The following is a 142,360-nucleotide window of genomic DNA, read 5'->3' on the forward strand; positions in this document are numbered from 1 at the left end:
AAGAAAAATTATGATTATTTAATGATTAAGACTAAAAATTTGAAAATAATTGATGTATAGAATAAATTGGTGAAAGCTTTTACGTGGTAAAGACTTCATTAAAACTATATTTCATTCATCAAATTAATATTGAAAAACATTAAAACATAGATTTTCAATTCCTATTCTAGTATTCATATCAATATTTTACAAGTCATACATATTATAGACAAGTCTAAACTTATTAATAAAAAGTCTAATATCTTAAAATTTTTGTTATTAAAAATTCGCATTAAACATTAATATCCCTGTTTTGTGTTCTTTATTTTTAGAAATGTTTTCCAAATTCTATTCTTCCTTATTTATTTTAAATCAAATTTAAAATTAATTAAGATTGGTGACAAACCGCATTATGAGTGGTAGTTTTACTCCGCATTTACATTTAAATGGATACATTGTTTTTGAAAAATATTTAATAGTTAAAGTTTTATGTTTAAATTTGAAGGTATTGATTAAATTAAAATAATTATATGTATGAGTAATTATACGTAGATACTAAAAAAAATTAAATATATCCCACTATTAATGTGAAAATATTTTCGTAAATGTTTTAAAAAAATATTTTTATTTGCTATTTTTATATTTTCTTATGTTAGTAAAAGTTAAAGAGGGGAATAATATTAGAAAAAATAGGTCTCTTTTACAAGTAAATTTAAGAAAGCATAAAAATTTATGAATAAAAAATGTTAAAAAGATAAAATAATGTGAGTAAATTTTAGGTTATGAATAAGTTAAACCACTCCAACGTTGAACTATATTTTTTTAAAAGCTCAAATTCAAGCTTTCAATTAAGCTTATACTTAAATAAAAATTTAACTATGCCTTTAATTCTCTAATATTACAAATTCAGTGATTTTAATCTAACCTAGCTATTTCGATTCTGTTAATCGAGCTCATTAGGTATTATAGATATATATTGAGTGAATTAAATTCATTGAATTGCAATTAGATCACATAAGTATCATTATTTTCTTTTAGTCTTCACCACATATAAACAAAATTTAATTCATAATTAGCTGTGCTATTTGAGAGTCCAGATTAAAAGGTTAAAACTACACAACTTTTATATATGGAGCATTAATAGTAAACACTTTTAAAAACATTCATTAGATAAAAATTGATTTAGAGAAAAAAAAAAATTCAATCATGGTACATATTATAAAATATTTAGAATTACACACTCTCAACTTACATAAATTATAAATATTTAGAATTCAATCAAGTGTACTGGTTTTTGTATGGAGAAAGGAAAAGAAACATAAATTATATGAATATACATAGTTAATTAAAAATGAACACATTTAGAATTACACACTCTAAACTCACATATTTTCTTAATATGTAAAAGTAAAATATAAAAAAACCAATACATATATTTTTATTTATAAGAATAAGGAAAATCAATGTATACATTTTAATCAATTAAAAATGTTCTTGATCTTAAATTTAATTGACTAAAATGACTAAAATATTAATTTTTCTTTTTAGTTATATTTTAATCAATTTAAACAAAATTTTTGATTAATTAAAATTGTTTAAAATTATATCTTCCTAAAATATCATTTCAACGTATTCAAATCTTAGGAACTTAATTCTTACTTTTTTTAATTGATAAAATTATTTTGGTGTAGAGGATGTCATATATCTCTCATTTATAATAAAAAATATAAATTTTGATTCAGTCATTAAAAAAATTTTATTAGAACAAAGAGACCTTGACCTGAGATATTCAGTACTTTTTGGAGTTTTCTTATTTGCGATTCAAATATTTGGTTTTAAAAGTTGATTCTGTGATTAGGGGCGGTCCTTTATTGTGATCAAGGCAGTCATGACCTCCGATATTTTTATATTTATATAATTTAATATATAATTTTAAATATTTTTTAAAAATTTAGTATATTTAATATATTTTATGTATGTAAAATAAAATTTATACACCTATATTTATATGTAAGGATTTTTTTTCATATTTATTTTTTAATTTTTCTTTTTAAATATTTTTTGAAATAAAATTTATTATTTTATTAATATTATTGAAGTGATCATTTTGTTTAATTTAACATCTTTTTATTTTATTATTTTTTAAAATTTAATCATTATAAATGAAAATTAATTATAGTAAAATTATAAAATTATTTATATTTAATTTTATAATTATAATAATAACAATAATTATAATTTTATTAATTTTTATTAAATAATAAAAAGTAAATACAATGTTTTTACTAGTTTATATATAAATTTTGGAATTATGCTTTTGGTTCTTATTTTTGTTCAAAAATATTAAGTTGATCCTCCAATTTTTTAAAGTCTCTCGATTTTTAAAAAATTATGCAATTTGATAATTTTTTTTTTAAATTTCTTGAATTGGATCAAGATTTTTTCATCAAAATTGAAGTTGTGAATAAGAATGATTTTCTTTGTTGGTCTAATTGACATAATTCTAATGTCAAATTTGATAAAAAATTCTTACTCTTCAAGAAATTTAATGAAAATGATCAAATTGCATCAATTTTAAAAAAATCAAAACCAAATTAAGAATAAACAAAAGTTAGAAGACAAACTTGATATTTTTTGACGAGAAAATAGACTAAGAGGATAACTCAACCAAAATTTTGACACCTTCAAATTATTGGCTGAAGATCCACCACTGTCTATGATCACTTTGTCACATTTTTTTTTTGTATTGCACTGAGTTCTTACGAATTCATATTTTTTTTGTTTTTGTTGATTTTATTTTCTCTTTTGGTTGTATGAACAAGGTTTCTATTGATTTTGTAATATGATTTCACAGTCTAAGGTATTAATTATATGGTTTAATATCTTAATTCTTAGATATTTTTCTCTTATTTTTCTTACATTTCAAACTTTCTAACCAATTGAATGTAACTTTTTTATTTAAGAAAGAATTAATATGAATTTATGTGTCTTTACATGTCTTTTTCTCTCCCTTATTATTACTTATCATTATTTTCATTCTCTTGAAAAAGCATTCAAATTAATGATTGGATACACAAATAAGTATAAATCATCGTAAACCAATCTACTTAGGTATGTCAAATGCAACGGGTACGGATATTAATATATTGATTTTGAATGGTTTATTTTTTATCAATTGATTTTAAAAAGTCTTAAATTTATTTATAAATTTTTATTCAACACTATTTAAATGAGTTATTTTCATTTTTTTTGAAAGTTATAAAGATTATGCATTCTATTTTTATTTGTATTTATTGTTAAATATTTTATTAAATATAATTTTTTTTTATAAATATTCACGAGTATTCAAAAACATCTATAGTGTAGATATTAAAAAAATATATCAGTATCCGCATAATAAATATCCGTATAACTATAAATATGAATATAGAACGAATATTTATTTAACAGATAAAATAAAAAAAATTATTAGACGGATACCCGATGACATCCTATCCATCAAATCAAATATCGAGGATAAGGAATAGGAGCAAGGCCCGTGAGTGAGCAATTCATTATTACTACTTCTTAAAAGCTGATTAACATGCTAATAACAGTGATGATGGAAGATAAATCTAGAAAAGTCAAACAAGTTCAACAAAGAAAGTATTTTGAAAGGAATAATTAAGAGTTAGAAGGGAGAAATTAGAAGAATGAAATGATATAAGGAGGTGGCTAATAATTACACGACTTCATTGAAAATGTTCCATGTAACTTTCCATCTTCATCATTCAAAAAGGCAGAAGCACACGCCATATGCAACACTGCTACTATTCTCTTCAACGTTCCTTCTTTTCTTTTCTTTTCTTTCTTTCTTTCCACTCCCAGTTTGACGACGCCCAAAGAAAAAGATGCTTCCAGATTTTGTGACGTAACAAGAGCTGCCAAATCTTTCTCCATGCTCACGCGTATCCAAATTTTCTCATTACTTTATTCATTATTCATCTCTCACATTCCACTCCATAACAATTATATCCTAAACGTGACGTGACTCACTCCATTTTGCTCCTACTTTTAAGTTTTAAACCTCTCTCTCGGTTTGCCGTCATTTGAACCTGAAAGTGACACTCTTATTTATCACATCATATCCCACGAGTCTTTTTCATGATAACATCCATTAAAAAAAAAAATACTCAAAAAATTTAACATTAATAAAATATGAGCTGAACTCATATATAAAATATTAACATTATTCTTTATCTAAAATTTTAAGATGATGAATTTATGGGTCTTCAATTTTATATAATACTCAACTTTCTTACTTTTAATCGGTACGATACTTAAACTCATTATTAAATTTTCAGAAAATATCAATAGAGTATTATGAATTGACAGAAAAATGTCAACAAATGGTAGTTTTGGATTATAGTGATGAAGCAATTCTGAAATGATTTGCATTGGCATGGAAGTAATGATTGGAGACTAAGACGGGTATGTATGAGAACAGTTTGAAATGAGAAGACGCAATATTTTGAATCCACGAAAGAAAACTACCCAATTGCATTTGCAGAGTGGAGAGTGAGACCCACCATGAGATTTGTGAGGTCACACCATTAACAGGGTTTCGATGCTGATGCATGAACCTGCAAAGTAAAATGACAATCTCATGTGTGCACGGTTCAGACCACAAGCACGCACGCAGAGACTATATAATATTGGTAAGAATCTACGTGTGAGATTGTGTTACACTAACAAAGCTTCAAAAAGCCATCCACGTGTTAGGTGTGTCATTCTGTGATCTGGTGCAGAATTACCAACAGTGATTCATCATGGTTTCTAAATAAAACATTTTCATACGTGGATACCACCTTTGTGTTTTAAAAACAAAAACGCATGTGACAGTTTTTTCATGTACAAAATCTAATGTCACTTCAAATTGGCATCGTCCTATGTAATCTAAAAGCCATCACATATTGCGATGTCATGCTACCAAGGAGTTAGTGGATAGAGATAACAATAGAAAAAGTTTGGAAGTACATATTATAGTTTACTCAGCTCTAGGATGACATCTCATTCATTTATAAAATATTTGGCATAAAGTTTTGTGATTACTCTTCTAGAAAATATGAGTGTATTTGGGCATGTGATACATATTATCAAAGTTTATATTTATGAAAAATAGACAATGATCGAGTAAAGAGTGTTAGAAAATAAACCTATTAGTGATTTATGATTGCTCTCGTCCTTATCTACTTCGAAATAACAAAGTTTGGTCAGTTTATAATCAGACTCTACTAAACTTAATAAAGATAAAAAGAGATTTATTATAATATTGAATAATGGTTTGTGTATAAGGTGGTCCTTTGATTTAGGTGATCTTTCCTTAATAGACTTTACATATATTTTAAAAATATTATATCATTAATCAACTATCAATAGAGGACCACCGATGATCCCATTGTCATTCTTAAATAAGTGAAGAAGATGTATTCAATTTTCTCATTGATTGAATTTTTTAGTATTCGAGAAACTGTTAACCAATAGTATTGATTACAAAAATAAGTTTAATTATTATTTTGATCCTAATTTTGATTAAAAATTTGTAAATTAATTTTTATTAAATTATGTGTTAATTTGTAATTTGTATTTTTTTAGTTTAAATACAATTTTAGTTTTAATTTTGATTGAAAAGTTACGAATAGATTTTCATTTTTACAATTCGACAATGATACTTTAACCCACTTTTTTTTGACTCACTTTGAACCCACTATTTCAATCACCAATAGATCATCATATCACATCACATCACTAAAAAAAATCAAAATAGATTATTTAATGATGATTGATGTACTAGGTTAAGAATATGTCAAAAAAAGTAGATTAAAATATCATTTTCCTTTACAATTAAGTACTGGATCGATGACATTCAAATCAAATCACAGTGTCTTTTGTAGATTTTTATTTATTTTTAAAATCTTTTAAGGACGTATTTTTGCAACTTTTTTGTCTACATGTCAAGTGTCATGATGTGACGCCTAACAACCACTTATCATTATCTTGTACTCAATTCACTTCTTTTTAGATAGAACAATATTGTCAATCTCTAAGTTATTATTTATATAAATGTTATACTAATATTTATATTAAAATTAATTAATTTATTAAATAATTATGAAATTATTTTTAAACCATTTTAATCTTATAAGAAAAATATGAATTAATACTATAATAATTATAAATACTTACTCTTATAAATAAAACTTAAATTTATTTAATAAATACAATAATATTTATATGATAAATAACGAAGTACTGTCTCACTTAAAATAAAATAAAATATATTATAAGTATTTATCTCACTTAAAAATATTAAAATTTAAAATGAAAATAACTTAAAAAATTATTTTTAGTTTATAGTTAAAAAATATAAAAAATAAATAATTAATATCTACATATTAAATTATAATAATAGTTACTTTTATATCAATAAAGTAATTTAATATGTAATCACTTTAATTATTTTAATTTAATATATTAAAATTTTAATTTTAATAAAAATATTAATCTAACATTTATATAAATAATAAATTAAGTTTTAATTTGAAAAAAGATAACATATTTATAAAAGAATTAGATTAAATACAAGACCATTACACTCATCATTTATACATGACATTACCATTAATATATGACTATGTCATGTGACATTGATAACATTATAGTGTCACTCCAAATAGTTCAAATAGTCCGACACATGAACAACAAAAATTAAAAAGAAAAATTAAATTAAAAAATAATAAAAATTACGAACTAGTATGTGAAATGTGTTTAGAACCATTACTACTTTACTAATTAAAATGATGTAATTGACTCAACTTTTTCAAAAAAGTTAAGACTTAGATTAAAAAAAAATTAACTTTTCAACAAAAAATAGTAATTAAGCCAAAAAGTTAAAATAAGTTTTATTATACACTCCTATAAGTTTTAATGCAATCCAACAGCTGTTTTTTCTTTCCTATCAATTATTAACTCGTTAATTTATAAATTACTTTACGAATTATACATAATTGTAACATCCCATATTATTAGAATCTCTATTAATTAAAGTATTTTATAATTAATATTAAATGTAATAATTACATAAGTATAATCCATGTATTACGATATTTGTCAATAATTTACTTGACAGTTTTTTTTTCTTCTAAAACATTATATTTAATCAAAAGAATAGGAACTTTGTGCAATACAAAAGAATCTATACATAGAGCTTTCACTTTCTATACCACTCCAAGAATATCTCACTATTGCAAACCCTCACCTACATTATTTCTTGCTCGTGAAAAAATACATGATTATAACAAACAGAGACATAACCATAAAATACATGATTATAACAGACAGAAACATAACCATAAACCAGGATAAGCTACTATATTTAAAAAAGAATAAATAATGATTTTCAAACAATTCATTCACTACACACAATTATTTAAACCAACTATAATTTCTACTCCAGAGAATTTTGTGCACTAAATTAACAATTTTGTGCACTAAATTAACCTCAGATTCTTTACATATCATATGAATCCCGATAGATTTTGACATTTAATATTTCGATTATACCTACCTAATCCCTTTTCATATGATAGGGATAACACATTTGTAACACATCATAATGGTTCTCTTTTAAATAAAATCCGTCATAAAAATCTAGGTAATCTCCTAATTGAATTCCTATCAATGCACATTAACAATAAAATGAAATGTTTACTTCCTTGAATGTCATTCCACTTACATCAAAATCAATAACATATACAATATTCTTCATCAAATTTATATCTAAATATGTTCATCTCATTAATTTCATACATTACATCTCTCTTTCTTATATCTAAATATGTTCATCTCATTAATTACATTACATCTTATTTGCAAATCCCTTTCTTTCTTAGCAACAAAATTTGGCCAACAAGTGTTTCGCTTACTTAGCCAACAGGACCCTGCACAATTTTCATAAATTCATCCCGCGAGTCTTATGTCATCCAGCTAAGTGAAACATTCCTGCTTCTCTTACTTTTCACAAAAACATTCTCCCTTGACGGTTGTATCACTCACTGGCAAATCATGCTTCAAATACAACCACTCGTCACCCTTTTTTTATGGTGGTGTGTAAAATGATTGAATTAATATTAATTAAAAGAAACATAATCTAATTTTATAATAGTAGCACAGTTAACACTTTACAACGGTAAAAACTAAAGTTTCAGATCATACATTAGTATATTTCTCAAAATTTCAATAATATACATTAATGTTTATCAATATTACAGATAAAAAGGCAAATGTTTTAAGTTTATAATATAACTTTTTAAGAAAACCGTTAAAATGGTATTGTATTAAACTTCTATTGACATGTTATAGACGACCATTTCTCGGGGTTTTTTTCTTCCAAATTTCTGATTCTTTGATAAATGTCTCTTTAAATAAATTTTATAGTTTAATTAAACACGTTTCCAACGGGTTCAACAGATGTTTTATCCAACAGACAGATTGAATCCAGATTTCTGAGTATTCATGTAAGTTTCCTGCCATACCTTTGATTTGTTTAGGAAAAACATTGACTAAGAAACTTAGTAGAATAGAAGTTCTATATAGATAGATAGAATTATGGGCTGAAATAATCTATAAAAATATTTTATCTTTAGTGTTGATAAGATCTGATTCCATAATGATCAGATCAAGTTAGATGAAAGAAATCTTCCATTCAAACGTGATGGGTTGAAGCTGGAGGCACTCACCTTCGTTCATTTGTAAAGACTCAAAAACGAACAATTCCTTTGTTGCTAAAGAACCCCTAGGGGTATTCCAAAATATTTGCATCTGTACCTATATTGAACAAAGAAAACAACGAGTGAGGTGTTCGGATATTTAACTTTCTAAAGTTAAAAATTATATTGAGCCACCAACACTAACCATAGTAATAATTGTCACGCGAGTATCTTGCTAAAGCAAGTGCGGAGCTTGTAGTTGTAGGAATCCCGCGCTCCAAAAGCACAAAGAATGCTTTCTTGATAAATAAGCCAATGATTAGACTCCCTACAATTAATATTTACCTTAATTTCATAAATTAAGAGAATTGAAGCCATGTAACTACTCAATGTAATGTTCTGATTCATATTAGAACATATATTCCAAATTTTATAATTCACTTACTGCATCAATTAAAGAAACATTCTTCAAATGAAACACATTTTAATCCTCTAAAAATTAACTAAAAAATGTTTTAACAGCGTTCCAAAAACATTAGTTTAAAAACTTCCTTATAATGTCTTCTATTTTCCACCACTTGACTGTCCACTTAAACTAAAACGCAACCCAAACAAAGACCATAATCATTAGCAAATGTCGATCTAATAATGAATGAAAAGGCTAATGTAAAAGTCAATATGTGTGTCACAACAATGCAGATAGTAAAGGATGATTGTTCATAATAATACAGTCCAAGCCTCAATTCAATATATGAAAACAGTAAAAAGTCACTTAAAAAAATATACAACTAATAAGTTTTTCAATTTTGATGGGTTTTATAAGCCGAATATGGTCATTAGGCTGAAAATTTAACTGCTTTAGGGCAATTGAATTATGTTGTAAGATTAAATGCAAAACAAGAGGGCTTCAAGCTTTATGGCATATACCATGATACGCACAATGTAATACACATATCTCCTCTATCAACCTTCACAAAATTAAATATAAAAAAATTAGTCAATCAACAACAGACTTTTAAGTTTCATGAATCAATTGTAGGTATAGCATACATAATGATTGTTGCATAGTACACGACTTTCAGTACCAAGATTCATCCAAACTGCAGTGAAGTTCTACAAAGTGTCAATATAATATATTTACCAGATTTGATCACTTCAGTTACAAAAGGAATGTCGAATTTGCAACTCAAGTCTTCGAAATTGATGCAGGTGATTTGCCAGAACCTTCCAATACTGCCGTGGGATCAGAGAACCTGGTTGAAGTTTCGTCTGGTCCTTCCAAATTTATTTCACTGAAGCTTCTTTTCTTTGATGGAGTATTTGTATTTGTGCTTTCATTTTCCTTCTGCTTTCCCTTGCCTTTTTCTTTTCTGTTGCCAGCCTCCTTTTCAGATTGCGGTTCTCCATTAGGAAGCGGAAACAATGGAGGCTCCTGGCCACTCAATCGACAAAACACTCGCTCAACAGTTTCACTTATCTCTTTTCCCAGGCCATTATTGTCTACAATTAAATCCCAAACTGATTTTGAGGCTTTTTCAAGTACAGAAGCTCTGCATGAAATAAACATTCATGTAAGAAAAATACAGAAGACCAGAGATCGAAGTATTCTTCTAAGGTATACAATGATAAACATGAAAATACAATCCTAATGGGAATAATGACTTCTAACAACATAAGAATTCTTCAAAGGCCTACATGAACATCTACAACAAAACACAATAGTTATTCAGGAATAAGAGGGTAAATGGAAGAACTTAATGGAGTGTGCCAGAAAGAGCAACTAAGAATTATTTTGAAATTGTACTACCAAGTAGCTGTACATTGAGGAACCCTGCTTATGAACTGTTTTAACCAATCCAATTCCAAACACACAGCTTCTACTTTCCAAACATGCAAAATCGTTGTGGGGCAGGGTATAAAAGGTTAATATCAGAAATGAGTAAATTGCTGCGGCAATCCTCTGAAAATTAAAAACTATCACTTTGTTTTTGGCCTCTACAGAATTTTGGCATTAGTGTTGACCTCACAACAATATAAAGCAAAATCAATTATAAGAAAATTGACATTAATTTTAGTTACTCAAACTCACAGTCTATACACAGATGACAGAACGATGATTTTGATGCAAATACATGGTTCCTTAATAACAGGCACCTAAGCATTGTTATCGTACATTGATTTGGAGATGAGCACAAAGAACCAAATTTGAGCATGCAAATCTAGGCATTGACAGCAACACTGGTGCAACTTATGCAAGAGCTAAGAAGCCCACATAGAGATAAGGTTGGATCTTAGGCAGATATTCCAACACACTTTGGACTTTCTGGATGGTGGCCGGAGGATGAAAAGACTATAGATTTGAATTTCAAAGTTTGGTAATCTAGCATAATATGTGACTTCAAAGCTGGATAAACAACATAAAACCACTGAGGTAGAAGAAACTTAAATTTTCAAGTGGATCCAGCACACTTAAAACACAAAAATATGGTGCAGTCAATAAGTTACCCGACCAGTAGAATGCGTTATGCCATATAGTGTGTAGAAAATTACTGATCTTTGAGAAGATTTACGCCAATGCTATGGATAATTGAAAACTACAAAATATTCCAGAATGACCACACCATATTTGTAGGATTTTCTCCCTTGCATTCAAAATTATTCCACTATTTAATTGTTGAGTAAAATAACATCATGCAAGCAGAATAGATCGTGTGTGTTCAAAACTTGGAAACCAAGTCCGGAGTTGGGTCAGAATTTGAACCTCTTCAAATATTTGTACTATTCTATTACAACCAAACATAATTTATTCATCCCTTCTGCGTACTGGTTGTCACTTATTTGCAGATTGGTTAGGTTCAGGCAGCTAAAGAGTACTAGAACGTTCAACATTGAACATAGAATACAGCAAAGTAGTACATGCAAGGAAATAGTGTGAAGAATCAAGAGGAATCGAGTATTAATTAAGGGTCGCCTTTTCAGGTTTTGGTAGCCAAATAAGTAACGAGTTGGCCCCGGTAGATAGGTTAGGAAAAATAATAACATTCCATTATATAATTCTATAAAAATATTTTTTTGAAATGTACCTTAAAATGCATATAACAAAAAATAGATCTAATATGATACTTAATATAAGTTTATGTGTTATATAGTATCTTGCGTTAATTTTTCTTCATGATAAGCTATTTATAATTTTTAATTTGCCGACTAACATATGGAAATGCACTGCAGACCATAGCATATTTGCTATTTTCATGTGTAGCGAGAGTATTGTTCACACTGGCTAATGCAGCAATGCTACGGAGGCAGCTGCACTTTATCAATATACATGTCTTTTAGCTTAATTTGGAACATGACAGGACTTGTCTGAAGTGCACAGATTTGATTTATGTTCTTTATAAGAATAATTCAATGACCATAACCCTCTAACAAAATTCAGAATTCAGAATATAGAACATTTAGGTTCATGTATCACTTACTCAAGTTCTTGCCGAAGAGCATCAAAGAGCTCTCTTTTAGTTTGTTTTTCAGCACCGGGGGTGTTAAGAACCTTACTCTGCTCAGCCATCTTTATAGTAGTACTCTTCAATTCCTCCTGTATGAAACACAAAAACGATCAGACTACAGATCAGAGCAACTTGAAGAGAAATAGACAGGTAAAGACGCTATAGAACTTCCAAAATATTTCTACGAGGATTCGAAATCGAAAAAAATAGGAGTGTAGAAATTACATTGGCTTTGAGCTGGTTGATGATCTTCAATCTGAGTGCATCAATTGAGCCGTCGTTCATCAGCGACTCCAACACATCTTCAGGAGTGATTATTGAGGAAGAAGCCATACGTAATTGTCCGCGTTTAACCGTAGCCGAAGCGAAAACGCGGAAGAATTTCGATCTTCGTAAGAATCTTGGGTACGGACAAATGTCGGTTTAAAAACGCAGTTATACGAAGGACGATAACAATTCTGAACTCTGAAAAAGCTAATACAGTGAATTTGACGGAAGGAGAACGATCCTGATATCTGAAAACCCTAACACGATAAATGAAAGAGGAAGAAGACACGGAGACCAGTCACGCTGATCGCACCTCCTGATATATATATATATATATATATATATATATATATATATATATATATATATATATATATATATATATATATATACCAGTTTTTATTGACATTAAATAAAATTTACTAAATGGGAAATGAAACTGATTACATTATTTCTTTAAAACATTTTATTTATTAATTTAATAAATATTATTTTGTATGAGGTGATATTTCATCTAAATGACAAAATGAAGTTGCGAACCATATTGGACTGAACCGTAGTAAGTGGGCCCGTATAAGTAACTAGTCCAATTTCACGAGAAGAAAAAAAAAAAGCGTGCGAGTCCCTACCCTTCCCTCGTGCGCATGCTCTCCTTCAACCCCAAACCTTTCGTCTTCTCCGCCGTAGCCATGTCAGGGCCCCCGGAACGGAAAATCCCCACAGCCGCAGAGAATTACCCAGTGCCACTGTCCCCTCCGCTTCCCACAATCTCCAAGCAAATCGAGCTCAGCAGAGCCATGACCGCTTCTTCAAACTCAAGCATCTTTTCTCTCTCACCCTCCGACATTCTCTACCACGACGACCACCTCATCGCAGTCAACAAGCACCAAGGAATTTACTGCGAGACCCTTCTCTCCTCCCTCGCTTCCCAATCGCACGAGCTTCACCTCGCTAATCGACTCGACCGTGACACCAGTGGCATATTGCTCTTAACCAAGTCGCACAAGGTGGCCGCGAAACTCGTCAAGGCCTTCACCGAACACAAAGTGAAGAAAACATACATTGCCCTGTGCACCGGTCCTCCTCCCGATTGGGAACAGGTCACCGTCAGATCCGGTCACGGGAGGTCCAAGTTCGGCGCCTGGCGAGTCTACGCTGCTTCCGATGTGGGACGCATACTACCGGGTGGCTCGTTCGTTCGGTCCATGGAAACTTCCTTTGAGGTGTTGTCGGTAAACGGAAATGGAAGCTTTAGGGAGGTCTCTGATTCGGGCGACGAGGGAAATGTTTTGGTGGTTGAAGATAAAGCGGTGAAAGAGGATGGTAATGCGAGTGAGATAGTAGTGAGAGCGTATCCTCGGAGTGGAAGAACGCATCAGATTCGCTTGCACTGTCAGTACCTAGGGATTTCCATCGTAGGTGATGTGAAATATGAAGGTGAGTACGAGTGGAAAGGTACAACTCATGATGCACATCACCTTCATGCAGAAACCTTGTCCTTTGCACATCCTGTTACTGGTCTTGACGTTATGCTACGTGCACCTCTCCCTCTATGGGCTACCGAGGCGTTTCAGCATTAATACCTGGTGGTGTTTCTATTTTTCCATCGTATATTGTTTCATGAAGATCAGGGTTGTCGAAGCCTTATTCAATCATTCATGTCAAATACTAATGTAACCAATTATATTTACAATTTTGTTGCAGCTTGCGGTTCAGAAATTTCGAGCTTCTTGCCGAGTGATTTTATGTAACAGTTGTTGTATTTTGTTTTGGTTTTGACTGTATATTAACAACCCTGCCCCTGTTTCTCCATGGAATGACATTTATGTTTGATGGTATTCTGCAGAGTACTGGGTTTATTGGCCATTACTTTTGTAATATTCATATGAAATCATTTGAGATGAAGATGTTTGCAAATGGGGATTTCTAGTTTTTTCAGAAATAGGCTATGTTTCATGGTGGAACTGAGTTAATGAATGGAATGATATTCATTTTATTATTTGAAATATAGAAGTGTAAGCATGTAAAAATTCAAAATTTTGTCTGTAGAAGGTAATATCGTTATTCTCCCTTTTTTTTTTCTTACCTAAATATGCCTTTAGAGTTGCAATTTAACAGAACATAGAGAAGTGAATGTTTGGCTGATATAAAGACCCCTTTGGCAACTTGCAGAACGAAGATAAAGACATAACAGACCTCTATGTTGTTAAGCAAAAAGTCTGTTGACATGGCTCACACTGGTTTTACTTCCCTTCTAGAATTAAGATAGTGCAAAGATAATTCAATTTTGATTTGTATCTTGAAATTGAGCCACTGTTTCTTAGCACATAAGGTTCAAGATATGTTTGGGATTGTGTGCTTTTGAATTTGGTGATTTCATCTTTCGTATAAAAGCATTAGATTTATGCTGGTTTAATTCAAGCGACTTTGGTTGAGATCTTTAATCATTGAACAGATGATGCTTCTTTGTCTAAACTTCTGTACAACTTTTAAGTATCCAATAACTGGAAGTAATATAAAATGTTTACTACGGATTAACAGCACTGTAAAGTAAAGGTGATGCTTTTATTATAAAACATGCTGTATCACTTGGTCCATGAGTAGGAGTACAATAAAAGTTTTATTATAAAACCAAGCCAAAATTAACCTAATTCCCTTGTGCACTCCACAATGGAATTCTCTAGAATGTTACAAATAATTGTGGCCAACGAATAAGATAGCAGAAACTATTATTTGAAATAGGTTTTTAGGTCTAGAGTAGCTGCAAATCTAAGCATCATAATTTGCCAACCACAATAATAAAATGAACGCCGGCGTCACTAAAATCCATCCATGAATAGGTGAAGCTTCTTCTTATATTAGGCCTCTTTGCGGTTGTCATTATTGTAATTAACTTACTCCAACTGCACTACACGCATGCTCTTTCCCATTCTACTTCTTCCACCCAAAAAAGTCAGAAAGAAAAGAGTGTCAACGCATTATTTATTATTTATGAAATATTGTGACTTTAATTCATTAACGAAAATATGTGATCCCTTAAATTCTATGCTTTTGATAAATTTTAAATAAAAGATATATATTATATTGTTAACCTTTCTCATCTATAAAAAAAACTTTATTTCCAATGCCAAACTTTTGTTATGGGTGTAAGGCCATGTTATCTTTTTCATAGTTTCTTCTCCACTCCTTTTAACGCTTCAAAACTAAATAGACTCCCACACTGTCAAAACACGAAAGATCCAATAAAATGGGTGAGTGTTGTTTTTGAAAGATAACTTTTGCACAGAGAAATGGGAAACATGTCAGATGTATAATATAAAATTATGAAATGTCGAAATCAAAATTAATAAAAATAAATTACGTGAATGGAGTTTTAATTCCGTAATAGAATATAACATAATAAACTTAATGAATTTATCTTTGATTGAAAATAATAAATATTTTTTACAAAATTTTAGATAATCTATGCATGAATTATTTATTATTTTATTTGTATGCATTATTGCTTTACTCCAGGTTTTAAGTATACAAAAATATTTTAAGTGTGTCAATATATGATGTACAGATACGATATGTGTATCAGATATGATACTTATCCGATACGGATACGTCGATACGTTTATTTTTAAAATATTAGAATACGATACGTGATATATGATTAATGAAAAGTGTACAATAATTATTGCAAACATAATAAATATTTCATTGTTACCAAAATTTCTAATTAGAGACCATTATTTTGATAGTCAAAACCTTGTAGCCAATGTTAGTGATCAATTTAAAAATCAATTTGTCATTGAAACTATTTTAATTATCAATTTAGAGACCGATTATAATTTTTTGGAACTATTTTAGTTGTCAATTTGGTCACTATATAGTAACTAATTATTTTTTGTCACTAAAATTGGTTACCATTCAAAAGTTTTATTGTAATGTACTACTACTTTATAAATTAGATACTTCATTGATAAATATTGTTAAATATCCTAAAATATAAGACACGTGTCGAATAGAGATACGTGACCCAAGTTGAAGTATCGGTGCATCTATATCAATGCATATTCTCATATAACTGGTTTAAAAGATGTCAAGTGTGATCAAACTCCTTTGAAAATCATTTTTTTTTTCTTTTTACGGCTTCTCAATACGTATAAACGGTAGTTAAACTTCAAATGAACTTTAAGAGCATATATTAAAAATAATTTTAAAAAAAGGCAAAAAAATAATGAATATCTCTGATAAGGAAAAATAATATATGAAGGAAATTAAAAAAAAGAAGAAAATTAAATTAAATGTAATATAATTGACCTATATTAAGTAATGGCAAAATCTAAAAATAAGTGAATTAGTTAGAGATTGACTTACAACGAGGATGGATGGCGGATATGGCGGTCGGATTAGGAAAAGAAATTAGATTTTTTTTACATATTAATTACAATAAATATATAATAACGGAAAATAAATGTAACAATTCAAATAAATATATGTTAAAACCATTAATTTTTATTAATGATTTGTTAAATGTGTGTTGAAAACTTATTATCTGTTAAGTGTCACAATGGTAGGAAAAGAAAAGGTAGCACTAATTAATACAATTTATAAAGAAAAAGATAACTAAATAACTAGAAAGAAAATATCTGAAGTGCCCTTAGTTTGAAGAGATTTTTTTTTCGGTTTACATTTAATGTTCACAAAGTAATTTCCTTTATGTTTTATTATTTTCACAATTTAAAAATAAAATAATTTTTTTAATATAATGTTTTAAAAAATTAAAACACAAGGACTATACAAATTCAAATACCTACAAATATAAAAATACCATTAAAATTTAATTTTAATTGATTTAAAAATAAAATTTGAAATTTAAAATTAAAACCCAACATTATTTATATACTTTTGGAATTTGATAATTTATTTCAAAAAATTGTTAATTCATACATAAATATAATAAAGAAAGTCACAAATGTACAAGTTTAAATAGTTAATAATCATTGATTAAAACTCAGTCTTTTCTCCTATTTGTAGTAATTTAAGGAAATTAAATATATTTTTTTTAAATACAAGTTAAGTTTCAGGATACGTTAAAAAAGCTTAAGTTACCATTAGTGTGTCCAAACAATCAGTGTAATTTATTAAGAAGATACTATGGAAAAAATGTCTTTTATTTGAATAGAAAAAATACATCAATTTTGTTTATATAATAAAAGATAATGGGTGGTTTGATTATTTTAATCTTAGTACTGAACTATTAGACCCTATAATTTATGTATAAATACGATAAATTTTAAATTATTAATACACCGATAGTTATTTAACAATAATTCACAATATTTCATAATTTATCAAAATATTTACTAATTTTACGATGACAAAAGTCAATCAAAACCAAACCACATAAATTTAACATGGTTTTGATTTGTTCCAAACCACATATATTAAAATTTAAATCAAACTATGTTTAACTCTCATGTTATTAAGACAAATATTTAATAAAAAAACAAATGAAATGAAAACACCACCCCACAATATATGTAAAATAGTTCAAAGAGAATATTTCTTGAACTTTTTTAATCAATAATAATTAGTTGTGTCTGAAAAATACAAAATATAAAAGAAAATGAAATGGTATCACACGTGTGGTTGATTGTTTGGCTTCAGGTGCCAAATCCACATTAACACAAAACCTGATGGTAGTAACGTAAACTGCATACACGGATCACTTAACGACTCGGTAGAGTCTGCATTTACCAATGGTAGCGTGCCACACTTCATCTATGACAATAATAGCTGACGTGCCATGACCCAATTGGATGCAGTCTGCCAACTGTCATCCACGTAGGATTTAGCCACGTCAATTTCCAAATTTGCCCACTGCACTGAAAACCCGAAGCATAGTGTCCGCTATATAGAACAGGTAGCTCACTCACTCTCTCACTATTCGAAGAAGCTTTCACATTCTTTCTACATCCCTAGCTCTGTTCCGTCGATGACGATGGCGTTTAGGGTGCGAAACCCTGACCTCCGCTCTCTCATTCTTCTATCTCTCTTGACCTTCACCTCCGCCAAGGTATTCTTCGAGGAGCGCTTCGAAGGTATACAATTTAATTCCATCTATTCCTTTTCTCTCTCTATAGATCGCGTCTCCTGAATTTTCGTGTTTTCATTCTGCATTGTTGTTTGTTGAATTTAGAGTTTCTTGTTTGGGATCATGGTTTTCTTTCGCGTTTGAGCCTCGATCTGAAAGGCTTTTACGGTTCGATTTGTGTTACGAGTTGTACACGTTTTCTGCCTTTGAATGTCATAGTTTGGAGTAGATCTGTCAGCGTGTATGCCGTTTTGCAAATTGCTCTAAATAACCGTATTATGGTGATGTCGGTTTGAAAAGAGGATTATGCATTAGCCTCGACGCCGGTTCTCAAAGTAGAATCGATAGACGAAGAGAGAATGTGATCTAACATTTTAGGTTAATTTGAGATTTGATCCTGGATTGTTGTGCAGACAACAGTTACAGACTCCCAGCATGTTTGAATAAGTGATGTTAGTTATGTCCTTTGTAGATGTGTTAATTGATATTAGTTATGTCCTTTATAAATTGCTAGCATTTGCGTCATCTATCTGATGCCACATTGTCTGTAAGATTACTGTAAGAGTCTCTTTTTCTTTATTTTTAAAATGTTGTCAGTTCACCTCTAGGGGTAGTACTTTTCCACTGTTCATTTGTATCATTTTATAATCTTAAATCGGTATTATCTGGTTTTCTAATGTGCATGTGTTTTGTGTGATGCCAGCCGGATGGGAAAATCGGTGGGTTAAATCAGATTGGAAAAGAGATGAGAACCTGGCTGGGGAGTGGAACCACACCTCTGGTCAATGGAATGGAGACGCCAATGACAAAGGTGAACTAAATTACTATGTTGAACAGTCATGTATTATTGCTGCTCATGTTTACTTTTGGCCAAAATTGATAATGAGGTTGTTTCGTTGAATGGTGATATGTATTCAGGTATTCAAACAAGTGAAGATTACAGATTCTACGCCATTTCTGCTGAGTACCCTGAATTCAGCAATAAGGATAAGACACTAGTTTTCCAATTCTCTGTCAAGCATGAACAGAAGCTTGACTGTGGTGGTGGCTACATGAAGTTGCTTAGTGGGAATGTTGATCAGAAGAAATTTGGTGGCGATACTCCTTACAGGTGATTCATATATCCCCGTTTGTTATTGCTACTCGTTCTTGATTGATGCTTTTGATATGGTAGCTGACCTTTTGACGTTTATATTTTGTTGCAGTATTATGTTTGGACCAGATATCTGTGGTTACAGTACCAAGAAAGTACATGCTATTTTGACCTACAATAACACAAATCACTTGATCAAGAAGGATGTCCCTTGTGAGACTGACCAACTAACTCACGTTTATACATTTATCCTCCGTCCAGATGCAACCTATAGCATCCTGATTGATAATGTGGAGAAGCAATCTGGTAGTCTCTACTCTGATTGGGATCTTCTCCCTCCAAAGAAAATCAAGGATCCTGAAGCTAAAAAGGTACTTTTCTTACCGGTGTTAATTTAATTTGTGAGACTTATTTTTGTTGAACTATTGATAAATTCTAATCATGATATGCTCACAGCCAGAAGATTGGGATGACAAAGAATATATTACCGATCCCGAGGATAAGAAACCAGAGGTAATGCCTCTTCCAAAAGGCCTCTCATCTCACCTCGTATGAACTTTGTGTGGTATATACTGACTTCTATATCTTGCATTTATAGGGATATGATGACATCCCTAAAGAGATCCCAGATACCGAAGCCAAGAAGGTACTTTTTACTTTGTAGTTTCCTTTTGCTCTATATATCTCATTGTGTGCTTTAATTACTGATTATAATATTTGATGTTATAGCCCGAAGATTGGGACGATGAGGAAGATGGTGAGTGGACAGCCCCAACCGTTCCCAACCCCGAGTACAAGGGCCCATGGAAGCCAAAGGTTTGTGGAAGCATTCTTGTAATACATGAAATATGACGTATTGCATCATGTTTGATAATCGATTTGCTTCCTAACTTCACATCCTTACCTTTCTGCAGAAAATGAAGAACCCCAACTACAAAGGAAAGTGGAAGGCACCAATTATTGACAACCCAGGTTAGAAAACAATGGTTCATCATCGGACACAGTAGTAGTATTTTTATATTAATTTGCAATATAGGATCAATATATTCACCACTTGAAAAACATGTACCAGATTTCAAGGACGACCCCGACCTCTATGTTTTCCCCAACTTGAAGTACGTGGGCATTGAATTGTGGCAGGTACATCTTCATTTTAATTTAATGTCACCCTTTTAGTCGATTATTTTCCATTTGAACTCTTACTAGCAGGTAATTTTATCTTGCAGGTGAAATCTGGCACTTTGTTTGACAACGTCTTGATTACCGATGATGTTGAATATGCTAAGCAACTGGCTGAAGAAACATGGGGCAAGCACAAGGATGTAAGCTCTTTCTATTGTCTAATCTTTGGCCTAAATTACACTGTTAGATGATATGATCTCCTTAATGGAATTGTTTTCTTGCAGGCTGAGAAGGCAGCATTTGAAGAGGCCGAGAAGAAGAAGGAAGAGGAGGTAAAAATTGATACTGAAAAGCAAATTTGGTATTTATGAAATTATCTGGAAGAAAGAAACTTTTCTTACTCCTATATTTTGATCTGTTCTACAGGAAGCAAAGGAGGATCCAGTTGACTCTGATGTAAGTAGAACTATTGTCTTTTAAAAATTTTGTCCATGAGTTGCAGTGATTCTGACGAAGTTAATGTTTTCTGTGTAGGCTGAGGATGACGATGAAGAAACTGATGAAGCTGGCAATGACTCCGATAGTGAATCAAAGACGGAAGCTGGGGAAGACAAGGAAGATGGTCATGTAGGTTTTTCATCTACTCAATATTTCTGACTTTAATCAAGCTTGGGAGCATTGTGTTCAACATTTTGTGTTTGATGTGCAGGATGAGCTCTAGGCAGTTTGCAAAACGGATGGGGATTTTAGCGGAAAGTCATATCGTTTTTCAGACGTAGTGTTTTTTTTTTTTTTTTTTTTCTAGATAAGCAAACTGTGGAAAACTGCTAGTAAGAGCTGGAAGCTTTTGTTTCAATCACATTTGACTATTTTACTGATTAGAACAGACAAAAAGTCTCTTTTGTTTCGATTTTCCAATTACGTTTGAAGTCTAATAGCATTTTTCTTTTTGTAAATCGATTTCATAGAGTATTATATAATGCATCGCACGCTGTTTCTAAAATCTTATAATTTTTATAAAACGGATTAACTAATCCACTAATTGCCGCTGTCTTCTACTTGGTAAGATTTGCTTTAATCTATACCTCTTTGAGAGTAGGTTAAAAAATGTTAACGGGATTTGTGGAATGAGAAGCTAAATGGTAAAAATTGCAATTAAGAGGAGAAAAACCGCCCCGGCCCGCCCAATTAATCTATACGTTAGTGCTTCAACCATTGGCTTCCATCGGAGATATTGTAAATTTGAAACCACTCCGTGTATGATCACAGTAACATATTCTTTTATGCTCCAACATCATTGAGTTTCGATTGGTCTTCTGTAGCCTGCCTCTTGGATTGCTCCTCCTGGAAGGAATAGTCTTCGTTCTTATTGCATTCAATTGAAAAATGGACATGCTAACAGGTTGCGTGTTATATATCAATGAATGAGGCACTATTTTTCGAATGATTCTGTGTTAATTATATGTTCAGATTCTAAAAATAATTAATTTAGGGTTATTAAGATTTGCTTTAATTACATGAATGTTTTATATAGACACAAATCACTTACTCAAACCCTGTTAATACACAACTTGAACAACCACACATTCTTTCTAACAACTTCACCTCTTATCACTTTCCAATTTTCTATTAGCACCACAGTAACATTGAAGAACTCTGCAATTTTTAGTGTGCACTGCATATGGTTGTACATAGTTTATGAAACCGGACTATACATAATCCATATTATTATATACTAAACAAAACTAAAATCTTTTAACAAAAAGTGAATTGGATTATTTTTTAGTTTAGTTAAGAAAAACTGAAATTATGTAATTACAAATATTGCAATCAATCATATTTTTCAGTGGTTTTTTTCTTTTTATCAAAATCATAGAGAATCTTTACTTATATGATAAACTTAAAAGTTCCCATTACATTAAAATAACTTAAAAGTTTAACAAAATGTCATTTATTTATAATATATACAACATAGTTCTATCTTAACCATTATTTTAGTAATTATAATCCAATTTTAAAGAATAATCAAAATTTAGTGCATCCAAAAATTACAAGATAAAAAATGGAACATATCCTATAATAAAAATCTAGAATACATCACACAGTTAAATTTTATGACATTAAATTTTGAATTAAATCTAATCATAATTAATTTTAACCACAATGATATATTAAGACAGAGCAAGAATTCAAATTGAAAGCAGAGTGATATAAAAATAAAATCATCATAAAAAATAAATAATAAACAAGACATTGTTTAACAAAATCCAATAACACGGACATAAAAGATAAAAAGTTGAAAAGTCCAAGATAAGATAATATAAGTGAAAACAGTGCAGTTTTAAAGTAAGAATATGATTGCAGCGTTTTACAAATCGAGAATTAACTGTTAACTCAACTATGCCCAGCCCTAGCCGTGCATGTCGCTTCTGATATTTGCCTTGATCACAAAAATGAGGAACAAGAAATATTTTTAAATTAGGGAAATGACGTTAATTGTTTAAATCAGATAAAACAAGTTGGGATGAAGCAGCAATATATGTTTTAAATGTCTTAATGACTTGAAGAACAGCTTTGGCCTAATCAAGTAGTGGATGAGATAATTTCATGACTCACGCTAATGAAGGAGAACATCTGTTTTTAATTACTGATTTTGCCCAACTAAAGGTCGTAATCATTCAAGAATTTTCTGGTGTACGCTTCAAGAATCTTTTGGCCCATATCTCACACCCAGTTGACACCCATAAAACCCACACCTGCATCCCCGTCAAATATCACCTCTCATTCCATCAAAAGATTCTCAAAAATGTTTTCCAGGAGAGAAGGGAGTGATTGAGTTCGGAAAAAAATTTTCAAAATTATTTATTGTGTTTGGGAAAATCAATTTTGGAAATAATAAGTTAAGTGATAGGAAATAGAAAGAAAATAATAGGGTGCAAGAAGTAATTGTTCTCCTCCTGTTGTCGTTTTCAGTTTAAACTTCAAAAACTTAAACCAAATTTAAATTTTATAATTTATAGGCTCATTCATCTTTTCCAAACTTCAAATTTGTAAATTCAGGTCATATTATCACTTTTCCTTTTATTAATTCAACTTAAGTGCGGATAAGAGGGGAAATATTATTGACCATGATCATAAGTACCATAAGTACGACGGAAGTAACATTTTACTAACAAGCATAACGATAATCATTCATGACAACAGTTACTTTCCTCCATTTCATCTTATGAGTAATTTAAGTTTTTCTAAAAAAAAAATTAAAGTTAATTATCATTTTAAAGTTAATTTAAATTATCTACTAGGTGAGGAGAATATTGTTTAAGAGTAATAAGTGTCGTAAGCTGCACAAACACAAACTAATTAAAGTTATAGGGATAAAAACCATAAGATAAAGGAAAATATAAAGTAGTGTCACAAGACAGACTTTTGGTAGAACAAAAGCCAAAAAAGTTTAATATATATTTGGCAATATATCCCTCTGGAGGAACAAACAAAAACACACACAACTCAAAGTAACTTATTTACAGAAGAAAAGAAGGTGGCAAAGATTAAACTATGATTTATTGGTTTCCGTTAGCTGGTTTTGGCTTCTTCACAATCAAAACCGGGCACTTCGCGTTCTGTGCACAGTGATTACTAACACTTCCAAGGAAAGCCCTGCAACCATTCAACATCCAAAGATTTATCAACTAAATCTACAAGAACTAATCAAACACTTCATCTTCTTAAAAGCGTAGTTTGTGAACTCACCTCTTGATGAGACCATAGCCATGGCTTCCCATCACCAACACATCAGCACCCAACTTTTGAACCATTTCACAAATCACGTCCCTCGGATCGCCATTCTCTACCCTCGTCTCCACCTTAATTAACAACCACATCATCGTTCATAACAATCACAAAATTCAACAACCAAAATATAATCATAGTAAACAGTTTATTAAAACATGTTAATTACTTTTTCAATATTGTTGCACAATTTCTTGGCTTTCTCCAAGACGACATCCGCCACTTCCTGGCCGTACCTCTCCATGGCTGCCGTTATGTCGGAGGAAAACAGATATCCTAGGAATTAACAAACACCACACATGATTAATCAATCAATGTAAACACAAACCGAAGCTTGGTCTTTTTGTTAGTCCTATGTTTGATTGATCATACCCGTGCCATCGAAGGTAGAGTAAACGACGCGAGGGGGTTTCACGTAGAGAAGAATAAGGGTGTCCTTGGAATTTTGAAGAACAAGGTTTTCGAGGCACCATGAGAGGGCGTGCAAGCTCTCCTCGCCTTCATCGACGGCCACCAGGATCCGGCGTTCTTCTTGTGCCATGTCAGCCGTTGATTCTCAAAGCTTTGAGATCACAGCAAGGTTAAGGAAAGGATAAGTACAAAGTAGTAATATGAAAAGAGTGAGTCGTATCGTATGTATGTGTGTGACATATGTGTCTATTTATATCATTTTGCCACGTGTTCTTATCCAAAGATGAGTTCATCATAAAAAAGATGTAACGGACTTTTACTGAATCTGTTGGCGGTTCTAGGTTTGGGTTTCTGGTATTCTAACACAGTGGGCCTTAAATCCATTCTTCAGTCTTTCTAAACAAGCCCACTGAATTCTAAACCTCAGTGTAATAGTAATTACTATGTTTTATCGGATTCAAAACTTCCATAATAGAATGGATATATCGGTAATTCAGTGAAGTAAGATTTCACTTATCATGGATTTATCACTTAGTGACTTAGTGACAGGTTAATCCCTTAGTGAGTTGATCCATTACAGATTGACTACTTAATGAGTCAATTTAACCCGATTCACTTAATAACAAATTAAAAAAATTCGAATTTGAACCAGTTTACTACGAATTGGTGGATTAAACGGGTTGATTCACTCACTGACTCACTTAATTAAAAAAACTAATTTTTTTTTTAGTATCAAAAAAATTAAATTATAATTATGAGTAAAATCTAAATAAACTTCAATAGAATTTAAATACAATCCAAGACGATGTTAAATTCCAAATACAAACTAAAATCATAAAAATACAAATTATTAATGTGTTGGCTAAAATAACCTAACCCGACACAAATACAAAATCCGATATAATAAAAAACACTTTTGTGATCATTTATTTGCGGGTTGGTAAGTCAACCTGACTTACTCACCACGGATTCAACTTGAATGAATTGGACTTTAGGTGGATTGGGTAAAAAATTAATCTGTACTGAAATTTGTAAAAAAAATTTCAAGCTAACTCAGTCTAAATCCATGATGGCTTAAATTGATTCTTGTGTTCCAACCCATTTTGAGAACAATACAAGTCATTCGCTATTCTAGAATTCATTTTAAATGTGTTTCATATATTTTTTTTTGGTAACTCATAATTTTAACTTTTAAGTTTCTTTACTTCTATTAGGGGGATGTAGCTCAGATGGTAGAGCGCTCGCTTAGCATGCGAGAGGTACGGGGATCGATACCCCGCATCTCCATTTCTTCAATTTTTTGGTTTCACTTTTCGGTCTCTGGAGTCTTTCTAGGGGAACTTCCAACGTTATGACAAATGTGTTCAAAAGTTTAACTTTTGAAGTTGTAAAAGTTAAGCGTCAAAAGTAGATGGTTTGGAAACTATATAATGTAATAATAGTCAAATGCATTACCTTCTCTGTGTATCAGTCAATTTGTCTCAACCTACTACCATATAAACTGGTGCTATTTGTTAACCAAACCACTGATTCACACTTTCTGCTTTTCCATTATTAGATATCTGTGAGGTGGCCTACTATAAGTTCCCACTTTTGTTGAACTTGCCTTAATCATAAAAGGACAAACGTTTGAGTATTCAGTATTCATATTAATTTTCACACCAGTATAGTCATGGCACTTGCACTCAACCCAAATCAAAATTTCACCATCCTTATCATTCTTGTAATTTCAATGTTTTTCTTACGCTCAGGTTATGATTATACCATCTCTATGGCTTCAACTACTTTCTTTCCTTGCTAACTATTCATTCTATGCACCACAAATCCTGATGTATACAATTTCAATGGCATGTGTTTGTGTGTGAAAAAAATGAACAGAGGCCGCAGAGGGTGAGCTGCAAGGACAAAGCGTGGTAAAGGCCTTGTCATGTTTCAACAATAAGCATGTGAGTAACAAATATTCAATGGCATCTGTTGGAACTTGAATGAAACATTGTTTATTATTTTGCACTTTCAATCTTGCATGCTCTCTAACATGTTCTGAATCTTTCCCAGATTTATGTTGGGTGTGATGAAGCATTCAGATTGAACCCATCTGGGAATATTAATATACCAGTGGAGGCCACTGATTTTTTCTGCAGTGGACCATGCTTAACAGAAGCACAGCTAGTGCTTAATTGCATAGATGATATACTGTCTAATTTCTTATTCTACAACAAAGCCACTGTGCAACAAATGAGATATGCACTGAATGCTGGCTGCAGCTTCTCAAGACAAAGAGGTTTTCCAGTTTCCACTTTCTTTATACTATTTTCATTTTTCTCAACAACATTGTTACCTTAACAAAATGTAAGCTTGGTGCAGGTAACTTCAATTTGGCAGAGTACATAGGAGGAGAGACAAGTAATGCTCCAAAATCAACAATCCTTAGTAAATACTATGTTTTCATTCTAGCAGCAGTAACAGCATCAGCAGCAGCAGGAGCAGTTTATTTAATTTGAAAATAGGTAGAAGCAGCAAGAAGCAGATACTGAAAGCTTCTTCCTACTTTCTTGTAACAACATCAATGGCTGTTGCCTTATTCTATACCGTATTATAGTTTACAATCTGAAGTAAGGTTTCATTTTAAATGAAATATATACAGATAGTACAGTTCTTTATGGCTAATCAAAGTGAGTATTTTGGATGAGCATCTGCAGAAGTAATTTGAATAACTTTGATTTAATAAATTTGATTTTGGTTAAAATTAATTTTACATGATTAAGTTTATACCCGAATGTTTTATTGTAAATGCTAGTTAAGTAAATATTCAAAAGAAAATAAAATACTTAAAATTGTCTCCAGTAATTGATTTTAGGCTACGGGTTAATTTTTCATCTTACAGCCGTAAAGATTTATTTAAAATTTTATTTATTATTTTTTTATAATTCTATCCTAAAATTAGGATGGCAAAAAGAGACAATCTAATCCAAATAAATTGGTTGAGTTTTATTTACAATTAAGTTAAAGTCAAACCAACCATTAGTATAACCTTTATTTAATTTATTTCAATTATTTTATTAACTGTATTTTTAAAGTATTGAATTATTCAAATACTAAATAATATATTTTATCATTTAAAATATGTTTAAAAAGAATTTAAAAAAATTACAAATTTTAATAAAAATATTCAAAAAGATGTGACTAAATTGAATCTAACTTTATTAATAATGAATTAATATCATAAAAAAAAACTACATATCTTAACCAGCTCAAAACTTTTTTTTATCGAATTGAACAATGGTTTTATCTATATCCATCCAACCAATCGTATACATGCCAGCATGAAACCTCACTACTAAAAAAACCTCAATGGACTCCAACAAAATATTTTACATGTTACTCTTTTTGAATAAAAATAATCTACATCAATATATAAGAAAAATATCATTATTTTATTTAAATATTCTATATTTGTATTTTCTTCTTAATTATATTTTAAAATCACAACATTTTCTACCTTAAAATTGTTATGAATGCAACAACATAAAAAAAACATATCCACTAAAAAATAAGTTAACACAACTAGCTCACAGCAAATTAGATTGGACTTCTTTTTCTTTTCTAGTTCATGCAAATTTACAATGTATATTGTTCTCCTGTGTGAAAAATAATAATACCTGTATTTTTATATAAAAAAACATATAAAACTAAAATTAATATAAATTTGAAATTCTAGTCATTAAAAACACTTTGTTTTCATTTGAAACTACGTGTATTTTCCCTTGTTCAAAAACTATCAAACTCTGGGGATCAAAATAGCGAGTACTGAGTTTATTCCTTAATCTCACAGACATGATAAATAGTCCAAAAGCCTCCTCAACCCATCAACCAATCAACACATCTGACTCATCCATGTCCAGATGATTGATTCCTTTTGAATTAAAATCCACGAAGAAATGTCAAAAAATGGTATGGTATAGAACTGGGACTAGACCGATACTAGTCTTGTGATCCTCTCTCAAGATCAAGATCAAGATCAAGGGCATTCTCCAATCTTCACAATATCACATTTTTCTGCAACTCAACCTCATCAATGCATTAACTTTTGTAAATGGTGAGGAATTCCTTTAGTCTGTGTCCACCAAAAGCCAGTTTTTTAGTGCAACTATCCAGTTGCACTCTGCCCCGGAACTTTATTGACACCGCCTCCTCGCATCAACAGCCTCACTTTCTCAACTTCATCCCATCTCCCTTCTTCTGCATAAACATTGGACAACAACACATAATTTCCCGAGTTCCACGGTTCAAGACCAACCAGCTCTTTAGCAGCAGTTTCTGCAATTTCCCTGTCACCGTGAGTGCGACAAGCACTAAGCAATGCACCCCACAAAGCAGCGGTTGGCTTCAATGGCATGCTTCTAATCAAGTCAAGACCCTCCCTCACGTGCCCACAACGACCAAGCAGATCGACAACGCAGCCATAATGTTCCAGTTTAGGGGGAACCCCAAACTTCACACTCATAGAAGCAAATATCTCACGCCCTCTATCAACCAAACCCGCATGAGCACAACAAGTCAAAACCCCCACAAAAGTGGAATCATTAGGTTCCACGCCTCCACGCACCATCTCCTCAAACAAGCCAACCCCAACTTCACCTTCCCCGTTATACGCCAAACCCGATATCATCGCGTTCCAAGAAACAACGTTTTTATTAGCCATCTCATTGAAAACGCCCCACGAGGCTTGCAAGTTCCCACATTTACAATAGAAATCAACGAGCGAATTCCCCACGTTAACAGCGTCTCGGAGGAACCCTTTGGAATTCGCATAAGAATGGATCCATTCACCAACATCCACAGCCCCCAAGCGCGCACACACAGGTAGCACCGTGACCAAGGAAGCATCGTCGGGTTCAAAACCTTGCTCTAACATCCCATTGAAAAGCCCAAGAACCTCCCTCTCCTTGTTGCCCTGCGCTAAACAAGACATCATGAGGTTCCACGAAACCACGGTCCGTTCTTTCATTTGAGTAAAAAGCTTCAGCCCGGTTTCTAAATCCCCCGTTTTGCAAAACCCGCGAATCATCAAGTTCCAAACGACGACGTCTGGGTCGCGCATTTCGTCGAACACCTTGCTTGCATCGCCCATTCTCCCGCAAGCGGCGTAGAGGTCGACCGTGGCGACGCAGACGGAGGAGTGGCGCGTGAAGCCGAGGCGGAGGACGTGGGCATGGAGGGACTGGCCGAGGGCGTGGTGGCGGAGGTTGGAGGCGGACTTGATGAGGGGCGCGAATGTGTGTTGGTCGGGGGAGATGGCGCGTGACTTCATGATGGAGAAAAAGGAGAATGAAGGGTGGAATGGAGGTTGTAGGGAATGAGCTTTGATGATGGCGTTGAAGAGGAGAATGTTGGGGTTGGGGGTGTGGGCGAAGAGGCGCGTGGCGTAAGGGGTTCCGCAGAGGGTGACGAAATGAGCCAGTATTTGGTTTGATTGGTGAAGGCCATGGCGTAGAAAGTGAGCGTGGATTTGGGTGAGTTGTGTGGGGTTTTTGGCACCGTGAAGAAGACGTAGAATCTTGCGCTCGATTTCTCTGCTTCTGCTCATCGACTCCACCAACTAATCACTTCACTTTTCTCTTCACCACACCATCTCTACTTCAAAAAACTCATTCTTGAAACTCGCCCTAACTTCACAAGCTTATTCTTCTTTCAACACTTCATCTTCATGAAATGTGAGCAAACTTTTTTCTCAAAACAACATCATATGAAGGGTGTTTGGTCTAGTGGTATGATTCTCGCTTCGGGTGCGAGAGGTCGCGAGTTCGATTCTCGCAACACCCCACTTTTAGTAGTATTTACTTTAAACAATTTTGATCATATTTTTCAAGTACTTTTCTTATAAAGATATAAAAGAAAAAATATCAAATAATCCTATGTTAACCTGTATTTCTTTTATCCCATTTAAGAAAGAATTTATTGTTGCAAAATTTCATATTCTAAATTAATATTTAATATATATATATATATAAATATAATTTGTACTAAATTTTATAAAGATAAATAACAAAATTACAAACATTATAAATATATAATGTAATAATATATTAAAGATATTTAAAATATGTAGATATACATGGGTAGCGCTAGTATACATAAACATCTTTATACGTTATCACTTTTCTTTTTTTTCATGTTACTCTTAACATGGAAATGCAAATATGCAACTGGACGTGGATAATTAGGACAAAAAAAGTGCCACGAAGGAAATAAAAACGGAAAAATGATAAAAAAAGAAAAAAAATAATAAGACGAAAATACTAATAGATAAAAAAAAAATAAAGTTAATTACAAGTTAACACTTGTATATGCATGATACATGATTCTTTGATAGAGCTTGACTTTCCTTTTATCCATTTTTTATATTTTTACTACTTAAAATACATATTTAGTTTCAATTTTATTCAATTTTTTTTTTTAACTTTATTCAATAAAGTCCTTTTGAGATAACCGTGTTTAAATTCTTAACGACACATTGTACAATGGCATTTTTTGTTACACGAAAAGATTTTATCTTATGTAGCCTCTTTTAAGTATTATTGTGTGTTTTAGATTCGAAAATACTTTAAATAATATACATATTTGATTAAATCCAATAGCTACATTGAAAATAACATATTATGACTAGGGATGTCAAAAAAATCTGTATTCGTGGGTATCTGCGGATAAAACTCGCAACGGGTATAAAACGGATATTAAAAATGGGGTAGCGGGTACGGATATTTTTGATACCCGCATGTTAACGGGGCAGGTACGGGTATCATAGTATCTGTGGATACCCGTACTCGCTAAACTTACACCTCTCGACATTTTTCTCTTTCTTTTCTTTGAAATTGGGCATATACATTAAACCTTATATAGACAATGACGTTTATGGTATTCTTGTTGTCAAATGATGAAATAAAAATAAGAATACTTGGCATGTGACAATTGAGGTTTATTATTTGCTTATTTTGTTTATTTTTTAGGAACCAATCGGAGAGAGTGAGTTTGTTAATCAAAACACTAATTAAATAATTTCCATTGTGTTGAACGTCATTTTATATTTACTTTTACACCTATTTGGTCTTGTATCAACTTGAGTTTACTTGAACGTTATTGAAAATTTATGACAGTGATGTATTTTATTTGAATTTATGATTAAATATTTGTTTTTTAAATAATTTTGCAAATACCTGCGGATATCCGTGAATATGAAAAAAATAGACAGATACCTGCACAATGGATACCCGATGGATATAGGTATGGATACGAGACAAATATTTATCCAACGAATAGGATACAGGAGAGCTATTACCCGTACCCTACCCGCTCTGTTGACATCCCTAATTATTATGACTTTCAAACTTTTGTCATATATTATTCATATCTTATTCCCTTATACGAAGTCCAGACAATTTATCACGGGAAGTTTAACCTAAATCTCATTACTTTAACATATAACAAATAACAAAATTGAATATTTTTTTCACATTCAAATACTTTTTCATAGATTAAAAAAAAACATATTACACATTTTTAAAGAAAAATTTAGTCATTTATAAAAATATTATTAACCTTTGACGTGTATACAGAGAAAAAAAAAACATAGATATGGTAAAGAAAATATTATATTAAAAAGTTAAATATAACATAGAAGAACATCTGCACTTTAACACACATATATATACATATATGTGTGTACATATAGGTATACAACATGACTCAAATAAATATTTTTATTCATATATATATATATATATATATATATATATATATATATATATATATATATATATATATATATATATATATATATATATTACGAAATACTACAGTGAAGATGGTGTTAAATTAGGCCATGTATGAGCAATTAAATATCCCATATTGTTGTTGTATTCACCTAAAAGGAGGAGGGTGGGTAGTGACATGTTTAACGGTCCAAGTAAAATAATTGAAATGATTTTACTATAAATTTTGGACATCAGAAACAAGCTCTTACTATTTGACATTAGTATGGAGGACTGTTCTGAACATGTTTGAATTTTGCGTCTGTAGATGCAGTCAATCAGTCTTGTAGAAGAGTCAGATGAATTGACCCTCAGTTCAGCTCCATATTTTCCCTTCCTTGCCTTCATCCAAATCATCATGGAAGATTCTTCGTTGCATTAAAAAGTTCTGCTCCGGGAGATATGGGGTTCTAATTCCTCAGTTCCAAGGTCTTACTACTCTCATACTCGTCTTTTTCACCAAACATTATTCTCATCTGATAAAAAATATTATCTTATTTTAAACCTACACGAACTTGTACAGAAATTGAATTCGTCCTATTTGAAAATTATTGTGGCGTAGTTACATAAACATTTCATTGACCGACCAAGTCGTGAGATGCTATATCTTGTGTGGTAATCATGTTGTCGCAGTTATGAAAGAACTGAACCACAGTGCAAGTGTGATCCACAAATCCAAATTCATATAAACTATATTGAAAACAGTTCCTTCAGCACCATGTAATATTTTTAGGAGTAGTATCTTCTACAGTGGGATCGTGATCCACTAAAGGTGAGGGACAAATATTATGGCAAAAAGTTGGAGAAAAATATTCCGGGGCCAAATATGGCAAGTACAAGTTAGCTGCTTAGTCTAGCAGAATCCCCGCACAGGTAGCTAGCATGTGATTGAAGGGAAGAGTGGACAGTATGAACAGTTTCTTGAGGAACCACCAACCAAATATAATTATAATCTTACTTTACCACTATTGATTACTAGATTCATGTTAAAAGGGGATTTTGGAAGGCCATGGCAAAGTTTGGAGGGTGAGGCATGATTAATTCATTATGGCACACACATCTTCTGAGTAGGCTAAACAAATTTAAATGCCGCTGAGCATATTGAAGGACCCGGGCCCCCAGGTGGATTCATGTCTCGTGGATTATTTATTGGCTCCTTTTTGAAAGTTTTCTACCTAATCCATTAGCAACGTATAAAAGCTATTGAGATCTCAATGGTGAGAGTGGGGCATTGAGTAAGAAAACTCGGGTGCACCGAACAAGCGGATGGTAGAAAGGACTAATCGAAAAAGAGACTTATATAGAAGCAACCAAAAAGAAAATGGAACATCTCTTGGAGGGGTTTCCATGGGTTACATTCCTACTTTTTAATATTTTACTAACTTATAAACAGGTCAATGTCAAATAATCTCGATCTACTTTATGTCCACATCTTGTCGCATATAGATATCCAAACATCTCTTTCCACAACTCAAAGCTCAAATAATCTCACCACACCATAATAATTATAAGGGTACATCTAAAAAGACCATTTAGACCCCAAAGGAAACCGCAACACTCACTCCCGTCACATGCAATTTGCACACCAAACCAAAAACTGAAGACGCAGAAGATGCAAACAAAAACACGGGCATCTTTCAATTGTGGTGTGGTGTGGCGTGGTGTGGAAGGCGCCGAGGTGTGTTCGCACAGTTACTATGGGGCCTGAACCAACTAACAGGCTCCCACACCACGTGGTTTCTGTAACCGATGCAAATCCATAGTGTACGAGAGATGAATAACCAGCACTAAGGATCGCCACAATAATGTCATAATTTTAATGACAGTTAAGTAAAAAGATTAAGAAAAGGTCAGTGTTGAAAAATATATTAATAAACTCCAGTCACTGCACAGCAACTGTGTAAATAGTGAAATGCTGCGAGTACCAGTACATGGCTTCTTCTTAGTATATTGTACATGATAGATTTCTCAGAGCATGTCGTCACAAGAACCCTCTTAGTATTTTACTTCACTTCTCACCATCCTCATTCACACTAAGATGGGATGAGGCTATCTTAATTCTTCCAAGCTAAGACTAAGCTAAACCATTCCAAAATGAAGAAACAAATAATAATGATGATAGTGGTGATAGTAATTAATAGTGAGCTGTACAATTTCAGGTAAACCAACCTCAATCGAAAGAGGAAATTGAATTTACCTGGAGGAAACAGGGTTTAGGGCTCTGGCGAAGCCATTCATGGCGCCGTAACCCTTAGAACTAAACCCCAAGCACCCAAGCAGACCTTGCCTGTAGGGCAGAAAGGTCTTTTTCCTCAACTCTTCAGCTTGGGCCCTGTTAGCTTTATAGTGCAACTCATGCGGTGAAGGTGGCACGCGCCTCTTCCCAACACCGTTGGTGGGCTTTCCGCTCATTCTCCGGGCCCAAGCCTGAGTGCTACTTCCTTTGGACTTGTGTGTGGCTTCTGAAGAAGAGGACCCGCTCTTGGTGTTTGTTGGGACATTGAGAGTTTGAGCAGTGGAAGTGGTGGGTTTCTTGTCTTTGGTGGTTGGGGAGAAGGAAATGCTGGACCAGAACTTGTTGTTACTCCTTCCTTCACTTTTGCTTCTGAGAAAGTCCTTTAAGAAAACCCACCTCTTTGAGCTTCTCCCGGCCGAGGAAGACCGAGAGGACGAAGCCGAACCTGATACCGAAGGAGTTGTCTCCAAACCTAAACTCAAACCATCCTCTGCGTTCTCCCTACGCTTCTCAGCTTCCGATGAACTAACTTCGATTTGCTTGCCGGAGCTGGCGTTATTGTCGTGATCCCCGCCAACAATATGATCATCCTCGTTCTCTGCCCACTCCAAAGGCGTGTTGCTTCGGAGAGGGGACATGGATCTGGTTCTCCTCCTAACAGACTTGTCCCGCAGCCTCAGATCTCTGCCTCGGACGACGCTAACGCTAACCGCTTCAGCTTCTTCTTCCTCCTCTTCTCCTTCCAGATCCAACAAAGGAGCGAGGACCTGGGGACGTTCAAGGTGGCTTGAGAGCTTCATGGGACGGATCTGACCATTCAAGAACAACTCGTCGGCAGAGCTCATGGAACCTGAACCGGCCGAACCGGTTGAACCGAACCGGGCGGAGAATTCGAACTCGTAACCCATTGGCGCAGAAGAAGGACTCTTGTCGTAGGAGGATGCGGCAGTTATGGCGAAGTGCATTGGACTGGCGGGTGCGCTGTAGAAGAAGCCTGGGTGCGGTCCTCGGCCGGGACTTGAAGGGGCACTGACGTAAGGCGTGGAACAGGTGCTGTCGAAGTCTTCATAGAGCGGTTCGCCATTACCGGAGTTGGAAGGTTGAGGGTTAAGCTTTTGGACATTACAGGTGGTGGCTGATTCCATTATTATTGTTCTTTGAGGAAGAGAAAGAAGAAGAAACAGAAGAGAGTGGGTGTGGATATGTTTGTGTGTGACTCCCTAATACCTCACCTGGCTCAGTGCACACACAAAACCAACAATGAATAAATAAATGTTTTACTTCTTATATATTCTATGCATTCTATTATTGCACCTATTTGCCCTTTCTCTTTCATTTTATATCCTTAACTGCCATTCATTATTATTTTTTTTCCTGTTTTTATTGGAAATTAAAATCTTACTTGTTGCAAAAGAAATAGGGAGGTACATGAATTATATACTAAATTCCTACATTCTACTGTGTTTAATATTTGGTTGATTCAGATATACAAGTTGTTAATTATGTAATTTTAACTGTAAAAGTAAAATTAAAAGTTCTGTATTTAAGTGACAAGTTTGATTAAAATGTACAATTTATGATCAAATTTATTCATCTTTATACTATTCTTTTTAACAAAAATTTATAATGCACAAATATGTACACAAAAGAATATATATGAAAATTTATCTCTTAATAAATAATACAGTATATTCAATTTTCTGCCTCATAAGATGGTTGTCTTTTAATATAATTTAAATGATTTCAAGTATTCTGCGTAAATAACATTAGGCTAGTCGTTTATCACTTAAAAATTAGTTATAGAGTATATATATTTCAAATTGAAAAGTTTCTCCTAATCTGATCAAATATTCTTTTCAGAAACTGAAAAGTTTGTACATAACTATAGTTAAAAATAATTGAAAATATATTTTTTATTTAGTTTATTTATTTGGAAAATTATCTTAATAATAGATATAAAAAAGTTTATAGTTATTATTCTGCTAATAGGAAAAATATATCAAAATAAAATAAAACAATCAATATTTTCAATTTTACAATTTAAATCAATAATTTAAGAAACTAAGAATTTAACTGTTCTTTGTGAACATGAATTAGACTTTGATTAGATTGTATTTCTCACATTCATTAAATAAGATTATAGTTTCTCTTTTGGTTTTGTTTGATGGGTGACCGTGTTGTGGGTTTTTTTTTTTTCTTGTATTTATACTATTCAGAATTTTAAAAGACTTGAAAAACTATCTCATTCAACTGGTAAATAAATATTTAATATTTTTTTTAGTTATATAGGACTCTAATTTATTAAAATATTATATACTCATATCTTCCAACCAAGTAGATTAGAATGTCATTTTAAATTTGAATATATATTTTACAAATGAACTATTAGAAGGTATTTTGTTACATAATTTATCACAATTTGATAAAAAAAATTAAAAAATGCTTTCTCAAAATTTATATTTTAACTTTTTTTATTAAAAATAAAAATTAGTTAATGTACTTTTAATTTTTAACTTGTTATATAGTATATGAAAGCTGATGCACAAATTACAAAATTTTCAGGCAAACTTGTTCTCTCTCTCTCTCAATCATATTTTTTTTAATATTTTCAATTCAAAAACATTCTTGTTATATACTTTTTAAGAAGTAAATTATATTATTTAGCATTTAAAATTAAATAATTTAATATTTCAAAAATATATACTTTAATAATAGAACAATAGAGAAAATTAAATAATATTAATATCACCTAACAATTTTGGTAAAACTGAGTTCAATTTCAAAACTTATCACACAATCAAGTGAAATTGAATTAGGTCAAATTTGAGCCAATAAAAACAATAAACATTATGAAATTATTTAACTAAATAAACACCACTCAATAATACACACTTAAAAACCAAAACAAAAGGATATTACTTCAATCATATTATTAGCTAAAGGAAGTTTATGTCATTCAATGAGTATTTTCATTCACAACACATTAAGAGTGATTTATTATCTATTTAAAACATATTTATGAGACTTTTGGTGGTTAGGATGTAATAAAATATGATGAAGATGAATTTTAGTCATATCAAACGTTTGATATGCACCAAACAACATTGTGTTATCTTGTCTTACATTTAATATGATTAATATATATTAAAATTATAATATTTTTTTAACTCTCTCTATAAACAAATTAAACTTATTTTAAATAATCATATTCAATAACTATATCAACTAATTCATAAGTTCAACATGTAACAAATAAAAAACTCCTACTATCTGCCCTCCCAGACCCAAACACTCAAACAGATAAAAAAAATTATTCTATTCATTCATAACGTTTATTAAATTATCAAACATATTCTTCTAAACTCCAAGATGGTTTGCAACTTCAATTAGTCTAATTGAGCTAATATCAAACCACATACCAAAATTTGATCATAGTTCATATATAATAAAATGTGTACCTCTATATTTATTTATTTTTAACTAAAATTCTATGTAGTCATCTTTTTTTGTTATATATATATATATGCTCATTGAGTCAAATTGATTTCAATAGCATTGTCCTTTTTGTTTTTTTACTCTTTGTCTAACTTTTCAACACCAAAGGAGTTGACAACACATCAACCAATAACATGCCATTTTCCAAAAACAAGAATAAACTTCTAAAAAAGTGATACTAGTGTATACCTATAATCCTTTATACTGGAGTGACTTTGCATAGCAATAAAAAAATGAAAAACATATTTGATTAATCACAAATAAAAGTGAATATATAATTCGTCTAAGACAACAAATAGTATCATTATCCATTTTATATTTTTTCTTATGGTTCTAATAAAAATCATTTTGATTTAGTACATCTTAAAATGTTAAATGAATTATCTTTACTCTCTTCCTTTTAAATTCAATGTGTGGTTTAACCTATTAACACATCGATAAATTTTGTTCTCCAATATTCCATTTAAAACATTCATGATTCATTGATTTTTGCCTAGCATTATAATTTTCTTAATACCATAATGCAACATAACTTACTGTCATGAGAATAGAAAACACAAAGTTTAACCATCTTTATAAATATTTTTCTAATATTAAATATATCATTATTTGACATATATGCCAGAAATAAACATTTATCTCAGTATCCGTGCGTACATACATTTTCATATATAAATAATAAGGTTAAAAATAACTTATAAATAATATAAATAAAAAAGTTAAATAAAATATATTTATAATTCACTTTAAATACTTAATATTAATGTACACATTTATGACATTCATTATAAAAAAACTCTTAAATAATAACTATTTTTAGTAATTTTGAGAATAATTTAGAAATTAATTTTTTAATTAGAAATCAATTCTTTTAGTGATAAATAATTTGATAATTAATGTTAGTGACCAATTCATAATAGAAACTATTTTAGTTATCAATTTAGAGATCAATTATAATTTTTTGAAGCTATTTTAGTTTATAAATTGAAATCTAAATTAATTACTACAATAATTAATTAATTTTTGTCATTAAAATTGATCATTACTTATTATATTATTTTTGTTTATTGGATTTTAAATATTGACAAATTAAATGGAGACGAAATTTTACTATAAACCACTTTTTCAAATAAAAGTTACCTTGATAAATAAGATAAGAAAAATTTATTGAATAAATTTATCATATCTAATTGTTGAACAAATATTAAATTAAACTAAATTATCAGACCTAAAAATAACAAAAAAATGTACACGTGCTCGAAATTTATCTAATTTTGTCTCTAATATAGATATATAGTATTTAAAAAGTTACTTTCAATCCTAGGAAATTTGAATAAAAGTATATACATCCACTCAAATAAAACAAAAATTTGTTAACACCCATTTTTATTTCACACTATTTAAGTCTCATATGTTGTTGCTCAAGATTTTTTCATGATTTGAGTTCCTTTCAAAACCTTTCAGATGGTTTTGCGTGTTTCCCATATTAAAAAAAATGTAGAAACACACGCTTTTGACTTTTGAGCCTACTAATAAATAAACATGATAAAAATGGTGATGTTAAACTTGCATTTAAAACAAGTAAGTAAAGTCCCAGAAAATTATATTTTAAAACTGGTAATGGTTTAAAAATAATGAAATACGATTATTTTGATATTAAAATATTTTAATATAAATAATTTTGTTATAAATAAGTTTCATTATTTTAAAAGATATCATATTTTTAGAAATAATATTTTTATAGTTTTCTGATTTCTTTGTACGAGTTCTCACTCTCTATTTATCTTATTGATGATCTGAAACTGTAAGAGTGATCTTATGACAAATTCTTCAATTTGGACCGATCAGTTTCTCATTTCGCATAAGTTGAGTTTCAGCCATTTTTCTTGGTCTCTTATGTTTTTTGTTGCATGTAAGCTTTTTTACACTTGCATGTGTCTTTTTAAACATCTATACGAGTCTATTGATCAGTGATCATGATGATATGTCATGATCGGTTGTGTGATGTTTCTATGTGTAGATAGAACATTTTATGAAGTTAGAGGCATTTTGGTGTTTTTAGAGTTGTTTGGATTGTCTTTTCAAATAAGGGAAGCTATGTTTTCTATTTAATTTTAGTGTGCATTGATCATCTTGGTAGTGAGTATGATGTTGTATGTTTGATGAAAGTTATGTTGAGTTGTCTATTATTTGATTGTGGTTGGTCTTGATTTTCGGAAAAACTTAAATTTGTGTTTTTGAGCAATTGGGTATCATCTTGAATTCCCTAAACCATTTGTAATCAAAAACACAAAAGAAAAGGTACCCAATTAGTTAATTGCTTAGGTTCAATTTTTTCCCCAAATTGTTGTTCTGATACACTACCAGGCATCGTTGTAGCACCGTTGGGCGCCATTGTGACAATAACCATTGACTCGGTGTCGCCAAGCGCCACTTTTGAACCGTCGAGCGCTAGCAAGTCAATAGGTTCCAAGGCATGAGTGTCGGACATCACTTCTGGATCGCCAAGTGCTAGCAAGTTAGTGGGGTCCACGGGATGATGGTCGAACACCACTTTTCCAGCGTTGAGCGTAACCCTATTTTTCTGATATGTGTTCCTCTTGTTGAAATGAAGATTCTCGCTTTGTTAACTGTCGGATCGAGCTGAAATTTTGACAACTGATCTTAGACATGTGATTCTTCACTTTGATTGGTTGAATCTTTGTTTCAAAGTAAGTGGTTAGAGAAAATATTTTCACTGTTTTTATGTACTTCATGTATGTATATGTTTGAGATTGTAATTGATTGAGATGGAATTATTGATATGTGAAAATGAAATTGTGATTAAGGATGTATATGATGGTGAAAGTAATTAATTGTTGTTAAAGTATTGTTGTGAAACTGCAATGATGATGGGCTTGTTAATGTAATTCCATGGGTCTCCTGGGGAGATTTTATGGTGGTGTTATTTTAGTGTATGCATTGGACTATGGATTAAAGTAAGATGACATAATGAAACTCTAATGATCATTCATACTCAAATAAAGTAGAATGGTTCATGTGGTGAGAGTAGTAGAAGGTCATAGTCTAAGGTAGGATAATGACCTTAGATGATCATGCATTAACCTTATGTGTGGTAGGGTGAAACCCATTGACAATGACTCTATAGAACAATAGAGGTCACCAAAAGTGCAGGTCTCTAATGATTTCAATTCCAAATGCATGTACCCGAATAATTGAGTTCAGTGTCACTTGTTTGTGTGTAATTATGTGAATTATTATAGTTTGTCCACATATGGCTTATAATTGATATTTTTAATGGTCTTAGGATAACTTGTTTGTATACTAGCTTACTCTTGCACTTTGTGGTATTGTGTTGTTTTCTTCTTTTGCTATGACCATCGTTATGGTGGGAGCAGATGAAGATGCAGGTTTAGAGACACCTTTGAAAGATGAAAAGTTCGTAATTAGAATTGTGAGATTACAGCCAATGTACAAGGGGAAAGTATGTTGGTATAGGATACTTTCTTGTAGGTTGGTTGTTGTTTTAATAAATAATATATTTTTATAGTCAAAACTCTTAAATGACTGTATTAACATACTTTTTATTCGGTTAATATGTCTTTAAATATTATTATAAAATATCTTATTTTATTAGTTTTATACTATTAGAATGAGATATTACGGAAAGAATGCTTAAAATAATTGTTTATTTAAAATATTTATTTATTGAAAAGCAAAAATTATTTTAAAATAATTAAATGTAGGAGAAAGATATTTATTTAAAAAGTCGAGTACAAACAAGCTCATCTAATGTTCACAAAAAAATTAAAAAAGAAAGCAAGATAAACTTCAACAAATACTGTTTTTTTGAATTTATTTTACACAATTTATTTACATTCTTATTTAAGTTAAATTAGTTAGTTTATGTTATTGAGACAAAAAAATCACTAAATAACAAGAAGTTTAAAGACTAAAAGTAATTAGTAATTAATTAATATACAAATTTATAGTATTTAAAATCATTTTTATTATAAAAAATTTTTTAATTAGTTTCTGAATTAATCTCTATAATTAACTACCAAAATTTTAGTCAAGATTAGTCTATAAATTCATATACTAATTTAAAATTTATCATTTCAAATAGATGAAATTTAAAATTTGGATAACTTTTTTTTTTTTTGTTTAGAAACAATTTTGAATCATAGGAATAAAATTGTTAAACTAAAAGAATTTATTTTTGTATATAATACCATTATATGATTTCCTTCTATATCTTTTTTCTAAATTTGTAATTGCTCCGGTTTATTTTTTTAGAAAAAGAACAAAAAGTTAAAGTAAAAAAAATACCGTAAAAGCATCTTCTTTCTTACGGGTGATACCCAATCTTATACTACTCCATCACATTCTTTTTAGAAATTTACTTGTCATTTCCTTAAAAGAAATATAAACGTGTTGTACTTTAGTTTACTTTAGCATAAGCAAACACGACAATAAGATGTTTACCGGTTTTATTATTCCTTTGTATTATTACACGTAACTACTTTTTAACATTTATATTATGTATTCTCAATTTTAAAATATCAGAACTTAATTTTGAATTTTTTTTTTCCATTTAGAGCATCGCCTAATTTTCTCTGTTCTACTTTTTAAGATTCAGAACCCACGCGTTCAAAACATGCAAATTAATGCAGTGTTCAGTTTGGGTCACATCGAGAAATTATATTAGGTATTTAGCAGAGAGAAAAACATAGTAGTTGAGTAAAAAATATAAGGAAAATATATTTTAACTCACTTTTTTTGACCCACTTTTAACCCATTGCTTTAATCATCATTAGATCATTTTTTTTTATTCTTTTTAGTGATGTGATGTATGATCTAATGATGATTGAAGTGGTGGGTTAAAAGTGGGTCAAAAAAAGTGGGTTAAAGTATCATTGTCCAAAATATAAATATGACTGATTATATTAAAGTTGTTAAAACGGATAATTTGGTCGATTCAATTTGATTTATTATGAATTAATAATTTAGTGATTTAATTTAAATTTGTAATTTTAATTAAATTAAAATAAACTTTAATACAATCTAAATACAAATTAAAATAAAAGAAATACAAATTATTTATGTGTTGAATAAAAAAATAACTAATATGATCCAAATGTAAAGTCAAACTTAATAAAAAAATAAAAAATAATTGTGTGGCCCTTTTATCTGTGGGTTGGTGAGCCAATCCGACTCACCACGGGTTTAATCTGGTTCACTATGAATTCAACTCGGATGAGCCTAATTTTAAATGAGTCAGATAAAAAATCAATCCGTATTGAAATTTGTAAAAAGATTTCAACTCAACCCGACTTAAACCCGTGAAAAACCGAATTGACTCACAAATTCCAATCCATTTTGACAGCTCTACATTATGTATAAAGCATATAAAAAATTTGGAGTTAAATAAATTGTGATAATTGTGAAATTAATGTAATAATTGAGAAGATTAGAGAAAGCATAGGATGCTCCCGGAGTTCCGGTGGGTGTGTTCAGCATTTTCTAATAATAGGCATCATTCCGCAATTAAAAGATGGATTAAATTAATGATCTAGAAAGAAGATACATAGCATATTAATCTGTGAAAAACTGAACATCATAGAAAGCAGAGACACTTTTCAGTTTTCTCCAAACCCAAGAAATCAACGAAAGAATATCAGTGGCTTACTTGGGATGGAACATCTAGGTCTTCTTCATCACGCACATGGAATCACTGTTACCAAATAACATTACCTGCATCTGTTTTTTCTTGCTACAGAACTTTTAAACAAACTAAAATAAAAACCAGTAAAGCAAGTTAATTACTGTTAATTTCTTGAAGGGAATATATTCTTTTAATTTTTATCGTCTTTCTTAGTTTCTTAATTTATAATTTTAAAACCTGTTCAGACTTAAAAAATAATTATACAATTTGTTCTTTTAATTCGTTCACTTATTATTTCCCATCTCAACGTCAGAAGCAAATAATTTGGAGTACGGAAATCTAATCTAGATTAAGAAATGTAGTTGTTCTTATCCGATTCAATTCCGGTTAATAATTGAACTTCATTAGAAAAAGTGAATGAAACTCTGAGGAAGATGCTCATTCCTTTATATTTCTACAAGTTTTCTATTTAAAAAAATGTGACTAGTTTTAAATATATTCTTCTCTAAAATAGTTTAAAATAGTTGTTACAAAAATAAGTAGTATTACCATGGGTCAAGTGGTAGAGATTTTATATTAACTATATAAATAAGATGGATTTAATGTACATATGGTGTAAATCATATTTTACCGGATCACTTTTTAAAATAATATCAAAATTATTTAAAATATATTTTATGGTATAAATTTTACTTTTTATATAAATATAATATATATCATCAAACACTTGTAACTTGTAAATATTGAATCAAATATTAAGTTTACAAAATTCATATTTTTTTTAATATTTCATTAAAATTATTTTTTTAATATACATTATTCAAATTAAAAAAAAATTAAAAAATATTCATTAACTTTATCTCTTTCCTAAAGTAAATTAATAAAAATATAATTTATATACATTATTCAAATTTTGATGGAAAAAAGAAAAAAATTAATATATTAATTTTTAATTAAGTGATAGTTTTGTATTAATTTTTATTTGAGAAATAAATTTTAATAATAATTGTATTAATTTTTAACTGGATAAAATGTGACGATAACACACATAACAATGATTTTTTTTTTTTAATTTCATTAACTTTGTTAAGTTTATGTTTAAATTTATATATTCAAGAAGGTGAAGAGATGGTGCAACAAAAAATTAAAAAAAAACAAAAACAAAAACAAACGTAGATTTAAATGATTTTACAATTTTGAACGATGATCTTATCGATTATGTTACAATTATGTGAGAAATCTAACTCTGCTTATCTCATGTTACAATCCTCTTACTGTCAAGCTCCCTTTCTTCTTGGTCCACAGAGACAAAATGTAAGACTGATGCCAACAATTCATCACGAAAGAACAAACTAGTTGAGACAAGATCACAAATTCAAACGAATTTAATACTAATAGAAAATACTAATAGAATAGAAACAGAACTGTCTTTTCATATCGATATCCTTCAACATAACATAGGTCATCGAAAGCATCTCGAGACCCACCAACGCACGAAAGTTGTTTATGTTTAAATTTATATATTCAAGAAGGTGAAGAGATGGTGCAACAGAAAATTAAAAAAAAAAACAAAAACAAACGTAGATTTAAATGATTTTACAATTTTGAACGATGATCTTATCGATTATGTTACAATTATGTGAGAAATCTAACTCTGCTTATCTCATGTTACAATCCTCTTACTGTCAAGCTCCCTTTCTTCTTGGTCAACAAAGACAAAATGTAAGACTGATGCCAACAATTCATCACGAAAGAACAAACTAGTTGAGACAAGATCACAAATTCAAACGAATTTAATACTAATAGAAAATACTAATAGAATAGAAACAGAACTGTCTTTTCATATCGATATCCCTTCAACATAACATAGGTCATCGAAAGCATCTCGAGACCCACCAACGCACGAGAGTTGGGATATTTCAAAAAATAGATTCCTATTTGAAGGGTGCATAACTGCATGGATAAGCTCACACTAACCCATCAATTTGGGATTCAATTCGGTACCGAGGTATCGAGAAGGAATTGGAATGTAATGATATCGATTTATCCAGATACACGAGAAATAGTATGGTATGATTCAAACGATCTACTTACGAGATAGGGATAGAGAAAGAGGAAAAAATCGAGGATTTAACATAGTACTTTTGATTGAAAAATTGATCTGATTTTTTTCGTACTTTTCGCTCAATGATGAAATGGGTCAAATTCTACAAGACCTCAAATCTTGTGGGAGTTAAGGAATGATGAAAGAAAAGAAAAAAAGAAAGTAAAAGAAAAATTAAAAAAACCAGGAGTTGACACGTGTCATACATCGTTCAAAAACATTAACAATTTAAATGCCAACATTAGTAAACATGACCAAATTGACCAAAATTTAACGAAAATAAAAATCTAATTGAACGCAACACGAAAATGAGGACCAAATTGAATAAACACAACGAAAATAAAGATCAAATGTGTATTTAAGCCTTTAAAAAATGCAGTAGAAGAGTCTTGATTCCAAACGAAAAAAATTAAAACTTGATTGAAAATGATCTTTCTGATTATAAAAGAATGGGGCAAAAGGATTGATTGCGATAGATTTCTTGTTCTTATTAGAAGATCGTGATTGAATCTATGTATGTTTGGTAAAAAGAAAGAAAAAAATCTTCATCTTTAAGAATAATAAAAATGAAAGTGTTCAATTAAAACATGAAAATGTGACTGAATTTATCATAGTTACTTTTCGGAACAAAATAGAAGAAAGGGAGAGATTCTCAATATTATGTAAAATAGTAAAATCTTAGAATTTTACAATTTAAATATCAATTTTATCTATCTTGTTGTGTCTATTATATCACAGCTATTGAACCACTGTTAAATTACTATTAATAACATACTCAATATGTATATATTTTAATATAAATAGTGTATTCAAAATCTTACACTCATTAAAGATAAAATAAGACTATAATATGTAATATTACATGAGATATATATAATGTAAACGGTGTATTAAATATGTCTCATCGACCAAAGATAAAAATATATTATAATTTATAAATAGGTTCAAACTTTATCATATATATCGATTTTAATTGAGTTTAAAGTCTAATTATTAAAATCAAGATTATTTGAATTCCAAATAGATTCACTTCAATTTCTTTTGACAACCTAATATAATATATCAGTAGATTTGTTGTAAGTGGTAGAGTATGTGATGGAATTGGACATGCAAGTAGTTTTCAGTTTCAATAGTTTTGGACTGTGGTCATGAACGAACTATGCATTGTGATTAATGGCAATAGGGACAGATTAATATCAGAGTTGATGAATGTAAGTGGGTTTGATGTGAGAAGGATATGTTGATGGCAGATCTGAGAAGATGGAAGGAAGGAGAAAGGTAACAGAAAGACAAGGAAATAAGAAAGAAACCACATGCCATGTTTTGTTGTAATAAATGGTTTGAGGTTACAAATAGATTGATTGTTGTGTTATGACATGTGTAGTGCGTTGACAATGCAGGCAAAAATCACACAATAAAATTCACGAAACAGTGTGGAATCCCATTCTCTTCTCAACAACTGCATCGACTTCAAAAAGTCAAGACCACTTTTTCTCTCTCACCACCTCACTCAGAGAGGACCCATGTGCGCACCAATAACAACCTCCTCCATTTTCATTACAATCCAAAAACTATTATTTTCTCTCTTTAATGCCTTCAATTTTCTTTGAATTCACCCGTCTTTCTTTTCCTCCATGGCCCACTGTTCAACGCATTCATGCTTCAGGTCTATGATGGGTTAACTCGTTTCTGTTATCGTTTATGACCTCATTACTGTACATTGTTTGTGTACATCACAAAGAAAAACAAAACAACTCAACTTGGTCCTTTTGGATTTTTAACATGCACGTACTCTCCTCACCTCAGGATATAAACTAGACATTAGCGAATAATTCAATAATAATCTAACAACAGATGTAAGAATAAGTCCAACAAATAAGAAATTCTCAATAAACATAACAAACAACAAATCTTGTTAAAATAAATTTTAATTCATAACTCTTATGTAACGTTAAGAAGTAAATTTTAAGTCTAACTCAATTTTACAACATTGACTTATCAGATGAAGTTTACACCTACTTATAAACTCACCTGATCTCTGATAAATGTGAGACTTCCAACGACATATTATCATTTTAGTTTAATTTTCTCTTGTGTTGTAGATATTTGCTGAATAACCAGGAGCATATCAGAGGTAAGAGAACACCCAAAAAAAAAATGCAGAAACACTACTACAGACAGTACTAAAATAAATTGAACCATGGTTGGCGACCTTCTTATCAGGAGTATCAAAGCATATATATATAGAGATAGATCATTCTAAGTATGTGAAAACAGTGGTAATGGGCAAGCATAACGGTAAACACAAGGGGACAATCATTTGAGCTTGATGTGTCATGGCTGCAACCCTACTGTCTCAAGTCTATGCAAACATTTCCACGGAAGCTGTTCAATTCAATGCATTTATAATTGAGATTATTGGGTCTGTTTTGAATTTCAAGCTCATCATATATTTTGTTTACGTTCATGACAATATAATTTGACGAAGTTTTTTTTTTCAAGTCCTATAAAATATTTATCTTTACTTTTCAAGTTATATCAAACTTTTAATTTCATCTGACGAGGTGTTTTAATGTTGACATTGTCAAAAGTTTATCAAAATTACTTTGTCAAAAAATAATGTATACTTCAAGACACTTTCCTGTTAGTTTTTGTGTATTTGAGATAATCGACATTTATACATATACATATATAATATGTGTAAACTTGCTCAAATTATTTATTCAGGGTTTATGCGTTAATCATAAATAAGTTAAAAACAATGCAATTTGAAACCAATGTGTATCCTTTTCTAAAAGACCAATATAGTCTACATTACTTTTTGTTATTCATATATAGCAGAATGTTTTTTCTCTTTCACTTTCTGGCACAGAACATTATTTACTTCCTCTCTCTTTTAACATTGGTGTAAAATTTGTTGTAAAAGTGACATTAGTCAATCTAAATTCTTAATTCAAGAAATAACTCTTATAATTTGTTGTGCTTACAAAGAAATTTGTCTCAAAGTGATGAGAGTTTTTTAGATTTTCCTTTCTAACGATATTTTGTTTGCAGTAGAGAACAAACAAGTGCTAAAGAAAATGAAAAAGTGTCAAGTTTTCATGTAATATTGCTAACTTGAAGATTTATTTTAACGTCAAGCATTGTGTTTTTTTTAAAGGACAAAAATTTGAGACAAGGTAGAATAATACACTATTAGACCTTTTAACTATTAAGATAAATTCTACCAGTCAATAAGTAGAAAAATAATGAGTATCCAATGAAAGATCCTACATGGAAATTTTGATGGTATGATTGTTTACAATGATAGAAAACTATTACAAAGCCTACCATGTGATTATGTATACATACATTGTGAAAAAGGTTAATGTAAGCCGTTGAGGAATTAAAACTGCAAGAAATCAGAAACCAATTCGTTAATCAAACATGTCACAATATCAAACTCAAGTTCTGAACCCTCTTCAGATGCTTCAGTGTCAAAGTCAAGCCATCTACCCCATGGTGTACTCATGTCCTTGCAAACTAGTTCCTCCACCACTAATTCTTCCATGTTCCTAAGGTTCAACATTTCCTTGTACAAATCTTCAGCCAAAGAGCTCTTCTTCTGAACTGAAGCCACCCATTTAGGCATTGCTTTGCAGCTTCCAACAAAAACTTGTCTACATCTTAACTCTAAGTACTCACTCACAGTGTCAAATATAACCTTTCTCTCGATCTTAGAGTACTTTTCATAGTTTTCTGCCATAGTGCTCTTAGTCTCCAACAGATCAAAGAGATTTGGCATTATGATCTTATCTGTCTCACCCATTACAAATTTTTCTGTCATCAGTTCTGCACTGTTGAGTATATACTTTACGTATTCAAATTCCACGTTCCTAGATGATCTTGTAAACTGGACTGAATTTGACATTACACTTGATTGTTCAATGGCAACCATGTCATCTCCCATCACTATGGAAGAGCTTTGCTCAGACCATTCGGCCTCGTTTTCAAGTGGCAGAGATTCATTCATTGGAGAAAAATCAGATACCTCTTCATCTTGCATGGAAGAATAAACTGTGCTGCCTAAAAAGAGAGTAAATACAGATGGATATGTTAATATTTTATGAGCCTGTGGAATTGTGCTGAGGAACCCAAAAAGTTTCTAACAGTTATTTTTTCATGACCTAAACTTGATGAATTATCTTCATAATACATGCATGGCAAGCTGGATGTTAGACATTCAATTGAAACTGTAATAAAGATTCCATTGTAAAGAAAATTTGGCCTGTAATTTAGAATTTTCTGCAATATCTGCATAGTTTCATTGCCACATCTAGCTTAGTGACAGTTCTAATAACTCCTCTCCCTGCTTGAAGATTCATAAACTTAATGCAGTATTCAATTATAAATCTATAAGAAAGTGAAGGCTACTGGTTTTTCTTTTAGATTTGGATAAAAATATGTTCAAGGAAGTGCAAAAAATAAAAAATACTAAGGCCTTACCATATGCACTATCTAAGTAACTTTCATTTCTGCTTTCGCTGTTGCTGCTGCAGCTAGGCCCTTCTATTGATTCTGATGTCTGCACAAGGGAAGAGTAATTGATTGGTATATTAGTATACGGTTCTTTTCAGTTCATACTTCAAAAAATATCAAATATTTAATTAAACTTGAATATAGGAATAACTTAATAGTGTGCAGATCGTATCAGACAAACCCCCATATCATCCTCCTTCCCTACCAAAACCCTAAAATACATTCCCTTTGACAATTGATGGCAGGTAGTTACCGAGGATAACATACTAATATTTCACAATTCAAAAATGGAAAACAAAAAATCCATAATGGATGAAACTGACAGTATAAAAGAAATGAAAGAGACCTGTGGTTGCTGATTCATACTAAGCACCATGTTATCACTTGACAAACAAATGTCATGCCTGTCCAATTTATTACTATCCAGGTTGGGATGAAAACTTCTGTCTCCCAAACCAGCAGAAGACCATTCTGTGATCAGAGAGCATTGAGTTGGGTTAATTCTAGATGTCAATTCTTGCAGCTTTCTCTCCAAAAGGACACTTAAAGCCTCACCATCTATTACATGTAACCTGGGAGGAGATAATGATGATTTTCCGGGATTGAGCATATCATTATTGCTGCAAGAATTGACATCAGTTTTGTTCCTTGTTCCCACCATTTTCTCAATGGAGGACTGTAACTCAGGCCTTTTTCTTCTCAAAGGAGATGTAAATGTAAATGAAATCACACCATTGCTTCCTTTCATACTAAATGCATCCTGGTTAATACTTCCGTCAGTTGTAATATTGCATTTTATGGACTTGTTTTCATAATTATTAGCCGCAGTATCAGTGCCTCTTGCATCATTGTCAACATCTCTATTCCTATAGTTTTTCTTTTGGGAAATGCTCTTTCTTTTGGAAACTGATTTGGGAGCACCTGTTACCCTTGTGTCTGACCCTTTGGGCTCGGTGTTGGCTTTTACAACACCCCTTTTTGTGGTCTTCTTTGCTCTAGTAGAACTTTCTGAAGAAAAAATTTGTGTTGGCTTATGAGAATATGCCTTGGAAGCCGGGTTACGTTTGGTGGTTTCACTACACAGTTTTTGGTTATTCTTCCCAAGCACATTACTATTCTGGTCTATACAAGCTTTCTGCTGAATGACTCTGGCTCGGTCTATACTTCGTTTCTTCTGGCTCCGAGACAACTGGTTTGATTTTATATCAATATGTTCCTTCTGCTTCACACATCCCCTATTACCATTCAAAGTCAATTCATCACAGTTCTGAACATTGGTTCTAGATGGAACTGCAAGTGAAGCAGATTTTCTTTTGCTTGGCAACCGGCAAGAACTGTTTTTTTCTGAATCTCTTGAACCTGTTAAACTTGGAGTAGATTTACATAAACTATTTCTCCTCTCACTAGGCTTGCCATTCAGAGGGTTAGCAGTGTGTTTACCTGTGAACTTGGACTCATGTTGGGAAGCTTCCAATTTCTCTTTCAGCTCAAGAATTCTTAAGGGTAAAGATGAAGCTCCAGCTGAAGACATTCTGTTCCTCTTACATGGCTGGGGACTAACCTCAATTATTTTGGCAGCTGCCTCCATAATTTGAGCTGCATGCTTAGGTTGCATATAACCAGGGCTCTTGATAGGAGACAAATGTTTGTTGTGAGTAACTGGAATGGTTTTGGCAGACCTTGGAGGCAACATTTCAGTCTGAAATCTTTTCATGGCTGGATTTCTCTCTTTTGATTCCATGACACTCCAAGAAGACTTCACCGACTTAAGTCCCATGTTTATGGAATCCACATTACAACAATCCTCAACCGTTGAGTGAAGAGCGTCATCCTCATCAGGAGTATGAGAAGATCCAAGAGAGTTGGAGCCATATAAGGAAGTGGATAATGAAGAGTTTTCAGAAACATTTGAAACTGGCAGTGAATCCAAACCCATGAGTCTGGCTAGTAACCCTGGCGCTTTAGTGTGACACCCTTCATCACTACTAATTGATATGGCACAATCAAAATCAGAACTTGCATTATCACTAGGATTTGCTCCATTCTCATTCACTTTCATCTGATACAATTGCAACAACCAAAAAAGATAAACCGTATCATGAAATAAGGGCAGAAAAAACAAAAACAGAAAAGTTACGAAAAACTCTTGGACTGTGAAAGGCTGAACAAATTCACACCTTATTGACCTCTGACTTTGGCAAGTTGTCCACGTTTTCCTTTCGTTGCTTTGAAATTTCTACAGTACATGTAGCATAAATGTTAAGAACAGGCCCATCAGACTCACTTCACTCCATAGAATACTAATGATTGAAAAAGGTACACAACATTTTGCACAAAGCAAGCAAGACAGAAGTGCAACAAATAAGAACAATAAATACATATATACAAGAGACCGTCGTCGATAATTACCAGGCAACATAGGATCGTCAGAAAGCTGCTTCTTTTGATATTTACCATTCCAGTCAAAGAAGCTAAGAAAGCTTCCCTTGAAACGTCTTCTATGAATCTCCATTACAATGTTTGCTGTATGAAACAATGAGATCCTCCTATTGACAGTTACTTTCTCTCAAGAACCCAAATCTGAAGAAGAAACAAAGTCCATCATCTGAAGAAGAACCCCATTTCAAAGTGTCGTTCTTGCAACCAGAAAACACATCGTGTGTCCTAAAGCTGGAGTCTTTTTGAAAAGGGGCCCTTGAAAACAGAAGTTATTGGTCATTATCACCAATCTCTCCCAACAAAGAAACCACTCACAGAACAATGCTTAGGCTCTATTTTCCATCGGTCTCAACACTATGAGCAATCACTATTGTCTCTGTCTCTGAAAGGAAACAGTTACTAGTTTGCGTGTGGTATTAATTTGCAAAGACCAGACAGAAAGAAAGGCCCAGAGTCATAAAACGGGTGTCTCGTGGGGCTAAAATAAATAAAAGCTAAGTCAAAGACATGGACTGAACTATAAATATTTTATTATTATCTTTTCTTTTCCTCTACCCATAAATCACTCCTTTTTAAATATTTTTTATTCACTCATTTCTTAATTAACGCCTTACAGATCACTCTAACAAACTAATTCAACATTTACGTGTAAATAAATACCACATGAACTCTTAAATAAGAAATAGAATATGCAACTTGGTTCAATTAGAAAATGTTAACAAGCTTTAATATCGAAACAAAAATTTCTTTATACATGTTATAATCAAGAGTTAAGTATGGTTTTAATATTTGAACTTTGATCTAAAATTAAAATTTGTTTTATCCAAAACTTCGATATATTATTGTTTTAATCTTTAAAAAGAATGAATATAGTCTTTTTAATTTAATTAGATTTTTTTTTTTGAAGTTTCGAGCATATTTTTTTAGCTGATATCAAACGAAAAATGTGTCAAACAATATCATAAACTTTAATATTAACATGGGTTAAAAAAATTAGGCTAAATTACCCTTTTGGTCCCTCTATTTATCATGAAATTTCATTTTGGTCCTCGAGTTTTTCGTTGTCTCAATTTGGTCCTCATATTCTTAAAAATGACTCAATTTGGTCCTCACCGTTAACTTTGACCAGACGGTGTTAAAGTCAACGCCACGTGTCAATTTCTGGTTTTTTTAATTTTTTTAAATTTTTTTTTAAAATTTTTTTTTAAATGACACGTGTCACTTCATAGTCGTGCCACGTGTCAAAGTGACTCAATTTGGTCCCTATATTTGTTTTTAGTTTCAATTTAGTCCCATTTTTTGTAAAAATGAAGCAATATTGTCCCTCCTTAGATTGAGACTCAATTTAATCTTTATATACAACTTATGATGATATTCTTAATAAAATTGACATTTTTATTAAATATTTATAGAAATATTTTTAAATAATTTTTTTTAGTTTTATTATTAAACAAAGTTAAACCCCAAACTTAATTTCAAAAATTAACAATTTTTTCATCATATATAAAGGCATCAAGTGTATCATATTATACAAACTTGGTAAAGATTAAAAATCAAATAACTTGTCACACATAAATTTAAGAACTAAATTTCAAGTTCAAAACAAAATCAAAGTCTAATGTTTTGTGTAGAATTTAAAGTTAATTTAAAATATTTATAGAAATATTTAATAAAAATGTTAATTTTAGTAAGAATATCACCATAAAATTTATAAAAAAGTAAATTTAGTGTCAATTTGAGAAAGGACAATATTGCTTCACTTTTATAAAAATTGGGACTAAATTGAAACTAAAAACAAATATAGGGACCAAATTGAGTCACTTTGACACGTGGCACGAATATGAAGTGACACGTGTCAAAAAGAAAAAAAATTTAAAAAATTTTTTAAAAAAATTTTAAAAATTAAAAAAAAATTAAAAAAAAATTAAAAAAATTAAAAAAACCAGAAATTGACACGTGGCGTTGACTTTAACACCGTCTGGTCAAAGTTAACGGTGAGGACCAAATTGAGTCATTTTTAAGAATATGAGGACCAAATTGAGACAACGAAAAACTCGAGGACCAAAATGAAATTTCATGACAAATAGAGGGACCAAAAGGGTAATTTAGCCAAAAAATTATATTGATTCATTTATTTTTAAAGTTTATGAATAAGAATGTATAGAAAACTAAAAACATATTTGAGCCGTAAATCACTCCAATAAATTCATGCCATTTATATACTTAACTAAACTGGTCAGTGATCTATACGTTAATAGAAGTTTTCCATATGCACAAAGTGCGATAGACGCTAATCACTAGACAATCTATATAACAAACTATAAACAACATTAATCAACATTAATGAACTTTTTTAATTAACTAATGATGTCTAAGTTGAGAGAAAAAAATATGCTACCTAACTTTTAAAACTGAATTTTTCAATCTTAGAAAATTTATGCTGATAGCTAAAGATGTATTGAGAAACTAAAGATTCCTAGCAATACTTGTGTAAAAAGTAAAAAATAAAATAAAAAAACTGAATCTCTAATAGAAAGTGTAAACTATTTTTAAGAGATACCAAAAGATAATATAGCTGTACAGTTGACTTTATTTGAATATTTCTGAACTTAAACTCCTGAACTTTAATAATTTATTTAGATACAGTAAGTATTTATTTATTCATGATTATTCCTTGTATTTAATAATGAAATTCTCAAATCTCCTGTGAGTCCCACCAATCTCACATTCACGAGTATATATTATTATAATTATTATTAATACTGATAAAATTTGTGGGTGAAAATGCCATGTATTAATAATGCACGTGAGTGACACCAGAATATAATTTATTGATCAACTATGATGATGGAACCTCAAGGTGAGTTGCAAGTTTCTAAAACTCAGCGAGATTCAGAAACCAATTTAATTTCTACCTAATCTGTATAAATACTATCAGGTGAATGTGTATAATTGTTTGTAGTCACTTTAATTTTCACTACAAATATTTAACTATTTCTCTAATATTACTTCGAATAACTTTTATTGCTTATTATGAATTTTAAAAAGGAGTGTTGGATTAGGTAATATATTTCATGCTTATAAAATTTTGATCTTGTAAGCAGATTTACACCTTTTCATTTCATAAAGAAAATGAGATTGTTCAAGTTTGATAGTGTCACCATTAACTTTATAAAACTTCCGCTTCATATTAAAACACATTTAGTAAAAAAAACTATTTAAGGGTAAGAATAGCATTTAATTTAATTTAATAAAAATGTTATCGGATAGGATAGTTCGCTTTTATCAACATTCAACTAACATGAAACCATTATTTTCAATTTTGTCATGTTTAATCAACCTAGTTAAATTTAAGTTCCAAGATTTTATGAGTATTCTTCATTAGAATTACAAAATAGGTTCAATTCAATGTTATCTACAGCGGATAACGTAACGGCGATCCAATTTTTTTTTATAAAGTTATAACAGAAACTATAACTGATTATGGTGAAAATATTTCGATAAAAGAATATAATACTCATATATAATATTAATGTAAAAATAATTATATATGTCTAAAAATGCTAAGGCGACGGTGGCTGGTGGTGACGGTGGCTGCTTGTGGAAGTAACTTGGTCAAAGCCAAAACAGATGAGAGGTCGAGTATATTACTAGGCAGCAGTGAGAGGTAAATTCAGAGGTCGAAGTAAGGGTAGGGATGTAAAAGAAATTCGTTTCCATATATATATATATATATATATATATATATATATATATATATATATATATATATATATATTTAAAATATTCTTATTATTTTATCAAGTATAATAATATTTTTTATTTTTACGGTTGATTTATTTGAAAACATATCGACTATGAAATATTTCTAAAAAAATAAAAATAACTCTTAGGCATTTTTTATCGAAAATACTCTAACTTTGTCAAAACATTTATAAATCAAATATTTGGATAAACCACTCTTCTTTATCTGTTGCATATTTGGATAAATTAACTAATTTTAAATCGTCCCTACATATGAATTCTACGTATGAATTGATGTTTATTTGTGGATTTTTTTGTATTATTAAATATATATTATATTAAAATATATTTAAGTATACATTATATTAAAATATATTTAGGGGTTGAGGAAAAAAATAATAACAAATTTTAAGTTTATAATTAAATTGTGAATAAAACCAACGTGAAAAAATATTCATAAGCTTAAAAAGTCAACATATATGTAAGAATGTAAAGAGTAGATTTATTAAAAATATAAAGAATATAGCATGTGAAATAAAAAATATAGAGTAGATTTATTAAAAATATAAAAGATATGACATGTGAAAAAAACTATGGAGTAAATTTTCTAAAAATATATAAAGTATATTTACTATAAATACAAATAAGTGTATAAAAATTTTGTTATAGCATTTATTGCTAGATTCGTATAATTAGTGTATCGACATATTTGTCTAATATCTAATGCTAGACTCATTTAATCAGTATCTGGACACACTCATCTAATATGTTTGGACAAACTTGTCTAATGGGTATTGCACAACACGTCTAATAAGAAAATGGATAAAGTTGTCTAATGTTTATTAATAAAATTAACAATATGTGTATAAACAGACTCGTCTAATATATGTTACTAGACTCATTTAATTAATGTATGTACAAATTCATCTAATGTGTGTTGCAATACTCATTTAATCAATGTATGGGCAAACTCATCTAATGTGCATTCTTAGACTCGTTTAGTTAATGCATAGAATGACTTGTTTTATGTTGTATGCACAAAATACTTGTATGATTAGTGCATGGGTAAACAATTTAATGTGTATTGCTAATCTCATATAATTAGTCTATGATCATACTCGTCTAAGGTATATTGCAAAATTTATCTAACCAGTGAATGTACATACTAGTCTAATGTGTAATAGACTCATATAATATGTGTATGAAAAAGCTTGTCTAATGTGTATTATTAGATACATGTAATATTTTTTGTTATACTTGTCGAATAAGTGTATGGAAATACTTGTCCAATGTGTATTCCTAGACTCGTTTAATCAATGCATCAACAAACTCTTGTAATATGTACTGCTAGACTTGTCTCATAATTATATGGACACACTTGTATAATATGTACTATTAGACTCGACTAACTAGTGTTGTTCAAACTTGTGTAATGTATATTGCAAGACAATGGACAAACTCCTCTAACGTGTATTAATATACTTGTTTAATCTGTGTATGAAAAGACTTGTCTTTATTGTATTTTTCTAAACTCGTCTTATCAGTGTATGGACAAACTGGTCTGGTGTTTGTTGATAGACTCGTATAATCAGTGTATGAACAAACTTGTCTAATGAGTATTCTTAGACTCATCTAATCAATGTATTGAATGACTCATCTAATGATTTTTTTCTAAACTCGTTTAATTAGGGTGTGGACAAAGTTGTCTAATCAGTGTTTGTTTAGACTTTTCTAAAGTGTATTGCAAGACTCGTCAAATTAGTGAATAGACAAACTCGTTGTATTAATAGACTTGTCTAATGTATATTGATAAGGTCATTTTATCAGTGTTGTTGGTAGACTCGTCTAATCAGTGCTTTGACATACTCATCTAATGAATATTTCTATACTCATGTAATCAATGTATGAAATTTATTGGTTAATGATTTTTGCTATAATTGTCTACTGATTGTATGGAAAAACTTGTTTAATGTGTATTGTTAGACTTGTTTAATCTGTGCATCAATAGACTCGTTTACTTTTTTTAATATATTTGTTTAACAAATAGATGGAATGACTCGTCTATTTTTTGCTATACTCGTCTAATTAGTATACGAAGATACTCATCTAATGTATATTGCTAGACTTGTCTAATATTTTTTGTTATACTACTTTAGTCATGTGTGGAGGGATTAGTCTAATGTCGTTTAATAATTTTTGTTATATTCGTTTAATTAATGAACTGGAATGACTTGTTTAAATTTCTTTTCTATACTCTCTAATTAATATGTGGATAGACTCGTTTAATGTATATTGCTAGACTTGCCTACATTTTTTCTATATTCATGTGATCAGTGTATGGACAAATTATCTTAAACTCGTCTAATTTTTTTTATACTAATCTAGTGCGTGTTTCTAGCCTAAAATATAATTTTTCTAAATATAATTTTATTAAATGACTAAGTAATTGAAAATCATAAAAAGAAAAAAAAAAGTAGTATATAAAAAAATTGATACTTTAAATATAGGTCATTTTTTAAATAGTGTTAGTTGTATGAATAAATTAATATTTTGGTATATAAAAATTTGTAATATTAAAATTTAGTTTATAATTTAAATATAAGTTAATCTTTAATAATTTATTAAATATCAATTAATTAAAAGTTATAAAAAGATAAAAGTAAGAACAAAGAAATAATATAGAAAAATTAATTTTAAGAAAATAAATGAATAGAAAAATAACTTCCATATGACAGAAAAATAAATACAAATAAAAAAAATTAAAATATGAAATAACTTTAAATCTAACTTTTACACTTGTCACTGAATAAAATAATAATAAAGTAAATTTCTTAATATCATAGATAATAATCAGTGATTATTAAGAGTCACCCTTTTATTATTTTTGCTTAACAGTATTATTTGTTTTACCAGCTCCGTTTCCGAATTATTTACCAAGCAAAAATAAGATGACGAAAGATTTGTATATTTGCTATTTTCCTTCGTCACTTTTGCAATGCGAAGACAAAGTTTTACTTTTACTTCAAATTCTTTTATATTTTTCTTATATTAAATAATTTAAATTATTTTTTTATCATATTTTTATTTTTAGCCTTTTTATATAATTTTTTCACTAGAAATAATTAAAAAAAATATTCTGATCACTTTTTCACTCTTTCAGTTTTAATTTTCAAAATAATCAAGGTGAACTGAATTAATATCCTTTTAAAGTTAACAAAACAGTTAATAAGAAGTTAAATTTTACAAATTAGTTAATAAAAAATGTAAGGTTTACATATATATGAATTTGAAGTATGAGATTGAGTCTCGTACTTACGTTTTAGTATAAGATCTGTTAATTTTTTAACCTCTATGCGAATGGGCTTTTCACACTTTTTTACTACTTTAGGTTTATCTTGTTTTGTTAAAATTGTGACTTGCTTTCCAAAATGTTGAGATCTCTAGTGGAAAATAAGAAATTATTCTCTTGATGTAACTTTCTCCTCTTATTTGTTATATAATTTCGAAATATTTATCTGAGACTTCTTTCATATTTTTAAAAAGTTTGCACAATATAGTGTGTATAAATTCTGAAAAGAACTATGTTGTTGGTGTGCTAAGCCCTTAATATTCTATTACGAGCATATTTACATTTCACATATCATACAACTTCTGGTACGTTGGTTTGGGAAGACAAAATAGTATAGTAAGGACAATTAGTTTCTTAGGTAAATGTAAAACTTACACGAAATAAGGTTAGTATATAAATAAATGTAAATTTATAAATTAGTTTTGTATTATTGAGTTAGATTTTTTTTATTTATAATTTCAGAATTATTCAAAGTCTATTAGCATTAAAAATCCTACATTAATTTAACTTAAAATTATTGTCCAATATGTCAAGTGTCTTGTCATCTCATGCTTATAAGGAGCTTTCTATACTTATATGTAGCAATAGATGAGAGTTTATTTGAGGGTGAAACTGGTAAAAAAATAAACGCAAGTAGTTAAGACGTCATTCTAAAAATTTGTTTCTTGTTATATAAAAAGACACCTAAGAGTACAATATCGGGACTAATTAGGAATACATTGCATGTGCTTTAATTTAATATATAGTCCTATAATTCACCTTTAGACTATGATTTATCATTTTTGCGCTACATTCACGGATTCATATTTCATAACCTACATTCACTAAAACTCTGCATCGTACCATGTTAATAAGATATCAAAATATTTGGTCGAGTGCTTTTATTAGATACAAGTGGACTCCATACTAAATGCACCACGGTCACATGTCAATCGGTAAAAAACGGTAGGTTATGCAGTTGAACTCAAAGGATGCACATATTTCTATGTGATGATGTGCAATAAAATTTTGTAGTAAAAAATTAGCCCAATCCTAGTCAATATGAATAATATGAATGAGCTAATCTTTCCACGTGACTAGTGGAAGAAACTTCTATAAATGCACTTGTATTATCCAAATAACTTATAATATTTTAATTAAAAAATGACAAAATATTTAGATAGTTATTGTTTATTATATCTCAAATCATATTGTTCATTACACATCTCAGTCTTTTATCTTAATTATATAATTCAGTGTACAAGTAAATGCACAGATAAAATATTGCATGTGCATCATATTAGAATGTTTAATGAAACATACTGATTTTGACAATGCAATCAAGGTTAAACCTCTTCCACTCCTCTGGAGATAAATCATCTTAACTGCAAATTTGATTTATCATTAAAGTTTTCATAAGTAGTTACTTGTATCATTATTATCCTAGATGTTTCGGCCTTATCCAAGTAGTACTTTAACAAGTAACACATCGGAAAAGCAATTACCTAAACTTACATCTTCAAGGATCAAACAAAACAAACACTACTTGACTTATAATCACCAAAGTTATATACTAACTCAGTTTACAAACTATCACAAGATGGATTATGGTTTTTCCCATCATTTATGCTATTACATAAACTTGTTATGCAGTGGTTATGATTTATACAATTTGCAGAGTCATTTATACGAGAACTTAAATTTATCTTTTATGGTGCATCACGATAAAATCCATTTCGCTCAATGAACTTCTATACATTGGTGCCCCAACAGTTAAAATTGAATGCATGCACTTATTCGAGAAAGTGAAAGGGACTTCAATATGTACTCGATGTCTACAAGTTATCAATCAACATCATAACCGGACCCAGAAGCTTGTATGGTGGGTTCTTGAATCAGAAGTTAAATGCAATTGATATGAACAAACAGTATTGTTGAGAATCATCATTATTTTTCGGCGTTTAATGAAAATCAGATATCAAAATTATAAAAATGTATAACTCTATCAGTTTATTAGCATAAAGGTTCCCAAAAGCATCCCATATTAACTGAGAAAATATTTAATTTGAAGCATCAATACGGAGAGGAGGACCAGCTGGGTATAAAGCCGTATCCAGTTCTTGTACTTCAAAGAACCAATACTACTTCTAGACCAATAATATTATGACCGAAAAAGGTTCTATAGAACGCCATTTCCAGTTTTGCATAATTATGATTTATGTGCAAATCTAATTAATCAATTTTTTTCCTTCAAAATTTTGGTACATCTTGGGTCGACATCTTTCTTTCTATTGATCTGAAAAATAATGAAAAAGAAAGATATTTCGACTTTTCCACAGGTAAGCCCTAAGAAAAATTTTCTGAAGGACAAAAATGCAATAGGTACTGCTCCAGATAGTCCATAGAGTTTGTTAGAGCGTACCGGACTTGACATTGATGGTACAGCAATTCATAATACAGTCTTGAGACAGATATCACAGGGGCTAGATCCATACTTGCAGGATTTTCTATCAAAAGATTCCCCGAAGTGTTTGAGTAAAGTTTGTCTCCGGCATTCAACCTAACCATCCAAACAAATACAAAACATAAAAGTCTTGTGAATAAACGCCTTTCTTTACAGGCCCGTTTGCTATTCCCTTAAAAACACGGTGAGCAATATATGGATGATTTTTAGATGAAAATTTATATCCAAAACTCACACCTTACTATTTTAAACCACATTTTCAAAAATGGACAAGAGATGTGAAAGAGAAAAGTAAAAAAAAAAAAATAGAGGTTGACATGCAAAGGAGATTGATTACCTTTATTTCACAGTAACCTTGCATCTTTTTGGCTTGAACCATTGCTGTCTTAAAATTTTCCTTTTTATATCCCTGACCATTTCTTAGCATGCATACAACTCTGCTAAAATCCTTCTTTTGGTAAAGAGCAATGCAAACTGAAGGAAGATTATCTCTTCCAGCCCTTCCAGATTCTTGATAATAGCTTTCAATTGATTTTGACATTGTATTGTGGATGACGAAGCGCTGAAAGCATGACAAAATGAAAATTTGAGTAACAAAATCTGTAAATCTAAGATACCAGTAAGGTAGTCTTTCAGTTAGAACTAATCCCTATATTTTCAAGTGGATATATTTGCCCTAGCCAAGCATTCAAATACTACACTAACGTAAATATGTTACATTTAAGTTTATAAGGCAGGTTCGTAAATGGATCTATAGATTTTGGGGGTATACTTTCAACTTGCACTTGGACAGTATGGATAAAATTATCTTATGATCACTAGGAATTTGAATAATTGTAGGAGTATCACTTTTATTAGTTAACTCGATCAACAAAAAAGGCCTTGAAAAAAACTTCAAAAGTACGGAGTTTTTGGTAATACTGTGGATTTTCAAAAAGATTGGTCCCAGTCATTTCTTAGTCATCTGACTGGTGATAAGTAGCATATCATTGATAGGTCATTTCATTTATATATCGATTATCAAGAAACGGAATTAAGTACAGGGAAGGGCGCACTATATTTTTTAAAAGTGTAGTATTCCTAAACAAAGTTGATCGTAGAATTTTGAATTATCACAGCATAATCATAATTTTAAAATGTAGCTCAACTTACAACATCAGGTTTGTCTATTCCCATTCCAAAAGCAATAGTTGCACACACAATATGGACCTCCCCGTCATGCCATTTCTTTTGAACAGCTATTCTCTGCCGGGCAGCCAAGCCAGCATGGTAATACACTGTTTTGATCTTGCATTTCTCATTTAAAAATTTAGAGACCTCAACACATTCACTTTTTGAAAGGCAGTAAACAATTCCACACTGATTCCTGAAGCGATCAATTAGTAGCTGACCAAGCTGCTTTAGTGGTTCCTTTGTTTTACCAATCACTTCATACTTCAAATTTGGTCTGTCAAAGCTTCTTTCAAGAACGAGTGCATGGGGAATTCTTAGAGCATTTAATATGTCCTGAAAAATAAAAACTATTTAAAGGTGAAAAATGGGCGAAAAAACTCAATAGAAATGTTCATCATAGTGACTTGATACTCTGATTACCTCACGAACTGCATGGGTTGCAGTGGCAGTCAATGCCATGACGGGCACATCAGGAAACTTTTGCTTTAGAGATCCCAATCCCCGATAATCAGGCCGGAAATCATGTCCCCATTGGCTGAAAAGCATGATGTTCAATTTGATAGTAATGACTGAATGGTGGATAATTTGGTATCTCTTATAACAACAAAAATACATAGCTCTAATAAGTCCATCCCCTGTTTTAGCATACCTTGTTACGCTAGCAGTTTTAAGTTCTGCTTGCACACCAAAGCTAGAGTTTGACCCTCATCTTACTTGAAAGCTACGAGTTATAATTAAAACCTTAAAAGATATTCTAAAAGCTGTTTAGTATGCTTATAGTTTTCTTAGCTCAAACATATATAAATGTTTCCCAACTACTTTCAGGTATAAACTTACCACCATCATAGATTCCAATTCCATAGAACCTGACCATTTGTGTTAACCAAGACCCACAGTGCCAACTCTGCCAAATTGGAACTCAAAGGGTCTCAGTGATTTTTGGAGAATGGAATGCTCTTGGAGCACTAGGGTTTGTGCTATTGCATTTTCTTACCACGTTATATGGGTGTTTTTTAGCTTAGGCCTGATTCTTAAGCATCCCAAGCGTGATACATCCTTTGGAGGTTTAAGAATTGGTGAGGGATAAAGTTCATCAAGTGCAGTCATCTCTTGATCAGTGAATATACAAAAGGTGACAAATAGTGAAAAATGAAAATTTTTTAATTGGGGACAGAATGCCCCTCAGTTGTAGAGGATGAATCGATATAAATCTCTTGTGTCATCTCTCCCGTAAACCCTATCTTTTCCAATTTTGCATTTAATTGTGAGAATTGATTGTGTGTGTCATTGTCTTGACCTTATTGATTGAATTATGAATTACCTCTGGATCTTGATATTATTGAATAAAATTGACATTGTTCTTGTGATATTGGCTGCACGGTGAACATACAGATTGCCTCATTTCATTCATTTTACTCCATGTAACCAGGTCATTGTACAGAGTTAGTCATTACACATTAGAAATTTGCATTAGAGCGTATCTCGTACTAACCCCCACGCAAATAGATTGAACGATCTAACACTAAAAAGGAGAGAATAATTGAGTTCCTCAATTCACTCTCCTCATATCATTTTCACCAAAACATTTTGTGATCTCACTATTTCGAAGTGTGTTTGTTATTGCCTACAGAATCAATCTGTTCATATTTCATTCGATTTGTCTTCTTAATTGGCACCAAGATAGCTTAACTTCAAAAGAAATTTCCTGAATAATAATACTTCATTAATAGCTAAATTTTGGGGCTTGTTCATATTGTGTGATCATTATGTCATATATGAACTCATATAGCGCAGTACAGCTTCAAGCATGTGTGATTAATGGTAATGTTATGTCTCAAAGTTCCATACAATTGTGATAGATTCTATATTATAAAACCAAATGTTTTTGAGATCTTGCATGGTATTAAAGTCTATAGTCCATCTAAAGTTCCATACAATTGGCTGACATGTGAAAGGAAGGTGTTGGAAAATCACATATCATCTGCCTCATTTATTGGGGTCAACTAAATATCTATTGGACAATTTCATTTGATATCAATTGGTTTTATGATAGAAACTAATATAGTAGTTATTGATGAAAAACAATTATTAGGCCTGTACACAAAAAAGAACAAGGCGTACCTAACACAGTGTGCCTCATCAATAACAAAACCTGCTAGTTGTCCCTGGATTCAAGAGGGAACACCAAGAAATAAACTTCAAAATCTACTGCTCTGCCACAAGGGTTTCAAAAAAAAATTTACTTAAATCAAGAACACTTTACCTTCCGATGCATGCATTTCAAAATCTCCAGAAACGATTGGTTGCCAGCAATTCTCTCAGGTGTCACATATAAAAGTTTGCATGATGGTTTGTCTTTTCTGGATACAAGAAGACTAATGTAAGAAAATTTTAAACATTAAAATAAGCAGTAACATGCAAGATTTTTTTCGAAAGGAAGTATACTATAATAGTGTATAATACATTATTCATGGCTAAATTATCAGAGAGATAAGAATAGACAAAGAAGTGAACTTCACCTTAGTTCTTGGAGCACAGCTGTGGCCTGGGAAGCAGTTTGTTGGGAATTTAAGAAAGTAGCAGGTATTCCAAACTTGAGGTTTAGTGTTATTATCTGATCCTGAATGAGTGAGAGTAATGGAGATACAACCACCGTGACACCTGGTTGAAGAGTTGCTGGAAGCTGTAAGTACAAAATACAGCAAAAATGTCAGAAGCACATAAACTATATGGTGACATAATAGTATTTATAAATCAATGATGGAGTCTCTGGGTAGAAATTATAGTTTGGAAAACCCCTTTAATAATGAATAAAAGAGAGACAGTATACACAATTATTTGACACATTCTAGATCTTTAGCACTTTTTCGCAAATAGTTCTTCAGAATAGTAACCATCATCCATATTAAGTGATTTGAAGAATATCACCAAATAATAAACTTACAGAAAGGGAGGTACAAGAAATAACTGACCTGATAGCAAAGAGATTTACCACCCCCAGTAGGCATAAGAATAAAGGAATCTTGCTTTGCCAAAGCTACTTTACATGCCCGATGCTGCAATGGTCGAAATGTACTATTACCAAAGATAACAACATTGGCCAATTCAATATCATCTAGAGCTTGCAATTCTTCATAAGTGAGAGTACCGCTTTTATCCCTTGATGCAAAGGAGGGTTGCATTTTGCTGGAAGTTGATGAAACAGAGCCTTGAGTGATGCCACTTCTGCAATCCTACAACAAATATTAATTATTTCGGTATAATCTCAACATGGTATCAGTCTTATATACCAGTAAATGTAGCTAACAAAAAGGAAAATATAATAGAACTAAGAATAATAAGAACTTTTACCAACTATTATTGCCATCCAAATGATCAACTAGTTTAGAACCATGTAATACTTTTAATAGACCAACTATGCAAGAAGGGTAGGTGAAAAACTTACATGTTTTGGGAACAACCATCAAAGAAACTCTCCTAGCAATTTTTTATTAGTGTTAAATTGGGTTTGAGTTACATCATTTCCTATTCACCTCATTTCATTTTATCCCAGACTGTTGAACAATCTTTGTGCTTGGTTTTGCCTTTTAAAGAAGAAAAACATTTAAGCATTAGAGTATATATGCAGATCAACCATAATTTTCAGGTCCATGTCAATGCATTTTCCTCACTTATAAAAGCATGGAATAGCTTTAATCTGTTCGTAAAGATTTGAATTAATCAGTATCACGTCTACACATCACTGTGATACAGTTTTAGAAAAGCTCATTTGTCATCCCTCTTCCAGTTTTTTTTTTTTTTAATTTCTTAAGCGTCAGTCTTCATTCCCTGTCCACTATATTTTTTTAATCCACTGTTACGCCTGTCCACATCCAAATCGCACATATTCAACACTCTGTTGAACTGTGCGTCAAAACTTACAATGTGTATTATTTGTTTTCTTTTATTTTCTGAAAGGCTCTTACAATTACAAAATAAATAGTAAATAATATTGATATCACCGGTAGGATTAAGAAAATAAAACTCTGCAATTTGTAAATATTTGAGCAAATAAAAAAAAACTAAAGATAAAATATAATTATTGTATTACCACAGATTTTCCCCTCGGAACACTACAGTGCATATCCTCATCGTCACTCGAATCCAACTCCACTACCTTAGCGCGGCGTCTGCGTTTCTGCGGTTGAGGCGAGTCGTCAACAACATTAATGAAGCTTCTCGAAGCGTCGTCGTTATCCGCATCGGCACCCGGAGCAACGGTTTTGTCAAGCACGTGCGTCAAGGTTCCGCACGCTTGTGATTCCATTTCCTGAAGGTCATCCCAATCTTCGGTGGCCTGCATCGACTCCGCTAGAGTCGCGATAAAATCGTCGCCGCAGTGCTCGACGGTGATGAAATCGCGACCGTCTTCTCCTGAAAAAGAAAAAGGAAGCAAGTTCAGTTAATAGCGTTGCATTGCACTGAATTGTATTGCAGGGGATTTGAAAGGCAAGCGATGGCGTATGCACCGTAGAGATCGATGAGACGGTGGAGGCATTTCTTAGCAGAGGATTCGTCGAAACCGAAATCGAGTGCTAAACTGATTAAGCGAGCTTTCTCTAACTCCAGATCTTGGTTCTTCTTCCTGCTACAGCTTCCCATTTCGGTTCCCGCGCTTTTTCGTCTTTCAATTCAAATTAGCCCTCTGACGCTTCTGTTATGCTACCAGGGTTTAAGAGAGAGGGTTGGGTTGGGAGCGCGCACTTTGCTGCTAGCTTAGACAGTTAAACGAAGTCGTATTGTTGTTATACTAATGGCAATTTCCTACGGATCTTGGATCTGCATAAGGAGTTGTTTTGCTTTGGGAATCCCCGCATTGACTGGGTATGGGTATGGATATGGGGAATCCCCGACTTTTTCAGTTGGGTATGGGGATGGGTATGGGGATGTACATATACCCGCCATAATACCTGTCCCCGCCATATCTTCATTCTCGTTTAAATTATTAAAATATTCACAATTAATCAAGTAACCCCTATATATATATATATATATATATATATATATATATATATATATATATATATATATATATATTTTTATTTCTATTTTTTATTTCTTTTAATTATTTCATTTGTCATTAAACTCATTCTCATCTCCAATATATTTTTTATCTTATCATAACCTTTATGTAATTATGTTAAAATGATGTATGTTAATAAAAAAAAATTATGCCTCACATTTGAATATTTATATTATTTTTTAATATTTTTATTTATTATAAAGGTTTAATTAATCGGAAGGTATCCAGTTTGGTACTAGAGTGTCAAATTGGTACCCGCTTTTAAAAAAGTGTCAATTGCATCCCAACTTTTGAAAATTGCTTCAATTAGGTCCCTTTCAGACAGAGTTGACTAACGCCGTTAGTCAACGTGTCACGTGTCAATCTGTGGTTTTTTTGATTTTTTTTTTTTTAAAAATTAATTTTTTTTTTTATTTTTTAATTTTTTTTTTAATTTTTTTTTAAAAAAATTAAAAATGCCACGTGTCAAGTCCTTGTGTGTGCCATGTGGCATTGTCAGTGCCACGTGGCATTGTAATGCCACGTGTCAGTGTTACTATTAGATGTCATTGTTTTGATTTCGATTTGGTCCCCACATATGTCTTTTTGTTTCAATTTAGTACCTAAGTGTGTGTATCTGATTCAATTTTGTCCCAATATTTTTTTTAATAATTAAAATATTTTTGTAATCCATTTTTTATAAGATTAAAAATAATTAAGTATAAATATTTTTACAAAATTAAGTACTAATATTTATAATGTTTCTCTTAATTTCAGACCAAATTTATTATTTGTATGAATGTTATGCTATTTATAACTACTAAAATGACTTTTACCACTAAATTTTAATATAAATATCAAATACTTAATTTTTTTAAACTTTTATACTTAATTACTTTTAATTTTATTAAAAAGTATTTTAATTATTAAAAATTATTAGGTCAAAATTGAATCAAATACACATAAGTAGGTACTAAATTGAAACGAAAAAACATAAATGGGGACCAAATCGAAATCAAAACAATGACATCTAATAGTGACACTGACACGTGGCATTGTCAGTGCCACGTGGCACACATATGGACTTGACACGTGGCATTTTTAATTTTTAAAAAAAAAATTAAAAAAATTAAAAAATAAAAAAAAAATTAAAAAAACCACAGATTAACACGTGGCACGTTGACTAACGGCGTTAGTCAACTCTGTCTGAAAGGGACCTAATTGAAGCAATTTTCAAAAGTTGGGATGCAATTGACACTTTTTTAAAAGCGGATACCAATTTGACACTCTAGTACCAAACTGGGTACCTTCCGATTAATTAAACCTATTATAAATTTTCCTTTCACATGAGAATGTTTATACTCTCAATTTAAGGTAATATAAAAAAAATTCTTTACTTATTATTATTATTATTAATTTTTGTTTAATTTGAAGAACTCTTTTGTTTCATTAAAATAATTTTCGTTATTTTTCAACCATTAAGTATATATGTTGATATTTGAAAAGTTTTCTTAGTTCTCTGAGATATTTTTCGTCTTATCATACCTTAGTTATACATTTGATTTCCTTTGTGTGATTTTTTTCGATAGTCTCTCAAATTATTTCTAAAACACACATTTGTTAGTTTTTTAATATTTTTATTTATTGTTTTTATTTTCATCATGTAGAATAATATATCATAATGTAATTGTTTCCCTTTAAATTTTGTTTGAAGTGGTTAAATTTATATATATATATATATATATATATATATATATATAATGATATTTAGGAATAATATATGATAATTCACTACAAGAAAAAATGAAATGGTGACTGATTTAGTCAGTAACCCATATCAGTCACTATTTTTCGTCATTGGTGGTAGTAGTTGATTTATTGTCTAAATTAGTAACTGATTCAATGATCGAATCGGTACTTGATTTAGTGACCAATTTAATTACTAAGTTATTTGTAATTTAATGACAAATTTTTTGGTCACTAATGATATTTCTATTTATTTTTAACCACTTCAAACATAATTTAATAATTAGTTCTCTAAGATTTTTTTCATTTTATCATACCTTAATTATACATTTGATTTCCTTTGTGCGATTTCTTTCGATAGTCTCTCAAATTATTTCTAAAACACACATTTGTTAGTTTTTTAATATTTTTATTTATTGTTTATTTTCATCATGTAGAATAAAATATTTCGATATATTCTATCTAATTATTTGTTATTTTATAACTCACTATTAATCATACTGTAATATTTTTCACTTTAATTGTATAAATAACTTTTATTTACTACAATATAAAAATTTAATGTAATTTCTATGAATATTTTTTTGTCACTATGCAACATATATTGAAGTTCAAAAGATACAAAATCTATGTCAAAATTTTATTATTATGTTTATTATTTGTTCTTTGTGTCATTTTGATCAAGTGATGTATTATAACTTTTTATAAGTGTATAAAAAAGAGATTCATTATAATTTAAAAAATTGAAGCAAACAAATATTTAAAATATATTTTAATTTGAATATTTGTTTTCCTTTTATTATTTGTTCTTTGTGTCATTTTGATCAAGTGATATACTATAACTTTTATTAGTGTATAAAAAAGAGATTCATTAGAATTTAAAAGATTGAAGTAAACAAACATTTAAAATATATTTTAATTTGAATATTTGTTTTCCTTTTATATTTTTTTGAAATAATTTTTAATTTTATCTACTAAGTTCATCAATGTTGTAGTTTGCAAATTTAATAAATGTTTTGGTTCACATGAAATTTTATTTGGTATTCTAATATAAAATATAAACAATTATAATTTATTTTAATGTATTTGGCATCGAAGAAAATCCTCCTAATATTGAATATTTCATAATATTATGTTTTCTTTACCGTAATTTTTTTTCTTTTATTAAAATTAATATTGAAGTAGTTAGAACACGGGTACGGGTATGGGTACGAGATTATACCCGTTACCCGGTGGGGATGGGGATGGGAAAAAAGTTTGATACCCGTTGGGTTTGGGTATGAGGATGGGGATGAATTTTTTATGCGGGGATGGGTATGGAATAGCGAAACCCGTCCCCGTCCCGTCCCGCCCCGTTGCCATCCCTACATAATAGTTACCGTTATCACTTCTTTCATTTATTTTAAAATATAAAGGTACATATTTCTCTTATTTTACTATTAATGTGTAAAACGAATATAAAATAAAAAACAAATATACTTTTAATATCCTTGTAATAATGTTAATTAAAAATTGAATTTATAACTGAAAATTACTGTGAGAAGATTAAAACAAATTAGTAAAATCTATTCCTATTTCGTCTACACATTTTTTTCCAATTTTTTTTAAAATAATTGTTATTTTAAATTAAAATAATTATATTTCTATTTTTATCTTTTACATGACAGTTAATTAAAATATAATTATTTTTTAAATTAAAAAGTTATTTTATTATTTTATTCTTTTAAATACTATTTATTTAAATTTAATTATTTTCTTTAAATTAAATTATATATCTACAATAAAAAAAACATGACAATAGTAATATTTTTAATGTTGGTAGACCAAACAACTTGTTTAAAGTGCTCTCACCTCGTAATAAGTTGATTAACAAAAGATATACCATTAATATTTGAATAATGAAAAATTACAAATGTCGATTAAAAAAACATCTCTATATTAAAATTTTAATTATTTTAAATATAGTGGTATTGTTATTTAATTATGAAGGACTTTGAAAGGTGAATTTGTTAAATTTTGTAATATATATCTTAAAAGATCGTTCTAATCATGATTTCTGATCAGTATCATATATATAAAATCTAAACTATTGTAAATATGTTTTCCGTGCACTACCACGCCAAAAAAAAGTTAATAATCCTAAATTACTTTTTGTTAAATTATAAAACATAGTATAATGTATTTATTATTATAAAATATGTGAAATAAATTTATGGGAAATTCTAATATTACATTACAAATCTGGTAGTATATAAATGAAACTATAATTGTCCTTATGACAAATCCTTATATATAATTTTGTATAGGACAAATAAGTATTAAATGCGTCAAAGATTATTATGTATTAATCACTTTGGAACATATTGTCCTAATTTTGGATGTTATCATGTGACACCCTGACCCTTGCATCACCTTTTGACAAAAACAACCTAAATGATCATTGATCCATTGCTCTTCTCCTCCCGACTTGTTGAAGACTTTTGTAATGGTTTGTTTGTTGCCCTTAGTCTTAGTTTGTCTCTTTGTTCTTTGGTTGTTGTTGAAGTTCCTTCATCTTTTGGTTTTTCTGCATTCTTCTATTCTTGTCGTGGTCACTTTCTCCACTAGTATCTCTGCATTCTTTTTAGGGTAACATATATTCCAGTACATGTTCTCCGTTGCTTAGTTGGTTATTTCTAAAGAATTTATATATTGTTACAGTATGTCCCTACTTTCAGTAGCCCACGTGTACTTACTTGTCTCATTTTGTTATATTGTTTTGCAGACATTCTTTTTTATTAACTTGTTTTATGTGATACATGTCACGGTACTTTTAAGCTTTGGATTGGATAAAGATAATCGAAAGAGAATAACATTGTTACATTTATTAATTTATGTTTCATCCATGTGACAGAAAATTTCTTCTGCATCTACAAATCACTGTCTAAATATGACCCTATTTCTATGATTTCATATTGCCCAATAATGGATATCCACACTCCCTTCCAAATTGTGTTTTGTTTCCCATTTAATTCGAACAAATATAAGTGTTAGAAATGTACTTGTGCTTGGTTATGATTCATCGATGTCGTTCCCACCCACTTGTCACACATCTCCCATGATAGGAATGATGGGAAAAACAACAACAAACAATATATCAGAGAATGCAGCGGATATAATTTCCCCTAACTTGCAAGAATCTATGAAGAACAATAATCAAAGAGCAACAATAATAAATCACCAAAAGCACAAATAAAAGCACCAAGATTTTTAACGTGGAAAACCCCTCAAATCAAGGGTAAAAACCACGAGTCGTCCAGACCAAAGAAATACCTTCACTATGATGATCAACAAGAGTACAAAAGAGTCTCAATCAATAGCACAAATTAGTGCCAACACCCAACCAAATATCAAAGCAACAAAACTTTCAAAATAGAGAAGAACAAGAGAGGAAAACCTATAATATCACTGCTGCAGTGCGAAATTAATATCTCCCAACTCAGACCTTGTATCAAAGATCCGACCGGTCAGAATGAAGAGCAATGAGTTCAGAACCTTCTGTAAAAATTTCAGCCCGATCCAACGGTGAACGAATCCGCAGCGCCGATTCTACTGTGACAGCTCTGTGAAAAACGTGAACAGAATTTTCCCTCTACCTCTCCCTCTATGTGTTAGGGCTTTCAGTGTGTTCTGACTCTATTGTTCTGCCTCTCTCTTTATTTTATAGCCCCCTCTCCATTAGGTTAAATGAGACATGGGCTTTTCAAGTTTTGGGTATTTTCTCCACATAGGAAGGGAGCTCAATACCCAACAAGGAAGGAGGACGAAGAGTAGTCCCTTAGTATTAAACCTACCTAGGTGACGCAAGATAAAGACGAATGCATTATTAGACCAAAGTAGCAACAACCTTCTTGCATGTGAACTTAAAGGTGTGAAATCCCTCCTTGAGTGAGGACTTGACCTTGCCTTCAACTTCATAATGCTTGTATTTGGCCACTCTGCGCTTTCTCTTAGCTTCTTGATCATCCCACTCTGGTTTCTGGGGAGGTGATCTACTCCAACTACTTTTTCGTTCTTTCCTTACATTAGATTCTGCATGAAGAGAACCACGAGGAGATGCTCTCTCTGTGCTCCTTTCCATCCTCATTTGGTTTTCATGTATGTTTCTCACTTCCTTTGTATGTTGCTCGATATCTGTCTTCACCGCATTCAATGATGAAGCCATTGAGTGCTTCATAAGTGCCATCTATTATCTGATTCTACGATGTGAGTCTCCGAATTCTATTGCTATGCCTCTCTATCTCCCCCTCTCTACATGAAGTGTTAAATGGAGGGAGAGAGGATAGTAGAATTCAAGAGACTTGAAATGTTGGGATTTGCAATTCGTATATATTAATTTGAATTTGGTAAAGAAGGATTGAGATGAATGGAGGAAGTCATCCCTAGCTCCGATAACAGTGGAAGACCACGCACTCTAAATTTAGCCAAGTTCGTCATCTCAACCACAACATATAAGTTATCTTATAAGAAACTAAAAATATAGGTTTCATCGAGCCTATTTTGGGCATCACTTTAAATACCCGTAATTGTGCTTAGCCAATATAACCCGTAAAAAATGAAAACTTAAATTTTATATAATTTAATTTTAGATAATATATATATATATATATATATATATATATAATTTATTTTTATAAAAAGGAAAACAGTTTCATAAAAAATACCATTTTGTGACACAAAATTCTTATGATTCATATAAAAAAGAGTGGAACCTTTTACTTCATCCTTGTAACAAAAAAAAAAAACATTTTGTAGTTCTAGAACTAAGTTTAAGTTTTGTCCGTTGAACACCATTGGAAGCAGGAAAGGCCATGCAACAAACAAACTTTTATATGAGAGAAATGTGGTATGACATTATAATATATTTGATATGGTGATTTATCACGTAATAGTGGAGTACGAGCTCTATTGATTAAATGACCAGAGTGCTTAATAGCATATGATAAAAAGCAAATAGACAATTGAGATTGAAAAATCAGTGCACATGTAACATTCAAAATATGTTGATATATGGGTTCAACAATATTATTTTGCTATGGTGTTTTCACACAATTAGTTTGACGAACAATCACTTTTATATTAAATAAATCAGTTATAAGGAACTCAAGGTCGTTGTCACTTCTTAATACTTTTAAATGAGTATTGAATTGATTTTCAATCATAATGATGAAATTTTGTAAATCCATATAAATTGAGAAACATCGTCTACAAGAGTTAAAAAATATTTATATCCTTCAACAAAAACATGGCTCAAAGAACCATAAACTTGCTACTTCTCAAACTACAAATTGAAAGTATCGAGTATTTTGAGACTTTTTCTTCAGTTGTTAAAATCATTATCATTCGGTTTATTTTCTCTTTAACACGTGTTACGAGATGGATTCTTCATCAATTAGATGTGAATAATGTTTTTTTTCATGGCGATTTTGACGAAAAAAATTACATGAATCCTCCTTTTTAGTCTTATTCTTCCTCATCTAGCACAAGCACAAGCTTGTAAAGATATGAAATCTTTACATGGACTAAAAGCATACTAGTAGACAATGGAACTCGAAACTGACTCAGACCGTAATTCAACTTGGTTATGTTCAAAGTATCGTTGATCTTATTTATTTGTTCACATGCATGGTAATTCTTTCACAACTTCATTAATATATGTTGATAACATTATGTTGGTTCGCAATAATCTTCAAGAAATTGAGCTTGTTAAAACTTCATAACTCATCTAGTATAAAAGATCTTGGTATTGTTCAATATTTCTTGGTTTTGAAATAAGTCGTTAATCTTCTATTATTGTTCTCAATCAACAAAAGATTTTTTTTTGTTCTAATCTCCTTTATGACAGTGGTGTCTACTATTTATCCAATGGGACCGTCTTGTTTTCTCTCTTACAATGAAGGGTTGTCGCTTTCGGATCCTGGTGAATATAGAAGATGGATTAAACCCAGTCATTTTGTTTCAAATCCGCGAGAACCTCATATGACAATAACTCTTCATATATTATGATATTTGAATGAATATGTGAATGTGAGGTACTTTAAAGATAATTTTAATATATTTTATATTATTTTCTGTTGAATATTAAAAACACAGTTGTATTTTGAAGATAACAAAGAATCCAAACTCAATTGGTCTTTTCCTATTCTTTCCGAGTGATAATCAAATTGTTATCGAAGTTTATCCTGATTCTGATTGGTCTGATGGGAGAACTTGTGTTGATTCAAGAAAATCCATTGTTGGTTATTGTGTCTTCATGCGAAATTCTTTAATCTTGTGGAAGTCTAAAAAACAGTTTACAAGTGTCTAGATCTTCTTTTTGGGCAAAATACAGAGCACTAGCTTCGTTTGTATGTGACCTTTAGTGGTTGCAATATTTATGTCAAGATTTGCATTCTAACATTTTTGAATCTTTTGTCGTCCATGGTGATAACAATTCTACAATTTACATAGTCAAAAATCTCACAAAGGATAAAGCATTAGTTTGGTTTGTCTTCAATTTTGATTGTATTGTAACTACATTATCAGTTATCACTTGTGATTACATCTATTATTTGGTTTTTCTATTCCTTTATATAGATGTAGATCTAGAAGTGTAAAAATGATCGGATTAATCTTCTTGGGTAAAAATGAAGTTTATAAACTGATATTTACAACAACAAAAAAAAGAAGGACAATATTCAATGAAATTAATGATCATAATGAAAGTTTCTTATTTTTCTACAGAAAGTTTCCCATATATACACAATGGATCTAAGTTCAGAACTAATGCTTGCTGGCCTCCATTTCAGTGTCTACAACTTTCGGTGTATGTTTCTTGGATTTCTTGCCGTTTTCCGTGCGGGATACCTATTTGACAGTTAAAAAACAGTATAAATCAATAATTATGCATGCGTTTTTTTTCTTCTTATGCATGGTTCTAAAAGCTTAGTTGGGTAAATCAAAATTGTGAAACTACTAAAGACAAAGAAAAGGCGAGAGAACAGAACAAAAATAGAGTTTGCAATAAAGGAAAATAGGCAGAAAAGAGGTATGATAACATACGATGAAAGACTTCCACTCGGGTTTCTCATGTCCATGACCAGGAAGATGGCGGAATATGTGAACAAGAACAACAGCGTCCAGAGCAGCATATTCCAACTGCACATGTAGAACAGCATTAACTGAAATAACTGGCTTCAAATGTATAGCAGTCGTTCATTGTTATCCTACACTTCTAAATTTCTTTTGAAACCATAAATCATATATACAGTACAATTTGAATCATTCAATTCACTATTGGAAAAACAAAATTTTGTTCAATAAATGTAGGTGGATTGCATACTAGGAATTATACAAAAACTTTCAAAGCCAATGTCACAAATGCATCTTCTGATAAGTTTTAAGAATATGGAGATCATTAATGGATAACAATGAATAAAGTGAAGCAATTACTTGATTTGGAGTTAATGGCCGTTGCTCCCAATTGCTGTTTCGTCTTGTCTTGTTTAAACTAGCTCCCAGTATTTTCTGATTTACCATTAACAACACTAGTTTCGTCAAAATAAGCTAACAGGAGAAAACCAAGGATTTTTATAACTATCCCTCTACAAATATAAGAAGTACTTTAAAGGAGACACGAAACACTAAAAGAGACATTCATACACACACTACCTCCGTAAGCCCAGCCAAACCACCCCGGAGTTCTTTAAAAATATTCTGGATATCCAGCAACATTTCATAGTTCTTGAAACACCTCAACTCTCCATACGAGTGAGCAAGTTGCCTTACATCGCATTGGAAATTATAGCCTGAAAAATACAAGCCGTTGGGCATGAATGGTTACTAGTTGAGATTTACAAAACAAAACCAATGCCTTGAGAATGTTCCTTTACAATTGAAATAATATAGTACTTATCAAAGCCCAAGAACAGTAGCACTCTCAATCAGGTTAAAGTAGTAATAATTCAAAGTTAAGAATCAATCTTGTCCACCAAAAATATTTGCTAATAGTTCAAAGACTAATGTTCAGAATTTTCATACCAAGTTTTAGAATTCTAGGTGACAGCAAAATGCGAGATAGGCAATCATCTAAAATGTCAGGTACTTCTTTGTGTAACTTTATCAGATCAAAGATAAAAACCATCTTTTCAGAAGCAATTTGCAAGATAGAAACCTGAAACATGGAAATTAAAAAAGAAAAGGAAAGGGGAGAATCATGCGTTCGGTTTCTGATCAGAAAATGTCACAGCTCTGAAGACTAAAACCCAGATATAATAATTTTCAAAGAATTTAAATAAACAAAGATAGATGGAAAAGCATTCAAAGCAGGAAGATCGTTTACCTTGTTTGGTTTGCTACCTTTTACATAATTTGGTTTCCATTCACAATCAAGACCTACAACTTTAAACCCCTCAATATGCCTTGTTGCATCAAACAAAGTTTCCGCTTCATCAACCCAAATGATGTTTTCAACCAATAACTCATCAAGACATAAATATCGCCCTTGCAGGTTACTTGTTTCTGGTACTGGAGCACATAAAACAGTTGTGTTCATCATTTGAGAATAAATAGAAGAAAATAGACACTTTTCATAACAATAAAGTTAATGAAGTAAAATGGTATCAACATCAAAGTAAGGATATTGATAACAAAGACTATAAAAAAATGATTTCAGGGATACAAGAAAAAGAATTTAAAATGACTGAATAAATTAAAAATGGAACTATTGAGGCAGAAGAAGAATGAGCAACCAACTATCTTAACGGTTACGGAATTTTTTGTATTATTTAGAATGCCATATTTTTCTTCGTTTACTAATTTACATTGCGCATATCAATTTGGCTTACCTTCGGTGTCCAAAAACCTCTCTAGGGAGTACCGATGACATAGTTCATCAACTTTCTCTGTGTAACCAGCTTCCATTGCCAAATAAACCTTTAAAAAGTAAAATTAAAATATTATACTGCTATACATATTTGAAAATTATGCTGGGGCTATAAGGCTAAAACTGCCAACAAAAACTAACACTCAACGAGTACTATTTTTTCAAAAAAAGTTAAATAAGAGAGTTATAGTACTTATTACATCTTTTCCATATAATGCAGAACCAGCGTATGACTGTTTTGTTTCTATACCTGTGTTCTGTATTCATTTTAAAAATGAAACTATCACAATTTCCGATTGAGAAACTGATGTATTAATAAGACATCCTAGACACTTCAGATTGTACAACCCCACCCAAAACTGGACATGATCGGCTCATGAAACCTCCCTATTTTGAATTTGACAACTTCACAGCCTTCCTGTAATTAGTATATCCACCCTAACCAATTCTACTAGCAAAGCGTCAGATGATACATAATAATCAAGCTAAAATTATGCTTAGGGTGCTTGTGCACTATGTATCTGATAAACAGGTTAGAGAGCTGAGAAAAAAACAACAACCACGTATTCTGGGAGGTGACTCCTAGTCATGTTACTTTAACCACCCATCAGTTTGTAACAAACAAATATGAGTGCACCACCTGAAAAGTCCCTTGTCTTAACTAGTGGATTCCATAGTTCAAATATCAACAGGCTAGCAGTGGTTTAGAAAGTCACAAATCTACTGAGAAATAATCTTACCTTTGCAAAATATATTTAAAGAATATATAGGTCATCAAATATATAATTTAGGAAATATACATGATCCTTATACGTATGTTTGCAGAACTGAGAACTCACATGGCCTAAATGGCCCATTACACAATAATAAAATGCTTGTTCAAGTTTTCATGAGGAATAAATCCAAATAAGAAGATATAAAACTTAATGGTAAAAAAGACACCTAAAGGTCGTCCAACAAGGACTGCAGAAAACACCATGCAACTAAAGCAGAAAAAGAAACAAATTGTCTAAGTGTCTTCGGTAAGAAACACAATCAACATAACAAAGGAATAGTAATTCAAGATCACAAGTGCATGAATAGAATGACAAAACTAATCAATAGTTTAAAAATTAAACATTAGCTATTTTACACAGGTTCTAGAAGTATATATCTATCTATGTACATATAGAATGGCGGTCAGTATCAAAGAGCGAATAAAACTAACCAAATATTCCATAAGGTGCATATCATTGTTTACTTTTGCCTCGGCAACATCCCAACATCCTTTTTCTGCTAATTTTTTTAGTGAGCTGCAAATCAACAAGTTATTTTGTTAAATAAAAATTAAAAAAACTTAAGGGGTTGCGAAATTGGATTCAAGATGCTTTGTACAAATAAAAACAACACTAAATCACCCCCATGTAAACCAGTACAAATCATTTACCTTTCCTTAGACCTTTTGAATACGTCTGGAAAATCCTGCTTTAGATTATTTGTCTTTATAATCTCATATGCATTCTTAAGCATGTTCCTCTTGGTGAACTCATTTACAAGTATGGATAACATTGGTTTCCCCATAAATGTTGCCCACCTCTCTGCCGCTTTGAATTGATTACTCTGTATCATATCAAGGAGAAAAGACTGGCCATAATGGTAGATAGAGAATTGCTCTATTAAAGTTACAGCTGTCATGTACCACTGGGATTTTACCAAAGTGACAATATACTCTTCAACCAGTTCTTTTCCTGAGCCACAACTTAAATCATGTTTTTCCTTAAGTTGGCACATTGCTTTCTCAATATTAGTTAGTTGTATATCAAAAATCTCGACTAGCTTCATGACTATCTTTTCATCTTGAAAGATCTGGCCCCTCATAACATCTACAAGTAGATGGGCTACCAAGTCTTTCACCTCCAATGAGTTTTCTGTAGTGGTTGATCTTTTTAGGAATCGGCGAAGAGCAGATACAATCATATGAGTAAATCCTTGACTATGATCTTCAAATAATGGAGACACATACATGCAATGAACAATAAAAGTTGCTGGTCCAGGTTTTGGATCATTATGGAGAACAAGATGTATTTGATTTTGAAGGGCTCTGAATTTTGCAGTTGCCTTACACGTACCTATGCAATGGCATTTAAAAAGAAACAACAATGAATAGCAAGAAGGATAAACCAACACTGAGTCCTACACAAACTTCAATGATCATTTAGCATTTATTATATGTTAAAATTAGTGTTGGTGGCAAACATGCTGACCATGAAAATAGATAAAGGTGAACCATTTACAACACAATAAATAAGGTATACAGGGATGTCAAGGCTTTTGGGGTTGAGAAATGCTAATAACACACTCGTTTGAACACATTCTCTTTTTTTGGTTGAAATTTACGAAAAATCAATGATATTTGACTTCCACATCATATTTAATTAATTTTCCCCTGATTTTAAAGTTTTTAATAAATTTCAATCTATTAAAAAAATGTGTTTCCTAGCACTCCTCTTTGCTGTTTCCACATTTGCAATTGTGACCACATCAGCTGCATTTGCCAACAATTTTTTCACAACACCGCAAATTGCCAAAAAACCGCAACCACCACAACAGTAATTTAAAACCTTGACAATAGCATTGATATCCAGTCTGTCTGGGCACGAGGCTAACTTAAAGAAAAACAAACTACTAAAAAGGTTTAATTAACTGAACCATTTTAACAAACACTTAGCATTCATCATCCTATTATCTCGTTTCAGACAACAATTACTAGCCTTGGAAGGAAAAGAAATCATACCGTAATAATAATATTCTTTCAGCAAAAACATAAATACCACGGGAGAGACATGCGTTAAATCATAAAAAGCATGTGTACGCAAGGTCCAAGTTTGACTAGCATTGTCCTTGGTGTTGCATGTCTTTGCTACGTTCTCCTCCAAACCCATAACTGGTAAAAGGTACAATTAGAGCATCAATGCCTTAGATAACCCTCCGAAAAACAAAATTTAAGGGTATGTACCTCAACACTCTAAACTCCATATCATAAATAGAATATAGCATCTCATATATCTAATCTAAAGTTTGCTTTGAAATGAATGACTACTCCACTTAAGCAACAACTACACTAGAATACATAACCAAACTGAAACCAGCATTCTTCCTATATTTACACACATGCAACGATATTGTACAATTGATTCCACAATAGCATGTGGGTGACTCAAATAGGTCATTTTTTGCTGCAATAATTTAAAACATGAAAATATAAAAGAGAAACAAAAAAAAGTAGGAGTACCAATTATCTCTCAGTTCACTTCTATTTTTCGAAATTCAGAGGTTCTGATAATTATGCGGAATTGATTTGATTACAGAAAATCTTAGACTCTTAACCCACATCGTGTTTCATCGTCTTCGGATACGAGTTCAGAGAAGAAACATAAAAAAAAAGAAATTAAAAAGAAAGTTCTTTACTGTTGCTTTTCTTTCTTTTATTTTAAATATTACAAGGAAAAGAACATGCAGCGGAAACAAAGGAGACTAAGCTTTGAAGAAACAATAAATGAAAGAAGAAAAAAAAAACAGAACAGTGGAATAAGAGAAGAAGGAGAACAAACTCACCCACTGCAATTGAAACCAATTCGATAAGAAAAAACTGCAGACTGTAGGGTTATGAAGCTCTGTATTTCTTCTGCAGCACAGAATGTGTGACTCTGTCTATACATTCATAAATAAATACCCACACACACATATATATGATTAATTTATCATGATATGAACAAAAAGATTAACGAAGGAAGACGGGGTAATTATTTTAAATAAAATATTAATCTTTGACAAGATTCTAATAATAAAAAAAAATAGTAATACCTTCTCAGTTTAACTTGGGGATCATGTAACCTTTTTCTTTTGTTCAAAATGTAAAAAGATAAAAAAAATAAAAATAAATTGATTTCATTGGACCCACAAGATTTTTTTCCATAAAAGGCAAACGGTAAATTAACCTTTTTAAAAAACGGCCGGCACCTTATTTCTTTATCAACATCTTAAAAAAATAATTCAGATATTCATAAAGAAATTTATTTCTCATCGATGAAAAGTTATACAATTCAATTTCGCGTAAAATTTTAAAAATTAAAAATATACTTAATCCTACTAAAACTATCTAATATATGTTATATTTTCTTAAAAAATATAATGACCAAAGATGACAACAGAACGGTCGTGACGGAACGAATCTCACTATCTCATATTCATTTACATAGATAAAATTTATCTATATTCTTATACCCAAATTCAACGGCTATATATTTGTACTCGCACATTTTACTATTTTAAGATTAATTAATTACCTTTTATAAAACAATAAAAAATTAATATTATCAAATATTAAGATGAAGGTTGTTTATTTGATATCAAATGTTTAGAAATAAATTATAATTTAATATATTTTAAATTACAATATCAAATAAAATCTCATGAAAACTAAAATATTTATTAAATTTTACAAACATTAATGAAACCTAGTTGATAAAATTTAAAAATATTTTAAAAAATATATAAAAGAAAAATAAACATTCAAATTAAAATATATTTTGAATGTATGTTTAATTACTTATATTAAATTTGAATGAATCTCTTTTTTATACACTGCTAAAAGTCAGTTATAATACATCACTTAATTAAAATAGCGCAAACAACAAAGATTAAACTAATAATAATAAAATTTTAAATTAAAATAGCGCAAACAACAAAGATTAAACTAATAATAATAAAATTTTAAGGTAGAAGTTGTATCTTTCGAATTCAATATATGTTGAATGGTGATGAAAAAATCATGACAGTTTCATTAAAATTTTATATTACAGTAAATAAAATTTATTTATACAATTATAGTGATAAAATTACACTATGATAATGAGTTAGAAAAAAAATTATATAAAATCAAAATAGTATTCTACATAATAAAAATAAACAACAAATAAAAATATTAAAATATTATCAAATGTGTGTCTTATAAACAATTTGAGAGTCTACTTAATGAAATTGCACAAAGGAAAATAAATATATAATTAAAGGTAAAATAAGATAAAAATACCTTATAGATCTAAAAAAAATTTTCAACTATGAACACAGTCAAAGGTTGAGAAATAACGAAAATCGTTTTAGCAAAATAAAAGAGTTGTTCAAATGAAACAAAAATGAATAATAATAATAATAGTAGAGTAAAGAAGACAAACATTTTATATTAAATAGTAAATGAAAGATTTATACTATTGAACACTTAAATTGACAGTATTAAACATTTTAATGTGAATGAAAAATATAATATACAATAAAGAAAAATATTAAAAATATATATAAATACTCAAATGTGAGACATAAAAAATATTTAATTGATATACATCAATTGAACATAAAATATATTGGAGATGTGAATGAATTTCATGAAAAAACCAACAATTAGAAGAAATAAAAAATAGAAAATATGTAATAATATATATAATTAAAATGCGGATGGAGATATGGATGAGCCGGGTATTATGACTAGTATGGGGACGGGAACGAGACAGGTATGTAAATTCTCATTCTCATTCCCATCCCCATGCCCCATACCCAATAAGTCAGGGATTATCCATCCTCATACGTATACCCAGTCAATGCGAGGATTCCCCTTCAAAACGAGGACGGGTTCGGACAATATCCACAGGGACAAGTTTATTTGTCATCCATAATAATGACAAGGGATTTCTTTTTGGCACAAATAATTAATAAATAATATTTTTTTTATATAAAATGGGTTAAAATTTACTCAGGGGTTAAGTATTTTTTTAATCTCTCGACTTTGATGTCAAATTGAAGTTCATCATTATCTCAAACTTTAATACACTTTTGTTTTCAAACTTTAAAAATAAATAAAAATAATTTTTTAACCCAAATAGATTAAGTTGTTTGTTATGTGTCAAAATCATTAACAACTTTAATGTTAGATGAAAAATGTATATCACACATCAACAAAATTAAACAATTTTGGGTTAAAAATACTATATTAATTAATTTCTAAAATTTGAGAACCAAAATACTGTAAAATTTGTTATATGATCGAATTTAAATTTTACATTAAAATTCATAAATTAAAAACATATCTAACCCGTGTTTATTTAAATACGGGTACATTCTATGTATATATACATAAAAAAAAGTTCAATAAAAATTAATTTTATGTTAACTTTTTATGAAATTTAGTTTGATATTTAACACAAATAAACACTAGATGAAAAATCAGTTCCCTTTTGTTTAAAACAAACCAAAAAATTATACCATATTTTGATATACTTTTATTTTTAATTTATTGTCTTAAAGTAAAAGTTATCCGTTTACATTATTTCTGGTCCATGTTATTTCTTTAGAAAAACTTATGATTTTATTTATGTTTTAGTTAAAAAAATTAAATTAAATTTAGCATTATTTTAAAATAATTCCAATAATAAATTAGGCAAGCTAAAATAAAAACTGTAAATATATTTTAAAAATGGTCCCAAATGTAACCTAAAATTAAAATTTATTCATATTCATAAATTTGATTCTGTTAAGTTTTTAAACAATGAATTTATTTTCTCCCACTTAAATAACATTATCGGACATTGGACGTAACAATAAGCGATCCACTAACACATATGACTGGTTGCCAATATTAATTTTGTGAAGTAAATTAAGTGCATGTTTGATTTTGCTTTGGAATATCAAAAATCAATTCATAAAATTAATTCATGTTAATAAATTGTTAGTTTAAATATATATTTGGTCAACATTTTCATTGTTTTTTATTTAATTTGATCCTAATTTTTGTTGTGTTTAATTAGGTCATCATTCATTGTCAAAATTTGGTTTATATGGTCTTATTCACTAACGATGTTTAAATATTTCACAGTTACATGTAACGTGTCAGCTCCTGTTTTTTTTTTATCAAAATTTTTTAATTTTTTCAAATTTTTTTAATTTCAAAAAAATTGTTCATGTGTCAAACAGTTGTACCACGTGTCACGTGTCAATTTGTGGTTGTGTTATTTTTTTTTTGTTCAATTTAGTCTCTATATTCGTTGTTTTTGTTCAATTTAGTCATAAATTTTGTTAAAATAAATCAATTTTATCGTTTCTTTCAAATTGACACCAAATTTAATATCTTTTATATAAATCATATTAATACTTTTTCAAAATTTGACATTTTTATTATTTATTTTTTAAATTTTAATAATAAATTATTAAATTTAATTATGAATTAAATAAAATTCTTATATTTAATAGAATATAATTATTTAAAATATGATAAGAATATAATTATTAATTTTTTTTCTAATATTTATGTTCTAAAATATTTTTAAAACTGATATTTAAAAAAAAATATTCAAAATATTTTAGAAAAGTAATATTTGTAACATTAACATTTAAATATAAAATATTTTAAATTTTAATATCTAAATTGTTCCATTTTAATAAAAAATGGGTCTAAACTAAACAAAAATAATGAATATAGAAACTGAATTGAAGAAAAATTAATGAATATTGAGACTAAATTGAACGACAAAAATAATACAACCCTGACATGCGACAGTAACATTAACATATGACACAACTATTGACATGCAGACAATTTTTTTGAAATTAAAAAAGTCTTAAATTTCTTTTTAAAAATAATAAAAATAATTTAAAAAAAAAAGGAACTAACACATATGATTCAAAAACGTGAACTATTTAAATACCGTTAATCAAAAGAATCAAATTGACTAAAATTTGATAAAAATGGAGACTTAATTAAACATAAAACGAAAATAATGACCAAATTAAATAAAAATAACAGAAATAAAGACCAAATATATATTTAAGTCTAAATTGTTTAAAGTCACTCAAAATCAATTTTTAAAATTAATTATAGATAAAAAATTCATATTAAAGAAAAATAATTCTTCCTAATTTCTCCATTAACCAAAATTGATTTTTCAATATCAATAGAACTATTTTTCTCAAAATATTTTCAAACACACTTTAATTTTTGTTTTTCAACAGGTGTCTACTTTTTGCTATCGTAGGTGCCATTTTTCTTCCTCTTCATCTTTCCTCTCTACTCCACACAACGACCATCGTTTTCATCTTCTTCGCACAACAACCCCCATACGCGTCGTCGTTCCCATCATTCTTCAATTTCACTCTAGATTTTAATTACTTTCGTTTTCAAAAGAAAGAGTAACTGACCTTCAGGATTTAATTACATAAAAGTTTTTATGGGTTATTTATTTCATATGTTCCTCCACCCACAACTCACCCAAAGAGAAGAAATTAAAAAAAGGAAGGGACATCGGAAGAGAGAGAATTATTGAAGTTTTTTTTTTAGCTTTCTATATTCTTCATCCAATTTGTTTTTTTACTTCATAATTGATAACAATCTGAATCTTTTTTTAGCTTATTTATCCCTACTCTTTTACAGTGACAAAACAATTTGACTTTTTATTTTTTCTGTTTTTTAAAGATTCTACCTTTGCCCCTTTTATTGCACAACCTCTTTCCTTTTTTATGGTTTGATTGAGAAGATAATCCCAACTGGTTATCTCTACTTTCTTTGGGGGGCTTTTCTTCTCTGGGTTCATGAATTTGGATTTTTCTTTTTTTTTTTGGAAAGTTCAAGCGTATCTTTCTTTTGAAAGTAAAAGTAATTAAATCATGAAGTGAAAGTGGACTTGGAGAATGACGGAGGGAATGGAGGTTGCTCTGTGGAGAAGATGAGAATGGTGTTTACTATGTGGAGTGGAGGGGAAGACGGAGAGGGAAGAAAAAGAGAACCTACGACAGAAAAAAAGTACACATTTTTTTGAAATTTGTTAATGTAAGTTACAAAAATAAATTTTGCTACGCCAAACAAAATTTAACGTGGTTGAATGGAAGAAACTAAATTTATTGTTTTAAGTTAAAAAATAAGTTTAAATACCTTTTTGTCCTCATTTTCGTAGTGTTTGTTGCGAATGGTCCTCATTTTCATATAATGTTTAAAATGGTCATCATCTTTACCGAATGTTTAGAATGATCCTCATTTTCGCAATTTATGTTTTATTTGGTCATTTTCTGTAACGCCGTTTAAATCATTAACGGAGCATTGTATATGTGGCACGATTTGTACTAGGGTGTATTACGTGTACTGTACAGGTGGCTTAATTAGATATTTGGGGATAAATAAGTGAGTTAGAGTTTTGGTAGGGAATGTTTGTACAGGTTGCTTAATTAGATATTTGGGGATAAATAAGTGAGTTAGAGTTTTGGTAGGGAATGTTTGTACAGGTGGCTTAATTAGATATTTGGGGATAAATAAGTGAGTTAGAGTTTTGGTAGGGAATGTTTGGGCAGTTGGTGAGTTTTGACAATCTTGTTCCTTCATTCACAATTAGTATTGCTGCAATCTTCTTCTTCCTGCAATTTCATCTGTAATTTCATCATAAACTGTTGAGATGGTTCTTCTAGTGTTGGTAGTGGTGTTGCTTGACCCTAACCCACGAGCAAACACAACCCAGAAAACCCTGAACCCACTTACCTCGTTGATGATGATTAACTAAAATTGAAATGAAGAATGCAACTGCAATCCAATGATGAAATGACAAGTATTAGCTGCTTCATCTGCAAATCTGTACTCAAGAAAGACGAAGATAAAGAATTTTTCCTAATTGCAAAATTTCCCCTAAATTAAAAAATTAACTTTAATCAGCCACCTGTTTAGTACACGTAACACACCCTAATACAAATCGTGTCACCTGTACAATGTTCCGTTAATGATTTAAACGGCGTAACAGAAAAGGACCAAATAAAACACGAATTGCGAAAATGAGGACCATTCTAAACATTCGGTAAAAATTAGAACCAATCTAAACATTATGTGAAAATGAGGACCATCCGCAACAAACACTACGAAAATGAAGACCAAAAAGATATTTAAGCCTAAAAAATAAAACAGAATCAAAAAGTAGGAATTAAGTTCAAAATTACATTATAATCGAAGGATAAAAATATATTTAATAATTTTAAAAAATATATGTTAAGTGGAGACTATATAAAACTTACATTACTAAAAATATATTATATTATTAACAGAATTTATCATCTTCGGCAAAATAATATTTATCGATGAAAAATCACTTATTATATATTAATCACATTAATTATGATATTATATTATGTTAAATCTAAAAGAAATAAATTCATCAAGAACATTGATATCATTCTCAACTTAATGTAATTAATATATATATATATATATATATATATATATATATATATATATATATATATATATATATATATAAAAGACTTTTATTATTTTTATTGAAAATATTTTGGATAACAGAAATTATAATAGCTGTGATAACTGAGTTATTATGATAATTTAGACAATAATATATTTTCAACTTGAGGATATTAAAATATTCGCATATATTTATTTAACATTTCTAGAATTTAAAAAGTAGACTTTTTAATTCAACCTTACTTGATCAATTAGTAAATAAGATCTACACTTATTTGTATAAAATATATTAAAATTCAAATAAAGAAAACATGTATTTAAAATTAGATATTAATATATATGAAAAAAACTGTCATCATCTTTTTTTCCTTTGTCTTGTTTTCTAGCAAAATCAAATAAAAACAAACAAAACCTACCATAAATCGAGACATGAATAAACCAGGTATAACCCATGAATTACAAATCTACATATGCCAGCACTATTCCACACACTTAAATATATCTAAGGAACAAATAAAATAATCCCCACACATTCTTAAATTAACCATATAACTTCTAATTTCATAATACGAAAAGATAATAATTAATATGATGGGAGAATTATATTACTCCATTTAAAAAAACCAAACCATAAGAACTTAATTAAAAAATATAAAAATTTGAAATACTTAATGAGTAAAAGATTTAATAAAAAATAGTTAAAAATATTCAAAATTTTTTAATTAAGCTTTTATTTTACTAAATATTCAATTTAATGTTTCTACTCCTTGAGGTAATAAGAATTTGAGATCAAAGTTATGGCCCCACTTAACTGTTTTTTGAGAATGGCGATATCACCATGAAAAAAAAGAAGAAGAAAGAAAAACTCGCACCACACTTTGCAATGGCGAGGAAAATTTCAAGATTTTGTTTTTTCTCAGTAAAAAACGACATATAATGAAAGAATTATATATATCACCGATTGAAATATATATAGAATTATCATCACCACCTTCACTAGACCTTCCCCTACGGTAGTTAAGTATGAAAAATGAATTTTTATTTTCCTGAAAATAATAATAAAATATTTTATATTGTTTTTGAATGATATAATTTTAAAAAATAGTTAATTTATTTGAAAATTTTAAAATTATTTGAAGTAAAATGGATATTTGGTCAAGTGAATTAAAAAAAGAATATTAAAATTTAAGAATTTTAAAAAATATTTCAAATAACTAAATATAATTTAAAGTTTAGCTAAAATAAAAATAGAAAATTAAAATTTCAAAATCGACCACTCCCTCCTTATACATATTAAAAAAAATCAAACTATTAAATATTATTTGAATATTTAAATTTGATTAATATTATTTTATAAGTTTGAATTTTAAAATAAAGCTTTATATTAAAAGAAAAATTCAATTATATGTGTTAATTTTTTAGTTATAAATAATTTAAATATCATATATATATATATATATATATATATATATATATATATATATATATTTTTTTAAATTATTGAAATGGCTGATAAAAATACAGGGTTAGGGTTTTTGAACATGGAAGTTCATACAAATTTCCCATCTCAGACAGGAACTTTCTGTGAAATAGTTCCGGTAATTATGGTCACTAGTTACCTGCTTCCAACACCTTCAACCGTATTTTCCTTCCACGTTGCCTCTTGACTTATAACATCCAGTTCTAGACTCGTTGAAATTGACTATATCAACCAACCACCGCCCAGCGCAAGCGTTTTTCTTTTCTAATATAAAATAACTTCATTCATCTCTAAAGCTATTTCTTTGACTCCTTTTTTTCCAACCCATTAAAAAAAATGGAGAGTTTTCAGAATTATACATACTCCATTCCATAGGTAGAGATTTATGCATCGGCTTCATAGTTCTCAGTACAAGTGCGGCTGCGTGTGTTTTATTCCGCGTTGTTCAGTGTTTCCTTTGTTAGCGCGTAGTTGGAGAAAAACATTGTCATTAGTCTCCTTAGTAACGGGTTTCACCAACCTTAAAAGCGCGTTTGCATGTTCTTTGGTCCTGTCGTATGATCGTACACAAATTACGATTTCACAGTAATCATTGTCTATATCCATCACTTTCTAGTTCCCAAGGCGTAAGTTAGCCACACAATGGTTTTTGGAAGGTCTAGGTCTTCTAAAACGACGCGGATAGTTAGTATTTATTTTGATTTCAACAACAAAGAATGGTTATAATGGTTCCTTTCTATTGTTAAAATAAACTGATATATAGTCGCTTTTATGTTTTCAATGTTTCATAAGTGTCCAAAAATGTTTGTTCTTTTGGTTGATAAAAGACAAAAATAGTTTATACTAAATGCTTCTTAAATGTCTCTTTACGCATGTCTAGTTTGCGCACTGCTTAACGAGCCTTCCTTACATCTTCCTCACATTTATATATATGCCATTAAGGCTTTATATTTTCTCCTCTTACCTCTTACCACTTACTTTGCGTTATATATCATTTCAAATCCTTGGATGGTATCAAATAATAAGCAGACTTTCGAGGGGAATGAAAGTGGTGAGCGCAGAGGTAATAGAATTCCAGTTATGCAATCTACACAGAGACATAATGATCCAAAACAAACACCTCTTAGGTACTTGCTATTTGTTCTAACACTTGTTATGGTGCCACTTGATGCAAACTCTAATTTTTTCTGTTGTGTTGTGGCCTTAGAAATGTGACAAAAGGGGTGTGGACCAAGGACTACGAGTTGTACTTTGAACATTTTTTTCGCAAAGTGGTAAGAAATTAACGAGTCTCTTATACTGTGATGTAAATGCGTACTGTTTCTAACTATTTCCGGTTGCTAAATTGCGTCTCCTTCTTCTCGTCTTGGTTCAGTACCAAGTATTTGAATATGCACGTTTTTTTTTAACCTTTCACTGATGTGTATTTTAAATGTACGAGGTAGGTACGCGAGGAGGTGGAACGTAGAATCCAAGATTACTTACCTGCAAGGCTCGTTTCTCTAGCTCAATTGTGTTCATCAGAAATAATTGTTTATTACGTGGTTATAGTTGTCTTTCTTACTAAATCTGGAACATATATTCCTTACCTGTTCAATGTTTAATATGTGATATTGTTTTCAAATTTGTTACAGGGCATGGTTTGATGAGATTGGCGGTGATAGGTCCAGAGCATCGCCCTTTGAGTTGCGTTTCACTAATAAATTGCCTGATATAATTTTTACCCACTCTAACGTGATATCGGAGGATAAAACACCCATTCAAATTGCTCTCTTTGATATCAGAGACCAGTCAGTGGTTAATGTTGGTCCCCTTTCCTCTTTAAAGGTAGAAATCTGTGCTCTCAATGGCGAGTTCGGTTTCAACGGAAGTGAGGATTGGACTGAAGGTGAATTCAATGTCAATATCTTGCGTGAGAGAGATGGCCGAAGACCGTTGTTGAATGGAGATAGAGTTATAACATTGAAAAACGGCGTAGGTTGTATTAATAAGGTTATGTTCACGGATAATTCGAGGTGGATACGGAGCAGAAAGTTTAGGTTGGGAGCCAAAGTTATCCAAACAGCTTCTATTGAAGCTAACGTTAGGGAAGGTAGAAGCGAACCTTTTGTGGTCAAAGATTACAGAGGAGAATGTAAGTATTCTTTTCACGTCGTGTCTATTGTTTTTGTCTTTGTCTATTAGGGAAACTATTGCAATGAACTGAAATTTTGTCGTTTCAGCGTACAAGAAACACCACCCTCCTTCCCTGAACGATGATGTTTGGCGATTAGAGCAAATTGCCAAAGATGGGAAAATTCACGAGAGGTTGTCCCTCCATGGAATTCACACAGTGAAGGACCTCTTGCGGTTATACACAACAAATCCATCTTCATTACTTGAGGTGAAATTCCGTTTTCCTTTTCTTTTAACCCTCCATGTAAATAATTATTGAGATTCATACATAGAATACGCATATTCATGCTGATTTATTGGTCTGGATATGTAGAAGGTTGGCAACATTCCAAAGAGATCATGGATGTCAATTATTGAACATGTCAAGACTTGTGTGATAGATGACGACGAGACTTTCGTATACCACACAGCAGAACAATCGACTAGCTTGATTTTCAATTCCATCTATGTCCTTGTGGGTGTGAGTTTTGATGGGAAAAATTATGTATCCCCTGATACTCTTACCTCCGATGAGAAGGTAAACACTTCTGCACAAATTTCAGGATTTTTGTTGTATTTATACCTGTGGGTTAGAAGTGATTGGATCCTTTCTTCCAATGGCAGCGTGTTGTGGAAATACTGAAGCACCACGCTTACCAAAATATGGATAATCTCAAATCAATTCACAAGACACCATTGAGTTGCTTAAGACCATTGGAATGTGTAGGAATGGGACAGTCTGATGCTACAGAGCAAGGTCTTCAACGGTTAAATATCTCTACACAACAAGAAGGTATACCATTTGATTTTACGTTAGTATTTGATCTGCTTACATTGTTTCAGGCGTCTTATTAGTATGCTTTTAACCTTTTCTTTTGCAGATCATCAAGGAACATGGGCTGGTCATGATTACCCGTATGCCTCAACTTCATATAGGGATGAAGGCGTTCATGATCACAATATGTTGTACTCTGATCCAAATTCAGTGCCAGACATAACAGACATGCCACTCAACAATCCTTATGTCATCAATTCACACACAAAGGAATTTCTCTTTGGATTGTGTGTTGAAGAGGATGGTTGGGTCTCTTTTGGATAACATTTGCAACTTGTGCAAGGAGGTTATTCAACCAAGCAGATCAAATCACAAACTCTGTTGTCGTCCTCCCTGTAAAACATGGGGGCAACAAAATGGCTTTAACTTTGCTCCTTGCGGTGGAACAAATTCTGTCACCGTCATTTCTTCAGTTCTAGTGTTATTATGTCAAGCAGTAGAAAACCAAGATTCAAATTGTACTCAATTGACTCATGTCAGACAAAAGGGTGGCAGCAACCAAAAAGAATGTGAAGCTTTAGAATTATGAAACTTATACTATGTAGTCTCTGGTTGGTTTCCTTACACAAAATGTGTCTATATTTATGTTTATGTTTGTGGTAGTTACTAGACTTGATTGCGAGTGCAGTGAAGTTCTCAAGATGGGTCCTCGCTCTCCCACAGTATAACAAGTCACATGTACAATTTGTGGTAAAATTAATTTCGTACGCGAAGGTGAAAGGTCCAATTACCCAATCATCAACTTAGAACTTATCCTATTGCTTTTTCTTATTAAAAAACAAAGAATGTAAATAGGGTCCTGTGAGGAATAGGTCTACTTAAAAGTAAATATGATAGGTATTGCACGGTACAATTGATGGACAATAAATAACCTCAACTCTGCTTATCTCGTACATTTTCGTTGCGTGCTTCCTATGGTGCTGATTTAAAGATGGGGATCATTGAAAATCTGATACGTGGCACACAAACTTCACGCGTTCGCGTATTTTATTTTTAAAAAAAATTCATAGCATGTACCTTAGAACATTTGCGAAAATTATGATGGGATGTAAAATTATGAAGTTTAAAGATATCATCTCTTTCGATCCCAAGTCTTTTAAGTGACCTCATTTAAGGATTAGAGAAGTTTTGGTTATCACAGACGATATTAATGTTTTTATTTCAAATCTATCAAGTGACATAGTTACGATAGGTCAATCACGGTATCAAGATATTATGTATATTGGAATCTAAAATATTTGTCAATATTTTGTATTTGAAAGGCATCTCGAACACCATTAGGTATATAAAACATAATGTATATTTAAAAAAAATTGTTCTAAAATATATTTCATACAAAAGGTAAAATATCAGTTTAAAAGTTATGGGATAGTACTTAAAAATTACAGGATTGCAAGAAAAAAAAGAGACAATCAATAATAAAATATGAAATGAGTCGAGTTTGATTTGTTTGGGCAAGTGTGTTTTTGTGGTCATAAATAATCAAATAGTATTTCGGGTGGTTCTTCTTACAGCTCCCTATTTTTCTTCCCGCATTTCCATAAAAGTGGTACTCCTCAAATTATGCCTCTGAAAAATATAATAAAAATTCCTTCACATTTTTATTTTTAATATTTTTCACATTGGCTATTCTGATGGTGTTTTTAGATCAAAAATGCCTTCCGTAATAAGCAATGCAAAAAAAAAAAAATAGGATTAATGTTCCGAAAGATATTTTTGGATCCAAAATTACTTTCAGAGCACTTGTTTCAGATTTGTTTTTTTATATTTTGCCGGAATACAAAAAAACATTTATGGAATGTATTTCCATATCCATAAATGACTTTCGAAATATTTGTTTCGAAAACTTTTTATTTTTACTTTGAAGGATATTTTCAGGTTTAAACTATATTTTTGAATTTGGAAATCCCTTCCGGAACAACCATTCAAGAATATAAACAAATTTGCATAACAAGCATTTCAGAAGACATTTTCAAATCTGGAAATAATTTTCGGAATACTTGTTCATAATTTTTTTATATTTCTGATAAAAAAATATCTCTTGAAACACCTAATCTGAAAAATGAAAATGAAAGTGTTTTCGTGTGGTCATTCCCAATGCTTTTGTTTATCTTGTACTTGTTTTTAAATTGTCGTACAATCACAACTTTCATATATTAAAACCTTACAAACTCCAACCAGACCACATAAAAGATGTAAACAAAGTGCAAAAAAGCAATATGATGGAAACTTTGGTTTTGTTTCAAAACAAAGATTAGGGAACTATTAACTCACATTGACCAATTTAGAAAGCATAGACAAATAACCACACTCATGCTTTCCATCTTGAATAAGACAAATCCTTTCGTAGGCTTCCCTGAAAGCATTCTTCCAAATATATAGAGACAAGTTACTTTGTTCTTCATCACATGAGCCAGAAACGCATACTTAATCGTTCCCATAATGTTTACATAACTCAATTTTTTGTACAACACATCTTAAAAGCAATACAAACATGATGGACAAAGCATTTATATACATACATAGTGTTCCTATTTCCCAATAATAACTTGTAAATGAATACCATGCACTACCCCCTTTAATTTTAGAGAATCTTAGCGACCTTTCTTAAAAAATAATAAAAAAAGTTAAGAGCAAGAGTGTATACCAATATTGAATTCATAAAATGCACTTGCTGCGCTGCCAAAAGCAAAACCAATATGAAATGTTCAAACCTTAAAAACAAAGATAAAAAATTTCGCATACCCACATACATACAAAAGAAAAAAAAATGGGTGAGAATAATTCTCCACAGAGAAACTATCATTGATGAGAGGTGAAACGATCTTGTGACAATTCTCCTAAATCAAAGGAATGAATTTGGCAAGAGAGAAAGAGTAAAAGAATAACAGTTATTGGAAAGAAATATACCACGCGGTTTGAAACGGGTCGTGCAGAATGATATTTAATCGTCAACAATGGGATTTTGTGACATTTAATCATTAGCAAATATATGCCATTAAGTGAAAAACGGGCCAATATACTGGCCTACTACGTCTAGTTTTGAACTCGTACAAGTTATAAATTAGGGGCCTTCTCCCTGCACCTCCAACGAGTCTTCAGTACCCCCAAAAATTACTCTAATACCCTTATTTATAACCGGCTGAGAGAGTGGGTGAAAGTGGTTACGACGCAGTAAATTTCATTTACTGCGTCACCAACATCCTGCACCCCCAAAACGTTACTTCTTCAAATCCGTTTCGTTTCTTCTCCATCCCGTGTTCACTTCCATTTAAATTTTTGCTCTCTCAGTTTGCTCTCTCAGTTTCGTTTCTTTTTCTGTTTGCTTTTGATCTGAAACGTATATAAGAAAATATTTTATGAAACGGAGACAACTTTTACAAAACGAAATACGTTTAAATAAAAAAATCAAAATTTTTTTATGAAACGGAATACAGAATCCGTTTCATACATACAGAAACGGATTCTGTATTTCGTTTCACAAAAAAATTTGCAGATTTTTTTATGAAACGGAATACAGAATCCGTTTCTATATACAAAATCCGTTTCATACATACAGAAACGGATTCTGTATTCCGTTTCATAAAAAAATTTGCAAATTTTTTTATGAAACGGAATACAGAATCCGTTTCTGTATGTATGAAACGGATTCTGTATTCCGTTTCATAAAAAAATCTGCAAATTTTGTTATGAAACGGAATACAGAATCCGTTTCATACATACAGAAACGGATTCCGTATTCCGTTTCATAAAAAAATTTGCAATTTTTTTCGTATAAATTCTGATTTTCGTATCATTCCATATCTATCACAATTGAATAACTTGTTGAAATTTACACTGCTTATTTGTATGGATGTTTTGTCCAACACATAAAATAAACACTTGAAGTCCAAACACTTGAACATGAAATAGAAACCAAAATTTTGTTTTTCGAAACGGATTCCAAAATCCATTTTTAAAAAAAAAAATTGAAACGGATTACACAATCCGTTTCAAAAAAAAAAATAACAAAACGGATTCCAAAATCCGTTTTTTTTAAAAAAAAAAAGTGAAACGGATTACACAATCCGTTTCGAAAAAAAATAAAAAAAAAATAACAAAACAGATTCCAAAATCCGTTTTGTAAAAAAAAAAAAAAAGCAAAACGGATTACAAAATCCGTTTCGAAAAAAAAAATAAAGAAACGGATTCTAAAATCCGTTTTCTAAAAAAAAAAAAAAAAAAAGGGAAACGGATTACACAATCCGTTTCAGAAAATTGAAAAAAAAAATTGAAAAATGGGGAAACGGATTCCGCAATCCGTTTCCTTAAAAAAAATTAAAACACCACACCCTTCCTCTCCAACGCACACCAGTAATCAACCCAATCCACCGTTCCAGATTTAACAACATCTAAAAACCTACATATAAAATCAATTCAAATAAAAATATACACATGCATTCAAATAAAAATATACACTGTGAAATTTTAAAAAAAAAAAACGAGTATGACTTACCTGCAAATGAGAAGCCGCGGGAAAGGAGAAAAGGATGGCGTGGCGGCGACAATGGCGTGGCGGCGACAATGGTTTGTTGGAGAAGAGGGAGAATGAATCGGTGCAGTGGAGGAGAAGGATGGTTTGTGGGGTGCAGTGGGGGAGAAGGGAGTGGGGGAGAAGGATACTTTGTGGGGTGCAGTGTGGTGAGGGGTGCAGGGGTATTTGAGGTGCGCAGTAAATTAAAACAGACACAGTAACTTTTTTGTTTTAATCAGGGGCAGCGTTGGAAATAAAGGAAGTTTTGAGGGTACAGGAGACTTTATTGGAGGTGCAGGGAGAAGCTCCCATAAATTATGTAAATCAGGCTTTAAAGACCACCCATATTTTTATTAATGGACTTCTGAATCGCCTGATTCGTCCGTTTTATCACCCATAAATCCTATAAAAGTAATATTTAGAGATGATAAATAAATTTATTCCCATTTAAATTATTAAAATATTTATATTTAATTAAGTAATTTTATATATATATATATATATATTTTTTTTTCTTTTTATTTTTTATTTTTTCTAATTATTTGGTTTGTCATGAAATTTATTCGCATCTCCAATATATTTTTTCATCTTATCATAACCTTTATGTAATTATGTTAAAATGATGTATGTCAATTAAAATTTTGTTATGTCTCACATTTGAATATTTCTACTATTTTTTTATGTTTTTATTTATTATATATTTTTCTTTTTACATGAGAATGTTTAATACTTTCAATTTAAGTGTTTAATAGCATTAATCTTTCATTTACTAGGTAATATAAAAAAGTATTTACTTATTATTATTCATTTTTGTTTCATTTGAAGAGTTATTTTGATTCACTAAAACAATTTTCGTTATTTCTCAATCATTGAATATATATGTTGATATTTAAAAAGTTTGATTAGATCTCTAAGGTATTTTTCATCTTATCATATCATTAATTACACATTTGTTTTTCTTTATGCGATCTCTTTCAATAGTCTCTCAAATTGTTTCTAAGACATATTTGTTAATTTTTTTAATATTTTTATTTGTTGTATATTTTCATCATGTAAAATATTATTTCGATATATGTTATCTAATTATTTTTTACTTTTTAACTCATCGTTAATCATATTGTAATTTTTTTACTATAATTGTACAAATAACTTTTATTTACTACAATATAAAAATTTAATGTAATTGCCATAAAATTTTTGTTATCACCATCCAACATATGTTGGAGTTCAAAAGATACAATATATATGTCAAAATAATTTTATTATTATTGTGTTTATTATTTGTTCTTTGTGTCATTTTGATCAGTGATGTATTATCACTTTTATAACTTTTATTAGTGTATAAAAAAGAGAGATTCCTTAGCATCTAAAAAATTGAAGTGAACAAACATTTAAAATATATTTTAATTTGAATATTTGTTTTCCTTCTATATTTTTTAAAAATGTTTTTAAATTTTATCCACTAGGTGTCATTAATGTTTGCAAATTTAATAAATGTTTTGGTTTTCATGAAATTTGATTTGTTATTCTAATCTAAAATATAAACAATTATAATTTATGTCAAAGTAGTTGATATTGAAAAAACAACCATCATCCTAATATTGAATATCTGATAATATCATGTTTCTTCTACCATATTTTTTTTTTTATTTTATAAAATTGATATTAAAGTAGTAAGAAAATCAATACAAATATAAATACGAGATTATACCTATTATTCGATAAAAATAAAAATGAAACAAAAATTTCATACCAGTCAAATTTAGTTATGTAAATAAAGATGAATTTTCTATACGAAAATAATATGAAACAGCGAAACCCGTCGTCAGAGTAACCTTTTCCCTCATCTTCATCCAATTCAAATCAGTGGCATTTTCGAAAATGTGAGCAGATCCAGGTCCACTTTCATCACAACTTCTGCTTCCACTTCGACCCTCGTATATAAACCTTTCACTTTCCACTTCCCCTATTCAAACTCACATAGAAAACCCAAAATTCTCTCTTTACTTTCCCGTATCCAGTTATCCCAAACCCTACCGTTAGGTTCCCCAATTCAACACTCCCAAGGAACGGTGCGCTGCTTCTTAGTTCGTACAGTTTCTGTCGATTCTCTCCGAAACGATGTCGTATCGCCCAAGCGGGAACTCCAGGACCGAGGTCCGCCGGAACCGGTACAAGGTGGCGGTGGATGCCGAGGAAGGTCGGAGACGGCGAGAAGATACCATGGTGGAGATCCGGAAGAACCGGAGAGAAGAGAGTTTGCAGAAGAAGAGGCGTGAAGGGCTCCAACCCCAACAGATTCCTGCTTCCGTTCACTCCACTTTGGTAGAGAAGAAGGTCAATTATCGAATTGCTTTCGTTTTTATCTTTTGATGGTGTATTAGTCTCACTCTGATTGTTCAACTGATTTGCGTAATTCGTTATAGTTGCGTTTGCTTTATTTAATTTTTGAATTAAAGTTGTGTGGTTGGATGCTGTATGTTGATGCAGTTGGAACACCTACCATCAATGGTTGCTGGTGTTTGGTCTGACGACAAGAACCTGCAGCTCGAGGCAACGACTCAGTTTAGGAAGCTGCTTTCGATTGGTTGGGATTGTCTCTGTGTTTAATGTTGTTTAGTGAATTTAATGAAGGTTTAGTTGATATGTTTTTTTTTTCTTTTTACCAGAACGAAGTCCTCCGATTGAGGAGGTTATTCAGACTGGTGTAGTTTCTCGATTTGTAGAATTTCTGATGAGGGAAGACTATCCGCAGTTGCAGGTTTTTGCTTGTCTGCTTTTTTTATTTGTTTTTGAATTAGTAATTTGAATATTGCTTATGTTGTTGTTTGTCTGTTGCGTGTTGCAGTTTGAGGCCGCTTGGGCTTTGACAAATATAGCTTCTGGAACGTCTGAAAACACCAAGGTGGTGATTGACCATGGGGCTGTACCAATATTCGTGAAGCTACTTGCTTCCCCCAGTGATGATGTCCGTGAACAGGTATATATTATTCATATCTTAACATACCTTCATTTGCCTGTGAAATCCAAAAACATTTGAGTTTGAGATCAGAATTTTTGTGTTAATGAAATTAAAAGGGTAGCACTTTTCTGTTTTTGATTTGGATTTTTGTGGGTTTGGTGTTCTTATGTAAGTGCTTGCACATGCAATAGAAAGTGAATGGGGTTTGAGCGGTCAGCTTTGTACTTGTGCTGGGTATTTTGTTTATCAACTATTAATACATAGGTAACAACAGAAGAAAGACAACAATACCTTGTAGTTGAATACATGCCTTGTATCATGCTATCATTTTGTAGTAGCTTAACAATTTCGCTGTTGGTGTTTGGGTATTCATAGGCGGTGTGGGCATTAGGAAATGTTGCTGGGGATTCTCCTAGATGCCGTGACCTTGTTCTCGGTCATGGGGCATTGATTCCTTTGTTAGCTCAATTGAACGAACAGGCGAAGCTTTCTATGCTTAGAAATGCTACTTGGACACTTTCCAACTTCTGTAGGGGCAAGCCACAGCCTCCTTTTGATCAGGTATAGAAATATCTATTGCTTAATCCCTATAAATAATTAAGTGTTGGTGAAAAATACATATTTTTAGCCCTTACTTTTTGTATAGATATTGTATTCTCTGTCAATATGATGAAATGCTCACCCTTGGTTGGTGAAATATTATTTATGTAGTTATCAACTTTGAAATTTGCATGTCTGTCACATGATTAAAGGGAAAGCAGTTATATATAACTCAATTTATTATTTTGAATGTTCTTGTTAATCAAGTCTCTGTGTCTAGTATCTACCACCTTATAGATTAGAGTTTTATATGATTATGCATTTTATTGATACCTTATTGTTGTTGGTTCTTTTATCTGATGAACATTCTTCAGTTTTTTCTTCATTTTATATCAGCAAAATCTTTCCTCTCCTATTATGATGTTGCAAATATGCTTTTAGGCTCTGAAACTAATGTCTATGCTAGGAGAAATAAGGAATAGAAGGGCTGTGAGGGGGGGCTCAGATTGATGTGTGAACCGTGAGCGTAATAGAATTGATAGCTCGCAGGGTGTGAATTGCCTGGGTCCTGGAAGGGAAAAGGTATATGTTTATAAGAGGGTGGGTCGGGAGAGGGGAATTTGGAAAGTTAAGGTTGCTCTGGACACGGGGAGTAGTGTGCACTATCTTATAGTGCTCTTTCTTATTTTCTTTAGTTTTTTTTTTCAATTTCAGTCGTAATTTTTATTTTTTTATTTTTTGTATTTGGCATCATTTTATATTTCGTGAGATATCTCACTTGTTAGGAGCCATGCTTCAGTCTGTCCAGTTGAATATATTTTCACTTGCGTACATCTTGAGTAGGCCATTGTGATCAAATTATGCTGTTAACTGTTGTCCTTACAATCGTGCAAGCAAACCGGTAATATTGAACTTATAAATAAAAAAAAGAACTTTTAGGGTTACCAATTGGCTATGTCACTGAATAATTGTTTTTCTGATCTTGTCATGATTTTACTGATTGATTATTAGCTGCTATTTTTATTTCACCGATCATACATTTTACTTTACTATTTTTTTCCTTAAGGTTAAACCTGCACTGCCTGCTCTTGCACGTCTTATCCATTCAAATGATGAAGAAGTCTTGACTGATGCATGTTGGGCATTGTCATATCTTTCTGATGGTACAAATGATAAAATTCAAGCTGTGATTGAAGCTGGTGTTTGTCCCCGACTTGTTGAGCTTCTAATGTGAGTACTCCCTTCTCAAAAATGATTATGCTAAGACATGCACTCTCATATATCATTTTAACGCTGTCCCACACTTCTTCAGGCATCCATCCCCTTCGGTACTAATTCCTGCTCTTCGAACTGTTGGAAATATTGTCACTGGAGATGATATGCAAACACAGGTATTATGTTCAAGAATGTCCCTTGTAGTTGTTGTGTACAGTGTGACTTTACCTTTTTACATTACACTATTACAGAATAAGGAAAACAGTGATAGCATTACTCGCAATTAGCCTTTTGAATTTTCTTATTTTCATTTTTTCTTTTTTACTGTTTGGAGTTGTTATCATTGATGCGAAGTGCCCTATAGTATGACTTTTTATATATTGATTTATCATTTAGTGTGTTTATCATCTGGAAGTTTGTCCATCAAATTTTTTTTTTTTTTATGGTTACTACATGTTTGTGGTTTCCTTTCCCCCTTAGACTAACATACATCAAAGTGAAATGCTATTTACTTGAGGCATATGCCAATCCTTTCTCTCGGCTGGATTCTTTCTGTAAATATAAGGATTTTCTCTGGAATGTCATATTCAGATGATTCCAACCTGTAGTTTGGTTCTTAAGGTGTAACTTAATAGGTTACTGCCAAGATCACCTAATCAAACTCTTATCTGATGATTTTGTTTTTTCTGGTTCATGTTTTCTTTAACCTATTGTTTTTTTTCTCAATAGGTTATCATCAATCATCAGGCTCTTCCTTGCCTTCTGAATCTGTTGACCAATAATTATAAAAAAAGCATTAAGAAGGAAGCTTGTTGGACTATATCAAACATTACAGCTGGGAATAAACAGCAGATTCAGGTTTAGTTACTTCTTCATTTTATGATAATTAAAACTTTTTATTCATTTTAAGTTCTTGTTGCAATAATATGTTGGTTTGTTCCTGATAATAATAGGCTGTGATTGAGGCTAATTTAATTACTCCTCTGGTCAACTTACTTCAAAATGCCGAGTTTGATATCAAGAAAGAGGCTGCTTGGGCCATCTCAAATGCTACATCTGGTGGTTCCCATGAACAAATCAAGTATGGAAAAGCAATGATTTTTAATATTCTTTGGGAGGTTAATATGATATCATGATTTTATTTCTTGCAAGATATGAATTATTTATCTATGGTTTACAGGTTCCTAGTAAGTCAAGGGTGTATTAAGCCCCTGTGTGATCTTCTCATCTGTCCCGACCCTAGGATTGTAACAGTTTGCTTGGAAGGCCTTGAAAACATCTTAAAGGTGGGAGAAGCTGATAAAAGTATTGGCAACACTGGTGATGTGAATCTATATGCCCAAATGATTGATGACGCGGAGGGGCTGGAGAAAATTGAGAACCTCCAGAGTCATGATAATACAGAGATTTATGAAAAGGCAGTGAAGATTCTTGAGACGTATTGGTTGGAGGAGGAAGACGAGACTATGCCTCCTGGGGATGCATCTCAGTCAGGGTTCAACTTTGGTAACAATGATGCTCCTGCTGTACCTTCCGGTGGATTCAACTTTAATTAGAAGATGCTCATACTCTACTGGGGTATCATTTTATATTTGGCTTTACTCTTGCTTATCTTATCTGTATATTATTTAATGAAATTAATCAATTATGTTTTTGGCAGTTTGCATGTGTTTTATGCTTTCTTCAATTGTTAAATGATTATTCAGAATTTGATCAATTGCAGGAGTTTTGGTTGGTCTATTAGTGTAAAGTCCTCCATTATGACGGGACAGCAGTTGGGGGACAAGTCAAAGTCTTGTCATTGTCATTGGGTCTTACAAGGTCCATCAAGTAAATACATGGTTGCTGGACCGGCTTGGGTTTTTGCAGTGCCTGGTATTTCATATCTCATGGTGTAAAATGCTTTGTGGCTATATTTTTTTGCCACCGTAGAGTCTTCTTTCTGCCAAGTGATCATTCCATAGAATTAATGAATGCTCAGTCTTGTGATTTTTTTTTATCTTGTTATATATGTCATAGATTGCAGTTAAAGTTACGATTGGTTTTTTGGCAAATGCCAAATGCTAAATGCTACTACCCATTAGTTACAAGGACCGTTGGACTCTTTCTTTTATCCCCTTCCTTTGTAAGCTTTATTTTACCCTCCATAGTTCCATTATTATCACGTTATGTAGGTCCTGGTTAATTATGGTGCAATTATTGTGTAACCCCAACTTTATATTTATATTCTGGGCTATTATTAGTCTATTGCATCTAATCCAGGCTCGTTATGTGCACTCCCTCGACGTGTTCAGAGGTGGGAAAGGCAGTGTCGTGCTAAGGAACTTGAAACATTTTACTGTTAGTTGAGCTGGAGCAAAAGGGTCTTTTACAGTCAAAACGTCTTCTACTTTGCTAAGAATCTAGATGCATATGTAGAGTGAGCAAATAACCTTCAGTGAGGTTTTAGGTTCCCATTAAATGAATAGGTTTTACTTGTGATTTATGTTACAGGATATATTACCTAAGTTTATATTAATAATCTGCTGTATTATTATTTTGAAAAGATTTTTCTTTAACTTTGTTTTACTTATTGTGCTTCATTTATACTTTATTTAGATAAACTAAATGGACTTTCGTAGTGTGTGATGGTTCATGTTACAAATAGTATGAAAAAGATGAGTACAGGTAAAATGTGATTTTTTAAGGCATCAAAACTCAAGAAAGTTGATAAATAATAATTTGTAGGGGAATTCAAAGGTTAGAATAATATTATGTTAATGCTAACTTATTTAACTTAATTTATCGGAAGTTCACTCTTTTATCTTTTGTTTTAAAAGTGAGTTAAAAATTGAAATTTCATTATTTTCTTCAAAATATTTCTACGAAGTTCACTCTTCTATATATTTTTTTTTCGAGTGTCAGGAGTTAATCATTATATTTAAAGGAGGGATAATTGTTTGTGCAATAATTGAATTATAATTATATGTTGTTTTTATACTTGTGTTAAATTTGAATAATAAAAGTATAATAAAATAGTTATATATATATATATATATATATATATATATATATAATTCATTGTTCTAACCAATTTGGTTAAACTTTCGGTTTGGATCTCTGGTCCATACTGGTTTAACTCAATTGACTTTAGCAATTTCTTGCTCTATCTCCAATATTTCTTCTACACTTTCAAAGATTTGTGTGTTTCATTTATGTCTTTTAAAAAAATTAATTAAAAATAAATAAGGTAAGAGCAATAGTTAAGTAATGATGAAGATTCCGAGGAGGTTGATGGTTGATTGAACAAACGAATTAAATGATAGTAAATATTATATTATAAATATTATATTATAACTCTACACTCCTAAATCTTTGGTCCTTTCACCGAAAGTTAACTTTTGAAAACTATTCTACTTCTCACTTTTAAAAATATCAAACATAAAAAGTGAAAAAATTAATAGAAAAACAAAAAAAAAAAAAACTAAAACTAAAAGAAACAGTTTACGCTTACGAAACTTTCGGAAAGAGAAATAACTGGAAGTTGACTTTTCGAAATTTATAACTTTTTAATTAAAAATTAAAATAATTACAAAGTAAAATAATTACAAATTCAAATTATTACAACAAAATTATAAAAAATTCAAATTAATTACAATTTGAAATAAAAGCATAAAAATACTCAAAACAATTAACATAAAAACTAAAAAAACATATATAAAAAATTATTTAAAAAAGTATTGAAAAGAAAACTGAAAGTCGACTTTCAAACATTCATTTAACCGAAAGTCAATTGGAACTTACCAATTTCACTTGTCCCACATCCAGAAAGTGCTCCACTTCCATAAATGCCTCATTCACCAAATTATTTTTGTTTTATATTTATTTGTTGTTACAGAAATATTTCAATTTTTTTTATATTTTTAATTTAGAAAAAGTGGTATTAACAAATTTAAAAACATATTAAAATTATAATTAATTAAAATTAAACTTATTCAAACAATATAGTTAATTAAAATTTTCTAAAATTATAAATAATTATAATTATAATTTTTCAAAATTATAATTATTATTATTCAAAATTATAATTAATTATTATTATTATTATTATTCCAAATTATAATTAATTATAAATAAAAATAACAAAAAATTTAATTAATTAAAATTTAATTTAATTAATATTAAAATTAATTTAAAATAAGTTTATTCATAATTAAAAATATTTAAAATTATAATTAATTAAAGTTATATTTACTCAATATAATTAATTAAAATTAAAATTATTTCAAATCATAAATGATTAATATTATAGTTATTATAAATTATAATTAATTAATATTAAAACTTATTTACATTAAAATTAAGTACAAACAAAAAAATCATAGGGTAACCTAAAAAATTACATAACAACAATGATAAAATAATAAATATTAAAAAATTTAAATTGAAAAAAGAAAAGCAATCAGAAGTCAACAACATCCAGTTTCGAATAACTTCGAAAGTCAACATCCGGGGAGTTAAGCCAATGTTGCACAATTCCATTCGCCGGTGATATTTTCCGCACATCTACGGAAGTCCACTTTTGGGCACAACACTTAAAAAAGTCACCCCTCTTTTACGGAAGTCATCCATTTCTTACGGAAATCACTCATATCCTACAGAAGTCACCTTTAACTACGAAAGTCACCTACGGAAGTCAGTTTAAATTACGGAAGTTGACTTCCCATAGTGTCATTTTCATGTTGTTCATAGTGGTCTATGGAATTCCATTTCCAAAATTTATCTTGGTTTACGGAAGTCCACTTCTGTCATCTTGTGGCTTACGGAAGTTGACTTTCGGAATTAAATCACTTGCGACTTCCGATTTGTGGTTTACATTCCAGGCATTGATACCTACAAATCTATGCTCTAATCAACTAAATGATGTTTATACCTATAGATGCATGGCAAACATGACAGCAACAACACAAAAAATGAAAAACTATGAAGGGATATCATTATATGTGTTAATGTAGAGGAATTACAAAGGGGAAAAGGAGAGACCAAAGAACAAAACAAATGAAGACTTGAGGGGTGAACTTAGAAAGTGAGGAGAGTGAGGCAAAGGGAGGGTTTGGGGGTGAGAACAACTGCTAGATTAAAAGAAAGTGAGGGAGTAATTTTTATTAAATAAGAGAGAGAAATGATTAATTTAAAATTTCAAACTGGTCAAGGCAATTTTGAATTTTAAAAAAAAGGTTTAATTAACCGTAAGGTACCCAGTTTGGTACTAGAGTGTCAAATTGGTACCCGCTTTTAAAAAAGTGTCAATTGCATCCCAACTTTTGAAAATTGTTTCAATTAGGTCCCTTTCAGACAGAGTTGACTAACGCCATTAGTCAACGTGCCACGTGTCAATCTGTGATTTTTTTGATTTTTTTTTTTAAATTTTAATTTTTTTTTTAATTTTTAAATTATTTTTAAATTTAAAAAAAAAAATAAAAAAAATGCCACGTGTCAAGTCCCTGTGTGTGACACATGGCATTGTCAGTGCCACGTGGCATTGTAATGCCACGTGTCAGTGTCACTATCAGATGTATGATTTCGATTTAGTCCCCATTTATATTTTTTCGTTTCAATTTAGTACCTACTTATGTGTATTTGATTCAATTTTGACCTAATAATTTTTAATAATTAAAATATTTTTTAATAAAATTAAAAGTAATTAAGTATAAAAGTTTTAAAAAATTAAGTATTTGATATTTATATTAAAATTTAGTGGTAAAAGTCATTTTAGTACTTATAAATAGCATAACATTCATACAAATAATAAATTTGGTCTGAAATTGAAAGAAACATTATAAATATTAGTACTTAATTTTGTAAAAATATTTATACTTAATTATTTTTAATCTTATAAAAAATGGATTACAAAAATATTTTAATTATTAAAAAAAAATTGGGACAAAATTGAATCAGATACACATACTTAGGTACTAAATTGAAACAAAAAAACATATGTGGGGACCAAATCGAAATCAACACAATGACATCTAATAGTGACACTGACACGTGGCATTACAATGCCACATGGAACTGACAATGCCACGTGTCACACACAGGGACTTGACACGTGGCATTTTTAATTTTTAAAAAAAAAAATTTAAAATAAAAAAATTTAAAATAAAAAAAAAATTAAATTTTTTTAAAAAAAAAATCAAAAAAACCACATATTGACACGTGGCACGTTGACTAACGGCGTTAGTCAACTCTGTCTGAAAGAGACCTAATTGAAGCAATTTTCAAAAGTTGGGATGCAATTGACACTTTTTTAAAAGCGGGTACCAATTTAACACTCTAGTACTAAACTGGGTACCTTACGATTAATTAAACCTAAAAAAAATTTTGGAGGTGTAGAAGAAATATTGGGGTGCAAGAAAAAAACCCATTGACTTAAGTTCATCAACCCTAATGGACTTGATTTAATTCTTTTGACTTTTAGTTGACTTTGCATACTTCTTGTTAAAACGGACTTGGCTTTAAGGATGGTAATAATGGGACAAGTTGGGTATTGGGTACGAGATTTATTATACCATTTTATCTTGATATAAAAGTTTATCTCATTTATATAATATATCTAATGAATATAAATTTTTATTTTACCGGATAAAGAGTATATGTGTATTTTGATTCATACATAATTAGTTTTTGATGTTTATATCAATTAATTACTTCCTTATAAATATACGGAAACATAATTATAAATTATAAAGTATTTAATAATAAAAAACATATTTTTATTTATTTAATATTATAAACAAACAGAAACATAATTATAAATCATAAAGTATTTAATATTAAAAAACATATTTTTATTTATTTAATATTAAATATTTAAAAACAAATTATAATTATAATGAAATAATTATATAAAATATTATATGGATACACATAAATGAACAAATTAATAAAATAAATTTTAAAAAAATTATAAAATAAAATAAATATTTATGTTTAAAAATATTTAAAATGTTTATTAAATTTATGATAATAACTATTAGATTATTATATTATAGTAAATAAAATATTTTTATATCATTGTAATAATAAAATTATAATAATGAATTAAAATATAACAATAATTACATAAAAATATCAAAATGATATTTATATTATAATAAATAATAAATAAAAATATTAAAAGTAAGTTAAATGATAATTGTATATTTAAAAGTAATTTGATATAATGGAGAAAAATATATGTTAATTAAAAATAAGATAAGATAAAAAGTAGATCGAAAATAATAATAATTATTTTAACAATTGAACTTGATATGTATATAATGCGTTGTACCAAATTAATTAATATCTTTAAGATTGATCAATGTTAGTATAATAACTAGAAAAGAAACGTACAAAAAATAGTGGAAATTGTAAAGAGGATTTATTAAAATCAAGGGCCCACCAGGGGGAATTTATTTTACAAGTTTGTGAAAACGATTTCTGTAAACAATAAAAAAAGTTAAAAAATATGATATAAAAAATGAAGTATTTAGTTCAAACTCCACCTCCCACACAACATATGTACCAACATATGTGAGCACTATCAGAATGAAAAAAAATATAAATAGTAGAAGAAGAATTAGAAAGTAAGCTGCTTGTAATTAATTTTTAAGTAAAATAAAGTTTTAAAAAATAAGTTACAAAATAAAGATGCTTAATTAATTTTAAAAAACATGTAGAAATATTGTGTTTGTAGAAATAAGACAACAAGTGAATCAATCATGGAAAAAGTGAAAAGGAAAACGGAACCTTGTTGAGTCCTTTACTCCGTTTCTAGATATTCACAATGTTAACCTCTGCAGTTCTTACAAATGCTTTTTGTTTTGTGTCTAGCTACATTCAAAACCTCCTCTTCCTTGCACTTGCATTGCCAGAGAATTTTTGAACTGGTTAGTCTTCAAGTTTCATTCTTCTAAGCCACCCTAATGCTGCACCCTTCATTTCTTTCTTCACTTTCACACCATAAAATGGTCACCGAGTCGATCATCTCACCTTTCTCTGTGTTTTTTCTTTTTCTGTTAACTCATTTTAAGTTCAAGTTGCGATTTTTTTCATACATCGAAAAAAAAATGGTCTTTTTTCTTCTTAAATAGTTGACCCTTAGTATTTTCTTGTTCATTATGTCACAGACCTATCATTTTATACTGTATTGTAATATGGTAAAGTTTTCACCTTTTTTATTTTTTCACCTCTTTGAAACTGCAATTTATTTGACACAATGCACTATGAATTATTGTTATACTGTAACACATAGCTTGTTGTTTGCCTATTATCTATTATGCATGCATGTTCATATTTTGTATTGATGCAGAGATGATATGGACCAAAATAATGCTAAATTTCATTTTTTAGATTGTTTAAATAGGATACAAGAAATGGAACCTAAGGGGATGATGTCTCATCCAATTCCATTCTGTTGGAATACTCTGAGTGAAAACTTGTCTCTATTTCTCAGAAGATTTTGTTGTTAACACGATTTTAATTCAACATTGAGTTCATTCTGAGTTCTTAGACAATGGGTTTTGGCAATGTTGTGTTCTGCTTAGAGGAAAAGTTATGATTTTTTTTTTCTTGGTACACAGGATATGATATGTGAGTGTATCAGATGAATCCTTCTATCCAACCCCACTTTTCTTTTTTATTTGACACTTTATTCATTTTTCATTAATTTATTTCTATTTCTTTGATAATTCAGCATTTATTGAATTCAGATGAGGACAGGGTCTTCTACTTTCTCCCTATTGCAAGCACCCAGATGCAGCATTATGCGGTTTTATCAAGATGAAGCATTATGCGGTTTTATCAAGATTTATGGAAACAACTCTAGCATCAAACTACTTGGTTCTAGAATTTATGTGCCTGAGAGAGGATTCCCTACTAAGTGGATTAAAAGACTTGTAACTACAAGAGCAGAAGGAAGTAAACAAAATTGGAACACTAAATCAAGAAGTACTAAGCATGAAAGTTTTAGAGAGGAGATTTTAGCAAGTGCTACAGTGAATGTAAACACGACAGAGCTAGATCGGTTGCAGAAAATTCAATGGCCTGAAGTACAAGAAATTGCTCAGTGTAAAAACTTATCTGACATACTCACCGTTATTGTTTTTGATCTTGAGACCACTGGGTATAGCAGAGTAAATGATCGGATCATTGAGATTGCACTTCGAGATCTCCAAGGTGGTCACCACAGCACTTTCCAAACTCTTGTAAATCCACAATGCCATGTTCCTAATTCTCACATTCATGGAATTGCTACTCATATGGTGAACCGAACTGATGTGCCAAGGTAATAAATCTACTATATTGGTTTTTTCACATAATGTGTTGTGTTCCTTGTTTATGCTTGCTTCTTAAAGTAAAACCATTTTCTTTATTTTTTTACTCATCAAATTAGTAAAGAGATGTTGAAAATCCAACTGAGTTTAAGTTTTACATTGAATAAAAATAGAAAGTTGAACAAAACATATAAGGTAGAAGACCCATAATCTTATTATCTTAAGATTTTGAGTTGAAGTGATGTTGCTCTCTCATGTGATTTGATTCAAGTCTCATTGGTTTTGTATTTTTCAAGTGAATTTTCTCCCTTGATAAATTCATTAAAAGAGACCAAGTGCAACAAATTAAAACAGCTTAAATTTTCAACAGTTCTGATATGGTGCTTGAATTTTCGTATCCTTTCATAATCTCTGAATTTGACTGATGCATGGTTGCGTGACTAAATGATTGTGGTAACAACTCTACGAAAGCGTGGAGGAAACAAACTATTCTTTATCATGTTAGCCTCCAAGTTCCTTATTCGCGACATGTTCCAAAATGATCATGATGAAAGACATATTTTTTGGTTTTGTTGTCTCCTAAACTTGTTTTAGGATGGAAGAGCTGGTACCGATCTTGTTGCAATACATTAGAAACCGTGAGAAACATGGTGGATATGTATTATGGGTTGCACATAATGCTCGCACTTTTGATGCACCTTTCCTCATCCACGAGTTCATTCGATGTTCCAGGGAGATTCCTCGAAATTGGCTGCTTCTGGACACTCTTCCTCTGGCACGTGAACTGATAAAGTCTGGTATGATATTCTCTCTATTTTGTCACATCATAGAACAAAAACACTTGATGTTGACTTTGCATATGTTTCTGTGTAGGAACAAACCTTTCTTCAGCGTCACTGGTTGCCCTTCGTGAGTTTTACAGAGTTGAAGTGGATGGATCAGCCCACAGAGCCATGGTAGATGTGAACACATTGTCCCAGGTACTTCCCATGTTGACCTCTGATCTGAAGTTGACTTTATCCAGCCTTGTCAAAAAATCTTTCAATTTCTCACATTTGATGATAAGGGCTAAGAAAACGAAAAATTCACACTAGTAACAAAATGTCAGTGTGGAAATGGGGCAAGATTGATGTAGGGAGATAGTGGTTGAAATGGCTGGACATGGTGTGCAAATGTTAACTTGGATTTCAAAATTCATAGTTGTATTGTATACAAAGGACAAAATGCTTTGGTTGAGTCTTGAACTCAAGACACCACTTCTGCTTACTAAACGGGTGGCCAGACCAGCTGAGCTACAAATAAAAAATCTTAGACATAAATCTGTATTGATTATAAATCTCAACTATTGAGAATTACAAATTGACATAGCAAGAATTATAGAATGTTTTATACCAAAATTTACTATTCCTCTCAAAATTACAACTTAAATAAGTAGTATTTTAATAAGACCAATAAAGAGAGAGAATGTTATAACTATAACCGATAGTAAAAACTCGAAATAACTAGTGATAGTGGACATATTGAGAATTGTAAATGTCTTATACCAAAATTTATTATTACTCTCAAAATTTTCATATTTAGTTTAGTGAAAGTCGATAAATATAGATAAGGTTAACTATAACCGATAGTAAAAACTCGAAATAACTAGTGCTTAGTGCTCAAAAAAATAAAAAACCTTAAACATAAATTTGTATTGATCATAAATCTTAACGATCGAGAATTGTAAATTGACATAGTAAGGAATTATAAAATGTTTCATACCAAAATTTACTATTCCTCTCAAAATTACAACTTAAATAAGTAGTATTTTAATAAGACCAATAAATAGAGAGAATGTTATAACTATAACTGATAGTAAAAACTCGAAATAACTAGTGCTTAGTGCTAAAAAAATAAAAAACCTTAAACATAAATCTGAACTGATTATAAATCTCAATGATCGAGAATTGTAAATTGACATAGCTCAAAATTACAACTTAAATATGACTAGCTAAAAACAAGATAAATATGTTGCTTTCATTGAGAGTTGAACTCAAGACCTCCCGCTTACTAAACGGGTGCTCTAACCAACTGAGCTATAAAAGATATTTTGTTAAATGGAATAAAAGTTAATTTTTATATATGAACAATTTGAAAAACTAAAATGGAAAAATTGTTTTTGTTAAGAGTTGAACTCTGCTCTAACAAATTGAGAGGTAGGAAAGGTGTATCTTGAATTGGATGAAAGTTGAATTTCATGGTTAAATTTTATATATGGACACTTTAAATAACTAAAATGAGTTGTAAGCTTTTATTGTTTTATAGTTTTAGGTGCTCTATCCTACTTAGCTAAAAAACTACGATAGCTTATTTTACTGTAGAGGATACAAGATAATTCAATATAGATACGTAATTAATTTAGTTTTTCTTAGCTCAAAATGGATTTAATAACTTGATAAGTCCATACAACTCACTTTAAAAATTTGATTGTAAAGATCTGGTTTTATTGATAAGCATCTTGAACTTTGTTGTATTCGTATTTAACAAATTTTTTACTAATGGAGATATTATTATTATTATTATTATTATATTAAAGTATATTATTATTTTTATTATTTTTAAATGTATTATCAATTTGTTATACATTTCAAATAGGTTGTGAAAGCATTATTGTTTATATATAGCGATGTGGTGTTGCATCGATGGAATTGTATAACACTCGTAAAATGTGTACTAGTCATAATGCATAAGACTCAGCTATTTGTCAGAAATAAGTTGGAAGGTTCGTTCTTTAGTTTTGTAGAAATTGTTACACTTTTTGTAAACTAACATTACTCAATGCAATCATATTTTCAGTTTTATATTTTTCTATCAATTTTTATCTGAGTAGTGTTTTCTAACAAATTACCATTTACGATAAATATTAGATAATTTAAGCTTATGCATGCAGTTCCATTTGGTACTATTTTTACTTTTCACCAATGAATTCAGAATTCTTTCATTAATCAAGGGAACATATATGAAAAGGAGGTGAGAACCGACTTCCGCAGGTTTCATCAATCAATAAATTCAGAATTCTTTTCTCAATCAAAGAAAAAAAAATTGAATGAAAAGGAACTATGCATTCCGCAGGTAAAAAAAATGGCCAGGTAGAGGTTCATACAACCGCTCTATACATTTTTCTGTTCTTCTGTATCCTTTGCTACTATACCACACCAACTTCTAAAAGTTCGTGTGCTTCTACACACCTAATCCACCCTACCTTCCCACTCAGTGGTAAAAAAAAAAAAAATCCAAGAGAATTAATATGGTCTCTACATACAAAAAAAATATGGCTCGTCTACTCCAAAACTGCTTGGTCTTCACTTAAGACAAGTTGCGTTACTATCCGAGTAGACAATGGATATGGTGTCAAATGAAAGGTCGCACAAATGAGGGGTGACCAGATATTAGAAATAAATTGAATATCACCACTGATCACAAAACAATTTCCTTAATGATTAAGAGAACCAACATTACGAAGCACATGATGACAAGCACAGTAGCACACATTACCATACCCCCCTTTTTCTGAGTTCTTTCTGCCTGCAGGTCCCATAAACCAAATAATTATCATAGGGGAAAAGTGATAAGAGAATGAATGCTGCCAAATTAAAATAGTAGAACAGAAGTAGAACCTTCTGCAGCTGTTTAAGCCCATCCTCAACTTTGGTTGCAACATTCTGAATGTTGTAGTCTATTCTATCGACGATGGTTCCCTATGTATAGAAGATGTTAATGATTAAAAAGTGTGGAATAAAGAAATTTGTCAACTTCCTCACAGGAGGGTATCTACTGACCTGGTCTATGACTAGTACTGATAAATCCTTCATGATCTGAGCAAGCTCGTTCACAGATTCCACAACCTACCAAAGAAAACAACGAAAAGGCTCTAAGTCCATCTAGAACACAAAATAAGTCATTAGTTTCATCAATGCAACTTTTACTTACCTGCTGGATCTCTTTTTCTCTTTCTACTGTGAATGTTTCACTTCTCTTCAGCTTGGCCATTTGATGCTCATTAAATACCTACATTTGAATAATTTGATAGCATTAGCAATCAAATAGCATATATCAAACTACGGCAGGGGTATGATAACCATATGGACAATATAATTTGTCAATTAATCTTCCAGCAAATAAATCGCCAATAGTCGAGTATGGAAAAAATTATTGGGCCCACCTATTCTGTACTCAACAAAGAAATAAGCGAACTATAAACAATGAAAAAGAAAAATAAGTACCATATTATCTAAATCATCATCTTCAAATCTTGATTTACCTCCATTCAAGTTGATCTCTAGATCAACTCCATCTTGACCCTGCAACATAATAAAATGATAATCAAAAAGCTTTCAACAAAATTCATCAATTATCTAGTGATGTGTATAACATGAAAATTGAGATCATCTCCAGACAAGAGACAGAGGGAATAAGGTATTGCAGTACAGTTTCCTTCATTATAAAATATTCCTTCAAAACTTCTAAAAAGGAATTTTAAACTTAATCCAATAATACAAAATCAGTTTGTAAAATGAAATTTGCACCTACTTGTATACTGTTATTTTCCATATATCTAATTAATGTGAATCTCCAAAACATTCTTTCATACTGAAAATTGAACATCTTGAGTGAGGGGTTAGATATTTGTGAGTGGTCTGATAGTGATTTAATAAGAGTGATTCAATATGTTCAACAAACCTTGTTATAATAGACTTTAATGTCGGTTTATAGAATGAATCATAAGTCTAACTCCACTTTACAAAACTCACAAAATTAACTACAAGATGAGTTTTATGCCCAATTATATATTTTAATTTAATCATATCTTCACTCGGTGTGAGATCTCCAACATAGATAAAATATCAAGTATACTTTATTACTTGTTATCCAATGGAAAGAAATATCAAGTAATCATTTGGTCACAAAAACAACTAAGTCTTGTTTCACTAGGCGAGGTTAGTTAAATAGACTAAATGATGCCGTTTGACTTGGTTAAAGACCAAAACTTCAAAAATACTATTTACCATGAGATCATTTGGCCACAACAGAGAAAAATAAATTGACGGTGTGGTAAGAAGTTTTCATATAGTACTTTAGATAAGAATTGGAGATTTAATTTACTGAGCTAAATAAAGTGAATCAAATTGATTTGCATGCTTGTTTTGTTTTTTGGGTTTTTTGAATTGTCACTATAAAATCAACTGTGCTAGTTAACAAAAAAACGCCCAGAAAAAAGATGGTACTTTATTTTCTTTGTTAGTCAAGGAAAGAACGGTACAACAACAGGCTTTTCTCTCACCTCTTTCTGTAGTCTGAGGCGCTTTAAATAAGTTGATTGTTTCTTGCGTAGCTCAACAGAGAGGTTTTGAAGGTCAGTAGCAAGAGCTCGCTGCATGCAGTACACAAAATAAGAAAATGTTCAACATGGTACAAGTAGCAAGTTCATAGAATAAGGCAGAAAATGTTTAAAACTTAAGTTCAGACATAAAGATTACACAGTCAAAAGTCAAGCCGACTGAATTTCATGCATAAGTGTTCCAATCATCTTTCTGGTTAAGGAAATTTTAATAAAGTGAACTTTAAGCATCAAACTTAACTCTACAAACCTAAGGTGAGGTTTGAATTCACTTGTATATTAATATTTGGTATTGTCTCTAACTTATATGGACTCTTTAACATCTCGAGCAAACTAAGAAACCCAATATCGGGTGACACAAGACTTGACAAACTTGATTAGAATAAACTCTTACCAACTTTGATGCCATTTTAAGAAAGTGAAATTTAAATGTACCTCAGCTCTATAAAATTAGTTTAATCAAGCAAAATAGTTTATTTGGTTTGAATTCAGTTACATGCGTTCGGGAATGATTTTGCCAAATATTCATGGAAGCTACTACACAGTACTTTAACTTAATGCACATATTAGAGTCACATAACCAAACACCTATTAAACTTTTGGATGACTTCATGCAAACTGTGCAATCGTTAACCACAAGAATACAGTATAAAAGTAATGGTCATCATAGGCCTTTTTCTCATCCCCTCCTTGCTTCGTTCTCATTATAATACTTGACTGCCAGAATAATCTCAACTAAACTTGAAACAGTGATCTGTTAGCTTAGATTGGCACATGATTAATTCAAAATTCGGCAGAATTGTATACAGGAACATGGTATATAGCTACAGTGCATATAACTTTTTCTGCTGCGTTCTAACTTGAGTCCTTTTGGAATAAATTTTTTGGTGCTATTGAAGAATATTGGGTCTATCCTTTCGCCTTTGAACAATTGTACATGACATAATTCAAAGGGTTGATAAAAAAAAGGAGGGAAAGGATTGCGATGGTGTGATTATTTGGTCGAAGCAAATGTACATGCATCTTTAAGGATGTTTGCATGCCCATGGATATTATTGGACGGTATTGTGATTGTCACTAAGCCTTCTGTCTGCACATTCTTAAGGTATAGGCCCATTGATTTATGGGTGTGTTCACACATATTGGGTCTATCCTTTCGCCTTTGAACAATTGTACATGACATAATTCAAAGGGTTGATAAAAAAAAGGAGGGAAAGGATTGCGATGGTGTGATTATTTGGTAGAAGCAAATGTAAATGCATCTTTAAGGATGTTTGCATGCCCATGGATATTATTGGACGGTATTGTGATTGTCACTAAGCCTTTGTCTGCACATTCTTAAGGTATAGGCCCATTGATATATGGGTGTGTTCACACATATCTGATAATAGAGAAGCTGGAACTCTGTTGAACATTGTAGTCTTTTAATTCCAACCTCCCCGCACTGGTTGTAATTCTTTCTTGTTTCTCCAACGATGCACAATAAAGCAATATGCATATATATCCAATACAATGATATGATCATTACAAAAATAGAGGATGTGATATATGCAATATAGATATGTACAAAATCTTCTTAAAAAGAATAAACATACAATTGCAATTCTAAAAATTCAAAGCAAGAGGATGCTTCTTAGACACAACCAAAAAGAAAATATAAATTATAAATCATTGTCATCACTAATCACTGTATATTTCCTAAAGACAAGAATAGTGTCAATCGTATTTCCTATTAAGCATCATCCATAAAAAGGATGAAGTATTGGCCAAGTATCCAAGTATGACGGATACTGAATATGTATTAGATAAAATACCTTTAGTGGATGCAAGCATCGGTTCTTCATAGTTTTACCGGATAAACTTCCTTTCATTACCCCTAAAATATAAAAGCAGCATACCATACCAGTGATACTGTGACATGCTTGGTTAACGAAGAGCCCAAAAGATTTCAAGTTGAATCAAACAAATTCATTGTTTTGGGGCAAAAGCAAAATCCCATCATCTATCCTATTACTATTTTGTACGAGTTCTGCAATTGTACCTGCACGTTTTTCCTGACATTGGAATCCTCAGAAGGCCCAGAAGCAGAAAGTCTCCGGAGTCTCTTCTCCGACCTCTTTATTAAGTCAGTTATCTCGTATGTTAGAGTCTCGATAGCATGTTGGTCTTCTTTCCCATCTCCAAATGACGGCATCAAAGCCTTTGCATGAGCCTTGGCCAACTCTGCCATTTTTGTGCGTGCACGTTGCACATTTGCTGATATTTCTTCCGATAAATCCACCCACGCAGGAGGTAGCCACAAATTGACTGCATTTGGACCCCGACTGTATCCATTGAAAGAATGAACAATCCATCATTTTCAAGTCTTATCTAATAACTTGAAACATGCACGTGTGGAAAGCAGAAGGAAGTGAGATATGCATAATAACTTTATAAGACAAGTTTCCAATTTTAGAAGAAACTATCCATTTCCACTCTAATTCTATTTACCAGCAAAAATTAAGAGTGCACCACATACAAATCATCGGTTAATCCACAAGACTCTCGATAATGCCAGAGATATACTTTACTAATACTAATCTAAAATTCCTTCCGGGTATGGCTTCGTGTTTTGAGTGCCGAGCTTAAGAGCAAATCCGAACACTCGTAGTCCTATATATATAGTTCCTCGCCGTATTCATGTATCAATTAAAAAGCTACGGATCTGATAAATAAAAAACTATTCGGACAATTGATCCACGATAACAACTAAAATCGATGGAATGTGAGATCGTAAGATCTGTATGAAGCGCACCTCGAATTGCCAGGATCATCGGTACTAAGCGGAGCGTAAGAGCGATTAGGATTGAGAAGCGAGGTGCTGACCAATTCGATGACGGGGCCACCGCCACCGCCGCGGGAGGAGGTGGACTGCGGCAGAGAGATGGAGGGAATGCGAACAGTCTTCAACGCATCTCTGTATTTTCTGAAAAGCAGAGTGCGATTTCTCGTCGCCATTCAGATTCAGAACAAATCAAATGAAATGCTTCGTCGTCACAGTCAAACCAGAAACAAAGATCGATCGATCGATCTCCTCTCACGTGATCAAACTTCACCATCTAACGGCCGCTCACGTGCCATCGAAGTTCTTCAATAATAAACACATAATACACGCTCTCTAAAAAAAGTTATATTTCTTTTTTACAAAACTACAAATATTTGTTTTATTCTTTTAAATAATTTAATTTGTTTTTCTTAGCTAATAACAAAATATATTAATTTTAAATTTTTATAATTATTTTGGCACTTTGAATTATTCTTTTATCTTAGGAATTGAACATATATAAAAGGATTTACAATCTTAAATAACTTAGATCCATGTTTAAGCTTTTTAGATTTCAAAAAAGAATAAAATATAATATAATTAATTTATATAAATTTCAATAAATTACTTTAATTTATTATTTTATGTTTATCTATATAATTTTTAACAGATTTATCTTTAATCTTTCTAAAACATGTTTATTTAACATTCTTATATTTGATAACTAACTGCATCAGTCATGTATTTAATATGTATCTATACTTTATATAAAGGCATTCATCATCTTCTCGCTATCCACATTTTATTTTATAGTTTTCATCTTTAATAAATAACTATTTTTTTAAATTAAAATAATTAGTTTATTAACTTTTCCTTTTCTATAACCGTTTTTTATTTTACCATTTTTTTATAATTTAATTATTTTTTAAATTAAAATAATTATTTATAATAAAAAAATTACTTATAAAATAAATAAAATTTATCTTTTATTGTAAAAGTAATTTATATTTACTTTCACAATTATAAATTTATTATTTTTTTATTACAAAAAAATTAACAAATATACTATTTGATAATATAAACATAAGCATTATATATATGAAACATCAAATTTTAACTCCATTTAGAATTATCTTCTTAACTTTTACCATTCCATATATATGTATTTATGTATAAGATACAATTAAAAAAAAACAAGAAATATGAAAATGATAAGTAATTGAGAATTAATATCAATATATATAAAAAAAAGAGATTCTCTCTTTTGTCCACATTTCATAATGTAAATTCTACCCTTTACAATATATTTATTTATTAAATATTTTAAAATTAATGGTTACTTTTATCTATTTTCTATAAATCTGTGTATCATTTTTTTTATTCATCATCAACCATTAATTCCTCTATCCATTTCACTTTATTTTTAATAAATATAAATTTATTTTATATATTAACTTAATAACATTACATTATTATCACCTACTAACATACTAATCACTTATCTTATTTCACTGGTTTGGATTGAGTGGGAACTGGTTCTAAGTTGTGGTCCAACTGATTTTTCTCATGCTTTTAGATGCCAGGAATAAATTTAAGGTTCTAGCTGGTTATAGAGTTTTGATCTTAATGCAGATGTTTAATTCAAGCAATCATTGAGGAATCATACTGAAGTTTGATAATCTTAGGCTCTAAGTATTAGGAATGGACCTACACTTACATTTAAAGAGAACTCCTAGGACATGAATGATTGTGTCTTTATAAATAATGATGGAAGCAATACAAGAGAGGAAAAAAGTGGTGAAATCTAGCTTCAATACGTCTTTATTATCTTGAAGTATATCTACCCCTCAAAATTGTTTTAGCATATCCTTACTCCATTAAATCTACACATTTTATACACTGAATCTGATTTTTCACTTCTCGCTCACCACAAGCACTATTTCATTCAAAACAAACTCGTCTAAACTTTGTGTGTTCTACCAAATCCCTATGGATACGACATTTGTTGTACTACAAACCACCCAATATACTTGTTGGAAATTTTTTTTGCATTGAAGCATCAACAATAACATGTTATTTTCTATAAGTATCTCCTTCAACAACTCCAACAATTATGTGAAATTTTTATTAGTCCATCCATTTCTTGTTTTTAAATTGAATAATTTCAAAATTGCCAACAATCACATAAAGTTAGCGCATCTTGGGTACAATTGCTCCTCTAAATACCACATATTTTATTGCTTGTGACGTTGTAGCGTTGTCTAATACTTCTCTACACTAAGTTCAAATTGTATAAATCCTTACTATACTGAAGATGAACATGTGATCATATATTTTGCCTAAATCTTGGCGTATTTGATTCAAACTAAGAACAAAAGGACAATAATATTTCTTGTTCACAAAGATAGCGTGCTCTTGAACATATTGCAAGAACTCATAAACTCCCTTTTCAAAATTTTCACTAACAAAACGTGCATTCATCTGACTTCAATTTACACTCCATTGGTACCAAACTCCATAATTCGCAAGTTTTAATTCTCACAAGGTCAGACCTTACTCATTTGAAAAAAATATTTTTCATATTTGCTAACAGGTATACGAAGAAGTTTATCATCATAAATTTGATAAAATTTCAGTAACATTTCACATAGATCTGTAAAGCACATGTAATGAAAGTGGTAACTAATGACAACAATCAAGAATGCATCCGGAGAACAACACAAAATTGTTTGAACCGAAATTTTATCAAATTAATGTATAAACTTACAATGCACATGTATTAACAAATTATGATTTTTTTTTTCAAAGTATACAATCAGACAATTCAAGATTTAATACAAACGATCAAAGTTTAATCATGTATATTAAACTCAAACGAAAAATAAGGTTCACTCGATCTCTACATCTAAAATTTTAATAAATCCTAATGTAAACTAACAATGCACCTTTTACATAAAGACCGTGACTCATTACCGGTTGTCATCACCATTGTTTCCATCGTCGTTGAGGTTATTAGTGGGCATGAAAGGTGTGCCCCAACTGTCACTACCCAAGACAATTTCGTCGGGACTTCTTGAGCCCATTCAAAGGGTGGTGATGCCTCATTTGACTCTGATTTGAGTTTATGTGAATTTTTTTGTGTTCCTATGCCAAGCATGTTCTCTTTGTTACGATTCAAAAAACAAGGTTTGAGTCTTTATTATTGTGACACCCCGACTATTATACTAAATAATTATTATTTGATAAAAAGATATGGAATCAATTTTTTTTTTCATAAGATTATCCTTGAGAGAACATTAATAATAACATAACTTCATATTCATATATATAGTATACATCTCTATAATTGTTCATAAAATATTACAAAAATATATATTTGTTAAATATTAAGAGTCCTACATCAGAATAGAAGATTTTCTATATTTTTAACATCTCCTAAAGATATTAATAGAAATTATCCATGAGTCAATCTTCAGAAGATCCACCAATAATATCCCGAACAACTCTCACTGAGCAGGTTCCTCTTCTGCTCATGCAACAGGTACATATGAAAGAAAAATATGAAAGGAGTGAGGTCTTTATAAGCCTTAAATATCAATCTTAATAAACTCAACAAACAATGCAGACACCGGGGGCCTAGATTTGGACCTACAACCACAAAACTTCATCTTGTTTTACCAGACATATGGATCCATATTTCACTTCTGATGATCCAATCTGAACATCAAAAGTTACTTTGGGAAGTGATTAGGTAGTTGAGTATTTCTCATAAAACATTGGTACAATCATAATTATTTCTTTCTCGAGAATATTAGCCATTCATCGGCTCACAAAAGAGATATATACTCACTACCTAACCTTGGCGATGCCGAGCAGGTATCGGATAGTCCCAAGTTTGGCCTATGAATATCCTAGTCCAGTGCGCTATTCTGAACTATCCAGATATTCACCTACTTGGTAAAACTTCCTTAGACCCCACCATGGTCCCTGCCTTTCATCCCGCAGTGTACCAAACTGTGACTTCCCAAATACAACCACTTTGACACTGGTTTAATCTCAACTTATTGAAACCAGACTTAACTCTTACTTAACTGACATACTCTTGGATATTTTCAAAGGTCATAAAATGTGATGACTATCAAATCATGTCATTGTATAAACCATACACAAAGAATATAAAACAAAATAAAATGTACATGTAATTTTCTTATATTCAAGCTCACTGAATAAAATAATATTTACTTTCACTTCACATTTTTTTAATTATAAAATAATGATAAAATAAGAATCAAAGCAAGAACTTTAAATAAATAATTAGATAAAGATTAGAACGTTATAAGTAAATATAATAACAAAATATAAATTAAACAGGACCCGTGCGTAACTGGAGATAAAAATAAAATAAAATAAATACATAGGACCAGTGCGTAACTGGAGATAAATAAAATAAAATAAATAAATAGGACCAGTGCGTAACTGGAGATAAATAAAATAAAATAAATAAATAGGACCAGTGCGTAACTGGAGATAAATAAAATAAAATAAATAAATAGGACCAGTGCGTAACTGGAGATAAATAAAATAAACTAAATAAATAGGACCAGTGCGTAACTGGAGATAAATAAAATAAAATAAATAAATAGGACCAGTGCGTAACTGGAGATAAGTAAAATAAAATAAATAAATAGGACCAGTACGTAACTGGAGATAAATAAAATAAAATATATAAATAGGACCAGTACGTAACCGGAGATAAATAAAATAAATAGGATCAGTGCGTTACTAAAGATTAAATAAAATAAATAAATAGAATCAATACATATTTGGAGATTAAATAAAATAAATAAATAAACAGGATCATTGGACATTAAATAAAATAAATATAAGAGGATAATAAATGAAAATAAGTTAAATGAAAGTAAATAAAATAATATATGAGTCAAAATAAATAAAAGATTAATATAAAACCCATGAGCTTATCAAGATTAATATATAAGAGCTTAACCTCACTCCCCCTTACCTTATTGATTGAAGAGCACACTAATAATATTTGAAGAGGACTAGGATCTCTTTGAATCTTTGCTCTAAATTTTTTTTTTCTCTATTTTCTCTTTCCCTCTCTTCTTTCTCTTTCTCTTTCTCTTTCTCTCTCTTCTTTCTTTCTTTCTCTTTCTCTTTCTCTCTCTTCTTTCTTTCTTTCTTTCTTTCTCTCTTTCTCACTTTCTCACTTTTTCTCCTTTTCTTTCTCTCTCCCATAACTTCTCATCTCATACGTATATATAAGCCTATACATGCTTATCTTTCTCAAGTCATCATTAATTAATGTTTATCTCTTAGGTTTTTTTTTTTTTTTCTTCTTCTTATCTTTTCTCATCTTATCTTCTTTTTTTTTTCTTTTCTTCTTATCTTTTCTACTTATCTTTTCTTCTTATCTTCTTATCCTTTCTTATCCTTTTCTTTTTTTTTTCTTTTTCTTTTCTATATTTTTTTTTCTCTTTTAAAAATTCTTCATATATTTTTTTTTACACATACCTATTTAATAATATTTTTAATGCTTAAACTACATCATAATAAAATACAAAACGTTAGTAAAAATAGAATATTTTCTAAATGTTTTATTTAAAATAAATAATACAGTTTATAAAAAAAAGGATGTTACAATTATCTTTTTCTCGTATGTTTTTTATTTTATTTCAAAGTCTGGTATTAGTGCTTTTATAAAGGAACTTTATCATAGTGCTTTTTTTTTTCTCGTGTTTTTTTCTTCAAGTTTACCGTTTAAAAAGAAAAAAAAGAAAAAATAGGCACACTACAAAGAGTCATCAGTCCTGACCCTAACCCTAAAGAAGGGATCCCATACATGATAATAAAAACATTATATTTCAACATTTCCCCTCAAGCGGGAGCATATAGATCATATGCTCCAAGCTTGGAACATATAAATTGAATTCTAGGCCCTCTTAAAGATTTAGTTAGAATGTCTGCAAGTTGTTCATTAGAGCCGACAAACTCAGTAACAAGATCCTTGGATAGTAATTTCTCTCTAACAAAATGACAATCAATTTCTATATGCTTTGTTCTCTCATGAAACACCGGATTGGAGGCAATGTGAAGGGCTGCTTGATTGTCACAACATAACTTCATCTGCTCATTTTCTCAAAATTTCAACTCTTGAAGGAGTTGTTTAATCCACACTAGTTCACATGTAGCTAGAGCTATAGATCGATATTCCGCCTCTGCACTAGATCGAGCAACAACACTTTGTTTCTTACTTTTCCAAGAAACAAGGTTCCCTCTAAGGAATACACAATACCCTGTGGTAGATCTTCTATCAATTGGACAACCAACCCAATCTGCATCACAATACGCTACAACTTGAGTACTTCCCTTGTTCTCATACAACAATCTTTGTCCTGGGTTCCCTTTTACATATCTGAGAATGCGAATCACAGCATTCCAATGATCAATGTGGGGATTTTGCATAAATTGACTTACAACTCCCACTGGATAAGAAAGATCAGGTCTTGTTATAGTAAGGTAGATGAGTTTTCCAACCAACCTTCTATATCTCTCTGGATCTGAGAAAAGTTCACCTTGATCTCTTGTTAACTTTTGATTTGAGTCCATAGGACTATCAATGGGCTTGCAATTTGTCAGGCCTGTTTCCTCCAAAATATCAAGAGCATATTTTTTCTGTGCAATGATGACACCTTCTTTTGATTGTGCCACTTCAATGCTAAGGAAATATTTAAGACGACCCAGGTCTTTGGTCTGAAAGTGGCTAAACAAATGGTTCTTCAATTGAGCAATTCTAGTGATATCATTTCCTGTGATAACAATATCATCAACAAAAACCATAAGATAAACACATTTGTCAGGAGAAGTATGACCATAAAATACTGAATGATCCGCTTCACAACGTTTCAATCCAAAATTCTGCGCAACACGACTAAATTTACCAAACCAAGCTCGAGGAGATTGCTTCAAGCCATAGAGAGAACGATGTAACTTACAAACTAACCCAGACTCCCCCTGAGCAACAAACCCAGGAGGTTGCTCCATGTATATCTCCTCTTCCAGATCACCATGAAGAAAGGCATTTTTAATGTCCAACTGATACAGAGGCCATTGGCGAATGACAGCCATAGCAAGGAAAAGACGAACAGAACTGGTTTTAGCCACAGGAGAAAAAGTATCACAGTAGTCAAGGCCATAAACCTGAGTATACCCCTTAGCTACGAGACGGGCTTTGAGTCGATCTACAGCACCAGTAGGACCAACCTTAATAGCCTTTGCAGAAAGTTTATCAAGACCTGGAGAGACATTATGAACAAAACAAGTACATCCAAACACACATGGAGAGACACGATACAAAGGATCATTTGGAAAAATTATCGAGTGAGGAACTTTATTTTCAATAGAAGAAGAAGGTATCCTATTGATTAGAAAACAAGCAGTGAGGACTGTATCTCCCCAATGATGAACAGGAACATTAGTATTCAACATTAGAGAGCGTGCAGTTTCGATAAGGTGTCTACTCTTTCTTTCGGCTATGCCATTTTGTTGTGGAGTGTGAGGACATGTTGACTGATGTAAAATTCCATGGGAAGATAAAAATGAGGAAAACGCAGCAGAAAAATATTCCTTAGCATTATCACTTCTGAGAATTTTAATTGTCTTCCCAAATTGGTTCTTAATTTCATTAAAGAAGGACACAAATATGGATAAAAGTTCAGATCTTTCTTTCATTAGATAAACCCAAGTACAACGAGAGAATTCATCAATGAACGTTACAAAATAGTTAAAACCAAAAGAAGTGACACGACTTGGCCCCCAAACATCAGAATGAATAGTAGAAAAAGCAAAATTACATCGTGTCTCAGACTTTTTAGGGAAGGAAGATCTAACATGCTTTCCTAACTGACACGATTCACAATCTAAGGCTTGAATGTGTTTGAGACTTGGAACCATCATCTTCAACTTGGACAAACTTGGGTGACCCAAACGATCATGCAAAAGTTTTGGGGATGAAGTTGCAAAATAGGATACCGAGGAGCTTGGTTTTAGGAAATAAAGTCCCCGTGACTCATGTCCTTCTCCAATCAGACGACCCGTACCATGTTCCTGTATAGCAAAGGAATTAGCAATAAAGGTTACAGAACAATTTAAGGAACGAGTCAATTGACTCAAGGAGATTAAATTGTAAGGACAATGAGGAATGTACAAAACATAGTTTAAATTTAGTGAAGGAGATAAAGAAACTTTGCCAATTCCTTGAGATGCCACTTTGGATCCACTTGCAACAGTAATAAAATGAGGAATTTTGGGAGAGGAAATGGAGGAAAATGAGGAAATGTTACCAGAGACATGATCGGAGGCACCTGAATCAAGAATCCATGGACTAAGACCTTCCACAGATTGAGAAATGCATGCAGTTGACATTGAAGAGGATGGGTCAGGATTGTTGGATTTCTCAGATTTGTACCTCAAAAATTCTTGGTACTCTTCATCAGAAAATCTAGATTCTGAATGATCAGACTTGGACACATGAGCAGCTTTATCAGGAAAACCATGTAAGGAATAACACTTGTCTTGGGTATGGCCCATTCTATTACAATATGAGCATTGAGGACGCCCACTTCGACCACCACGTCCTCCACAGTTGCTCCGACCTCCTCCTCTTCCTCGTGGTGCTACCATTGCTGATGTTTCAAAAACATCAGTTGAACTTTCATCTTTGACCAATGTAGGTACACGAAGAAGTCTAGTAACTAAGTTGTCCATTGAAGGAATTTGATCACCAGCTAAAACTTGATCACACACATGATCAAAAGTCGAGTGCAGGCTCCTCAAAATTAAGACCATGTAAAACTTATCAAGTTTTTTGTTGATATCGTCTAATGAATTAGCCACAAAAAAACTCTTCAATTCTTCTACTGCAGCCCTAGCCTTTCCTATATGAGAAACCATATCATGATTGATTTGCTTGAGTGAGGCTACTCTTTGAGTTGCATCAAAAAGGTGCTGAAGTCGTTAGCAAAAATGTTTTGTGCCCTTTTCCAAAAAGAGAAGCATGTCTTGTAAGGTCTCAAAATGTCTAACACCCCTTGCTCAACCGATTGCCATAAAACAGCACACAAATGAAAATCCAATTTCTGCCACTTAGGTTTCTCTTCCTCTGAAATAGTAGAGACCTCTTTTTCAAGATGATCATGATAGCCTTGACCAAGAAACCAGAACTCCACCGAAGCTGACCAAGAGGAGTAATTTGTCCAGTTCAGTTTTGCAGAAGTAATAATAGGAGTAGCTGACAGAGAGGGAGCCATTCCAGCCGTAGAAGCCATTAAAAAAAACTTAACTTTTGAGGAGAAACCCTAGGTACAAGCTATGGCCACTGAAACAGAGAAACAAGAGCACAAATAGACCCAGGAGGCTCCAGCGAGTCGAACGACAGTGGCGCGGCACGATTCCAGCGCCGGGAAGGTGGCGCGTGGTGAACACGCGCTTGAAGGCCGCCGGAGAGTGGTGGCGCGTGCGGAGGATTCCGGGGACCTGACTTGCGGTGATGGGTTGCGCTCCTCGAGGCGCACCTAACCCTGACTTCGCCGGAGTAGACACGTCAGCGACGGCGGATGGCACGGCGGACGGTGGCGGAAGACGGCGAACAACGACAGTCACTGTGACAAACAGTGAAGAGGAACTAGAGAAGATGTTCTGGCTCTTGATACCAACTTGAAGAGGTTTTAGAGAAATGAAACAGTGAAAAAAACTATCACTGTTACTGTTTTACCATTGTTTATATAAGAAAAAATAGACAGAATACAAAGAGTCATCAGTCCTAACCCTAACCCTAAAGAAGGGATCCCATACATGATAATAAAAACATTACATTTCAACAAAAACAATGACTCATACCCTACCCATGAAAGGTAAGAGTATATTGGCCCTTTCTGTCAGGGTGTTTTGATTCTCTATTTGAGAGCAACTGATCATACCCTACGTTCTTCAATTTGTATGTTAAGATGACTAATGAACAACTCATTAGAGATGCAAGTGGTACTAGTTTACCCATATGCAGATATGAAAATACAACTTTAGACCCATCTATTGTATTAAAATATGGTATATATGTGCCGCAACTGATCAATAATCTTATCTCTATAAAAAAGCTTACAAAATATTTGAATTGTTCAGTAGCATTCTTTTTCTATTGTTATTGTGTATATTAGGACCTTGCCTTGAGGATGACGATTTAAATTGCTAAGAGTAGTGGGTTGTATTTGTTGAAATCCAAGGAACCAAACAAACAAAGTTCATAAGCCAACAAGCAACATTAGAAACATGTGCATGTCCGTAAATATGGCTTCATCATAAATGACTTGGGCATTCCTCCTTCAACCTTATAAAATCCTTGTTCCCTCTTTTGTTCACTAAAGAGTCTGTTGTGTCTTTCAAATGTGATATTTGTCAACTGTTAAAACATCATTGTGCATCTATCTCTGGTAAAACGAGTAATTTCACCTATGAATTGTCTCACTTTAATGCTCGGGAACCTGTTTTAAAATTTATTTTTGGAGCAAAATGATTTGTTGTTTTTATTGACTGTTGTACTCGGGTCACATGGACATACATTATGAAAAGTAAATTTGAGGTCTTTTAAATTTTTGTTAATTTTTTCCCTCTTGACCAAAATCAATTTGGAAAAAAACTCCAAAGAATTAACTTTCACAATGGTACTAAATATGTGAACCATGAACTCTCCAAATTTGTCTCATAATAGTATTGTTCATGAACTAATATGTTTTAACACTGCACAACAAAACATAGTTGCAGAAAGGAAGAATCATCATATTTTAAAAGTATCTAGAGCTTTCCTTTTCTAGATGTTTGTTCCCAAAACTTATTGAAGAGAAGTTGTGTTAACTATGGCCTACCTCATCAATGGGTTATCTTAAATATTGTAATTATTAAGTCTTTTTTGTCTTTTGTTTCTTTTACACACCTAGTGTCAAGTTTACCTTGTCAAGTCGTTGGATGTTCTGTTTTTCTTCACTCTCATAGTTTTAATTGTAGAAAATTAGATCTTGGAACTCTTAAATATTTATTTATTTGTTATCCCCTTACAAAAGGGTAGAAATATTATCTTCCTGAGAGTTATCGTGTCTTTATCATCATGGATGCCACCTTTCATGAAGTGAAGGATTTCTCCTTCATATCATTGTCGAGTCTATCTTTGTAGGATGTGTCATTCCTATCATTACCGTATCTATCTTTACAGGATGCTCAAGATCTAATTGGTGAAGCCACCACAAATGGGATTAAACCAACTCACATTGAGGAAGAAGGCAAAATTCTTTGGCAAAAACTATAGAAGAAAACAACCCACTTTGACTTCGGATCAAGAAGAGTTGTCTAACTCGAAGGTGAGGGGCCTTGAAGGTAATAGTGAGGATGTAAGTGTTGTGAGAATTTGCCCATTGCATTGAGAAAGGGAAAAAGATAAAAGATCGTGTGTTAAATATCATATTTTTCGAAATGTTTGTCAAAACAAGTTTGTTCAATTAAAACAAAGTTCAATTGATTAGAATTTGATTATAATGTGTTTGAAACAAAAGAATCCATGCATTAGAAACTAAAAACAACCAATTCAATCAATGGAAATGATAAGGAGTTCATTAATGGTGATTAGAATGGTTCAATCATTGATATAGAATACAAGAACAAGAAGAACAACAAAATACAAAAGATGGAGAGGTTAGAGATTAGGAACATGCCACTTCCTCGAGAAAAATCAACACTTGAATTTGGAAATCTCAATATAAGATTCAGGAAAAGAGGTGCATACCTCTAAAGAACTCTCGACAATGACAAAATTCCTCTTCTAGCTTCTATTACAGTTCATGAGTTATCCTACAAAATAAGAGGATACATGCATGTGTAGACTAGCTAGGGAATAGGTAGAGTCTAGGACTTATTTGGTTGGTGCATACACCTTCCCAAATAAAGCCCTTGAATGGAATATGAAAAGTTTAGGGATTGCTTGGTTGGTACACTTACCTTTGCAAACAAGACCCTTGTTTTTTAAAGACTATCCTTACAAATTAACAAGTGCCTTAATATTCTATTTTAAAAAAATCAAATATATTTTCTATATTTTTATTTACAAAAGATTTAAGGAAATATTTTTAATATTCTCTTCTAATCTTCTATTAATTCCTTTTTTCAATCTTCCTCCATATTCTTGATGTTTTCTTTTAGGCTCTTCTTTAACTCTCCTCCCTTTTGCTCTTCTAGTAACTCCACCATATTAAAACATTGGTCTTACTTGATCCAAGATCTCATCAATTGATACTACATAAGTTCCTTCCTCGATCAAAGAAGTCATGAGAAGTGAACATTGAAATCAAGCCATGAGAAAGGAGATGGATGCACTAGAAAGAAACTTGTTGAGAATAAAGAAAATAGGGTTTGAGATTAATCTCCCTTGTGTATAAACCACACATAGGGTGATTTATTTATAATAGGGAAAGGTACAATTAAAAAGAATAACTGAAAATAAAGAGTAAATAGAAGATATTGTTTGATATTGTGATTAACAATATCTAACAATATCTAACACTCCCCTCAAGCTGGAGCATACGAATCGTATGTGCCAAGCTTGTTACAAATATAATCAATTATAGGCCTCCGTAAAGACTTAATAAAAATATATGCTAACTGATCACTTGAGTTAACAAACTTAGTCTTGATGTCTCCAGACATGATCTTTTCCCGAATGAAATGATAGTTAATCTCAATGTGTTTGGTCCTTTCATGAAAGACAATATTAGAGCTAATATGAAGAACATCTTGATTGTCACACACAAGTGTCATTTGAGTAACATGTCTAAATTGTAACTCTCTAAGCAATTGCTTGAGCCAAACAAGTTCACAAGCAGCTGAGGCCATAGCTCTATATTCTGGTTCTGCACTGGATCTTGCTGCTTCTGCACTGGATCTTGCTACAACACTTTGTTTCTTACTTTTCTACGAAATCAGGTTACCACCAATGGAGACACAATACCTAGATGTAGATGTTCTATCAGAAGGAGATACTGCCCAATCAACATCTGAATAGCAAACAACTCTTGTATAGTTATTAGAACCATATAACAATCCTTTTCTAGGAGGTATTTTAATATACTTCAAGATATGAATGACTGGATTCCAATAATCTTCACATGGGGAATTAAGAAGTTGGCTTACCACACGCAAAGGAAATGTCAGGACGAGTAATGGTAAGGTAATTCAATTTCCCAACCAATCTTCTATACTGCTCAGGATTAGATATAGGCTCCCCCTGATTTGGTAAAAGTTTAGTATTGAGATCCATGGGTGTATCAACAAACTTTGAACTCACCAACCTAGTTTCCTCCAGAATATCAATGGCATACTTCCTCTAAGATATAACAATACCATCATTGGACTGTGCCATCTCAATACCCAAGAAATATCTGAGTTTGCCAAGATCTTTGGTCTGAAAATGGTGACAGAGATGTTGTTTCAACTGAGAGATGTCATAATTGTTACTCCCTTGAAGAACGATGTCATCAACATATACTATCTAGTAAACATATCCAGCACTCGAGTGTTGATAAAAGACAGAATGATCTGCTTCACATCGAGTCATACCAAATTGTTGAGCAACATTGCTAAACTTTCCAAATTAGACCCTAGGAGATTGTTTTAGGCCATATAGGAATTTGCGGAGACGACATACCATCCCAGAAGACTCCCCCTGAGCAACAAACCCAGGAGGTTGCTCCATATAGATTTCTTCTTGCAAATCACCATTGAGGAAAACATTTTTAACACCGAGTTGATAAAGAGACCATTGTTGAAGAGCAACCATGGCGATAAATAAACGAAGAGAAGCCATCTTTGCCACAAGAGAAAAGGTATCTCCATAATCCAACCCAAAAATTTGAGTGTAACCTTTGACCACAAGACGAGCTTTGAGGCGATCAATAGTACCATTAGGTCCAACTTTGATAGCAAACGCCCACCTGCAACCAACAACAGATTTTCCAGATGGTAATGGGACCAGTTCCCAAGTTCCATTATTATGAAGAGCACTTAGTTCATCTATTATGGCTTGATGCCAACCAGGATGGGCTAAAGCTTCACTTTTAGAATAGTCAGAGAAGAAAGAGAGGAAAGACATGTATAAAAAGGTAATGACAATGGGGAGAGGGATTATGGATAGGACGCATACCTTTTCGGAGGACAATAGGAAGGTCAAATTCAGGTGTTAGAGCTGAAGGAGACAAAGTAGTTGGCACTTGAGTGGAGTCACATGGTAGGGGTTGTGATCGGTTTCAGCGACTATAAACCTGAAGGGGTGGTGGAGGAGAAGCTGACTATGGAGCAGGAACCGATGGTGAAGAAGAGACAATAAGAGGGTCACAAATAATAAAAACATTAAAAATACTAAGAGTGTTGAATCATAAACTCATAAAAGTTTACTTCACATGAAAAAAAAATTAATTTATATAAATAATATCCTAATTCAAACAAGTCCATAAAGTTATATAGCTTAAAAGTATTTGAAATAAATAAGTTCATAACCATAAATTCAAATATCTATGTCTAATCCTCTAATTATATCATCATCTTCGTACAACTCCATGATGAAACATGTGCATTTCTAGAAATAATGGTCTAAATTTTCACTAAAAAATTAACAAATAAAAAAATATCATTCAATAGGGCAGTGCAATTGTGTACTGTATTCGACCCAAAGCTGAAATAAATTTAAACATTGAAACAGTGCAATGCAACTGGGAATAAGTGAATAACATCTGCCAATAGAACGACCCAAACCTACGAACCACACTCGTGAACCTCGATCTATTGAGAACGCTCAACAGCGGGATGGTTGTCGACGGTCACCGCGATGGCAGAGCGAGCAAGGATGACGACAGGAGGGTGGTCGATGGGGAGCACGAAGGCTGCAGAACTGCTCGGGACGGTTGTTGACGGCCGTAGAAGTGCTCGCGATGGCCACAGAACGGGTCGTAATGTCCACGGAATAGGTCGCGACGGCCATGAGAGGGGTTGCGATTGGCATAGAACGACCCGCGACAGCCACATAACAACTCGCGAAGGTAACTCGACCTCATTTCGATTTCCAATTTTTTCCCCTTTCGAACTCGTGAACTCGCTGAAAACTCGCAAATTTAAACGATTCCAGTGAGTTCATCTATGAGTCCACCGATTCTGCTTCAAAACCGAGTTCGCTTGCGAGTTAACTCGTTGGGCATGACCAGACACGCAAACTCGTCCGAGTTAACGAGTTAACTCGCGAGTTTGATAACCATGGTTGATAGGATTGGATGGAGACAAAGGTGAAGATTGACTCTTAAAATAAAGGGAGAACTCATCAAAGGTGACATCTGCAGATACAAAATAATGGTTAAGAAAAGGAGAAAAACATTTGTATTCTTTTTGTGATCTCTTAAACCCTAAGAAAACACACTTATGTGATCTAGGAGAAAGCTTATCAAGACCAGGACTAAAATTATGAACAAAACATGTAGACCCGAAAACTCTTAGAGGTAAGGGATGAAGAGTTTCATGAGAGAATAAAATGGAATGAGGCATGTTATTCTTTAAAATCGAACAAGGCATGCGATTAATGAGATAACAGGTAGTAAGAATAGCATCACCCCAAAAATGTTCAGGAACCTCTCCATGAATTAAAAGAGTGCAAGTTGTTTCAATAAGATGTCTACTTTTATGTTCAGTTACACCATTTTGTTGAGGGGTATAAGCATAAGAAGTTTGATGCAAAATACCGTGATAAGGCATAAATTGTTTAAAAGAATGAGAAAGATATTCATGGCAATTATCATTACGGAAAACTCTAATAGAGATATCGAACTGAGTTTTACTTTCATTAAAAAAAGATTGAAAGGTATGAAATAATTCCGAATGATTTTTCATTAAAAATAATCAAGTACATCTGGAATAATCATCAATGAAAGTAACAAAGTATTGAAAACCTAAAGTAGACTTAACGCGTCTAGAATAAGGTATAACTCTTAAAATAAGGCCCTATGGTCTTAAACAATCTCCTTGAGAATGGTTTGAGAGATTTACAAAACAATGGTTTCATGAGGACAGAAGTGTAAAGCCAGCAAGATCATACTTTATTCATAAAACACTCTATTACCAGTAAATTTACAGTATTCTCAGTTGGTCTTTGTGAATGACATGATTATGGCAGGAGATGATGAAACAAAGAAATTGGCTTTAAAGCAAAATTTGGCGGTCCAATTTGAAATGAAAAACTTGGGAAATATTCTCAATATCTCTATAGTTATTAGGAAATAATATATTCACAATCTTTTTTTTTCATTTCAGCCTATTTGCATTTCCATATCTTAAAGGATTTGATTATTATAAACAGAGATAACGAGAACGTAACGAGTATGATTGTTATAGATAAAATAATTCTTTATTTTCTTACATAGTTCAAGTCCCCTCCATTTTTACAATTCTTACATCAACTAATTATTGATTATTATCTATGTTCTATCTATCGTGTTTCAGTTAAAAAAGTACAAACCTCCTTTTCATTTAGCAATAGTTATGTCTTAATGAACTTAGGCGTCAAAGAACAATAGTGCTTTTTGTGATCATGTCTGTTGCATTTTTCTATTTCCAGGGAAGAAAAACTAGTGCAGCGTGCCAAACTACTTAAAGTGAATGCAGGAACAGATCCTTGTGCTGATATTGGTCCAGTTATCAGCAAAGAGGTGAAAACACTTATCTCAGTTTTCCCGAGGTGTTATTGTTTAAATGCCACTCATTGATTATATTCTGATATTACATCCTGATAATGAACTGGGAAACAATTCGTTAAGGTTTTGTTATTTTTATTCTTGATCATCTTCTTGATCAACAGGCCAAGGAGAGGATAAGTGGACTAGTTCAGAGGAGTGTTGAAAATGGGGCTAGACTTGTACTTGATGGAAGAGATATTGTGGTACAAATTTGTTTCACAAATTGCATTGATGTTCACGATTCCAAAATGAAACATTTCCCTTTAAAAGTGTTAAATTTCCTTTTGAAAAAGGACACTGAGTTTTCAGAGCTTGCTTTACAGATACCGGGATATGAGAGTGGGAACTTTGTTGGTCCTACTATCTTATGTGATGTTACAACCAGCATAGAATGTTACAGGGTATATATTATTTCAGAGTTTGAATATTCTCTCTCTGATTGACAGGAATTTTAATGGTATTTTGAGTAAAAGTGACCTTGCTGTCTTTTGTTTCACAGGAAGAAATTTTTGGACCAGTGCTACTTTGCATGCAGGTGCTCTTTAGAAAATACTAGTCTTGTTTTTAACCTTTTTGCCTTTCTGAAAATAAAGTGACAATGTTATTGTTTATTGTTAGGCTGATAACATTGATGAGGCTATAGCAGTAATAAATAAAAACAGGTATTTGTTTTATTTCGTGCTCCTTTATTGCAATGATTCTTCGTATTGTGTATCTATATATTAATATTTACCACTGTCGCAGTTTCTCACAAAACTGTTACAAGAACTTTTATTCATTTGAAATCTACATTTTGCATATGTTGAAACTCATGAATTTTTCTTCAACATTTTCTTGACTTTTGAAAAAATGTCTTCAAGCATAATGTAGGACTTCATTTCTACAGATATGGAAATGGAGCTTCTATATTCACCACATCCAGTATAGCTGCTAGGAGGTTCCAGACTGACGTTGAGGCTGGATTGGTAAGCATTATTTATTCTATATGTAAGCACTATTTTATTCTATTTTCTAACGACTGGTTGTAATTGTGTGAGTAAATACACCAGTATTTTTATTTTCATTTAGAACAAAGGGGATCAATCATCAGACAATAGATGCACTACAGGCAATTTTTGTTCTGAAGGTTAATCTGTATCAAATTTTCTGCACAGGTTGGGATCAACGTGCCTGTTCCATTACCATTTTCCTCCAATGGTTCAAAAGCATCTCTTGCTGGTGATAGCTTTTGGGGTATAGTTTGGGCCCTCTTTTTATTTGTACCCTTAGTCTGGTAAGTTTTTTAACATTACCTGTCCTTTGTTGAAATGCAGGAAAAGCAGGCATACAGTTTTATACCCAAATCAAAACAGTGGCACACCGATGGAATGATTACCCTGGAATTGGAGTATTCCCGACCACATCTCCATCTAAGAGAGATTTTCCTAGGCAATTATCACAAGCCATGCCAATGGAATCTGAAAGTGATTCACCAACCTATGAAGTACAAGTAACCATCACTGATGCAGATATACCAAACACAACCATGTCGTCCGCATCTACATCAACTGAGAAGGATCACACAAGCCAGGATGTTTCCCTTGTGCTGCCTTCAACTTCTAAGAGGGACATGTCACTAGCATTATCATCTGCATTGCAAAGGGATTTACCTAGCCAAGGAGTGTCTGTTGCAACACCACAGGCATCAGAGAGGATGTATGTTTCTGAAACATCTCAGTGGAATGAAATTTCACCAGAAACATCACAAAGGAGTGAAATTGTTCCACCAACTTGTGAGAGGAGTCATGTTTCTGTATCGCAGATGAATGGAAACTTATTTACCCCCAATAGGACTGATTCTGTTGCAGCTTTGAAACCAGAGGGGATATACTTGTCCACGTTTGGAAGTACTGACCCCATGTTTCCAACTTCTGAGAAATTATACACGCCTTCAATACTTTAGAGTTTGTATCCAGAATTTTGCATCCTTGAGTGATTTGATTTAGAACATGGGCCAGCAAGTATTTTTCAATGACAATCCATTTTCAAGTGAATTTCACTTATGTTAAGCATTGAAGAACAATATTAAATTACACGTAGAGGATTGAAACTGAATAAATATACTACAAAATAAAAAAAAAATAAAAAAAGTTTAACAAATTACATTCAATCTCAATAATGAAGATCCTTCACTCCAATTCTTGAGATGTAAGTCAATTCTATTTCTCTCAATTTTTTGGATACATGTCCTACAAATTATTTAATTTGGTGTTAGGGCCAAACTCAATAGATAGCATTTGGCCAATAAAATCGTTTTATTTTCTCCCCAAAATTTTTGAGCTTTAGCCAGCAGTATAACATCACAAGCATAGCCATCTGCAGCAGTGGAAAAATACACAGACCCGAAATGCAATGTGCTTCCATTTTATATCCTCACACATTAAGCCAAGTCTTTCGGTCACTCCACCGCCCCAACAGCAACGAGAAGGAGAAGGAGGAACCTCGAGAAGAAGGAACCTCTCACAACAACAAAGCCAAACTCATAACCAGTGCTTTGTAACCCATTTGTGAAGCACTGCCTCAAGCTTCGCAACTCCTCTTCCTATCGCCCTCTGCTTTTCTTTGAATTTATTTTTCTGGCTTTCCATTTGGTGGGTTGAGGTACTCTGGCAGTGACCCTTTTGTAATTATAAGTTTTAGTATATACTCATCTGTAATTTTAATAGGCATTTTGTCATGGTCGTTAGAATATTACACGTGATTCAGTTCGACCTTTACATATATATCTTAACGACTGATGCAATAAATAATATTTATTTTCCCGCTCCTTCTTTTCGCATTTTCTTCATTCCCCTTCTCGCACTTCCAGTTCCATTCTTTTTTTTCGAACTGCCTATCCACCAACTCTCAAACCCTCTCATTTCAAATCATCTTTTTCAATATCGTTCCAAACCCTTTCATTCCCTCTTACCCATTCTTATTCCAAACTCTTTCATTTCAAAACAGTCACGTAGACCAATTCATTCTGGATTTACTCTCGCATTTTGGTGACTGATATTCAGTTTACTCACTCTCCTTCCTAATTGTCATAGTTGGAACCGATTCTACGATGATTCAAGATTCAAGGTATTTTTCTTTCGTGTTCTTCATTGTTTCAATGTAAGTTTAATAAAAACAATTATGATTTTTTTTTTAGAAACTCTGTGAACGAAAATGTTAACGACATCTTTGTGATAAGATGATGCTAATTTTCTGCATTTGAATTTTAATAAACCAGATGACTCCTCGTATTACAATTGGAGTCCATTGGAAACCCCTTTCTTGTTCTTCTTTGATTCATCTTTCGCTTTCTATCTCTACATAGCTGTCTTTGACTCTCACACTCCTTCACTGTTCCTCTATTGTCAAATTCACTTTCGAGCCTGCCTTAGAACCTTGTTTGAAGCGCACCCGCGGCTCCCTGAATCGGATCAAGAAGCCTGCTTTACAGAGCTTGCTTTACAGATACCGGAATATGAGAGTGGGAACTTTGTTGGTCCTACTATCTTATGTGATGTTACAACCAGCATAATGTTACAGGTATATATTATTTCAGAGTTTGAATATTCTCTCTCTCATTGACAGAAATTTTAATGGCATTTTTTGAGTAAGAGTGACCTTGCTGTCTTTTGTTTCACAGGAAGAAATCTTTGGACCGGTGCTACTTTGCATGCAGGTCCTCTTTAGTCACAAATCTCACACTAAACGCGATCAAAAGGATATTCATGCAAACTGAGTTCCAAAAATTCACTTATTGGTGGACTTTTTTTGTATTAATACAAGAACAATTCATTCAACAAATAAAATTGATTAAAAAATAGAAAATTATCTTTTGACAATTTTTTAATAAATTTGTCAAAAATTTTCATAAATAAAATTAAAATAGATTAATTTTTTATTTTTTAACTAAAATAAAATAATAAAATAGTACTTTTTTTACATAAATAAATAAATAATTTATTAAGTTAAAAAAAATTATTAACCTATTATTTTCCTAAAAAAAATAACAATATTTGACCTATTGACAATGATTACACTAACCACATGATCGAATAATTTTGTTTTTCTCTCCTTGGTCATTCAAACAAAAGTTTAATTGGAAAATGATGAAGTTGTACGATCAAAGGAAAATAAATATTTTTATATCAATATTTGTCACATATGCCTTTTGCATCCAAATTGAATCAAAACTTTCTTAGTGTTCACAATTATTAAAAAAGGATCTGAAGTCTCTTCTAAAGAAAAACATCGTTTTTGTTTACCATTTTAAAGATTGGAAATAAATTTTATTCGAAGATAGAATAATTGAAGATCACTCTTTTATTGTAAAAATTGATAGAAATGATTTTGGAATGAAAGATCGGGTCCATAAGCTTGATGCCATAAAATTTATGTAAGATGAATTTCATGTTACAAACCTTGACACA

General features: G+C 31.2%; 16 protein-coding genes and 3 non-coding genes across 31 annotated transcripts; 9 read left to right on the forward strand and 10 right to left on the reverse strand.

Moving 5' to 3' along the window:
• Positions 1-7,705: 7,705 nt before the first annotated feature.
• On the reverse strand, positions 7,706-12,815 carry LOC114192296 (antigenic heat-stable protein). 8 transcript variants are annotated; one of them, XR_014996734.1, is made up of 6 exons: positions 12,455-12,815; positions 12,203-12,318; positions 9,868-10,276; positions 9,654-9,694; positions 8,932-9,054; positions 7,706-8,844 (listed from the first exon to the last, which is right to left on the reverse strand). XR_014996734.1 is itself a non-coding variant. In XM_085676132.1 (4 exons), the coding sequence occupies exons 1-3, from the start codon at positions 12,560-12,562 to the stop codon at positions 9,913-9,915; spliced, it is 588 nt and encodes a 195-aa protein (XP_085532258.1). In that variant the 5' UTR covers positions 12,563-12,815; the 3' UTR covers positions 9,376-9,694; positions 9,868-9,912. The 8 variants fall into 8 exon arrangements, 2 of the variants coding, with proteins under 2 accessions (XP_085532258.1, XP_027937776.1); XR_003606082.2 differs by lacking the exon at positions 9,654-9,694 and having other exon boundaries at positions 7,706-8,085; positions 8,757-8,844; positions 12,455-12,814; XR_014996733.1 differs by lacking the exon at positions 9,654-9,694 and having other exon boundaries at positions 7,706-8,109; positions 8,757-8,844; positions 12,455-12,814.
• A 264-nt stretch (positions 12,816-13,079) lies between these two features.
• LOC114190206 (Pseudouridine synthase family protein) lies at positions 13,080-14,413 on the forward strand. The gene is made up of 2 exons (XM_028079003.2): positions 13,080-14,082; positions 14,201-14,413. The coding sequence occupies exon 1, from the start codon at positions 13,141-13,143 to the stop codon at positions 14,074-14,076; it is 936 nt and encodes a 311-aa protein (XP_027934804.2). The 5' UTR covers positions 13,080-13,140; the 3' UTR covers positions 14,077-14,082; positions 14,201-14,413.
• Positions 14,414-18,400: 3,987 nt separating this feature from the next.
• Positions 18,401-21,752, forward strand: CRT1A (calreticulin 1a). The gene is made up of 14 exons (XM_028082428.2): positions 18,401-18,588; positions 19,285-19,392; positions 19,500-19,692; positions 19,787-20,045; positions 20,131-20,187; positions 20,273-20,320; positions 20,404-20,490; positions 20,589-20,646; positions 20,747-20,814; positions 20,901-20,996; positions 21,081-21,128; positions 21,223-21,252; positions 21,331-21,423; positions 21,506-21,752. Exons 1-14 carry the CDS (start codon positions 18,483-18,485, stop codon positions 21,515-21,517), a joined length of 1,263 nt encoding a protein of 420 aa, XP_027938229.1. The 5' UTR covers positions 18,401-18,482; the 3' UTR covers positions 21,518-21,752.
• A 2,468-nt stretch (positions 21,753-24,220) lies between these two features.
• LOC114190513 (universal stress protein A-like protein) lies at positions 24,221-25,229 on the reverse strand. The gene is made up of 4 exons (XM_028079427.2): positions 24,958-25,229; positions 24,755-24,861; positions 24,547-24,659; positions 24,221-24,453 (listed from the first exon to the last, which is right to left on the reverse strand). Exons 1-4 carry the CDS (start codon positions 25,124-25,126, stop codon positions 24,357-24,359), a joined length of 486 nt encoding a protein of 161 aa, XP_027935228.2. The 5' UTR covers positions 25,127-25,229; the 3' UTR covers positions 24,221-24,356.
• Positions 25,230-26,210: 981 nt separating this feature from the next.
• TRNAA-AGC (transfer RNA alanine (anticodon AGC)) lies at positions 26,211-26,283 on the forward strand. The gene has a single exon. It is a non-coding gene; the product is annotated as a tRNA-Ala (tRNA).
• A 319-nt stretch (positions 26,284-26,602) lies between these two features.
• On the forward strand, positions 26,603-27,688 carry LOC114192560 (uncharacterized). The gene is made up of 4 exons (XM_028082313.2): positions 26,603-26,747; positions 26,875-26,942; positions 27,052-27,277; positions 27,361-27,688. Exons 1-4 carry the CDS (start codon positions 26,669-26,671, stop codon positions 27,495-27,497), a joined length of 510 nt encoding a protein of 169 aa, XP_027938114.1. The 5' UTR covers positions 26,603-26,668; the 3' UTR covers positions 27,498-27,688.
• A 1,098-nt stretch (positions 27,689-28,786) lies between these two features.
• LOC114189853 (Tetratricopeptide repeat (TPR)-like superfamily protein) lies at positions 28,787-30,706 on the reverse strand. The gene has a single exon (XM_028078570.2). The coding sequence runs from the start codon at positions 30,581-30,583 to the stop codon at positions 29,144-29,146; it is 1,440 nt and encodes a 479-aa protein (XP_027934371.2). The 5' UTR covers positions 30,584-30,706; the 3' UTR covers positions 28,787-29,143.
• Positions 30,707-30,747: 41 nt separating this feature from the next.
• Positions 30,748-30,819, forward strand: TRNAP-CGG (transfer RNA proline (anticodon CGG)). Its single transcript has one exon. It is a non-coding gene; the product is annotated as a tRNA-Pro (tRNA).
• Positions 30,820-34,643: 3,824 nt separating this feature from the next.
• Positions 34,644-36,308, reverse strand: LOC114189799 (uncharacterized). The gene has a single exon (XM_028078492.2). The coding sequence runs from the start codon at positions 36,183-36,185 to the stop codon at positions 34,998-35,000; it is 1,188 nt and encodes a 395-aa protein (XP_027934293.2). The 5' UTR covers positions 36,186-36,308; the 3' UTR covers positions 34,644-34,997.
• A 13,251-nt stretch (positions 36,309-49,559) lies between these two features.
• On the reverse strand, positions 49,560-53,700 carry LOC114189970 (uncharacterized). The gene is made up of 5 exons (XM_028078701.2): positions 53,232-53,700; positions 53,000-53,058; positions 51,169-52,881; positions 50,790-50,868; positions 49,560-50,369 (listed from the first exon to the last, which is right to left on the reverse strand). The coding sequence occupies exons 1-5, from the start codon at positions 53,332-53,334 to the stop codon at positions 49,690-49,692; spliced, it is 2,634 nt and encodes an 877-aa protein (XP_027934502.2). The 5' UTR covers positions 53,335-53,700; the 3' UTR covers positions 49,560-49,689.
• An 8,825-nt stretch (positions 53,701-62,525) lies between these two features.
• On the reverse strand, positions 62,526-68,727 carry RECQI1 (RECQ helicase l1). Its single transcript, XM_028079764.2, has 10 exons — positions 68,479-68,727; positions 68,061-68,383; positions 66,943-67,203; positions 66,490-66,653; positions 66,234-66,330; positions 66,092-66,135; positions 64,391-64,505; positions 63,950-64,303; positions 63,135-63,359; positions 62,526-62,893 (listed from the first exon to the last, which is right to left on the reverse strand). The coding sequence occupies exons 1-10, from the start codon at positions 68,609-68,611 to the stop codon at positions 62,783-62,785; spliced, it is 1,827 nt and encodes a 608-aa protein (XP_027935565.2). The 5' UTR covers positions 68,612-68,727; the 3' UTR covers positions 62,526-62,782.
• Positions 68,728-77,387: 8,660 nt separating this feature from the next.
• Positions 77,388-83,410, reverse strand: LOC114189808 (Polynucleotidyl transferase, ribonuclease H-like superfamily protein). The gene is made up of 11 exons (XM_028078506.2): positions 83,254-83,410; positions 82,433-82,582; positions 81,086-81,767; positions 80,867-80,951; positions 79,622-79,709; positions 79,117-79,301; positions 78,816-78,948; positions 78,447-78,583; positions 78,228-78,302; positions 77,838-77,933; positions 77,388-77,642 (listed from the first exon to the last, which is right to left on the reverse strand). Exons 2-11 carry the CDS (start codon positions 82,578-82,580, stop codon positions 77,559-77,561), a joined length of 1,713 nt encoding a protein of 570 aa, XP_027934307.2. The 5' UTR covers positions 82,581-82,582; positions 83,254-83,410; the 3' UTR covers positions 77,388-77,558.
• Positions 83,411-92,195: 8,785 nt separating this feature from the next.
• On the forward strand, positions 92,196-94,968 carry LOC114190643 (calmodulin-binding protein 60 B-like). Of its 2 annotated transcripts, none has more exons than XM_085675824.1 (8): positions 92,196-92,521; positions 92,602-92,668; positions 92,840-92,886; positions 93,029-93,528; positions 93,617-93,777; positions 93,886-94,086; positions 94,173-94,341; positions 94,430-94,968. In XM_085675824.1, the coding sequence occupies exons 1-8, from the start codon at positions 92,253-92,255 to the stop codon at positions 94,645-94,647; spliced, it is 1,632 nt and encodes a 543-aa protein (XP_085531950.1). In that variant the 5' UTR covers positions 92,196-92,252; the 3' UTR covers positions 94,648-94,968. The 2 variants fall into 2 exon arrangements, with proteins under 2 accessions (XP_085531950.1, XP_027935404.2); XM_028079603.2 differs by having other exon boundaries at positions 92,206-92,521; positions 93,883-94,086.
• Positions 94,969-100,853: 5,885 nt separating this feature from the next.
• On the forward strand, positions 100,854-105,870 carry LOC114191614 (importin subunit alpha-2-like). 2 transcript variants are annotated; one of them, XM_028080903.2, is made up of 11 exons: positions 100,854-101,233; positions 101,387-101,483; positions 101,566-101,657; positions 101,745-101,876; positions 102,234-102,419; positions 103,465-103,628; positions 103,711-103,789; positions 104,343-104,471; positions 104,567-104,694; positions 104,794-105,191; positions 105,320-105,703. In XM_028080903.2, exons 1-10 carry the CDS (start codon positions 101,018-101,020, stop codon positions 105,167-105,169), a joined length of 1,599 nt encoding a protein of 532 aa, XP_027936704.1. In that variant the 5' UTR covers positions 100,854-101,017; the 3' UTR covers positions 105,170-105,191; positions 105,320-105,703. The 2 variants fall into 2 exon arrangements, with proteins under 2 accessions (XP_027936704.1, XP_027936703.1); XM_028080902.2 differs by having other exon boundaries at positions 100,855-101,233; positions 105,337-105,870.
• A 5,515-nt stretch (positions 105,871-111,385) lies between these two features.
• Positions 111,386-115,862, forward strand: LOC114191333 (exonuclease DPD1, chloroplastic/mitochondrial-like). Of its 3 annotated transcripts, none has more exons than XM_085665150.1 (4): positions 111,386-111,523; positions 112,330-112,920; positions 113,504-113,706; positions 113,783-115,750. In XM_085665150.1, exons 2-4 carry the CDS (start codon positions 112,346-112,348, stop codon positions 114,001-114,003), a joined length of 999 nt encoding a protein of 332 aa, XP_085521276.1. In that variant the 5' UTR covers positions 111,386-111,523; positions 112,330-112,345; the 3' UTR covers positions 114,004-115,750. The 3 variants fall into 3 exon arrangements, with proteins under 3 accessions (XP_085521276.1, XP_085521277.1, XP_027936303.2); XM_085665151.1 differs by having other exon boundaries at positions 111,417-111,523; positions 112,346-112,920; positions 113,642-113,706; positions 113,783-115,862; XM_028080502.2 differs by having other exon boundaries at positions 111,417-111,523; positions 112,346-112,920.
• TRNAT-AGU (transfer RNA threonine (anticodon AGU)) lies at positions 114,921-114,994 on the reverse strand. The gene has a single exon. It is a non-coding gene; the product is annotated as a tRNA-Thr (tRNA).
• A 128-nt stretch (positions 115,863-115,990) lies between the features above and the next one.
• Positions 115,991-121,400, reverse strand: LOC114189767 (syntaxin-43-like). The gene is made up of 8 exons (XM_028078448.2): positions 121,081-121,400; positions 120,328-120,610; positions 118,230-118,319; positions 117,172-117,249; positions 116,879-116,956; positions 116,728-116,793; positions 116,566-116,646; positions 115,991-116,473 (listed from the first exon to the last, which is right to left on the reverse strand). Exons 1-8 carry the CDS (start codon positions 121,281-121,283, stop codon positions 116,366-116,368), a joined length of 987 nt encoding a protein of 328 aa, XP_027934249.2. The 5' UTR covers positions 121,284-121,400; the 3' UTR covers positions 115,991-116,365.
• A 7,410-nt stretch (positions 121,401-128,810) lies between these two features.
• LOC114191665 (uncharacterized) lies at positions 128,811-130,074 on the reverse strand. The gene is made up of 2 exons (XM_028080997.2): positions 129,450-130,074; positions 128,811-129,213 (listed from the first exon to the last, which is right to left on the reverse strand). Exons 1-2 carry the CDS (start codon positions 130,057-130,059, stop codon positions 129,176-129,178), a joined length of 648 nt encoding a protein of 215 aa, XP_027936798.2. The 5' UTR covers positions 130,060-130,074; the 3' UTR covers positions 128,811-129,175.
• Positions 130,075-135,830: 5,756 nt separating this feature from the next.
• On the forward strand, positions 135,831-139,963 carry LOC114191663 (uncharacterized). 2 transcript variants are annotated; one of them, XM_085675468.1, is made up of 10 exons: positions 135,831-136,235; positions 136,322-136,475; positions 137,798-137,888; positions 138,038-138,118; positions 138,239-138,316; positions 138,415-138,450; positions 138,534-138,577; positions 138,802-138,880; positions 139,070-139,133; positions 139,229-139,963. In XM_085675468.1, the coding sequence occupies exons 2-10, from the start codon at positions 136,447-136,449 to the stop codon at positions 139,855-139,857; spliced, it is 1,131 nt and encodes a 376-aa protein (XP_085531594.1). In that variant the 5' UTR covers positions 135,831-136,235; positions 136,322-136,446; the 3' UTR covers positions 139,858-139,963. The 2 variants fall into 2 exon arrangements, with proteins under 2 accessions (XP_085531594.1, XP_085531593.1); XM_085675467.1 differs by having other exon boundaries at positions 135,844-136,235; positions 139,070-139,148.
• The last annotated feature ends 2,397 nt before the right edge of the window (positions 139,964-142,360 follow it).

Source organism: Vigna unguiculata, chromosome 7, assembly GCF_037176805.1.
Source record: "Vigna unguiculata cultivar grain cowpea cultivar isolate G323 ecotype 2 chromosome 7, ASM3717680v1, whole genome shotgun sequence".
NCBI classification, from domain to species: domain Eukaryota; kingdom Viridiplantae; phylum Streptophyta; class Magnoliopsida; order Fabales; family Fabaceae; genus Vigna; species Vigna unguiculata.

Bases quoted from the DNA above. Each gene is read 5' to 3' on its own strand.
- LOC114192296 (XM_085676132.1), bottom strand. From the start codon at position 12,562: ATGGCTTCTTCCTCAATAATCACTCCTGAAGATGTGTTGGAGTCGCTG. The intron at 12,319-12,454 runs GTAATTTCTACA...TGTTTCATACAG, and splicing joins TCAACCAGCTCAAAGCCAAT to GAGGAATTGAAGAGTACTAC. The intron at 10,277-12,202 runs GTAAGTGATACA...TATTTCATGCAG, and splicing joins GCTCTTCGGCAAGAACTTGA to AGCTTCTGTACTTGAAAAAG.
- LOC114190206 (XM_028079003.2), top strand. From the start codon at position 13,141: ATGCTCTCCTTCAACCCCAAACCTTTCGTCTTCTCCGCCGTAGCCATG.
- CRT1A (XM_028082428.2), top strand. From the start codon at position 18,483: ATGACGATGGCGTTTAGGGTGCGAAACCCTGACCTCCGCTCTCTCATT. The intron at 20,188-20,272 runs GTAATGCCTCTT...TTGCATTTATAG, and splicing joins CCGAGGATAAGAAACCAGAG to GGATATGATGACATCCCTAA. The intron at 20,815-20,900 runs GTACATCTTCAT...TTTATCTTGCAG, and splicing joins TGGGCATTGAATTGTGGCAG to GTGAAATCTGGCACTTTGTT.
- LOC114190513 (XM_028079427.2), bottom strand. From the start codon at position 25,126: ATGGCACAAGAAGAACGCCGGATCCTGGTGGCCGTCGATGAAGGCGAG. The intron at 24,862-24,957 runs GTATGATCAATC...GTTAATTCCTAG, and splicing joins CTCTACCTTCGATGGCACGG to GATATCTGTTTTCCTCCGAC. The intron at 24,454-24,546 runs GTGAGTTCACAA...GAATGGTTGCAG, and splicing joins GGCTATGGTCTCATCAAGAG to GGCTTTCCTTGGAAGTGTTA.
- LOC114192560 (XM_028082313.2), top strand. From the start codon at position 26,669: ATGGCACTTGCACTCAACCCAAATCAAAATTTCACCATCCTTATCATT. The intron at 26,748-26,874 runs GTTATGATTATA...AAAAATGAACAG, and splicing joins AATGTTTTTCTTACGCTCAG to AGGCCGCAGAGGGTGAGCTG. The intron at 27,278-27,360 runs GTTTTCCAGTTT...AGCTTGGTGCAG, and splicing joins CAGCTTCTCAAGACAAAGAG to GTAACTTCAATTTGGCAGAG.
- LOC114189853 (XM_028078570.2), bottom strand. From the start codon at position 30,583: ATGAGCAGAAGCAGAGAAATCGAGCGCAAGATTCTACGTCTTCTTCAC.
- LOC114189799 (XM_028078492.2), bottom strand. From the start codon at position 36,185: ATGGAATCAGCCACCACCTGTAATGTCCAAAAGCTTAACCCTCAACCT.
- LOC114189970 (XM_028078701.2), bottom strand. From the start codon at position 53,334: ATGGAGATTCATAGAAGACGTTTCAAGGGAAGCTTTCTTAGCTTCTTT. The intron at 53,059-53,231 runs GTAATTATCGAC...CATGTACTGTAG, and splicing joins TGACGATCCTATGTTGCCTG to AAATTTCAAAGCAACGAAAG. The intron at 50,869-51,168 runs GTCTCTTTCATT...TCCCTTGTGCAG, and splicing joins GTATGAATCAGCAACCACAG to ACATCAGAATCAATAGAAGG.
- RECQI1 (XM_028079764.2), bottom strand. From the start codon at position 68,611: ATGGGAAGCTGTAGCAGGAAGAAGAACCAAGATCTGGAGTTAGAGAAA. The intron at 66,654-66,942 runs GTCAGTTATTTC...TTGTACTTACAG, and splicing joins GTAAATCTCTTTGCTATCAG to CTTCCAGCAACTCTTCAACC. The intron at 66,136-66,233 runs GTAAAGTGTTCT...TCTTGAATCCAG, and splicing joins TGAAATGCATGCATCGGAAG to GGACAACTAGCAGGTTTTGT.
- LOC114189808 (XM_028078506.2), bottom strand. From the start codon at position 82,580: ATGGGTTTGGAGGAGAACGTAGCAAAGACATGCAACACCAAGGACAAT. The intron at 80,952-81,085 runs GTAAATGATTTG...GTTGATTTGCAG, and splicing joins TTCAAAAGGTCTAAGGAAAG to CTCACTAAAAAAATTAGCAG. The intron at 78,949-79,116 runs GTAAACGATCTT...TCCATGTTTCAG, and splicing joins AAGGTAGCAAACCAAACAAG to GTTTCTATCTTGCAAATTGC.
- LOC114190643 (XM_028079603.2), top strand. From the start codon at position 92,253: ATGTCTCTTTACGCATGTCTAGTTTGCGCACTGCTTAACGAGCCTTCC. The intron at 92,887-93,028 runs GCTCGTTTCTCT...AATTTGTTACAG, and splicing joins CAAGATTACTTACCTGCAAG to GGCATGGTTTGATGAGATTG. The intron at 94,087-94,172 runs GTAAACACTTCT...TTCCAATGGCAG, and splicing joins CTCTTACCTCCGATGAGAAG to CGTGTTGTGGAAATACTGAA.
- LOC114191614 (XM_028080903.2), top strand. From the start codon at position 101,018: ATGTCGTATCGCCCAAGCGGGAACTCCAGGACCGAGGTCCGCCGGAAC. The intron at 101,234-101,386 runs GTCAATTATCGA...ATGTTGATGCAG, and splicing joins CCACTTTGGTAGAGAAGAAG to TTGGAACACCTACCATCAAT. The intron at 104,472-104,566 runs GTTTAGTTACTT...TGATAATAATAG, and splicing joins GGAATAAACAGCAGATTCAG to GCTGTGATTGAGGCTAATTT.
- LOC114191333 (XM_028080502.2), top strand. From the start codon at position 111,446: ATGCTTTTTGTTTTGTGTCTAGCTACATTCAAAACCTCCTCTTCCTTG. The intron at 111,524-112,345 runs GTTAGTCTTCAA...TATTGAATTCAG, and splicing joins GCCAGAGAATTTTTGAACTG to ATGAGGACAGGGTCTTCTAC. The intron at 112,921-113,503 runs GTAATAAATCTA...AACTTGTTTTAG, and splicing joins AACCGAACTGATGTGCCAAG to GATGGAAGAGCTGGTACCGA.
- LOC114189767 (XM_028078448.2), bottom strand. From the start codon at position 121,283: ATGGCGACGAGAAATCGCACTCTGCTTTTCAGAAAATACAGAGATGCG. The intron at 118,320-120,327 runs GTACAATTGCAG...TACTGCATGCAG, and splicing joins ATGTCAGGAAAAACGTGCAG to CGAGCTCTTGCTACTGACCT. The intron at 116,957-117,171 runs GTACTTATTTTT...ATTCAAATGTAG, and splicing joins ATGATGATTTAGATAATATG to GTATTTAATGAGCATCAAAT.
- LOC114191665 (XM_028080997.2), bottom strand. From the start codon at position 130,059: ATGGTTTCTCATATAGGAAAGGCTAGGGCTGCAGTAGAAGAATTGAAG. The intron at 129,214-129,449 runs GTAACATTTCCT...TTTGCTATACAG, and splicing joins TGCCTCCGATCATGTCTCTG to GAACATGGTACGGGTCGTCT.
- LOC114191663 (XM_085675467.1), top strand. From the start codon at position 136,447: ATGGTTGATAGGATTGGATGGAGACAAAG. The intron at 138,451-138,533 runs GTGCTCTTTAGA...GTTTATTGTTAG, and splicing joins CAGTGCTACTTTGCATGCAG to GCTGATAACATTGATGAGGC. The intron at 138,578-138,801 runs GTATTTGTTTTA...TCATTTCTACAG, and splicing joins GCAGTAATAAATAAAAACAG to ATATGGAAATGGAGCTTCTA.